This window comes from Curcuma longa, chromosome 8 (assembly GCF_044706935.1).
Source record: "Curcuma longa cultivar G26 ecotype Majalengka, Jawa Barat chromosome 8, ITB_CL_G26_1.1, whole genome shotgun sequence".
Lineage (NCBI taxonomy): Eukaryota > Viridiplantae > Streptophyta > Magnoliopsida > Zingiberales > Zingiberaceae > Curcuma > Curcuma longa.
Window position 1 is genome coordinate 6,440,720 of NC_133868.1, and position 109,311 is coordinate 6,550,030.

Here is a 109,311-nt window from a genome sequence, read left to right on the forward strand (position 1 = left end):
ATGCGCGCATAGTTAGCACAATGCTGGGCCCACAGCAGGATGATTATTATTTTCACTTACTATATGTATAAGTTTTCAAAAGTTCATTACTAACTTGAAGTGAAAGTAGTTTTTAAGATCATGTTTAGTTCAGTCATGATTTTAGTCCATGTGCTTATTATGATGCGTATGTCATGTTATTTATCTAGTTTATATGTTTCAGTAGCAATAAATGATAAGCATGAAGATATTTCCTTTCATATTTTTCAAAAGCATAATTTTAAAAATATGCATCGTTTTGTGAGTAGGATGGTACTTACTAAGCTTTATGCTTATAGTTTTATTTTCCTTGTACTGCAGATAAGGGCAAAGAAAAATTCGAGTAGCGGGAGCGACAGAGACGATGTGAAATGTGTGATGTGGTGGAACTTAGAATAAAGATCCTTGGGGAACTCGCATTATGTTCAGAGTAGAATAAACTAGATTTATATGTTATTTAATTCCGCACTTTTAGTTGAACAATATGCATGATGTTATGTTTAGATTTCTTATTATTGTAATATGAGTTAATCATGGTAGCCTGCTTAGTATTCTTATGTTTTACTTGCAATTGACATATTACTAATACATGCTAATTAGAAGTGAAATGCATAGCTTAAGGTTAAAGAACCAATTCTGAGGTTAACATACTACTTATGATGAAATTAATTGTCTTTATGAGTTGTTTATTTTCCGCACGTTCGAATGTTAACAACTATGGTAGTTCTATGCATTATATTACCCATTTGGGAGCATGTGTTTACTCCATCATCACATAGAAAGAAATTTTAAATTAATAGTAGATTTTAGCAAGTAAGTAACGGATCGCCTTGGGCACTACAACAAAAATGACTTTCCGCAGCGCGCAAATATGCTATCCGCAGCGCACATCGCACGCTGCACAGTTGCAAGCTGTTAAAAGTCATTAGGCATCCGCAGCGCACAATGCACGCCGCGGATGATCACATCTGCAGCGCACAATGCGCGCTGCGGATGTGAGCTTCCGCAGCGCGCAATGCACGCCGCGGATGTGATCATCCGCGGCGTGCATTTCGCGCTACGGATGCGAGCTTCCACAGCGCGCAATGTACGCTGCGGATGTGATCAATCGCAGTGTGCAATATGCGCTGTGAATAAAATAAAATAATTAAACCATTTAAATCACAATTATAAATTCAAAACTCAAATAATTAATAACATAAATACCACACACAAATACCATATAAAATTACACATTTATAATCCAACAATTATATATAACATTCACATCTGTTTTGATAAGCTTACAAGACTTTGTTATCTTGAACATAAAGAAAAACAGAAAATACATGAGGTTATGTGTATATATATGTGCTGATACTTAGCACATATATACTTGTTGACTGGAAGAGCTTTCTTGCTGATGAATCTATCCTTGTTGATGAATCTCTACGAAAATACAGAGTCTCTGCGAAGGAACATCTTGCTGATGAATCTATCCTTGTTGACTGGAAGAGCTTTCTTCTTCCCCTTGCTCGTCTTGGGTATCTGTGATCAGGGTAAAGTTGTAATACGTCGGTCCACATCTCCCTAACATTTTCGAGGACCATGTTGCAGTGGCGATCAAATGCTCTAACTTGACCAAGTAGTTTCTTGTTGTTCCTGCAATTAACTTGAAGACCTCATCAGCAAACATTTCGTAATTTAGATGTAGTGGATGCAAGCAAGCATGTGAGACTAAACAAATGCATGTAGTATCCTATAGAATTTTATGGCTCATATTGTTGCCGAAGCATCTTCTGAATGCCGTAAAGGTGATCCGAATGCAAATTGATGCTGTGCCATCTTCTTCACTGTGTCAACATAAAACTGCAACCAAAATTATGAGATATATCAGATCTAAAGAAGAAATTTTTTCCCATTATAACATGAAACAAAAATAGATAATAAAAAATTAAATCAAAATCCAACTAAATGAGCCATCTTCTTCAGTGTTGCACACATAGAACTGCAAGAAAAATATGAGATCTATCAGAGCAAGTGAAGAAACAAGAATTTTCCGCATCATAAACATGAAAAAGAAACAAATATTATATGCATCCAAATCAAGATCAACTAAATAAGTTATGTAATTACAGAGAAAAGAAAAGTATACAAACCTTCTCGCCAAGCTGTGCAGCAAAAACAAGAGCAGGGCCCCATAATTGACCTTCTTGTGCATATTGGAGAGCCTGCTTCCTTTTACCAGAAACAAGAACGCTTTGCACCATAGCAGCAGTTGTCTGAAAGAAGTTGACAGAATAGAAACTATTACAGCGGTTCAGTGGACTATATGAAACTGTGAACAAAAACTTGGATAACTGAAGGTACCTGAAGTTGGCTTTCTGATGGAATATTATTCAAGCAATAAGCAGATGGGCCATACCCTCCAAAAGGAGCACCTTTTGTTTTTGATGAAACAAAAAGATTGCATACATCCATTTCTGGACCATTAACATCCTACAAGCAAGAGAATTATACTGAAGGTACAAGAGAAATGCTAAAACTTGAAGAATCCTGAGATCAAAATTAATGAGAAAGTAGGGTTCATCCTTAACAGCAAGTACTTTTCTGTTAGCCTTTCTTAAATATATAACCAAACAGCTTTACAGCAGAAACAAATGACAACTAATATTTAGAGCCAGTGAGTGGTATGCTCCTTAATGAAGACCGCTGCACTTGCCTATTAACCTATTAGCAACATCCTACTACACAATAACACAAGGGTATCTTAATATAGTATCATCGCATTCATGATTATAGATTGTTGGTGTATTTTAATTTTCCATAATAACCCTATAAACAAATTACTTACAGTGGCTACCAATTTCCATGAACCATCTTCTACTACAACATTTATTGATCTCTACAAGGGCACTGCAAATGCATTACCAAAACCTAATGCATTAGTATAATATTTGAGTGAAGCTCAATGAGACAATAGAATTAAAATATGTACTGCATCATTCTTTGACTCATAAGACTCAGTTTTATCTAAAAAAGGAAAACCTACATACATAGATAAATTTCCTGGCATGAAAAACTACATACATAGATAAGCCGCAGAGCTGCGAGCTGAGATCGGCGGCGGCGGCGATGGGGCGGCGACGGGGGCGACGAGAGGGAGAGGCGACCGACGCAGGGCAAAGCAGAGGGAGGAGGATCGCGATGATATCTTAAACAAATAGGAATCCTGGCAAAAAAAAATTGAGGAAAAGGGGAGGAAAACAAAGTCGAATCCTCAACGAACGGAAAAAGGCTCGAGGTCGAGCAGAGTGAAACGCGTACCCATCTCGGCGGCGCAGCGTTAGGCTGGAAAACCTTGCCCAAACTCCAGAGGCGCGCCGCCACCGGCTGTGGGAAGATTAGAGGAGGAGGAGAAGTGACGAGCTTCCGTGCGCCAATCCGAGGGTTAAGGGCGGGATCGATCGGGTCAAGGTTAGGGTTTATTAAATCTGCAATTTCATTTTGCTCTCACAAGTTACCTTTTTGACATATTACCAAGTATTTTAAAAAAAATTAAAATTAAAATTTAAGAGTTTTTTTAAAAGAAATTAAAATTAATATTATTAATATTATAATTTATAAATTTTTTACAGCGGACATTGTACGCTGTCAATATAAATTTTTAACAGCGCACATTGTACGCTGTTAAAAATACTTTTAACGGCGCACAATATGCGCTGTCAAAAATAATTTTAACGGCGTACAATGTGCGCTGTTAAAAGTATTTTTAACAGCGTATTATTGTTGCGCGCTGCGGTTGATAAAAATATGATATTATCCGCAGCGCATTTTATTGGGTGCGCCGTCAAAGCAACTATTAACGGCGCGCCTATGATGTGCGCTGCGGATGACGCGCTGCGGAAAGTCATTTTTGTTGTAGTGTATAATCTAGGTTGATGATGTCCCTTTGAGGAGCTCATAAGGATTATCATGTAAACCCTGCAGGTGGACCTTGTCCGCATGATAATAAGGTTGAGTGGTACTACTCTTGGATTAGAAGTTGATTAAATTCGAGTTGTCAGTAACTCATTTAATTGACGGACATACGATATCTTAAACACAGGGAGACTAATATACTTATAGTAAGAAGGAGCCCATATTATAATATAGGATTGGTGCGATAGTGCAATAATAACTCTCTAGTGGAATGAATTATTATTGATAGACTTAAGCTGTGTGTTCGGTGAAGAGCATGGGAAGCTTAAACCTATCGGGAGACCAAAACCAATTCCTCCTCTAGGTCCCTGCTGTAGCATCTAGAAACCCTCAAACACACATTGAAAGAATTAGTGAAGAAACCAGGCATTCGAACCCATACAAGGAGGTGTAATCGATCAGCTGATCGATTACACACCTTGGTAATCGATTACACATCGATTACCAATCTCCATGGGAGATCGATTACCAATCTCCGTGGGAGATCCACTGGTAATCGATCACCTGATCGATTACCATCCTGGTAATCGATCACCTGATCGATTACCAGTGTTAATGAGGAAAAAGTAGCGATGTTTAATCGATTGTTTGATCGATTAAACACCTCGGTTCGAATTGGAAACTTTCGAAATCTTGCAAAAATCTCCAAATTGATTGATCTAAATCATACCATGTTTACGATTCAATCATACCATGTTTAGCTCAAATTATACCATATTTATGGGATGGCTAGGCTATAAAAGAAGGGGTTTGCCAAGGGTTGGAAATACACGCCTCTAATCCTTTGGTGGCCGAGACTCTCTCGGCAGCCAACCTCCTTCTTCCTCTTCTCTTCTCTCTCACAACGAGAAGGAAGGAAAGCTTGCTAGCCATCGGAGAGGAGAATTCTGGTGGAGAAATTCTCGAAGGATCGTTGCCCACACAACGTTCGAGAAGAGGAGAGGGATATAGCAGAAGATCGAGAGGTCATCTACATCCTTCGCAATAGTCCGAAGAAAGGTATAATTTAATGTTTTCGCGTTAATTAAATTATGCTTTTCATATTGGATCCTGTAAACCAAACACAAGAGCCCAATGATCTAAATGCGTCGATCAAACTTCGTTTGATCGACTATGAGGGCAACTTGAGATCGTTTTCGGGAAATTTTTGTTCTGCAAGAATCTACCGGAACGATTTTTCAAGACTTTCCCATCAAAGGTATGGATACGTAAGACAATTACCCTAAATTACTTGGTTAACTTACGTCAGTGTGTGATTGAAGTATTTGGGCCACAAAACTTACGAAGGCTTAATATTTTTGGCATCTAGCATTTGCTTGAATGCATGAACAAAGACATGACTTCCCTAGCATGTTGGGTAGTCTTAATTGTATGCATTGAGAATAGAGAAATTACTCCGTTGCTTGAAAAGACCAATTTACTCGAGGCAATCATGGAGTCCAAATAATTGTGTTTAAAGCGATTGCATTTGCAGACTTGTGGATATGACATACCATTTTAGGAAACATAAGATCGCATAATGATATCAATGTGTTTAAAAAATCACCTTTATTCAACATCCTACAAATAAATGTATTGGAGGTTAATTTTACAATAAACAACAAATAATAACAAATGCTATTATCTAACTGATTAGATTTATCCCGAATGTGCTACTTTCATCAAGAGCTTTATGTGCCTCCAAGATTCCAAGAGAAAAATATTCAAGCAAAGATAGGAAGCTGTACGAAAGGACGTCGAGTAAGTCTTACAAAATTGTGATTGACAATGGGAGTTACATGAACTTAATATCCACAAGGGTCATTTTTTAGTTCCTACAAAGATTGATCTATATAGAGATACAATATAGTGTGGTGTTCTTCCAATGAATGTGACTCATATCATCCTTGGTTGGGTTTGGCTTTACAACCTCTTTGTTACCCGAGGAGCAAACACCTATTTTTTAAAGCATAATAGTAAAAGCATCCAATTATACCTGGCCAAATCTAGTGAAGCTAAGCCTAAATCTAAGTCAGCTACTATAAAGTGGCCTAATCCTCAAAATAATCCTTCCACCTTATTCCAGGACCTCAATTTGAAGAAGGAAAAGATTCAAGAATCATGATATACCAAAATATCTTCTTCCTAAAGTCAAAGAGATTTAGACAAGTTCTAGGATATAACTAGTGAAAAATTACCTAATGGGCTCCCATATGTGGACATGATCCAACACATTATTAATTTAGTCTCTGGGACAATTGCTCAATCTACCCTACTATCATATGCATTCCTTATATATAGTGTGTTGAACAAAATAGATAAGTTGAAAAACTTACAGAAATATTTTATTAGAGAAAATATGAGTCCACGTGTCATTTCTGTTTTATTGATCTCTAAAAAGGATGATTCTTACAGAATGTGTATAGATAATTATGTTATTATGAGATTACAATTAAGTATAGATTTCCTATACGAAGACTTGATGGTATTAGCCGGTTGGTTCTCTAAGATCAGCTTGTGTAGTGGATATCACTAAATTAGGATTAGGATTGACTGTGAATGAAAAATTATCTTTAACATACAAGATGGATTGTATAAGTGAATATCAGTAAATTATGGATGAGTCATTGTCAACCTATTAACTTGATTCTCTTTACCTACCATTAATTTTTATTATTCAAAGTTAGATGAGAGTTTTACATAACATATTAGAGCTAGAGATTCATGCCGATGTTAGGAGAAAATTATATCGAATAATGAAACTTACAAAATACAAGCTAATGCAAAAGTTTAAAGAGTACAATGTAGTACACTATGTGCTTATCCACATTTACTTAGAATAATTTCTTAAAAGCTCTTTCAAAAAATTTCTCCTCTAGTGCATTTCAAATAGCGAGGAAAATTGAAGCCAATGCACATGCTGTTGATTTGCTCGTTAATTTTAAAGCCTAATTTTCAAGACTGAGGACTGCTATATCAGGGGCGTGACGTAGCACGTGACGTAGCAGCAAACGGATGCTTGATTGAATTAAAAGGCGGCTCTCTTCTGCAATAAAGGTGGAATCCGTCATCTTAGCAGTCCCACACAATCGATCCCACGATCATTTATGAAGAGGTAAATCGAAAAACAGTTGATTACGACACAGGAGGGTATTGCCTAACTTTACCAAGATTCGAACCCTTATCCTTTTCTACAAGTCTGCTGCGTAAAAAATGACTCTCAACTTAAGCCAGCCCGTAGCATAATTTGGCATGTTTTAGATCGTGGCCGATTTGAACACTAAAAAATAAATAAAATAAAATAAAAAATAAAATCTGTCATCACAATTTTATTCGGATTTCATCCCCCAAAAACAAAAGGTAAATTCGGGTTTTCAATCAGTTTTTCAAAGGAAATTAGACATCAACATTCTCCGCCGCCGGCGCCGGGGCGGGGGTCGCCGAAAGAAGATGACGAGGAGAGTGAGGCAGTATCGGAGGAGGGGGCGCCGGTGAGGCGTTGCACCAGAGACATGAACTCGCTGCGGTCGACGTGGATGACCTTGGGCGAGACGGTGTAGATGATCACCGGCCGTCTAGGCGCTGGCGCCGGGGGTTGCTTCTTGATGATCTTGTGGGAGTCGTGGCATACATCGAGCGGGGTCGGCCGGGGGCCTTTGGTCTTCCTCCGCCGCGACGGCGGGGCCAGGAAGAAGTCGGAAGGCTCCATATTTTGCGTTACTTCCGGCGCCGGCGATGAGTAAACTAACTTCGAGGAGGAGGTTTGTACGAATATAATGCTATAAAAAGAGCAAGATCGATGGAGTGTTGGAGTGCCTAAATAATTATTATATATATATACACACATAAGCTTAACCAATAACAAGAAGAAGAAACAAATAATCATGTGGTGGGTTTGACTTTTGTAATAGTAAACGAGTTGACAATTTAATTATCTCCAAATCTAGGTACTCGTTCATGCAGAAGTGTGAATTTGTATTTGCCGATCATATGTTACTGTATTTTTTAAAAAGAAAAACTCATCTTAACCTCTTAATTAACTTGAAAACTCGAAAACACCTTACCATGCAATCAGATAGGTATGCGTTGGCTCTTAGGGCATAGTTGAGTTGGTTACGACAGAATAGACTTGTAGAAGAGGTTACGACCGATCGAGCAGTACCCTCCTCATTTGCTTGATGAGCGTAGATCATATATAGTATTTTAGCTTTGTTTTAACGCTCATCTACTTGCGATTTATTGCATATGCTACACTTTGTCACACCTTATTCTTTTATATTGCATATTTCTACTCTTTTGCTCGGAGATCTGCTTTTTGTATTTTTTGTATGACAGGATGCGATTTTGAGCCAAAACGATGCATTATTGATGGTGGAGCAAATAGTGGAGAAAAGAGGCTCACACTGGCCGTGCTCACTGTCACGGGTGAGTCTCTTATGTAGCAAACACGAAGAAATGGAGGAGAAGAAGAAACAAGGCAGAACACGGCCGTGCCTACCAGGCACGGCCGTGCCTCACATACCCACGGCCTAGACACGGCCGTGTCCTCCAACAGAGCGACGACAGCAGGGGCCGTGCCTGTCAGGCACGGCCGTGCCCACTTCTTCAGGATGATCCAGCTTTGGCCGTGCCTCATAGGCACGGCCGTGCCTCCCAACAGAGACGCGACCCTGTGAGACCGTGCCTCACAGGCACGGGCGTGCCTTCCAACAGAGCCGCAACCTTGTGAGACCGTGCCTCATAGGCACGGGCGTGCCTAGCAACAGAGTAGCGGCTGCACATGGCCGTGCCTCCTAGGCACGGCCGTGTGACGGAACGTACACGGGCGTGTCTACCTATCATTCTGGACAGTTCTGCAGACTCAAAGTAAAACGGGCATATCTTTCAGCTCCGATTGAACCACGGGCCGTGCCACCCCTCAAAATGAAGCTAACTTCAAGATCTACAACTTTTCTTCAGGGTGTACAGAACGATGACAGCTCTAGGCCGTGCTAAATGGCACGGCCGTGCCTCCGAACCGCGGCCGCGCTGGGTGCTCTGCCCAAACTGCAGACCAAACTTCGAACCAACATAACTTTCGGCTCAGATGGAGTTATGGGTCGGTCCACCACCCAAATTGAAGATAATTCAATGCTCTACAACTTTGGTTCAGGGTCCAATTGAAGAAAACCGGGTTTACTAGGTGAAAAACCCATTGAGGCGGAGCCTTGTAAACCAGGGGCAATCTGGGCAGTTTTGGGTGAGTATAAAAGGTGGAAACAAACCCAATCTTGGGTTATCTTGGGTCATTCTCCAAAACCCTTGGTCTTGGCTTGGCGGCGGCGCCTCCCCCTCTCTAGGGGAGGCCCTAAACGCTCCATCCTTCGCCGGTCCACCTCGACATTCATCTCCACCGATCCATCCTACACCGGAGCAAGAAGATCTTCAAGGGATGCCCACGCTTCAAAGATAAGTCTTCCCTTTTCTTGTGGATGACTATTTTCATGTATTCCTCTTGTAATCTTCTTGTAATGGAGTAGATCCTTGAGTTTAGGATGTAGGATAAACATCTATGTAATGATGGTGATGTATGAACTTGTTTATGACATTTTCCCTATTCAATGAAATGTTTACCTTTGTTTCATGTGTATTGTGCCTTGAACGTGTTTGATGAAATGTTTGTGTGAGCAAATATGCATGATTATGAGGGGTAGATTACTTTGTAGGGAGATCCTAGGCCGTACACCGGGGCGCCTGAGTGACACGGGAATGCCTTGAACCGGGCGAGTCCGAAGTGATTCCTACATAGTGGTAAACCCCCATAAGGGATATCTAATGGTTGATGGCCACTAGGACAAGGTCCTAACAAGATACCCTGTGACAGAGGGTAGGAATCTAGTAGTACTCCGGGGCGCCTGAGTGACAGCGGGAATGCCTTGAACCGGGCTATCTAGAATCACCTTTACTAGAGGGCCACAACATAGGACTTCAAGGTCAATTGCCAACAAAACCTGACGAGGTAGAGTTGGTATTTTGGTTAGAATCCCTACAAGGTGGTAAACATTGAGAGTTAGGGAATGAACATGAATTAGGGACTTCACCTAGCATGGATGTGAAATCGAAATCCTAAACTTATCCATCTCACCCATAAACCCCAAGTCAATCTCTCTTTTCTGTCACACACACAACCAAATTCTCAACTCAACCATTTCCTCTCCGAGTCTAGATAACTATTTAGTGACATCACTATAGCTAATACACAGTCCCTGTGGATCGATATCTTTTTATTACTTGACGACATTCCGTATACTTGCGGAACGCTATCAAGTCAATAAAAAAAACAAAATTACAAGGATGAAAGAAAAAGAAAAAGAAAATCTTGTCCTCTTTTATGAAGATTTTGACTAGCTCCGACGATAAGAAAATAGAAGTCTTACGCTCTTTTATGAAAATTTTGATTAGCTCTTGTTGGCGAGGGAGAAAGGTTGGGGTCTATGGTTGTTAGTTGGATGGAAAATAATAAAAGAAAAGAAAGATGAAGAAGAAAGGTTGTTCATCTTCAGAAGAAGAAAAAAAAATTGTTGTTGGAGAATGAAAAGAGAAAGCTAATTAAACTAAGTTTGAGAATAAATCAAATAGAAAAAAAAGAAAGAGAAGATTAAAAGAAGAACATGAAGTCTACCAAGGAGGTAAGGCGTTGGGAATGAGGCGGAGAGGATAAACAAGGGGAGAGAAAAAGTTTTTTTAATTTATTTTAAATTAATTAAATTAGTTTAATCTAATTAAATTTGATTAGATTATAATTTAATCATATTAAATTTAAATTAACTTCGATTTCGATCCATATATTCTTTATTTATGTGTCTACCTGATGGATTTTATTCGATGTCAATTTAATTTTAATTCAACATTTTTATTTCATTTTTGATGATTTAATTTGTTTATTTATTTATTTAGTTTATTAAAAATTTAATATTTAACTAAATTTATGTAGATGATAAAAAAAAAGGACTGGCTATAGCTAGGAGTGAGTATTCGATTAAAATCAAATCGAACCGAACTGAATAAATCGAAAATCGAATAAATCGATTTTTTTTTGAACCAACCGAACCGATCGAATTTCCCAATAAAAATCGAACAAATCGAACCGATATTTTATCGGTTAATTCGATTTTCGATCGAATTAACCAAATTAACCGAATTTTTTTAAATATTATAAAAATTTTACTAATATATTATAGATTTATATATTTATTTACTTAAAATTTATAAATTATTTTTTTAATTTAATTAATTCGGTTTATTCGGTTTAACCGAATAAGAAAATTTAAAATCGAACCCGAACTGAATTAACCGATTTTTTTTAAAAAAATAACTGAACTTTCGAAATAACCGAACCGAATTAAAAATTCGATTTGGTTTGATCGATTTATTCGATTTAATCGAATTTTTGCTCACCCCTAGCTGTAGCCCAAATGATCCTAAATTTAATTTTTCAGTTTCTTCAAGGCACGTCCACGCACCATGCACCAGCCACACCCGGATCCAAGCAATCTCCCAGGCGGCTACTACGGCCCTCCCATCCTGCCCGCCTCCACGCCGCCGCCGCCGCCGCCGCCGCCGCCGCCGCTGCCGCCGCCTCCTCTCCTGCTTCTACTGCCTCCTCACCGCCGTCACCACCATCTGCTTGCTGTCGGAGTTACCGCCCTCGTCCTCTGGCTCCTCGTCTACCGCCCCTACCGCAGTACCGCGTCCGCGTCGCCGTCGACGGTGCCGCCCTCGCCAGCTCCAATGACATCACCTCCTCCTACGACCTCGCGTTCAACTTCTCCATCCGCAATCCCAACCGACGGGCCGGCGTGCGCTACCACTGTACCACAGGATGGAGGCCAGGGCGCACTACGACGGCGGCGACGGGTACCAGTGGGTGGAGCTGCCGAGGTTCTATCAGGGCCACAAGAACACCACCTTCTTAGGCACCGTCGTCATCGAAGGAGTGTTGGCCATCGGCGACGGTGGGAACGACGGGTGGCTCTTGACGATGAGGCTGTACGACGTGCGGGCCAAGTGCGAACTGAGCCCGCCATCGCCTAGCCGTGACAACAGCGACGCGGCGCTTCAGAGGACCGACTGCCATGTCTATAAAAATCTTTTTAGCATTTCATTTGTATATTTATTAATTTCTCGATATTAATAAGTAAATTTGTCTGTTTTTAATTTCTTGATATAATTAATAAATGAACTGATCGAGGCCAGCTACCACCGATAGCTACGTACCAGCATGAAATCTCTACTATAGTGTTACTGAGTACTGATTTTTCTATATGAATTATTTCTCGTTTGTAAATTTTAATTGTTTCATTTATGCTATATGCAATTAGTTTTTCATATAAAAAATAAGGCTCGTCAATTATCACATACTAATTACCTTTTTATTTTTTTCATTGGACTCAGTCCAATAATAGATTGCTTAATTGCCCATAACATAATATTTCGAAGGAAAAGAAGAAAAAGGTGCCCCACAATCTATCGAAAAATAGAATTTTTACTTTCTTTTTCTATTTTAATTCTTTTTTCTTCAGGTCCAACCCGATTCAAAGACGAACAACTTTCATTATCCTTTTAGATTCTATATTCCGTCTTTCCATATCGGGGAGTTCTATACTTCTAATTCGGTCAAGAAAGACCTTTATTTATCACTGGATTATTTGTGTTTTAAATTAGGGCTTAAAAAAACAACCATGCAAGCAATACTGAGAGTCCATAATCAGAAATAAACAACTAGGAGATTATAACGTTGGCATGGCAAATTTCCATCCCTAATCACTTCGAGTTTATCACTAAGCGCATATTTATACAGAATATGTAAAGATTATATGAAAAATGTTATGACAATTATAATTAATAATATAGTGAATATGACATGATTTTAAGAATTACTGCAGAAACATTAAGAATTTTGATAAGCAATTGTGATACTTAAGAGCCAAACAAAATTTGAATTGATTAGCATGTACGTAGGTGAAGGATGTAATCGAGGTAATGAATTCAGTGAAACGAAAAGAAGCAGAGGAGAGATAAAAAAGAACACTGCGAATCTGCCATTAATTAAGAAAGAAAACAGGAAGAAAAAAAAATGAAACATGAAATAGAGAAGACGTTCAAGGACTTCTTATTTATGCTAGAAATAGAGAAGAACAGAAGAAGACGAGAAAAAAAAATAAGGAAGAAATTGATGAAGTCAGAAAAGGGAGCTTAGGTTTGATTTGATCAATTTTTCGGTGTAGCAGCCGCGAGAAAAGAGGGAAGAGAAAGAAGAAGGGAAGATGTTTGGTTCCTTGTTTTGATTGAAGGTGTTAATTATAAGAAAAAGAAACCAAAAATAATATAGAATACATGAATAAGAGACAAAATACGATCAGTAGTGTGCATATTTAATTTGTATAGGACTGACTGTATAAGGACAAATCACTGGCACTTATCTCTGCCGGACTTGAGTTAATTAGGGACTTCACGAGGGCTTCAGATCTAGAGGTTAAAACTAAGAGTTCGACGTACAGGGAAGCAGAGACGAAAGATTCCAAGTACATAGAAAATAAATGAAACTAAGAGTTCGACGTACAGGGAAGCAGAGACGAAAGATTCCAAGTGCATAGAAAATAAATGAACGGTGAATAGATGTGATTAGTTGAGATTTATATATAATTTAAACAGCAATCCGCGCTCAAAATAATAACAATAATAACAAATGCAAACTATAATCTTGAAAAGTTGTGTGTGTTTTTTTATAAAAAAAAATAATATATGCAATTAATATCAAATTGTAAATGACGATAACTATCTTACCCAAGTACTTAGCAATCTATGCATGTTTATGGTACCTTACTCTAGATTGACATTTCATAGTTTTGTAATCAACAAACCTTAGGTTAAAGGGTCAACCTCTCAGTTTAGATTGACACAAGTATTTCTGAAGTTCTGTAAGTAAATGCCTTTGACCATACTAATTATTATGACCTGATCATTTAATTCCCGGAACTCGATCCCTAATTCAACTTCAATTTCTTAAACTTTCTACTCCGAGTTCAGTTCTCATAAACTCTCTACTTCAAGCTTGATTCCTTGAATTCTCTATTTCAAACTTAGATCTCTAAACTCTTTATTCTGAACTTTTTACCTCTCACTATAGTTGCTCTTTATTCTGAACTACCAATGCAGTTATTGGTCTTCATTGTCTATGATATATCTGTTGGGTGTATGAAAGCTTAGAAATAGAAGGAAATGAGATTATAGAATGGAATATGAGAGTTAATAGGGCACACTCTTTACAATTTCTCTCTATTACTTACTTCGCTCTCAAGTGCTTACATGTTCTAATTTTATAATACAAAATGTAATATGATACATTAACATTAAAGCTAATCAATCATATTTACTCTTAACAAGTTCGAACAGTTTTTTTTTGACCATGCAATGAAGCAGCATTAATATTATTCAATAATATCTTTAATTTTCTGGAGATCATGGTCACCCTCTCCGCAGACCGCTTTTCACATCATCATTTATTAATGGTCATTAAGTAGTGATTAATGTCTAGGGAATTGCAATTAATGGATAATAGTTGGACGACTAAATGGTCCCTAATTTTCTAGAATTTCCAGTAATAACTTCCTCATGTACCTTTCAAGTTATAGATCAAGGTATGTTTAATTTATTAGGTTAGATCACTGTGCAAGTCAAATTACATCTCTATCTTAATTTCCACCTCATTAATTGGCAGATATATTGTCGTTCATCAGTGAACTAAATTTTAGTAGTTAAAACTATTGATTAGTTTCGGTTTTGATTCTATGTATCCATATTTTAAATAAATTAACTTATTTAAATTTTAGCTTCAAACCTATCTGTAATTGAAAGTTTATTTTTTAAAAAAAAATAATAATAAATCATATATACATCAAAATAGCTTTACATATATATTATTCCAAATTTATAGAACTTTAATCATATTTTAAAATAATAATAATAATGTTTTTGAATTAAAAAATCCAACAAATGTACTAAAGAAAAGAAATCAAATTTAGATTTTTATTGAGAAAAAGAAATGTCTTTGCATCTAGACACGGAACCCAAGTCAACCGAGACAATCAATATATATATAACACTCGATCTAATTGCCCATTCCAAGTTCTTATTAGCCATGCATATGAAGACTGTTTGCCTTTAAAAACTGTTTTGTATCATACACGTGAAGATAGTGACTTATGTTAATTTAATAAGTTAGTCTACATTTACAATTATACAGTCAAGAACTAGGAAAATGGAGACATAAATATTTAAAAGCGTGGAATAGTATAATTCCCACAAGGATGATACCTTCTCATATCACGGCCTATAAATACGGAAGAAGAGGGATCAATCAAGCATCCAAATTTTAGTTCGAGATCAAATAAGATATCTTCAATGAAGAGGTCTTTACTTTTAATCTGTTTTTTTTTCGCCTTAATTAGTTAATCGATTGTATGGTTGATTAATTGATTCATCAGGCTCGAAGGCAAGGTCGCCGTCATCACCGGCGGCGCTAGCGGCATCGGCGAGGCCACTCTTAAGTTGTTCGTCCGCCACGGCGCTCGTGTCATCGTCGCCGACGTCCAAGACGAGAAGGGGAAGGTCCTCTGCGCCGACCTAGGCTCCGACGACGTCGCCTCCTACGTCCACTGCGACGTCCGCCTCGAGTCCGACGTGAAGCGCGCCGTGGACACCGCCATCTCCCTCCACGGCAAGCTCGACATCATGTTCAACAACGCCGGCATCATCGACTCCTCCGGCAGCAGCATCCTCGGCGAAGACGACACGACCGCGGTGTTCGAGCGGGTGATGGGGGTCAACGTGCTGGGAGCGCTGCTGGGGACGAAGCACGCGGGGCGGGCCATGGTGGCGGCGGGGCGAGGCGGGAGCATCATCATCACGGCGAGCTTGGCGTCGGTGGTGGGATCGCTGGGTCATCCGGTGTACACGTGCTCGAAGCACGCGGTGGTGGGGCTAGTGCGGAGCGCAGCGGCGGAGCTGGGCAAGCACGGGGTGCGTGTGAACTGCGTGTCGCCGGGGATCGTGGCGACACCGCTGGCGGTGTCGCACATGCAGGCGAGCGAGGAGGAGCTGGAGGCATTTGGAGAGGTGATCTCGACTCTAAAGGGTGTGAGGCTGAAGGCGGAGGACATGGCGGAGGCGGCGCTGTTCTTTGCCAGCGACGAGTCGAGGTTCGTGAGCGGCCACAACCTCATGATCGACGGAGCCTCCAGCGTCACCAAAATATTCTAAATCCCTATCTTCTTTAATCTTCTTCAATTAAGTGTGAAATTAAATAAAAGGAAAGGATCGCTCATTAGCTCCATTGAGTGATATTCTTGTAGAATTTGCATGCACAAAAAGCCTTTTGTTCGGGTTCGTAAATAGAATATTGTTCTAGGTAAATGCAAAAACATACCATCTTGATCATTAAAAAGAACGACTTTAAATCTTTTGAGTAAATTGAAGAATTAAAGATTTGTCCAGTTTTGGAGTCAAAGTTTGGAAAAGACATGTGAAGAAAGTATGAACTTGAAATGTCGGTGCTGAAAAAGAATACAGTACTGCCGAAATGTCACTTGAATTATATAGCTAGAGAGGTTTCCTCCGTTTGATCTGGTCAAAGCCAATGGCGTCCGGCCAAAACTTGAATTTTTTAGAGTAATTCAAATTAAGTTATAACGACTTTTTAAACTGGAAATAGAGAAGAACAGAAAGAAGCCGAGGAGGGAAAAAAATAAAAAAAAAAATCGATGAAATGATCAGAAAAGAAAGAAGAGAAAGAAGAAGGGAAGATGTTTGGTTCCTTGGATTGATTGAAGGCATCATAAGAAAAATAAACCAAATAAAATATGAGACATAATGAGATCAGTAGGTTTGCATGTTTGTTTATATCAGACTGAGTAGTCTAGGTATAAGGATTAATCACCTACACTTTATCTGCTGGACTTGAGGGGCTCCATGATGTTGCTACGGTGTTGGCTTCAGATCTACAGGTTGGCGAAGCTACCAGGAGCCAAAGAAATTAAAAGGATTATTTTTTATAGGAAATTAAAACTAAGAGATAGACAAGGAAGCTGAGGCGAAAGAGACTCCAAGTACACATTTCTTCAGAAACTAGATGCAAGGTGACTACATAGATGTGATTATTAAAGATTTATTTATAATGTTACAACAATCGGCACTCAAAATAAGTTGGTTTGTAAACAAGGACCAAGGACTGGACACTTAAAGACTATAAAAATAAAAATAATAAATATAAATTATAATCTTGAAAATTTATATATATATATATATATATATATATATATATTAAAATAAATAATTTATGTAATTAATATCAAATTGTAAAGGATGACAACAACCTCAGCAAGCCACGACTATGTATACCACTACTTCGGTTGGCATATCACGTTTACATGTTTAAAGACTTTTGATCTTAGGGGGCATGGTGCAATGGTAGGATTATAGATGGATTCTCTAAAATACTATGATTTAATTTTTGAATGGAGCATCCATATTCTTTATTTGATAGAAAAAATCATAGAAAGCAACACCAAGTACGATTACTTTTGTGTTACCATCTGACGGAGCAACCATGTTGCGGTCCACGATTCTAATACTCAAATAAGAGCACGACACTCTACAACAATAGGTTGATCATGGAGGTCGACTATCGGTAGCATCAATGTAAACACTTCTCGAAGTTTCTCTAATGGCTGATGAAAATTTTTTTTAGGACTGAACAGTGGCATAGCCACGTGGGGATAGGAGGGGGTGACCCCCTTGAGATTTATGGATCAATCAAACCAGTTTAAGTCAATATATTTGGTTTGGTCATAACTTGACCACATCAACTCCAAATCAATTCCAGTTCGAACCAACAAAATCTTTATCTCCACATCTACCCGTTAAATTTAGATTGAACCCCATTTAAGTTTAATTCAACACTCTTGTTTAGTGTTCGATGATTCAATTCGTTTATTTGTTATTATTATAAAAATACTCTTAATTTATTTTAAATCGATTAAACTAATTTAAGTAACTTGATTCAACCATAACTTGATCAAATAAACTCTAAATCAATTTCAATTTAAATTAATGAAATCCTTATCTCCGCACCCACTCGTATGTGCTACATACATAAAGAATTAAGATGAATGATCCATATATAGAAAATAAAAATTCATATAAATTACATTAAATATAATATAAAATAAACTTCACAAACACATAAATACACAATTATAAAAATTATTATCATATCATAAATCAAAATCTACACTACATCTACTTCACAATATCATAGTTGATGATATTTAATTTTCACAGGATTAAATAAGAATTCTTCTAGATTAGACCTCCATGTGGATTTTTTAAGATCAAAATATATCTGATTGATAGTTATTTCTCAGATCTCTATTTCTTCTCCAAAATAGTCTCAAACCCTCATCATTATTTTGACCGAGTGACCCACCAATCACCACTGTTAGTTGTCAAAAAATTAAAATTGACTACATATCTAGAAAGCCTCAACCTAAGCTATCTATTGATACCACATTTGCGAGAAAAAATTGTGACTTAGAATAAGTCTGTCGAGTCTCTTCTCTACCCAGAGCTGTGCAACTCATTTTTTACTATCGCCATTGGTTCTTGTCGTCAAAAATTATGGTTTGAGTAAACATAAACTCAGTTTTAGTATATAAAGTGTAATTTTGAAGGTTGTAGTGCAATGAGTGCAATGAAACCTTAGCTCACTTTTCGATTGTTTATTTGATTTTTTGACATTTAGAGTAGAAAATTTTAAACATTGTTTAATTGATTGAATTGTGTTGTGTTTTTAAATAGATGTTGAAGAAAATAATTTTAAAGATCGACGGATAGCTATTTTAACTAGAACCAAGGGCTAATGTCAAAAAATTTTAATTTAAGTTTGTTTCAACTCTTTAAATTCGAAATTTAAACTTTTGGATTATGAAAATAGGTTTACACTAATGTTTGGAATTTTTGAAAAGTTCAGCTTATATTTTTTTAAGTATTTTCAAATTTTTAGAGTTGGATAATTCAATTTTGAAAGTGTTTGATGTATTATAATTATGAAATATAATTTTAAAAATTATTATATATAGTTGTGAAGTAAAATATAAAATTTAAGACTTTTAAAAAAATTATTTGAATTTATCTCTTCTAGTTGGTAATCATGACTACGCTATCAAATCTGTCACATCCATAATTAATCGCTTGAAAGAACTACTGACCCTAGATTATCAGAAAAAAATGTTTAAAGACCTTAGGTTAAAGGAAAAATCTCTCGGTTTAGGTTGACACGTTTATATCTCCGAAGTTCTGCAAATAAATACTCTCAACTACACTAATTACAGGTTTAATTTTCTAATATCTCTACCTCAAGTCTTAGCATCTAGATTGACCGCCGTATGCGCTTCCCGATTTACCCTGGTGGTCGGTGGGAAACTTCCGTGGGACCGGACCGACCACCCCCAGAGATGTGGCTACTGGGATTATCATTTTTTTTGTTAAACTCTGCTCTAAGCTTACTTCTCATTAACTCTTTAGTTCGAGGTCAATCCCTTGAATTCTTTATTTTGAGTTCTGTACTTCTCACTACTAATAATGAAGTTATTGGTCGTATGCAAACATGGTTCACGACTCCTTTATTGTCCGCTTATGATCCCTAATTTCTTGTAGATTATGGTCACATTCTATGCAACTTTTCACATCATCATTTTCTGGGATTAATGATCATTAAGCAATAATAAATGACTTGGTGAATGAACCGTCCCTAATTTACTAGAGACTACAGTCCTAACCCAAGTAACTTTCCGCTCAACAACGCCAACATTGCCAGCCCCTCCGGTAGCAGCATCCTCGGCGAAGACAACACAACCGTCGGCGAAGACAACACGACCACGGTGTTCGAGCGGGTGGGGTTAGCGCGCGTGATAATCAGTCGATTGATCATGATAATTAGTCGACTGGTGTTATTTTAAAAGTGTACAGAAATGAATCGATTTGACTGATTGACAAATCAGTCGACTGATATTTGAAAATCGATAAAATCAAATAAATTTTAAAATGTTTAAAAATTGTTATTTGGTCGTTGACTAAATCAGTTGACAGGTAGATGATATCAGTCAATTGATAGACATAAATCAACTCTAAACATCAACTGTATAAGTAGGATTTCGTTTGAAGAAGAAGAAGCCAGTTTCTTTGAGGTTTGAGGACGAAGTAATGCTGCATTTCTATACCAACAAGAGGCTTTTCCAAGAAACAAGAAATCATCCAAAGCAAAATCTCATTTGTAAAGGTATTTTTACTTTCATTTGTATTTGTATTCTTATTTCTTGTTATATTGTTGTGTTCTTGTGAGAAAAATTTGTGAGAGATTTCTCCACCTCCGGAAGATATCCACAAAGGAGGAGTTCATAGTAGAGGTAGATAGCTCGGAGTAACCCTTGAATTAATTGCCTAAAGAAGACAGATACTAAGTAAAATCCCGGAGTTATGCATGTGGAGTCACGTTTGAAGTAAAATTTTCGCTGCGTATTCAAACAACAAACATAAGATCATGATGAGAAGCAATCGAAGCTATTCACCCCCCTCTAGTTCGCACAGATCATAATAAATGGTATCAGAGCAATGCGACTCCTCATCGGATTAATCGCCAGAAGGAGTATAAAGATAGAGAAAAAAGAAGAATGTGTGAGTATAAAACTATCTTACCCAAGTACATAGCCGTCTATGTTTATGGTACCTTACTCTAGATTGACATTTCATATTTATGTGTTCAACAAACCTTAGGCTAAAGGGTCAACCTCTCGGTTTAGATTGACACGAGTATTTTTGAAGTTCTGTAAGTAAATGCCATTGACCATACTAATTATCAGAGACGGAGCCATGCAAGGGCTATCCTGGGCTATAGCCTAGCCCTTGCATGGCTCCATCTACATTGCATGCATGATTTAAAATTTAAATTAATAAAAATAATTAAATAATATGATATTAAATTCTAATCTAATATTGTTCATTAAAATTAATTTTTTAAAATTTTCATAACTATTTTATTCTTAACTATTAATCAAATATTATACTTCAAATTTAATTAGATTAAATTGGTTCGATTAATTTAAAATCACTACTAGAGTTCTCCTAAAACTCACTTAAAAGACAACGCCCCAAAGACAACGTTTTTTAGCAAAAGCGTTGTGATATTTCAATTTACAACGTTTTTAGTCAAAACCGTTGTCTTTTAAAACTAAAAGACAACGTTTGTTCAGAAAGCGTTGTCTATTAGCGTTTATTTTGGGTCAACCACAACACTTTAAAAAAATCGTTGTCGAAAGCGTTGTCTTTTAGCGGATTTTTTGCCAAAGACAACGCTTTTAAAAAGTATTGTCGTTGAGGGTTGTCGTTGAGGGTTTAGAGGGTTTATATCCAAGTTTTTTATCGGGCGAATCCGTGATTTCCTTCGTAAGTACACCTCCTCTTCTCTTCTCCCGCCCCATTTTCGTCCCTCTCCCGCTCGCACCTCTAGCTCTAGAGGTCGTACGCGCCCCATTTTCGTGCCTCTCCCGCCCCCTCTCGCACCTCTAGCTCTTCTCCCGGCCCCCCCTTTCGTGCCTCTCCTCTTCTCCCGCCCCTTTCGCACCTCTAGCTCCTCTTCGCGCTGCTGTGAAGAGGCGAAGACGAAGATAGAACGGAAGCCGCATCCGGTGCTCCTCCAGGCCCGTGCTCCCGTCTAGGGCAGTGCTCCTCCAGGCCCGTGCTCCTCCAGTGCGTACGGTGACCTCCTCGTGCTCCTCCCGTGCTCCGGTCCTCCAGGCCCGTGCTCCTCAGGCCAGTTCTCCGAGTTTCAATTAAGTACGGCTTCAAACTTTTTTCTTCGATTAGGGTTAGAATAAGGATTTTAAATTTCTTGTCAGGTTACACCATTACATATTTTTTCTTCGATTAGGGTTGCATAAGCATTGATTCCTTAAGTTTTATCTACCACCTAAATGATTAGGGTTACACCATTACAGTATAATTTCAATTATTTTGCAGAAAAATCAATATCAATCATAGATATCATTTTTGTTTATTTTGAAGGTGTTTGGTCAGTGTCAGTTGATTAGTGGTAAAAAGAATGGACAAAGAATGGATGTCAAAGGATAGACTATCACATGAATATGAGTTAGGAGTTGTCATTGGATTCTCACTGTCATTGAACCCTACACGGAGATTGTTTATGTGCTGGATTCTCTAAGTCATCGAATGCGCTATGAAGATTGGAAATATATTGTGGAAATGTGAGGCCAAACTGGGTAATTTGATTGGGCATTTCATTCACATGTTAAAACACCAATATATCATATTTTATTAACGTATGTAGGGCCTTGAGATTGTTTAATTCAAACAAGGGAAAGAAAGGTCGGAAAAAACCTGTGTGGGAAATACTACAGGTATGTGTAATTATGTTTGATATGGTCTTGATGTGTGTATTTGTCTTTTAACTGATAGTGGAGTCCAATTACCACAGGCTCCTCGACAACCAGATGGGAAACAATGTGGTTATTATGTGATGAGATTTATGAGACAGATCGATTATTGCAGAAATTGAAACTATTGAAAGAGATGGACTACGATCAATAGTAATTGTTCAAATCACTTCAAATAAACCATTTATCATTTTGCAAAGTCAGTGTTGATTGTTTTTCCAATTAACTTAATCTATATGTGTTCATAGTTCAAGGCAGCTGAGTACACTCGGGGAGAAATTGATGAGGTGCGTTCCGAGGTAGCAGACTGTATACAAGATCATATTTATGAGTAGGTATGGAATGCTGATCTCCATAATTCCATTTATTTGCAATAAAGATATTTATTTATGATTCAAAGTTCATTGTAATGGTATAATTCTTAGGTGCTATTGTGCCCATATTTTGGATAAATTAGTATTATCTTTTGGCAGGTTGGTCTTTGGCATATGGACCTGCTGTTACTTGGTGATGCACTTGTTGCGATTCTATTCTGCTGCTAATGTTGTGATGCACCTGGACATTATTCTGTTGCGTTGAAACCTTTATTATGGACCTGCTGCTGTTATGGAGCTTCTATGTTGGAAGTTGTAACTTGAATTTGTACCTTTATGTTATGGACCTGATGCTACAACTTTTGTATAAGTTGTATGTTATGGACATGTGTTATGAACTTGTATGTTATGAACCTGCTGTAACAATGGTTTTTGTATAAATATAAGTTGTATGTTTTGTATGTGATTTAGTAAATTTTGTAGTCAATGGTTTTGTATTTACAAAATATATTGGTTTCTTATTTACTGCTAAAAAAAAATCAAAAGACAACGCTTTTTAAAACGTTGCAATACCCAAGCAATTTGTAACAAAATTACAACGCTTTTTAACCGTTGCAAAATGTGTTGTCATACCTATTAAAAACAACGTTTTTAAAGCGTTGCAAAAAACGTTGTAATATTTACAACGCTTTTTCTGCGTTGCGAAGGTGTTGTCAATGTTAACAAAGACAACGCTTAAAAAGCGTTGTCGTTGAGGGACCCCTTTTACAACAGGGCCTCTTACAACGCTTTTTAACCCACAAAGACAACGTGTTTTCCACGTTGTCTATTAACATTTTTCTAATAGTGACTTCAAGCTTTATTCCGTGAATTCTCTCTTTCAAACTTAGATCTCTAAACTCTGTATTCTGAACTTTTTACCTTTCACTATAGTTGCTCTTTATTCTGAACTACCAATGCAGTAATTGATCTTCATTGTCTGACTACGATATATCTGTTGGGTGTATGAAAGCCTAGAAATGGAAGAAAATGAGATTATAGATTGAAATGAAAATTGCTACAACACACTCTTTATAATTTCTCTCTCTTGCTTACTTTGCTCTCAAGTGCTTACATATCCTGATTTTATGATGCAGAATGTAATATGATACATTAACATTAAAACTAGTCAAACATATTAACTTTTAACATGTTCCGAAGAGTTCTTTGGCCATTCAACGAAGCAACACTTCGATTCCCATGCTTTGACCATGCATTTTCAATTCTTTGATTTTCCAAAGCTTGGCTATGCAATTCTAAATTTTCAAAAATTACAGATTAATATTATTCAATAATATATATCTTTAATTTTACTAAATGGTCCCTAATTTTCTAGAATATAAATTACAGTCATAACTTCCACAGTACCTTTCAACTTATACTTATAAAGTTCAAGGTATGTTTAATTTATTAGGTTAGATGCCTGTGCAAGTCAAATTGCATCTCTATCTTAATTTCCACCTCATTAATTAATTGGCAGATATATTGTCGTTCATCAGTACTAAACTAAATTTTAGTAGTTAAAACTATTGATTAATTAGTTTCGGTTTTGATTCTATGTATCCATATTTTAAATAAATTAACCTATTTAAATTTTAGCTTCAAACCTACCTGTAATTGAAAATTAATTTTTTAAAATAATTAATAATAAACATACATCAAATAGCTTTACATATATATATATTATTCCAAATTTATAGAAATTTAATCATATTTTAAAATAATAATAATAATAATAATAATGTTTTTGAATTAAAAATCCAACAAATGTACTAAAGAAAAGAAATCAAATTTAGATTTTTATTGAGAAAAAGAAATGTCTTTGCATCTAGAAACGGGACCCAAGTCATCCGACACAATCAATATATAACACTCCATCTAATTGTCCATTCCAAGTTCTTATTAATTAGCCATGCATGTGAAGACTATTTGCCTTTAAAAACTGTTTTTCAACGTTTTTTCTTGGATCATACATGTGAAGATAGTGACTTCTGTTAATTTAATATAATTTAGTCCACATTTACAATTATACAGTCAACAAATAGGAAAATGGAGACATAAATATATATTTAAAAGCGTGGAATAGTATAATTCCCAAAAGGATGATACCTTCTCATATCACCGCCTATAAATCCGGAAGAAGAGGGATCAATCAAGCATCACCAAAATTTAATTGGAGATTAGTAAGATATTTTTAATGGAGAGGAGGTCTTTACTTTTAATCTGTTAAATTTTTATAGTGTTTTCTTCCTTAGTTAATCGATTGTATGGTTGATTAATTGATTCATCAGGCTCGAAGGCAAGGTCGCCATCATCACCGGCGGCGCTAGCGGCATCGGCGAGGCCACTGTTAAGTTGTTCGTCCGCCATGCATGGCGCTCGTGTCATCGTCGCCGACCTCCAAGACGAGAAGGGGAAGGCCCTCTGCGCAGGCCTCAGCTCCGACGACGTCGCCTCCTACGTCCACTGCGACGTCCGCCTTGAGTCCGACGTGAAGCGCGCCGTGGACACCGCCATCTCCCTCCACGGCAAGCTCGACATCATGTTCAACAACGCCGGCACCACCGACCCCTTCGGAAGCAGCATCCTCGGCGAGGACGACACGACCGCGGTGTTCGAGCAGGTGATGGGGGTCAACGTGTTGGGAGCGCTGCTGGGGACGAAGCACGCGGGGCGGGCCATGGTGGAGGCGGGGCGAGGCGGGAGCATCATAATCACGGCGAGCGTGGCATCGGTGGTGGGAGTGCTGACTAAACCGGCGTACTCGTGCTCGAAGCACGTGGTGGTGGGGCTAGCGCGGTGCGCGGCGGCGGAGCTGGGCAAGCACGGGGTGCGTGTGAACTGCGTGTCGCCGTCTATGGTGGCGACGCCGCTGACGGTGTCGAACCTGCAGGCGAGCGAGGAGGAGCTGGAGGCATTTGGAGAGATGATCTCGACTCTGAACTCTGAAGGGTGTGAGGCTGAAGGCGGAGGACATGGCGGAGGCGGCGCTGTTCTTGGCCAGCGACGAGTCGAGGTTCGTGAGCGGCCACAACCTTATGGTCGACGGAGCTTGCAGCGTCACCAGAATATTCTAAATCCCTATATATCTTCTTCTTCAATAAAGTTTGAACTAAAAGGATAGCGCGCTTATCAGCTCCATTGATGTTCTTCTTCAATAAAGAACATCGATTCTAGGTAAATGCAAAAATAGACAATCTTGATCATTTAAAAAGAACGACCTTAAATCTTTTGAAACTATCAACTATTGATATATTGGCTGAAGTGTCATATTATAATCATCGTAGGACTGCTAAGATGATAGATTTCACCTTTACAAAAGAAGTATCATATTACATAGTTGACAATTAGATGACAGTACAGTACTTGAGCTTAGTAAATGCTCAGAAAAATGACCATGCATTGAATGGAGAAATTTTGTTCTAAAACCTTGTTTTTAATATATATATATATATTATAGATTAAGTAAGACACTGTGACGTCCGTGTTAAATTAATGATCCATTATTAATTAAGACACGGATAAATAAATAGTTTGCAGTTATATTAATTAGTCTTCGTCGCTTTCTGAGTTCCGACTTAAGGATTAATTAAGGTATTTAACTATGTATCGATCGACCTGAAGAATAAATCAAGGCTTGAAAAAGCCAGGCGAAGAAAAGTATGAAATCTAAATTTTGGTGTTCAAAAAGAATACACTGCTCGTGTTCTATGTTGGTAGTGAGAGTAGTGGGTAGCTATCAAAACTGTCCATTTATCCTATTACTTTTTCTTTTATTAAAGGGCGCTTCTAAGTTTCGAAGGAAGGGGTTGTAGAATTTGTTCGGATGTTGTGCATTTTGCTGAAATCTTTTCGGAGGAACATCCATTATCGATAAAAATTTGATTCGTGAATAGTGAAGGATTGTTCGATCCATAATATCCTTTCGATGATAAGTACGAAGAACAAAATTGATAAAGAATTACTGTAAGTATTTATCGATTTTATTTGATAATTCATGCATTCAAACATATAATGGTATCAAAATAATAAATTTTGATTAATGTATTATTTTATTTTTTTGATTATCTCATCAATATATTTAAAATCAAATAAATTTGATATATATGTTCGATTGTATGCATGTTGCATAGAAATTGAAATATATATATATATATAAATATCCAATGACTTTCTCATGATTCCACTGTTCATAAAAGAATGAACAATAATATAAAAATAATATGGATATTATTCATGTATATTTTTTTATTTTTATTGTTCTCGTGGTTTTTTTCCGTTCGTTGTTATTAAAAAATATTTTGGGATGAACAGCTGTAATATATTGATTACAAAATATTTTTGAGATGAACAGTATCACGTGGGAAAAAAAAATCTAAAACTATGAACAGTATCTATAGAGATTACTCTAATGAATAATGAATATACCAGATGAACAATAATTCTATAAAAAAATCTATTTCAATTGGATTGAAACAGATGTGATATTTTGTGTTTCAATTAAAATGAAATAAAATTGGATTAAAAAAATATTAAGTGTTAGAATATTAATATAATATATATTAATATTATTATATGACCCGGTCATATGAACCGGTCCATCCTAACTATCTATATATATGGCTGTAATCCTCTTTGTTTAATTCATTCAATAAATAGAAATTTATTTTCGACATGGTATCAGAGTCCGTTTTTTCCGAACGCCGCGACTAAGGATCTAGGAAAACCCTAGATCCTTTCTCCCGCCGCCACCATCCGCTTTGGCAAGAGTCGACGAAACCATAGGCTGCGCCGCGATCTGGATCTCTCCGCCTCCTACTCTTCTTCCAGCGACGCATAAGGGAAGGGAAAGCAGCTTGGTCCTCTCCATCCTCTGCCGGCGACGCACAAGGGAAGGCTGCTTGGTCCTTTCCATCCTCTGCCAGCGACGCACAGGGGAAGAGGAGGAAGAGGCAGCCACTGGTTCTCTGCCTTTCTCTGTCGTCGACGCACAACCAGAGGAAGACGCCGGTAGCGCTTCAGTCCTTCCTTTCTTGTTTAACCTGTTCTTCCTCTTCTTCAGGAAGGTTTGCCTTGACCACGAAGTCCTCTTCAAAATCCTCATCATCTGATCCAAAACGTGACAGATCACTGTCATCTAGCAATCTCAAAACATCTGGATCCACAACCTTCTGGACCTTCACCGACCTCGTGCTTGAAAAAAAAAAAAGAAAAAAAAAGGTGGTTCAAAAAAGGTCGCCGAAGAAGAACGCCCTTCTCCATAAACGGATAAAGATACGATCAAATGGCATCAGATAAACTATTTGAGAAATTCTAAAATTCTGGATCTGCTTGTTCTAGCGGCTTTGGCAGTTTTGGCGGAGGCTTAAAGAAGGACGAAGGTCTCTCAATATGGATCGTGTGGAAGCATCTGGTATTACTGTTATATTGTCATGAGACAATTATGATTTGTGGTCCGAATCTATGAAGAGTTTTCTAATTGGTAAGAAGCTGTGGAGATATGTCACTGGTGACTTCACGGTGCCAGTGCGACCTGTTGGAACTCCCACTACTCCGCCTACTACAAAGGAAATTGATGATTATCGTATGACTATTGATGACTGGGATAGTAAGAATCATACTATCCTTACCTGGATTCGAAACACGTCATCCAGGAATATCCAGATTCAGCTCCGGCGAATGGATACCGCCAAGAAGGCCTGGGATTATCTGAAGAATCGTTTCTAGGCTACCGGAGGCATGCACCACTATCAGTTGTTGAGTTCACTACATGCACTGAAACATGAGTCCGGACAATCCATAGATGATTTCTTCTCTACTATCCAGTCACTTTGGGATCGCATTGATGAGGCCAACATTGATGAGGAACAACTTAGGGTCATTCAGCTACTGATGAAGCTCGGCCCTGAGTATGAATCTGTTCGTGGATCATTGCTCCATCGTGATCCACTTCCTTCGTTAGATATAGCTATGAAGGAGATCTCTTTTGAGACTACTCGCTTTCAATTGCCATGCTTCGGTCTTCTACTACTGATTCTGCTCTGGCTGTTCCATCATCTGTGCCCATGTTTCCTCGCAAGGATGCTCAATCGGATAAGTCTGCTAGATGTCGTCATTGTCCGAATGCTGATCATGCTTACACTCATTGCCCCAACATTGAGTGTCGTTATTGTCACCAAAAGGGTCATGTTCGTCAGAACTGCCCAAAACTTGGTCGCACATCTTCTACAGCTGGCTCTTCCTCCTCCATGGCCGCCGTCACAAATGTTTTGCAGTCGCCTCAGTCCACTACTCCCACCCTTATGGATATCCATAAACTACTCACTCAGGTTTTATCTGCCAATCCTTCATTAGCCACCACATCAGGTAACCGACAATGGTTCTTAGATTCTGCTTGTTGCAACCATATGACTTCTAACATTAATATGTTACATTCTCTAAAACCTCTCACCACCTCGCCTCCCATTCACACTGCAAATGGTGCCTCCATGCACATCACACATACTGGTCATGCCACTTCACCATCTCTCCAAGATGTCTACTACATTCCCCATTTAACATTAAACCTTGTTTCTATTGGTCAGTTGGTTGAGCAGAGACTTACTGTTATTTTCACGTCTTCTGGTGTACAGGTTCAGGATTCGCAGACGGGCCAAATTCTAGGGACGGGGCGCAAGACGGGTCGCCTGTTTGAGCTTTGCTCCCTTCAACCTTTTCCTTCTATCTCTGCTGTCGTTTCTCCTTCTTCCATCTATTAGTGGCATCTCAGACTTGGGCATGCTTCATCACATAACCTCCGATCTCTTGCTGCTAAAGGCTTTTTTGGTTCTATTAAATTTGAATCCTTTGATTGTGTACATTGCAAGCTTGGCAAACAGCCAGCACTTTCTTTCTCAAATAATCATTCTATTGCTGATAAACCTTTTTCCCTAATTCACTCAGATATTTGGGGGCCCTCTCTTGTTGGTACATTTAAAGATTATCAATATTTTGTAATCTTTATTGATGATTATTCCCGATTTACTTGGATTTATTTTTTAAAAAATCGTTCTGAACTTGCCGCTACTTACTCCACTTTTGCAAAAATGATTCAAACACAATTCTCATGTCCTATTAAAATACTTCGCACTGACAATGCTTTGGAATATAATGATTCTACCTTTCTCAATTTTCTTTCTGCCCAGGGCACTGTTGTTCAGCGTTCATGTCCTTACACTTCACAACAAAATGGTAGGGCTGAACGTAAACATAGACACATTCTAGATATTGTTCGTGCCATGCTCCTTTCTGCTTCGTGTCCTGATCGGTTTTGGGGAGAAGCTGCCCTTACTGCTGTCTATACAATCAACCGGATGCCTTCTTCTATACTTCAGGATGTCATTCCTTACGAGAAGCTCTTTGGTTAGCCACCAGATTACTCCATTCTTCGTCCGTTTGGCTGTGTCAGTTTCGTCCACCTTCCCCCACATGAACGAAACAAATTGGAGCCTCAGAATCGTCTGTGTTGTTTGTTGGGATATGAGGTAGAACATAAGGGCTATCGTTGTTGGGAAGTTCTAGCCACCAACCAAAATCGGTATCAGCTCCTCAAATCCACAAATCCTATAAATCGGAACTCAACAACTCAAGAACTCAAGAGATCGGAGCTTACCAGTTGATTCTCCTTCGGATCCGAGTTCCTATCCCCTCCGATCGCTGCTACGTGAACCGCTTACACCGATAGAAGAATCGATAGTCGAAATCCCAGCCGACGCTTGGTTCCTAGCTCCGGACAGCAACTCAATCTCGTACCGGAGAAGAAGAAGACGGTAGAAGGCGTCGGCTTCGGTCCGCGATCGGGAAGGAGACGAGGGAACAGCAGAAGGGCTTACGAGGTCTGGCGTCGCGGCGGCGCCGGCGTGGGGAAATCGGAGAAAGCAGTGGATCTCAGGTCTCTCGCGGCAGCTGCTCGGCGAAGGGAAGAAGAAGAGAGTAGATCGGCGACTGCAGCTCCGGATTCGGAAGAAATCTCGCGGCGTCGGGTCGGCGGCGGCAGCGAGCGCGAGGAGGAGGAGAAGTCGCGAATGAGGATCGGGCGGAAACCACGAAGAAATACTGTAGCCTTCTTAATGGCCGGTTCTAGCTTATCGGGTTTAAATCCATGACCCATTAGCCTTATTTGCAAATAAGCCCCAAAACTTTGGTATTTTACAGGCCTGACTGACAGCAAGACTGCCTCGACTCCACTTGAGGCACTCTGTCGTTTCACTCCTCTCGATGGTGCCCCTCTAGAGGACCCCACGCTCTATCGCCAGTTAGTGCAGACCCTGGATGTATTTTCGAGTCACTCGTCCTGACATAGCTCATGCAGTTCACATCGTTAGTCAGTTCATGACTAGTTCCTGTACAGCTCATCACTCTGCTGTATTACGTATTCTCCGCTATGTAAGGGCGCTCTCCTACATGGTCTTCACTTCTCTGCTGATTAGTCATTGGTACTCACTGGTTACTCTGATGCTGATTCCGGGAGGAGCGATCCACTGACCGACGCTCCATCACTGGTTATTGTTTCTTCTTGGGTGATTCTCTTATTTCTTGGCGAAGCAAGAAACAGACTGTCGTTTCTCGTTCCAGCGCTGAGTCAGAGTATCGTGCACTTGCTGATTCTACTTCTGAGTTTTTTTGGATTCGACGACTTTCTTCTGATCTTGGCATTCATCAACCGCCTACCACGATCTTCATTGTGATAGTCAGAGTGACATTCATATTTCTCGAAATGATGTGTTTCATGAGCGCACTAAGCACATCGAGATCGATTGCCATTTTGTACAGCAGCATGTTAGTGCTGGCACTGTGCAATTGCGGTATGTGTAGGGAAGAAACTGAACTTGCAGATGTCTTCGCCAGTCTCTTGCCGGGTCGCTTCTCTGTGTTATTAAGCAAACTCGCAAGTTGATCTCTACTATTACGCCTTGAGTTGAGGGGGGTGTTAGAATATTAATATAATATATATATATATATTAATATTATTATGTAACAGGTAATATATAAACCGGTCCGTCCTAACTATATTAAGTTTAGGTAAAATTCTAATTAGATTAGTTCTAATGAGGAGGAATAAATTTTCACTCGAGAGATTTTACAATCCACTCGGACTCAATCAGCTGCATGTGTGGTGACGGTGCTCATTGTGTGTCACGGCATGTGAAACTCGGGCTGGTCGTCATAATTAAGTCACTGTAGTGATTAAGGAGCATACCACTTCATTTATCTGGAAGCTACGACAAGAAGTAGTGGATGTAATTAATGACGGTGGATTTTATCAAATTGATGATATCAGTTGATCTTTTTTTTTTGCGACCACCTAACACTACTTTAAATTCGAGGATGAATTTTTTCAATCTGCGATGACTTATATAGGAGGATCCAAATATTTTTAAATTTAAATTAATTTATAATTTTTTAGATTTTGAATGTGTTAAAAATTTTTAAAGAAGGAAAAGAAAATATGAAAAAGAGGGACGCTTAAGGACTGATTTGATGAAATAGATAAGAACAGAAGAAATCTTGAAAAAAAAAATCATAAAAATAATTAAGAAATTGATGAAATCAGAAAAGGGAGGTTCGATTTGATCAATTTTTAGATGCAACAGCAGCCGCAGCAGCTAGGAAAAAAGGAAGGAGACGTTTGGTTCGTTGTTTTGATCGAAGGCTTTAAAGTAAAAGAAAAGAAAAATTGAATAGAAGCACGAGAGAAAATGAAATCAGTAGGTGTAAGAAAAAGAAAAAGAAAAAGAAAAAAGAAAAAAAAAAGAAAAAGAAAAAAGAAAAAAGAAAAAAAAAAGAAAAAGAAAATTAGAATAAATACATATATGTGATCATTAATTGTTTATATACAATTTATCACCCTATTCACAATTTTCCACATTATTATTGCTGAGATTGATGATTCATACTGAGAAAGTCTATAATTGCCAGACAACCCACGAACAAAAAATGATAAATCTCAGTCAATCTCATGTACTCAATTCCTGGGGGTGGCTGGTCCGGTCCCACGGAAGTTTCCCACGAGATTGAAATGAAGGTAGAGTTATGAGTCACAATCAAAGATAGCAAACTGACAACTTCAATCTAGGACCCGCAATCTCGATCTCAACCTCTACTCGATCTTTAACCTCGGATCTTGATCTTGACCTCTATTTAATTTCAGGTCTCAATTTCAACTTTTACTTGATCTCGAGTCCCAATCTAGAACTCTGTTTGATGACTTAATCATTGACGGAATTTGACTAGAATAATGATCATTAATTTTTTAGAGATCATGGCCATAACCACTAGGTATCTTTCAACTTATAAAGTTCAAGATATGTTTGTTATGTTATATCATGCCGTTCAAGTCTAATTATATTTCCACCTTGTTGGTAGATTTCTATGGTAAATTGGGTTTTTTCCCTTCAAATTTTAGTAATTAAAACTATTGATTTGTCTCAGTTTTGATATTACGTATCCATGTTTGAAATAAATTAACTTATTCAAATTTTGGTTTCGAATTTATCAAGTTTAATATCCTAAATATTTAATTATACATATACATCAGAATAGCTAGCTTTTCATAATTATTCTAAATTTGTGTAAGTTTAGTCATATTTTCAAATAATAATAATAAAAATAATAATAATATTTTGAATCCAACAATAGTCTAAAGGAAAGAAACCTATCGAATTAAGATTTCTATTGGGAAAAAGAAGTGTCATTCCCTCCCTCTAGACATGGGACCAAGCCAACCGAGGTAATCAATGACGTTCTAATGTCCATTCCAAGTTCATATTGTCCATATGAAAATTATTTAGCCTATGGGGCTATGATACAATGATAATATACTTCCACAATTAATCAAATATCTATGAATTCGATTTCTAATTATGACATATTACAAATTAATTTTTTTTAAATAGAAAAATAATATTAAATATTGACTTATGAAGTGATACACGTTCATATTTTTAAATTTATTTTGATGATTATAAAAAAAATTTATGAGCCTGGCAGCCCGTTCAAATAGTTGGACATGAATTATCAAAAAGAAAATGTGAAAATTATTTGACTTTAGAGTTTAGATTTTAATGTTTTTTTCTTGGATCATATCAAGCTAAGTTAGTGATTTATGGAGGTATTGGAATCTGACGGTCGTTGCAGCTCGACGTTTACTGATGTTAATTTCATGCCTTATTCTACATTATAAATTAAAAATAATATACTAGATCTGAGTCAAAAGGCTTAGAATGGTATAAATTAAAAATAATATAATTCCGGCGAGGATGATACCTTCTCATATTACGGCCTATAAATACGGATCGGAAGAAGAGGGATCAATCAAGCATCACCAAAATTTAATTGGAGATTAGTAAGATATTTTCAATGGAGAGGAGGTCTTACTTTTAATTAATCTGTTAAATTTTTATAGTGTTTTCTTTCGCCTTAGTTAATGGATTGTATGTTGATTAATTGATTCATCAGGCTCGAAGGTAAGGTCGCCGTCATCACCGGCGGCGCTAGCGGCATAGGCGAGGCCACTGTTAAGTTGTTCGTCCGCCACGGCGCTCGTGTCATCGTCGCCGACCTCCAAGACGAGAAGGGGAAGGCCCTCTGCGCCGACCTAGGCTCCGACGACATCGCCTCCTACGTCCACTGCGACGTCCGCCTCGAGTCCGACGTGAAGCGCGCCGTGGACACCGCCATCTCCCTCTTGCCTACTTCGCTTTCAAGTGCTTACATGTTTTGATTTTATAATGCAGAATATAATATGATACATTAACATTAAAGTTAGTCAAACATATTAACTCTTAACAAGTTGGAAGAGTTCTTTGACTATGCAATGAAGCAGCATTTCACATCATCATTTATTAATGGTCATTAAGTAGTGATTATAATGTCTAGGGAATTGAGATTAATGGATATAGTTGGACGACTAAATGGTAGGTATGCTTAATTTATTAGGTTAGAGCACTGTGCAAGTCAAATTACATCTCTATCTTAATTTCTACCTCATTAATTAATTGGCAGATATATTGTCGTTCATCAGTAAACTAAATTTTAGTAGTTAAAACTATTGATTAGTTTCTGTTTTGATTCTATGTATCCATATTTTAAATAAATTAACTTATTTAAATTTTAGCTTCAAACCTACCTGTAATTGAAAGTTTATTTTTTTTAAAAAATAATAATAATAAACATATATACATCAAATAGCTTTACATATATATTATTCCAAATTCATAGAAGTTTAATCATATTTTAAAATAATAATAATAATAATGTTTTTGAATTAAAAATCGAACAAATGTACTAAAGAAAATAAATCAAATTTAGATTTTTATTGAGAAAAATAAATGTCTTTGCAGATCTAGACACGGGACGACCCAAGTCATCCGAAACAATCAATATATAACACTCGATCTAATTGTCCATTCCAAGTTCTTAGCTATGCATGTGAAGACTGTTTGCCTTTAATTAAAAACTGTTTTCCAACGATTTTCTTGGATCATACATGTGAAGATAGTGACATGTTGATTTAATAATTTAGTCTACATTTACAATTATTATACAGTCAAGAAATAGGAAAATGGAGACATAAACATTTAAAAGCGTGGAATAATATAATTCCCATATCACGGCCTATAAATACGGAAGAAGAGAGATCAATCAAGCATCTAAAATTTAGTTCGTGATCAATAATATATTCAATGGAGAGGAGGTCTTTACTTTTAATCTGTTTTTTTTTTTGTGTGTACGTGTTGAGGTCTTTACTTTCGCCTTAGTTAATCGATTGTATGGTTGATTAATTGATTCATCAGGCTCGAAGGCAAGGTCGCTGTCATCACCGGCGGCGCTAGCGGCATCGGCGAGGCCACTGTTAAATTGTTCGTCCGCCACGGCGCTCGTGTCATCGTCGCCGACGTCCAAGACGAGAAGGGGAAGGCCCTCTGCGCAGGCCTCGGCTCCGACGACGTCGCCTCCTACGTCCACTGCGACGTCCGCCTGGAGTCCGACGTGAAGCGCGCCGTGGACACCGCCATCTCCCTCCACGGCAAGCTCGACATCATGTTCAACAACGCCGGCATCTCGACCCCTCCGGAAGCAGCATCCTCGGTGAGGACGACACGACCGCGGTGTTCGAGCGGGTGATGGGGGTCAACGTGCTGGGACCGCTGCTGGGGACGAAGCACGCGGGGCGGGCCATGGTGGCGGCGGGGCGAGGCGGGAGCATCATAATCACAGGGAGCTTGGCGTCGGTGGTGGGAGTGCTGAGTATTCCGGTGTACACGTGCTCGAAGCACGCGGTGGTGGGGCTAGCACGGAGCGCGGCTGCGGAGCTGGGCAAGCACGGGGTGCGTGTGAACTGCGTGTCACCGTCTGTGGTGGCGACGCCGCTGGCGGTGTCGAACATGCAGGCGAGCGAGGAGGAGCTGGAGGCATTTGGAGAGGTGATCTCGACTCTGAAGGGTGTGAGGCTGAAGGCGGAGGATATGGCGGAGGCGGCGCTGTTCTTGGCCAGCGACGAGTCGAGGTTCGTGAGCGGCCATAACCTCATAGTCGACGGAGCCTCCAGCGTCACCAAAATAAAGTTTTAACTAAAAGGATCGCTTATCAACTCCATTGATGTTCCATGAGTGATAACAAGCCTTCTGTTCTGGTTCGTAACAAAGAACATCGATTCTAGGTAAATGCAAAAATAGACAATCTTGATCATTAAAAAGAACGACCTTAAATCTTTTGAAACTATCAACTATTGATATATTGGCTGAAGTGCCATATTACATATAGTTGACGATTAGATGACGTACAGTAGTTGAGCTTACTAAATGCTCAGAAAAAACGATCATGCATTGGATGGAGAAAATTTGTTCTAAAACCTTGTTTTTAATATATATATTAAATATTAAGTAAGACACTGTGACGTCCGTGTTAAATTAATGATCCATTATTAATTAAGACACGGATAAATAAATAGTTTGCAATTATATTATTAGTCTTCGTTGCTTTCTTTCTGAGTTCTGACTTAAGGATTAATTAAGGTATTCTGAAGTCAAGGTTTGAAAAAGTCATGCGAAGAAAACAAATTGGAATAAAAACATGGAGAAAATGAAACCAGTAGGGGTAATGTTTGTACCTGCAGACTGACGACAATTCATCTGCGTGTCTCTGTCAGGGTCTCCATGAGATGTGATGTTTCATACGGAGGAAGTCTATAATTGCCAGACAACCCACGAGCTTGAAATGAAGGCGAAGGTACAGTCACAATCAAGATAGCAAACTGACGATAGCAAACTGACAACTTCAATCTTGGATGGCAATTTCGATTTCGACATCTACTCTATCTTATATGTCGATTTCATCTCGATCTTTAGCTTTATATCTCAATCTTGACGTCTATTTAATTTCAGATCTGAATCTCAACCTTTACTTGATTTCAAATCTGGACCTTGATGAATTAATCATCCACGGAATTTAACTAGAATAATAATCATTAATTTTTTAGAAATCATGATCATAACCACTAGGTATCTTTCGTCTTACTTATAAAGTTCAAGATATGTTTGTTATGTTAGATCATGCCGTTCAAGTCTAATTATATCTCCACCTTGTTGGTAGATTTCTATGGTAAATTGGTTTTTTCCCTTCATTTTAATTAGTAATTAAAACTATTGATCAGTCTCAGTTTTGATATTCTGTATCCATGTTTGAAATAAATTAAATTATTCGAATTTTGGTTTAGAATTTTAATATCCTAAATAATTAATTATAAATATACATCAGAATAGCTAGCTTTGCATAAATTATTCTAAATTTGTGTAAGTTTAGTCATATTTTCAAATAATAATAATAATAATAATAATTTGAATTAAAAAAATGGTCCAACAATGCTCTAAAGGACAGAAACCTATCAAAGAAAGATTTGTACTGGGAAAAAGAAATGTCATTCCCTCCCTCTAGACATGGGACCAAGCGTAATCAACCACACTCTAATGTCTACTCAATTATTTGACTTTAGAGTTTAGATTTTAATGTTTTTTTTATTGGATCATATCAAGCCAACTTAGTGATTTATGGAGGTATTGGAATCTGACGGACGTTGCAGCTCAATGTTTACTGATGTTAATTTCATACCTTATTCTACATTTATATTTATAAATTAAAAATAATATAGTACACGTGATCTGAGTCAAAAGGACGAGAAAGTTGTAAATTAAAAATAATATAATTCCCACGAGGATGATACCTTCTCATATCACGGCCTATAAATACGGATCGGAAGAAGAGGGATCGATCAAGCATCACCAAAATTTAATTGGAGATTAGTAAGATATTTTCAATGGAGAGGAGGTCTTTACTTTTAATCTGTGAAATTTTTATAGTGTTTTCTTTCGCCTTAGTTAATGGATTGTATGGTTGATTAATTGATTCATCAGGCTCGAAGGCAAGGTCGCCGTCATCACCGGCGGCGCTAGCGGCATAGGCGAGGCCACTGTTAAGTTGTTCGTCCGTCACGGCGCTCGTGTCATCGTCGCCGACCTCCAAGACGAGAAGGGGAAGGCCCTCTGCGCAGGCCTCGGCTCCGACGACGTCGCCTACTACGTCCACTGCGACGTCCGCCGCGAGTCCGACGTGAAGCATGCCGTGGACACCGCCATCTCCCTCCACGGCAAGCTCGACATCATGTTCAACAACGCCGGCATCATCGACCCCTCCGGAAGCAGCATCCTCGGCGAGGACGACACGACCTCGGTGTTCGAGCGGGTGATGGGGGTCAACGTGCTAGGAGCGCTGCTGGGGACGAAGCACGCGGGGCGGGCTATGGTGGCGTCGGGGCGAGGCGGGAGCATCATCATCATGGCGAGCTTGGTGTCGGTGGTGGGAATGCTGGGTCATCCGGTGTACACGTGCTCGAAGCACGCGGTGGTGGGGCTAGCACGAAGCGCGGCGGCGGAGCTGGGCAAGCACGGGGTGCGTGTGAACTGCGTGTCGCCGGGGTTCGTGGCGACGCCGCTGGCGGTGGCCCACTTGCAGGCGAGCGAGGAGAAGGTGGAGGCATTGGGAGAGGTGATCTCGGCTCTGAAGGGCGTGATGCTGAAAGCGGAGGACATAGCGGAGGCGGCGCTGTTCTTGGCCAGCGACGAGTCGAGGTTCGTGAGCGGCCACAATCTCATGGTCGACGGAGCCTCCAGCGTCTCCAAAATATTATAAATCCCTATGTATGCTCTTTTTCATAGTTCCAGTCGTGCTCTTGCATAGTCCTAGAATCAAGCATCAGTTGAATTGTTAAAATCAACAATTTATCTTTCAAGCAACAATTTATATAACACATATCAATTGAAACACCAATATCAAATGGATAATCTAACATCACAAGCAACAATTTATATAACACATTAATATTATATAAGATTGTATTAACAAACTAAAAACAACTGGGGATATCTATCACAGATATTACATGAATGACTTCAAGTTCTTTAGTTACGCTCTCATACTTACCTCCATCCATCATTTCCTCCTTTTTGTTGCAATCCTCATTGTTGATCTTCCTCCTCTTATTAGCCGTGAGATCCATACTAGAAGGGGGAAAAAGGTGTATTGTAGTGACAGAAATAATTTTCGGGGGAAGACAAGAGACAAGGTTTTAGGAGGATGAACCTCTCACGCGAAGGTGCAGGATCACGTCCACGAGAGTTGGGTGTCCAAAGCTTCTCCACGTTAGGGCTCCCTTCCACGTCAGGGCTACTCGACTTTGAAACCCAAAGGCAAGTTGAGGGAGGGCGACGAAGAAGGCGACCAAGGGGTTTGCTTGATGGTCGAGCTAGTCTAGCTGGGAAGTCGGCACCGTTGTGCTTGCTGGCTGCGGAAAGAATTGTTAGTACCGATGCAATCAAAATATCTCCACAATGGTATGATATTGTCCACTTTGGGCCTAAACCTTTATGCCTATGTTCTTGGGCTCTCCCCAAAAGGCCTCATACCAATGGAGATACTTTCCATCCTTTTAACCCCATGATCTTTTCCATGTACTTTAGATGTGAGACTATGTTTGCACCCTTGTAACCCAACAATCCCCCCTCAAACAAAGGACCATAGACCCTCCTCAACGTCATTTTTGATGTCTGAATCCTCGATCCACCAGGACTTTTTGCCCCTCGATCCACCCGACCTACTAGGACTTCCCACCTAGCCGCAGCTAGGAAGGACCACAGACCCCCTTCAACGTCATTTTTGATGTCTGAATCCTGACTCACCAGGACTTTTTGCCCCTCGGTCCACCCGACCTACTAGGACTTCCCACCTAGCCGCAGCTAGGAAGGACCACAGACCCCCCTCAACGTCATTTTTGATGTCTGAATCTTCGACCCACCAAGACTTTTTGCCCCTCGGTCCACCCGATCTACTAGGACTTCCCACCTAGTCGCAATTAGGACTTTTAGACCTAGATCATGGCTCATCCGGCGGTTAGTCCGGTGAAGAGCGGCCGGTCTCGCTCTGATACCACTTGTTAGTACCGATGGAATCAAAATATCTTCACAATAGTATGATATTGTCCACTTTGGGCCTAAACCCTCATGACTTTGTTCTTGGGCTCTCCCCAAAAGGCCTCATAGCAATGGAGATACTTTTCATCCTTTTAACCCCATGATCTTTTCCATGTACTTTAGATATGAGACTATGTTTGCACCCTTGCAACCCAAAAAAAATGAGATGGGAGAAAATGTTGGACAGCGTCTTCACTCCAGTCGAGGATGAAACTGGCGTCGCCTATGTTCTACAGCGTCGGGATCGGGATTCGGAGAGGATAAGTTGGGCAGAGCGGCGAGAGCGGAAGAGAGGCAAGGAGAGGTGCGAGAGGGGGAAGAGGATCGAGGCATAACTTCAAAGCATACCGTGGACATAAGAGGCTGAAAGGTTTCTGAAGGGCGAAATCTTCGAAGCAGACTGTGGAAGATCCTGGATATAAGATATCCTCAACGACAATACGTTTTAAATAACCATTGTCTTTGACCAACCAAAAAAATGCTAATGGACAACGCTTTCTTAAAAAGCGTTGTCTCTGACCCAAAAAAACTGCTAATAGACAACGTTTTCTGAAAAACGTTGTCTTTGATTTTTATAAGACAACGTTTTTGGCTAAAAACGTTTTTGTCGTTCTAGTGTTGTCTATTTGCTTTTTTCTAGTAGTGATTGCGTAGTTAGATCTGGTCAGAGGAGATGGAATATCTGCAGATTTTGTCAGAAGAGATGTCATATCTATGGATCTTGTTAGAGGAGATGTAATATCTGTGGATTGTCATGTCTCATAACTTTTTAGTGGTGGTGATATGATTGTCTGACAAATTTGATTGTGACTGACTGAGAGATTTGGTTGGTTAAGAGAGAAGGGCCAGAATAGACACAACTTGAATATAGGAGTAACGTGCTTGATAAGTCGGAAGGACTCGTGCTCTTAGCACCTTGATACTTGGTTTGGACAGGACGAGGAAGCAAACTGTAATTGTTAGAGTCAGATTAGGGTCGAGGCCAAGTAGATGGGCAAGTAACTGAGTAAATGGGCGAGTGACCGAATAAGGATCCGAGTGAGTTGAGTGAGTCAAAACTGGTAAGGTCCAGTCAACCCTGGTATAAGCAATGGTGGAGCCAGCCCAGGTGATTTACCCGGGCTGATCTCCGACTGTGGACTGTGCACTGTGCCGACGAGACAACCTGGGCTGTCTCTTTTGTTTTATTAAAAAAAATTATCTGTAAATTTAAACTTTTGCACCGTCGAGCTCCCGGGCTATAGCCCGAGTAGCATTTAATGTGGCTCTGCACGTGGGTATAAGGTCAAGTCAAGTCTCCCTCTTTCTGTCCAACGTGTCCTGACTTGTAATCGGTCTTTGCGAGCTAGTCATTATACCCCTAACACGTAATATATTGATTAAAAATATTTTTAAGATGAACAATAACACATGAAAAAAAAGGACATTTAAACCATATGAATAGTATCTGAACTGTTAAAAAAAATGATTACTCTCGTGAATAATGATACACTGCTCATAAAAAGATGAACAATAATTTTTAAAAAAATTCTATTTCAATTGGATTGAAATAGATATGATTTTTTTTACTGTTTCAATTAAAATGAAACTAATTGAATTAAAAAATATTTAAATTTAGGTAAAAATCTAATTAGAATATTAGTTTTAACGAGGACTAAATTTCCATTTCGAGACTCGACAATTCACTTAAACTTGATCAGCCGCATGCGTGGTGGCGGTGCTTGTTGTGCATCAACGTCACTGCATGTGAAGCTTGGACTGATGATTGTGAGTTACTATACATTGATCAAGGAGTTTGAGGAGCCACTTGACACTATTTTAAATTTGAGGATGAATTTTTTTCAATTTGGGACGATGGATAGTATACAAATATTTTTATTATTATTTTTGATAATTTTAATTTTAATAATTTTTAAAAATTTTATATTTAGTGTAGTTTTAAAAAATTTTATTTTTTTATATTTTAAGATTTTAAATCTATTTAAAAATTTAAAATCTGTTAAAATTTTTCTTATTGTTTATAAGTTAAGATTTTAGATGTATATAAATATTTTATTAATTGATGTATCATCCATCCAGAAAAGAAAAAAAAAATAAAGAAGGAAAATAAAATGAAAACATGAAAAAGAGGAGACGCGTAAGGACTGATTTGATGAAATAGACAAGGACAGAAGAAATCGTGAAAAAAAAAATTCATAAAAATAATTAAGAAATTGATGAAATCAGAAAAGGGATATGTTTGGTTTGATCAATTTTTAGATGCTGCAGCAGCAGCAAGGCAGTGGCGGAGCCAGAGGGGGCAGGTACCAGTGGTTCGTTGTTTTGATCGAAGGGCTTAAAGTAAAAGAAAAGAAAAAGAGAATGCTTCTTAAAGTAAAAGAAAAGAAAAAGAGAAAGAAGCATGAGAGAAAATGAAATCAGTAGGTGTAAGAAAAAAGAAAAAGAAAAAGGAAAAGGAAAAAAGAAAAAGAAAAAGAAAAAAGAAAACAAATTGGAATAAAAACATGGAGAAAATGAAACCAGTAGGGGTAATGTTTGTACCTGCAGACTGACGACAATTCATCTGCGTGTCTCTGTCAGGGTCTCCATGAGATTGATGATTCATACGGAGGAAGTCTATAATTGCCAGACAACCCACGAGATTGAAATGAAGGCGGAGTTACAGTCACAATAAAGATAGCAAACTGACGATAGAAAACTGACAACTTCAATTTAGGATGGCAATTTCAGATCTCAATCTTGACTCTATTTAATTTCAGATCTCAATCTCAACCTTTACTCGATTTCAAATCCTGACCTCAATGAATTAATCATCAACGGAATTTAACTAGAATACTAATCATTAATTTTTTAGAAATCATGATCATAACCACTAAGTATCTTTCGACTTATAAAGTTCAAGATATGTTTGTTATGTTAGATCATGCCGTTCAAGTCTAATTATATCTCCACCTTGTTGGTAGATTAATTTCTATGGTAAATTGGTTTTTTCCCTTCATTTTAGTAATTAAAACTATTGATCAGTCTCAGTTTTGATATTCTGTATCCATGTTTGAAATAAATTAACTTATTCGAATTTTGGTTTAGAATTTATCAAGTTTAATATCCTAAATAATTAATTATAAATATACATCAGAATAGCTAGCTTTGCATAAATTATTCTAAATTTGTGTAAGTTTAGTCATATTTTCAAATAATAATAATAATAATATTTTGAATTAAAAAAATAGTCCAACAATGCTCTAAAGGATAAACCTATCGAATTAAGATTTGTATTGGGAAAAAGAAATGTCATTTCCTTCAGGGGCGGAGACAGATTTTCACGAGAGGAGGGACTGCAGTCTGGACAAAAAAGAGGCGGGCGTTCAATGGGGGGACAAACTTAATGAAAATCAAAAAGCTGAGGGGGGGGGGGGCGGGGGCGGTGGCCCCTACCTGCCCCCTCGTGGCTCCGCCCCTGATTCCCTCCCTCTAGACAAGGGGCCAAGCGTAATCAACCACACTCTAATGTCTACTTAATTATTTGACTTTAGAGTTTAGATTTTAATGTTTTTTTCTTAGATTTATGGAGGTATTGGAATCTGACGGTCGTTGCAGCTCGATGTTTACTGATGTTAATTTCATACCTTATTCTACATTTATATTTATAAATTAAAAATAATATACTACACGTGAGCTGAGTCAAAAGGCCGAGAAAGGTATAAATTAAAAATAATATAATTCCCACGAGGACGATACCTTCTCATATTACGGCCAATAAATAGGAATCGGAAGAAGAGGGATCAATCAAGCCTCACCAAAATTTAATTGGAGATTAGTAAGATATTTTCAATGGAGAGGAGGTCATACTTTTAATTAATCTGTTAAATTTTTATAGTGTTTTCTTTCGCCTTAGTTAATGGATTGTATGGTTGATTAATTGATTCATCAGGCTCGAAGGCAAGGTCGCCGTCATCACCGGCGGTGCTAGCGGCATAGGCGAGGCCACTGTTAAGTTGTTCGTCCGCCACGGCGCTAGTGTCATCGTCGCCGACCTCCAAGACGAGAAGGGGAAGGCCCTCTGCGCCGACCTAGGCTCTGACGACGTCGCCTCCTATGTCCACTGCGACGTCCGCCTCGAGTCCGACGTGAAGCGCGCCGTCGACACCGCCATCTCCCTCCACGGCAGGCTCGACATCATGTTCAACAACGCCGGCATCGTCGACTCCTTCGGCAGCAGCATCCTCGGCAAGGACGACACGAGCGCGGTGTTCAAGCGGGTGATGGGGGTCAACGTGCTGGGAGCGCTGCTGGGGACGAAGCACGCGGGGCGGGCCATGGTAGCGGCGGGGCGAGGCGGGAGCATCATCATCACGGCGAGCATGGTGTCGGTGGTGGGAATGCTGGGTCGTCCGGTGTACTCGTGCTCGAAGCACGCGGTGGTAGGGCTAGCGCGGAGCTGGGCAAGCACGGGGTGCGTGTGAACTGCGTGTCGCCGGGGATCGTGGCGACGCCGCTGTCGGTGTTGCACTATCAGGCGAGCAAGGAGGAGGTGGAGGCATTGGGAGAGGTGATCTCGACTCTGAAGGGCGTGATGCTGAAAGTGGAGGACATAGCGGAGGCGGTGCTGTTCTTGGCCAGCGACGAGTCGAGGTTCGTGAGCGGCCACAACCTCATGGTCGACGGAGCCTCCAGCGTCACCAAAATATTCTAAATCCCTATATATCTTCTTCTTCAATAAAGTTTGAACTAAAAGGATCGCTTTTCAACTCCATTGATGTTCCATGAGTGATAAAAAGCCTTTTGTTCTGGTTCGTAACAAAGAACATCGATTCTAGGTAAATGCAAAAACAGGCAATCTTGATCGTTAAAAAGAACGACCTTAAATCTTTTGAAACTATCAACTATTGATATATTGGCTGAAGTACCGTATTACATAGTTGACGATTAGATGACGTACAGTAGTTGAGCTTTCTAAATGCTCAGAAAAAACGATCATGCATTGGATGGAGAAAATTTGTTCTAAAACCTTGTTTTTAATATATATATATTAAAGATTAAGTAAGACATTGTAACGTCCGTGTTAAATTAATGATCCATTATTAATTAAGACACGGATAAATAAATAGTTTGCAGTTATATTAGTCTTCGTTGCTTTCTTTCTGTGTTCTGGCTTAAGGATTAATTAAGATATTCTGGAGTAAAGGTTTGAAAAAGTCATGCTAAGAAAAAATAGCCGGTCCTGGTCGTCCAGAGGCCCTGGGCGAAATTATAAATTTTGGGCCCTGGATGAAACGAACCAGAGAAGACATAATCAAATTTAATTCTTACACCATTTGATAGAAGACAGATTTTAACCGTCTTAAATTTCATAATACAACTAATTTCATTTTAAAAAAATTTCAAACTTGTTTCTAAATGCAGCTTAAAACGAATTGTGTAATGAGATTATAATACTAAAGTTTGTGCAACTAAACCAAATTTCATAATACAATGTCCAATGTGGATTCCAAAATAAAAATGCTTTACTCTCCGGTACGATTCATCTCCGATACGTAAATGGCAATCACCATAAAGCAAGAATATTCTCTCTTTTTTTTCACAAAATCCCCAAGAAATTACAATGCAATGCAACATGAAAGTCATCTGTATCATTTATAGTCCAACCTGTTGTTTTATCATTGCTCCAGCTATAATTAGCCGACAAAAAATTGCCTTGTATGTTTATCTGCAAAAATCTGTGAAACATAGAGAAGTGTCAACAAAGTTGTTGAGTAGAATTCCTCTCGAAATAAAATCGAGCAAAGCATGAATAATTAGAAATTCAATAATTAAAGCATAAATAGCTAATATACAAACAACTACACGAATGTTGAATGCATATATAAAACCAAGTATCAAAGTACAAGTGAAGCAAACTCTAGACTCTCAGGTGACAAATCCATCAGTGTAACAAGAATCAAACGTAGTCCTTGTAATAAGTTTACCATTATCACGTATGATCATGACAAACATGCATATACTACCTTTGGTAACTCTTGTTCTAGGTATTCTCACAAATATAAAGTCAAATATCAAATCAAAGAACTATAGAGGAGTGTCAATTTAATCCAAAATGTCAAGGCACTTAAATGCATGATCTCTTAATATTTCATCATGCTTAATAAGTCACACAAAGCAATAGTGAGGCTAAATGGATAGAGTTTCTACCTCTTATCTCTTCCTCTATCTTTTTTATCTGTCTTCATTTAACATGTCTCCTTAGGCCCATCAAAAGAAGAGTGAAATGGCAACAAGGTTTTCTTTTCAATCATTTAGGAGTTGATTTTTTTTCATGCCAACTCTCTTTTACTAGAATTTGGATCAAGATGAATCAAGAGAGTCTAATTTCAATTCGGCGATGAGAAACTAATTTCAAATTCTAATGACTAATCCAGATATAATTCAAGAATAGGCTTACAAACTATAGGCAACAAGCTCAAGACTAGGGTAAGCTTTACTAACTTGATCAAGGATTAAGTTCCATCTCAATAGGTTTATAGTTCAAAAGCCAGAGCAAATGACCTCAGTGTAGTTCAAAAGCAAATATGGTTAATATGTTAGGAGGCTCAAAAGAAATTGTACACTTACAACACTTGAAGCCAGGATAAATTTGCTAGAAATGATGGTATAGAGCCACTGAAGTGATTGTAAGATAAGTCCCTATATCAGAACCATACAAGTGATCCTAAAAATTTTAAGTTCGACCGATTAAACTAGCTGAAATAACCAACCACTTCTTATGCATTTGCAGACAAGGATTACTTACCGATCCTTTCTTTTCTTGAGGAATCGTTGGAGCGAAACCTTTCTAGCAATAGGAAGATCTACAGTTCAACAATAGAACATAGAGATCAGTAACTAATCATACTAAGTATGCTATCATCTTGCATGAAATTCCAATAAAAAAGTACAGAGGTAACTCATTTAAAATATTTTCGTAATGCATTTTTAGAGGCAAACTCATCAATGATAGCATCATATTCAATATTTTCTAAAATATTCTTTTCAATACATAAAATTGCTAATCCATTTAGCCTATCTTGAGTCATTGTAGTTCGTAAATAAGATTTTATTAATTTTAATTTTGAAAAACTTCTTTCGGCAGATGCCACTGTTACAGGTATTGTCAATAATATCCTATAAGCAATCATCACATTTGGAAACATATCCACATTTTTTAAAAACTCTAATATTTGAATGGAAGACCATTTTTTATTTGTTTCATAAGATTCACTTGGTAACATTACTTGTAAAACTTGTAGTTCTGAAAATATATTTTTTGCATTAATATCAGAAGTGTCACCATTTTTTAAAGTATTTTCAAGGTTCACACAAGAATTCATTAATTTATCATCATCTAATGAAACTAATTTTGCAATATCATACAAGAACCCAAATATAGATTCAAAATATTGCAACTGTTCAAACCTACTTTTCAATTGCCCAAGAGCAATATCGACCACTAAAATAAAATAATCTACTCGAAAAGATTCTTCTGGTGATTGATTTTCCCTTTCAGTGTTTGCAATCTCATCAAAATGTCTTTTTCTATAAATTTTACGTTTTGTAGAAAATACAGGTTCAATTTCCATATCAGATGCGATTTTTTTTGCATCAACCATAGCAGAAGCAAAATCATTTTCTCTATATTTTTCAAAAAAGGAAACAAGACCAGATAATCGTTTTACAGCAACATCAAGTTGCATATCTTCTGATTGTAATTTTTTACTAACTAAGTTAATTTTATGTAAAATATCATGCCAAATAACAAGGCTTAATATAAATTCAAAACTTGAAAGTTCACCAGATGCTAAAGTTTCAGCGTCTCTACTTAATTTGTTGTCTTCACTTATTTCTGCTAATTTGAACAATGCTTCTCTAATTTGAGAAACTTGAGATAGTATTGCTTTAACTGTTTCAATATGACTTTCCCATCTTGTAGTTGACAATGATTTTAAAGTTAATCCATCAATATATTCAAGTAAAACATTCCATCTTTTTGTTGAATTAGAAAACACAGTATACATACATTGACATGCTCCAAAAAATGATTTTGCTTTAACACAAGAATTTGTCATGTCACAAACAACTAAGTTAAGAGAATGAGAACCACATGACATGTAAAATGCTCTAGGATTAATATCAAGCAATCTCTTTTGCACACCTTGATTTTTACCTTTCATATTAGATCCATTATCATAACCTTGCCCTCTCACGTTATCAATATCAAGTTCTAAAGATTGTAAAACAACTTGTAATTCATTGAAAAGACCTAAACCAGTTGTATCTTCTACATTTAAAAATTCTAAAAAATACTCTTCTATTTTAATTGGAGTGTCTGAAACATCTACACATCTTAATATGAGAGTCATTTGTTCTTTATGACTTGCATCCGGTGTACAATCAAGAATTACTGAAAAATATTTTGCCTCTTTTACTTTTTTAATTATTGTATTCTTGACTTTGGAGGCTAACATAGATATTAACTCATTTTGAATTTTATGACTAAGATAATGATAATGAATTTTTTTATCTTGAATAAGTCGAAAATGCTCTTGCATTATTGGATCAAAATCTGCAATCATTTCAAGTAGACCCAAAAAATTACCATTACCATCTTCATAAATTTTGTCATGTGTACCACGAAATGCCAAATTATGTATAGCAAGACATTTGACAACAGCAACTATTCTTAACATAATGTGTTTCCAATGTTTTGTGTCTTTTTTAATTTGTTCTTGCATTTCTTTGTCAATTGTCGATGTTTTCTTTAATCTCATTTGTAATTCAATAAAAGCTCTCAAATTAGTGAGATGTTCAACACTATTTTCATGTTGTTTAAGTTTGTCACATAAATGTTTCCAATCATTAACTCCTTCTCTTGCTAAATTACTTTTAGTGTGTATTACTTTAAACAACTTACAACAAATACAAAATACTTTATCTAACTCCTTCGAGTATACTAACCATTTTCGATCACGAGTCTCACCATTTGGTAACATTTGAACATAGTAAATAGGAGAAAAGTGTCTAGATTCTTTATCTAAAGGAAATTTAAGAATATCTTCTCTTTTAGGACCTTCTTTCCACAAGTAAATCTCTCATTTTTGTATCAAGATTATCTCAAACTCTTGGATCAAATATGTTCAAATCATATCTTGATGTCGAATATTGATATTCGTTTGTATGTACATTATCACAACAATTATCAATATCTTTAGCTTTGTCAATTTTAATTTCATCTAAATTATTAAAATCTTTATTTTCTTCATTCTCATTTTCTATAAATTTCTTATTTTCATCATTTTCATTTCTCACAAATTCTTCATTTTCATCATTCTTATTTTCAACAAAATCCTCATTTGCACTTGATTCATTAGTTAAAATTTGAACTGAATTTTCCGTTGTGTCATGTGATTCTTTACTAAAATATTTATTCAATGAACCTCTTAAGAATTGAGCTATCTCTTCCTCTTTTTTCTTTTTTTTGTCTTTTTTGATATCCAGATAATTGTTTCATGATGATAGATAATTATAAATATTAAGCAATAATCAATAAACAAAGAACAATAAAACCTGATTTGAAGAGGCACTTTCGCGATGTGTAAAACTGTAGAAGCAGTTGTGGCCTATGAGAGCAGCTCGTGACAAAGATCCACAATCCGTGGAATTGTAGAAGAACTGTTTACCTGATCACATGACAAAAGAGAACAATCACCTTGAGTATAAGAGAATTGCTATCCAGGAGAATCCAAATAAAGAGGAAAAGAAAACACTTGTTAGTAGTGCTTTTACGTATAAGGGTTCTCACTCTTGGGTATAAATGCACAGCACAAATATGTACAGAATAAATATAGAAAGCTGATTGACATTAATTATGGGCAGTAAATAAAATTTGAATATGATAATATATATAATGTTCACATAAAAGATCAATGAGTTCGAAATACATATATCATCAAGCAATATCGATGAGAGCATGACATTTGCCATAGAGAGAAAGCTTCAAATGTTTAGTTGTATGAACAGCTTACATTATACATTGTTTTCTGGAAAATTTTAAGATATTCCAGTTATTGATTTAATTTTCTCGCATATTACTATATTATTCCTAACTTTTACAGTTTCCTACTTGCTCAAATCCATCAGATATATGAATAACATTTTCCTAAAATGACTCTTATAGGTGGTATAGTGGTAAAGTACCCAGAGGACCAAATAAGAAGATCGGAATTTAAATCCTAATAGGGTGTGCTCCAGATTTGCCCTATAAGTGAATCAAGAAGGAAGATCATTACCTCCGGGATTAATCAAACAACATTGTTTATGTGAATTTTTAAGATATTCCAATTATCATTTGATTTTTCTTACACATTCATTATTATTATTAACCAAACTGCCAAACCCACCAAAACAACTTTAAATAAATAATCTGAAGGATTGAACAGATTGTATCACGCCTGCCTGATATTCTTCAACTACATTTTAAAGTAACAAAAATAGCCATTTTAAATAAACTTGGTATTAAAGTCTAACTTCATATACAAATTGGAATAGTTCTTATACACAGGAGCCATAATAAAAAAATTAAAATTAATGAAATGTCCATAGTAGTTCAAATAATCAGATGTAAGATGTTTATCTGAACTCTGAAGAAAAAGTAAACGAAATCAATAGTGTCATATTGCTACTAGAATAGCGTGAAACTTAATCAGAATTCAGAGCTAGTATATTTTCTGCAAATAGAAGTAAGCTTATTTCACATCATGGGAGAAGAAGAAAGGACCTTCCGATCGCGAGGAGAAATAAGCGCTCGAGGAATACTCAAAGGAGAGCCAGATCTCCCTGGGCCAGGCGGAGGCGGAGTTGCGGAGCCGCGGCCGGAGGCGGCGAAGGCGCAGGCGGAGCTGCGGCCGGCTGGTCGAGGAGGCGCAGGCGGAGCGCTCGAGGGCTGCCGCGCGCTGGTCGGGCTGAGCGCGGAGTACCTGGCTGAGGCGCAGGCGGAGCTACGGCCGGCTGGAGGGTGGGTCTCCGCGTTGATGAGCGGCGCTGCAGAAACGACGATGTGCGAAAGGAGTGCGGCGGATGTGAGCGATGTGCGAAACCCTAAACCCAGCAGCGTATAAAAATTAACCACCCTAAATCCAGCAGCGTATAAAAATTAACCAGTCCAGTATAAAAATTAATCCAAAATTTTAGGCCCCCCTAATTTTTGGGCCCTGGGCCATCGCCCTGGTTGCCCTGGCCCAGGGCCGGCTCTGTAAGAAAAGTATGAATTCTAAATTTTGGTGTTCAAAAAGAATACACTGCTAGTGTTCTCTTCTGTAAAAAATGGAATCTGTCACCTTAGCGGTCCTACATGGCTAGTGTTCTATGTTGGTAGTGGGGAGTTATCAAAACTACTCATTTATCTCACCACTTACCCCAATACGTACTCTCTTTATTAAAGAGTGCGTTTAAGTTTTAAAAGAAGGGGTTGTAAAAGTTTTTCAGAAGTTGTACATCTTATAGAAATCTTTTCGGAGGAAGAACATTTATTACTGATAGAGATTTGACTCATGAATAGTGAAGGATTGTTTGATTTGTAACATCTTTCGGATGATAAATGTGAAGAACAAAATTGACAAAGAATTACTATATATAAGTGTTTATCAATTTTATTTGATAATTTATATATTCAAATCTACAATGGTATTAAAGTAGTAGTAGATTTTGAATGCATAATTTTATTTTTTGATTATCTCAATATATTTAAGATCAAATAGATTTAATATACATGTTTCATTATATATATATATATATATAGCATATAAATTGAAAAAAAAATATATATAAATAATATAATAATGTTCATACAGTAATAATCGCTGATCATTCTATAATAATATTACTTACGGTTCATGCAGTAATACTACTATTTGTGCAGAAGAAAAAAATGAACAGTAAGCTTCATGCGGAAAAAAGAATTATGAGCCGTAATCATAGTATTCAGGTAGAGAAAAAAATAAATAAATATCAAATGACTTTTCTCGATGATTTTATACTGTTCATAAAAGAATGAACAGTAACGTAAAAATAATATAGATAGTATTTATGTTTTTTTTACTATTCACGTGATCTTTTTTACCGTTCGTTGTTATTAAAAAATATTTTGATATGGACAGTAACATATTAATTTAAAAAATATTTTTGAGATGAACAGTAAGTCAGTAACACGTGAAAAAACATCAAAAAATGTGAACAATAGCTGTACTGTTCACACGAAAAAAATCTCTCGTGAATAATGAATATACTGCTAATAAAAAGACGTACAGTAATTTTTAAAAAATTATTTAATTAGATTGAAACAGATGTGATTTTTTTTACTATTTTAATTAAAATAAAATTGAATTGAATTAAAAAAATATTTGAGTTTAGACAAAAATCTAATTAGATTAGTTCTAACGACGAAGAGTAAATTTATGCTCGAGACTTGACAACTCGCTCAGACTTGATCAGCTGCATGTGTGATATATGGCGGTGCTCGTTGTACGTCACCACATGCGAAGCTCGGGTTGGTGGTCACAAGTTACTACAGTGATCAAAAAGTTTGAGGAGCAGATCGCTTCGTGTATCTGAAAGCTACAACAAGTAGCGGATGCGATGATGATGAATTTTACCGAATTGATATCAGTTGATCTTCCTCCTTGACGACCACCTAACACTATTTTAAATTCGAAGATGAATTTTTTTAAACTGGGATGACTGATACAGGAGTACCCAAATATTATTATTATTTTTAATAATTTAAAAAAAAATTTATATATAGTATAATTAATTTTTTTTTATGATTTTAAATCTGTTTTGAATTTTTAAAATTTTAAATCTATAAAAAAATTTCTTTACTTTATAAATTAAAATTTTAAATGTATATAAATATTGAGTAATGTTACGCTGCAGGAAATTGTAGCAAGAAACTGCAACAGGATAGGCACAGTTAGAGAAGTGGGACCCATCTGCATGCAGATGGGCCCCACTTTTATGTGTCTGCCCTGCTGCAGTTTCTTACAGAAGGAAAAGAAAATGAAAACATGAAAAAGAGGAGACGCGGAAGGACTGATTTGATGAAATAGGTGAGGACAGAAGAAATCGTGAAAAAAAAATCATACAAATAATTGAGAAATTGATGAAATCAGAAAAGGAAGGTTTGGTTTGATCATTTTTTAGATGCAGCAGCAGCCGCAGCAGATAGGAAAATAGGAAGGAGATGTTTGGTTCGTTGTTTTGATCGATGGCCTTGAAGTAAAAGAAAATAAAAAGAAAAGAAAAAGAGAATAGAAGCATGAGAGAAAATGAAATCAGTGGGTGTAAGAAAAAAGAAAAAGAAAAAAAATTGGAATAAAAACATAGAGAAAATGAAACCAGTAGGGGTAATGTTTGTACCTGCAGACTGACGACAATTCATCTGCGTGTCTCTGTCAGGGTCTCCATGAGATGTGATGTTTTATATCTAGTCGTTGGCTACTACAACGAGGCAGACAGAGACAGGGAAGCGGAAACAAAGAGAGGATGAATACACATGTGATCATTAATTGTTATTTCTGAGATTGATGATTCGTACGGAGGAAGTCTATAATTGCCAGACAACCCACGAGATTGAAATGAAGGTGGAGGTACAGTCACAATCAAAGATAGCAAACTGACGGCTTCAAACTAGGATATTTCGACCTCCATTCGATCTTATATGTCGATTTCATCTCGATCTTTAATTTTAGTTCTCGATCTCAACCTCTATTTAATATCAAATCTCAATCTCAACTTCTATTCGGTTTCGAATCTAGACCTCCATGAATTAATCATCCACAGAATTTGATCAAAATAATAATCATTAATTTTTTAGAAATCATGGTCAGAACCACTAGGTATCTTTCGACTTATAAAGTTTAAGATATGTTTGTTATGTTATATCATGCCGTTCAAGTCTAATTATATCTCCACCTTGTTGGTAGATTTCCCTTGTAAATTGGTTTTTTCCCTTCATTTTAGTAATTAAAACTATTGATTAGTCTGATCGGAAGAAGAGGGATCAATCAAGCATCACCAAAATTTAATTGGAGATTAGTAAGATATTTTCAATGGAGAGGAGGTCTTTACTTTTAATATGTTAAATTTTTATAGTGTTTTCTTTCACCTTAGTTAATGGATTGTATGGTTGATTAATTGATTCATTAGGCTCGAAGGTAAGGTCGCCGTCATCACCGGCGGCGCTAGCGGCATAGGCGAGGTCACTGTTAAGTTGTTCGTCCGCCACAGCGCACGTGTCATCATCGCCGACCTCCAAGACGAGAAGGGGAAGGCCCTCTGCGCAGGCCTCGGCTCCGACGACGTCGCCTCCTACGTCCACTGCAATGTCCGCCTGGAGTCTGACGTGAAGCGCGCCGTGGACACCGCCATCTCCCTCCACGGCAAGCTCGACATCATGTTCAACAACGCCGGCATCGTCGACTCCTTCGGCAGCAGCATCCTCGGCGAGGACGACACGACCGCGGTGTTCGAGCGGGTGATGGGGGTCAACGTGCTGGGAGCGCTGCTGGGGACGAAGCACGCGGGGCGGGCCATGGTGGCGGCGGGGCAAGGCGGGAGCATCATCATCACGGCGAGCTTGGCGTCGGTTGTGGGAATGCTGGGTCTTCCAGTGTACTCTTGCTCGAAGCACGCGGTGGTAGGGCTAGCACAGAGCGCAGCTGCGGAGCTGGGCAAGCACGGGGTGCGTGTGAACTGCGTGTCACCGGGGTTCGTGGCGACGCCGCTGGCGGTGGCGCACTTGCAGGCGAGCGAGGAGAAGGTGGAGGCATTGGGAGAGGTGATCTCGGCTCTGAAGGGCGTGATGCTGAAAGCGGAGGACATAGCGGAGGCGGCGCTGTTCTTGGCCAGCGACAAGTCGAGGTTCGTGAGCGGCCACAATCTCATGGTCGATGGAGCCTCCAGCGTCACCAAAATATTCTAAATCCCTATGTATCTTCTTCTTCAATAAATTGTGAAATTAAATAAAAGGGAAGGATCGCTCATCAGCTCCATTGAGAGTGATATTCTCATAGAATTTGTAGGCACAAAAAGCCTTTTGTTCTGGTTGTATATTGTTGAAAAATATACAATCTTGATCATTAAAAAGAACGACTTTAAATCTTTTGACTAAAGGATCAACTTGAAGAGATAAAGATTTGTCCAGTTTTGGAGAAAAAGTTTGAAAAGACATGCAAAGAAAAGTAAAAGTATCTGTGCTGAAAAAGAATACAGTGCCGATGTCCTAACAGATTTATTATAAACATTGATGTTTCTTATATTTTAAATTGGTATTAATAAATTTTAAATGATGCACATGATGTAATTCATGCAATATGCACATGATGTAATGATATTGTCATCTCTGATGCCAGTCAGCCGTACTGTCATCGATGATAATGATGAGATTGAGTGGGTAGAGCTATGACAACTATGCACTCTGCCGTCACTGCTCCTGAGTGACCGAGTAGATAGGATGCTGGCGGAGTACACTTATCCTCCTACCTCAAGTCACATGGGAGAGCAACGCTTTTATCTCCTCGTCTCATAATACAAAGAAGGGATCCCTGTAATGCTACCACGCAGCGGCACCACTACCTCTGAGCGGTCGAGCGGAGTCTTGACAGAGCAACTGCACACACCCTCCTTATGTACCACTAATTCGTGAATGTCAGTGTGTGCAGATCATGTAACTAGCGACGGACTCAGACTACAAAAGAGCCGATGATCGCTAGTATACAATCATGCAAGGATGGTGCATGCCATTAATGCGTGCAACACCTACCAATTTATGCTCAGTAAGAACACAGTATATCACTACTCTGATGAATATATATTATGTGGCAAGTATTTAAGATGATAGAGAACCTAAATCAGTAATAGATAAATATGATATACACATGAAATAAGTAGTAATATACCAGGATAAATATAAAAATATAGAAATTACTACTAGTAATAGCAAAACTACACACATTTATATGACATATCAAAAAAGATAAGTCAAGATACCCGTCTTCATAATATAGTCTGTGTCTGTAAAAAAAAAATCTCCATCCAGACGTCCGGTTTAATGTCCAACCCACGTGACAATTCCTCCAGCCTCAATTCTCTTGCGCTCATCGCCAGGGGGCGGAGCTACAGGGGGGGCGTCTCGGGGCGGTCCCCTGCCCCCTGTAGCTCCGCCCCTGCTGTCAACTGCGATTGCTTGGACGGGTTCATAAAAATTATGGAGAACGGAAGCGATGATGCCGGGTGCCAGAGGGAGAAGCCTTTGAATTGCTCGTCGAACAACCAGTTTTCCAAGGTGCAGAACGTGAAGGTGCCTGACACTGAGAACGCTACAGTTGGAGGAAACATGAATCCGGATGAGTGCAAGAATTTGTGCTTGAATAATTGCTCCTGCGTGGCGTATGCAGTGATCAGTGGGTCTTATGGCTGCATAACTTGGCCTAGTGATATGTTGGATCTCAGGACTTTTGGCAATGGAGGAGATGATTTATACGTTCGCCTCGCAGGTAATCTAATTATCCACAGAACTGGATCGATTACCAAATTAAGTAGCTAGGATTAATCAAACACCTGTCTTTTTTTAATTCCCTCCAGAATCATCCACAAAGAAGCACCGCTGGGCCGCTATAGCCATTCCGCTGTTACTCGGATTGTTTCTGCTATGTTGTGTTGGCGTGCTCGTGTGGAGGAAGAGAAACAGAGCGTCAACCAGATTGCTATTACAGTTGCCAAATGTAAAGGAAGGTATAATGAATCGGAATTTATCACTAATTTTTAGTTTTATTTGTTTGACAGTAATGTCGATCATGATGTAGTTCAATTCATATTGGAAGAATTGAGCAAGTTAGACTATACCACTTTAGTTTTATTTGTTTGCCCAATGTGTAGTCATATAATATTTTACAGGGAGCCAATTCCTATCGTTTGGCTTAGTTGTCAGGGAACAATATTTAATTCTCCAGCTCAATCCTATTTATTGCTACAGCATTTGTATTTTGACCGACCATTTGAGCTTCAGTTTATTAATGGTGGCATTTGTTCAGAGAGACGCCGACCATAATCGGGACACTTAAGGATGGTGGCTCTGCATCACGTTTCAAATGGGCCAGTGCAAGTTCGGTACTCTAAATCCGGATTAGAAGACAGTTTGGAGTTCGGAGATGCAGAAAGATAGTTCGGAGTTCGGTACTCTAAAAAATAATATTTTTTTATTGAAAATTAGTCATTGCTAACTAATATGCACATAATTTTATATCAGATCTTATCGAAGACAAGAAAATCAGAAAGTTATTCTTTTCTTGACAAATTGATTCGACTTGTTTTAACTTTACTAGTTTCTACTGCAACATCAGAGCGTGCATTTTTTGCAATGAAAATTGTGAAAAATAGGTTGCAGAATAAAATGGAAGATGATTTCTTATCAAGTTCTTTGATAATGTATATTGAGAAGGATATTGCTCGCAGTTTTGATGTCAATTCTGTCATAGATGAATTTGAGTCTATGAAAAAGCGAAGAGCACAATTTAGATTGCGTTGAATATAACTTATTTCTTAGTTAATTCAAAATTTATTTTATTAGTGTGACAATGCGATATTAAAAAATAGCCCCCCTCGGTAAAAATCCTGGCTCCGCCCCTGCTCATCGCTTCTATTCGGTTTGTGATCATCAGAGAGAGGAATTGCTTTTCCTGCCTTACATATTACAGCACGTGAATAGCCTACATTAGCTACAAATAATTTTTTGCCTATCAGAACAGCAGTAGAGGCTGTCGAACCATCATCTCTGGCAGTATTGCTTTCGGATGCTAGGAAATCTGAATCAGTTCTTTTAAATGTTTCGCTTATAGCAACTTTTGTATCCACCATGAGTAGCGGATGCTTGCCTTCGGGGCATAGCTGAGTTGGTTATGACGCAACAGAGTTGTAGAAGAGGACAAGGGTTCGTACACCCTCCTGTATCGTGACCAATTGTAATTTCTCAATTTACCTCCTCACAGATAGTGGCATGGGGCCGACCGTGTGAGGCCGCTAAGGTAGCGGATTCCACCTTTTTGCAGAAGATGAGTAGCGGATGCTTTGTTAGGCTGTTGAACAGGTGTTCCTTCAAATATTCAGAAGCACGTGAACCACCGTGTCCATCAAATATTCCAAGGCTGATCAATTTTCCATCAATTTCCACTGATTTATGATCATAGTTATCTTCCATGCTTGGTCTTTTCCCCTTAAAGCTAGCATATCCAGTTATCCACACTGCCAACTTGCATCCCCGCTTTTCCATCCTCCACTTGAGTAATCGCCATTTACTTCGTGCTCCACGCTCCACAGCTAGACTTGAATCCACCATCATTCTTGCAAGTCTCATGCTACGCTGTCTGGAAACGGCGTTTATACTGACGTCTCCGTTTTCGAAACGCTGGAAAACGTTTTCATCTGTGAAAACTTACAAGAAACAGCCCTAACTCGACAGGCAGGCCAAGAAACCCGCCGAAGCGGTCGAAGGTCACGTGCGCTACGTGTCGCACGTCGGTGGGCCACCCGATCTCCACGGCGGAACTGGCGGTCGTGTGACGTACCGCGACACCGTAGCCCTCACCGACGCCGACGCTACAGATCACCAAGGACTTCCTCAACGTTGCCACCAGCGCGGACGTAGCCGAGGAATGGTGATGATGTTGGTGCCGATTTCCCCCCTTCTCCCGATCCGATCCCGGCAGGATTAGGGGCGAAGAGCTCGGGAACTCCTCCTCTACCTCCTCGTCGTCCTCTTCTTTGTGGCAGAGGGAGCGGGAGGTGGGCGACGGAGCGAAGTCACCATGGTGGAGGAGGGAGAAGCGAGCCATGGTCTCCAATGGAGGGAAGTGAAAAGGAAAAGGAATGTTGATGTGATGTGAGAGTTAGCCGAGTGGAGCGGAGGTGGTGAGGTGGGAGAAGCTTCGCTGCTTGCAGTTATTGATTTATTTATTAATGGAGACAATTTCAATTTAACCCCCAAAACTCACCTATTTTATCAAAATGCCTTTAAAAAAAATCTAAAACCACTTTCGATTGTTACAATACTTTTACATAACATTAGACTCTCTATGAAGGTCTTACTTATGCCAAAGTCTAGGAAATATTCACAGTATTTGAGGAGGTCTTCGACGTTTCCAAAATTTGAAAACTTCAACTATTGCCGTTTCCCATTTCCGTTTCCGCGTTTCCCGTTTCTTGTCTCCAAGTTTCTAGACAGCATAGGTCTCATGCCAAATTCTTATCTCAAGGAGGTCCCAAACCCTCTTTCCACCCTTGTTCCTTTGAAGTCGAACGCTCCAGGTTCTCCGAGCGCTTGACAAAGCCACTTAAAGACAACATTATATACCATCTATCTTTCTGAATACAACCTCCCGATCGAAGAACTACGGGATCTGAGGCCGCCGGGGGCAGATCGTCGTGAGTCGTGACGATGATCGGAAATCTAAGGAAGAGAGGAAAAGGGGGAGATCGGAGAGAAAGAAGAGGAGCAGGTGGCTGGACCTGCTGGCGTCGACGACTCAACCTCGCTGTGGCGACAGGAAATCGCGACAGAGCAACTGATCTCGAGCTTGGCCGGGGGAAGAATCGCGGTTGAACACCAGCAGAGGGCACGCGAGGGATGGAAGGGAGGCGAGCCTAGGGTTCCTTCTTCGCTTTTATCCTCCATCGCCGCGACAACGACGCCGACAGCTGCGGGATCGTGCGACGAAATCGGGACACGGCTGCGGGCATAGGCGAGGTCGGGTTGGTGGATTCCTAACGGGGGTCGTGCGACGACAACGAGCAGGGCACGCGAGGGATGGAAGGGCGGCGAGCCTAGGGTTCCTTCTTCGCTTTTATCCTCCGTCGCCGCGACAACGACACTGGCAGTTGCAGGATCGTGCGACAAAATCGCGACACGACTGCGGGCGTAGGCGAGGTCGGGTTGATGGATTCCTAATGAGTTCAGGTTTAACCCATCATCCGATTCAAATTATTAATATTAATATTAATATTAATATTATTATTTTTCAATTAAACCCCTAGAATACCTCATATATTATAATACTAGGCTGGATTGACTCCATATACTTAGACTCCAATTACTAGGTATATTAATTGTTGGGTATATTGGCTCTCATTGTGGAGCTGCACTGGGCTGGAGCCCAGTGAAGCCCAGCCCTGCCTCGCTCTTGGTTAGTGCAATCGACCTTTGATCAAGATTGATTAAGTTTGAATTGGCTCGAATTGAATTTCGAGATTTAATCAATATGTCTGTTGACAAAAGCAAGACATCTAGTAGAAGGAAAATTTATTAGAGATGGAGATTATTGATACAATCGATCATGAGTCATGTTGATCAAGTTGATTTGGATGTGGATGGTTAATTAGCAAAAAGTTAAGTGGATTGAAGTTGACTGGATACTTGACAATGGAGAAGTTCAAGTGGATCATGATTGATAGGATAGATATTTGACATTCGAAAGTTCAACATGGAGTTAACAAAAGAGAAATTCAACTGGATCACAGTTACTCGGACACTTAACAATTAAAAATCTAATAGAGAGTCAGTCATGAAGTCCAAGTATATCAAGATTGATCGGAGGCTTAGCAACGAGAGAAGTCCAAATATATCAAAGAGGATCGAATGTTTGACAATGGTGAAATCCTAACAAATCAAAGTTGACAGGATGCTAGATAGTGGTAAAATTCTGACATATTAAGATTAACCAGATACTAGGCAATGGTGAAGTCCTGATAAGTTAAAGTTGACCGGATGCTAAACAAAAAAAAGTCATGACATGTTAAAGTTGATCAGATGCTAAACAAATGAAGTCTTGATAGATTAATTAGGTTGAGATCAACTGGATATTAGGTAAGGTGACAATTCAATCTTGGTAAGGCTATAAAATAGAAGCATAAAGTGATTTTTAAATAGTAGAAATTGGCTAATAAATCTGTAAATCCTAGGTCCAGAGTTTGAGAGGGTTTACTGTACTCAGTCGATTGCTAGGTTGATTAGGTTGAGATCAACTGAATATTAGGTAAGGTGAGAATTCAATCTTGTTAAAGCTAAAATAGAGGTATAAAGTGATTTTTAGATAGTAGCAATTAACTGATAAACCTGTAAACCCTGAGTTCAGAGTTTGAGAGGGTTTATTATACATCAGTCGATTGCTAGATTTGAATATCAATTGATGACACTATAACAACAAATAGAATGTTTGAAACTCAACTAGTAAATTCAACTGATTATCGTCAATCGATTGATAGAATGGAGTAATTGATTATTGTCACTGTTCAAACGAACAAAATATTTTAAATTTGATTGTGACACTTGCATGCTTTGTCATCAATCGGTTGATGGTAATAAACAATTGACTGTTGTTCGTCAAAGTTTATTTGAAAAGAGTCCTACTGTAGGTACGACGTTCAAATTCAGATAGAGTAATCAACTGATGGTGCTAGCAATCAACTATTGAATAGTTTTTAGTCAAGACAAACCCTATAAAGAATAGTTTCATCGAAGATTTGAGAAATCGATTCTTGAGGATTTTAGAGAAGAGTATTGTTATATTTTCAGACTTTTAAGAGGCAATCCAAAGTATTCAGCAACGAGCAAAGCAAAGATATCATTTCTAAAGTTATTCACTTTTATTATTTTGTATTCATATCTTTGTATTTAATTTGTGTTATATTACTTGTACAAAAATAAGAACGGTAAAAAATTTCTCTGCCTCCGAAAATTGTAGATGCTATTGCTAGGACGACACACCTTAGAGTAGAAATTGAAATTTCGAATAAATTAATTTATTTCTTGTGTTTGTTCTATTTTATATTTGTTATTTGTATTTTCCACTGTATGTTAACTTTTTATAGATAAACATATATAATCGATAAGTGACGAATCATGAATCACTATTTATTTTCCTCTAACGACCCATTGGACGCCAACATCTATCTCATTGGTGAATTTTCGATCACTGGTACTCTTTTTTTTCTTCAAATTTTAGTAGTTCAAACTGTTGATTAGTTTCCATTATCCATATTCTAAATAAATTAACTTATTTAAAATTTGGCTGCTGCAAGCTTATCTGAATTGAAAGTTTAATTTCCTAAAAAATTAATAATAAACATACGTCATCATAAATTTACATATATTATTCCAAAGTTGTAGCAGTTTAGTCATATTGTCAAAAAATAAAAAAAACAATTAAATGTTTTTGAATTAAGAAAACTCCAAATATGTACTAAAGGAAAGAAACTTATCGAATTTAGATTTTTATTGAGAAAAAGAAATGTCTTTTCTTCTGCATCTAGACAAGGGACCGATAACGTAAAGTAACACGTACGCTCTAATTATTTATTCCAAATTGTTTAAAAGCTGCTTTTCAACGTTTTTTCAAGTGGACCACATAAAGTCAAGATAGTGACTTATGTTTATTTCATAACTTATTTTATGTATATTTACATTTATATAGTCGAGAAATAGGAAAATGGAGATTTAAATATTTGAATGCATCGAATAATATAATTCCCACGAGGATGATATCTTCTTAGATATCCATATTCAAGTGATATTATATAATCAATGAGGGAAATGTTATAATCCTCACATGTAAATTAGTGTTTAAAGAATTGAACGTGATTGAGATGAGTGTATTTATTTATTTAATATAAAATAAAAATAAATAAGTGGATAATAGAATTCATATATAATAAATATTCATATTAAAATAAACATGTTAATAAAAGAATTATATTAATATAATGAACATGTAATATATAAATATATATATATATATATTTTAAAAGATGATATATATTAATATTTAAATCAATACAAATGTCCGGTCTATAAATACAGAAGAAGAGGGATCATTATTCAAGCATCACCAAAATTTACTGGAGATTAGTAAGATGTCTTCAATGGAGAGGAGGTCTTTACTTTTAATATGTGAAAATTTTATAGTGTTTTCTTTCGCCTTAGTTAATATAATGGATTGTATGGTTGACTAATTGATTCATCATGCTCGAAGGCAAGGTCGCCGTCATCACTGACGGCGCTAGTGGTATAGGCGAGGCCACTGTTAAGTTGTTCGTCTGCCACGGCGCTCGTGTCATCGTCGCCGACGTCCAAGATGAGAAGGGGAAGGCCCTTTGCGCAGGCCTCGGCTTCGACGACGTCGCCTCCTACGTCCACTGCGACGTCCGCCGCGAGTCCGACGTAAAGCGCGCCGTGGACACCGCCATCTCCCTCCACGGCAAGCTCGACATCATGTTCAACAACGCCGGCATCCTCGACCCCTTCGGAAGCAGCATCCTCGGCGAGGACGACATGACCGCGGTGTTCGAGCGGGTGATGGGGGTCAACGTGCTGGGAGCGCTGCTGGGGACGAAGCACGCGGGGCGGGCCATGGTGGCGGCGGGGCGAGGCGGGAGCATCATAATCACGGGGAGCTTGGCGTCGGTGGTGGGAGTGCTGAGTATTCCAGTGTACACGTGCTCGAAGCACGCGGTGGTGGGGCTAGCGCGGAGCGCGGCGGCGGAGCTTGGCAGGCACGGGGTGCGTGTGAACTGCGTGTCGCCGTCTGTGGTGGCGACGCCGCTAGCGGTGTCGAACATGCAGGCGAGCGAGGAGGAGGTGAAGGCATTGGGAGAGGTGATCTCGATTCTGAAGAGAAATAAATTGAGAAACTGTAATTGACAACCGTGGAAAAGATATTTTTCTCGATTTCATTAAAAAATATTCTTATCAATTATAACAATATCTACAGTCAATTCAATATTCCCGTCTCAAAGCTAGTTATCCGAGCTAGACGCACTGAAGTTATTTTTCAACAATTAATAGGTTCGATGGAAAGTTTGATTTCTCTTTTGTAATGGTTGAAAATACCCAGTTTGATGAATGAGTGGACTAAATTATAATTAAAATGTCTAAATTCAATATCAATATCAATCAACGTGCGTGATTATCACAACTCGTTGTAGTTGGTGCATTAGAAAATTTTATATTTAACTTAATTTATCTATTTTTTTTTAATTTTGCAATATAAAATTTGCAATATGAAACTTTATTTCTTCTTGTATTCAACCAATGGGGTTTCGGCCTGGAGCCTTATGAATTTGTCGATGGTGGTGTAATTTGAGTTTGAGAGAATAATAGTACCTGTAATATCATTTAGATAAAATTGAGATTAGAATTTAACATTTATCAATTTGTTTCGTAACATTATTATGATTTTATAATTACTATAATACAAATTAATTTTATTTATCTATTATTTATATTATAATAATTAAAAAATAATAATTACTATAATAATTATAACGGCTATTATTTTATAATTATTATAATAAAATTCAATTAATTCATCTAATATTTATATTATAACAATTATAAATTTATAATTGTCATAATATATATAATAATTATGATTTTATAATCGCTAAATTTAGATAAAAATATAAATGAGAAGATAATAATAAAAATAATATACTGAAAATAAGTAGATAATTTTACATGATTATTAATGAATGAGATATTTTTTAATAAAAAATAAAAAATAAACTCTCCTTCAACTATTCCATTCCATAAAACCTTTTGACCCAAAAAAACAACTCTAACTTTTTTTTTATGTAAAATGTTAGGTTTTCTAAATTTTTAAAATTTATCATTTTATATGAATGAAATAAATGTGTTATTAATTTCAAATTCATTTTTATTTTATTTTATGTGAAGTGAACGGAGAGAAATCTCTCCGGCGACGTGATTAGTGGGCCCGGTGCCCAAGTCTACAGGAGCAGTGAGGGAAGAAACCGGCAATAGAAGGTGACTCGACCCATTTGGCGGTCGACGAGTCGCCATCAACACCAGTTGCAGCGGTTGCTCTCTCTCGACTATAAATAGCCAAATAGGCGTTGGGTTTCAACACTGAGAGAGTGTGAAAAGGCCAAGCTGCTTCCTCCAAGAGCGAGCGAGAGAGAGAGCGAGAGAGGCGGAGATTGGGCTAGGGACTCGGCCACACTGCTCTCGCGTCTCATCTTTAATCTCCTCGAGGTGAGCAATCCTGCTTCGGCTCTGTGCTTCAGATCTCTTCCTTTGGCTGGTCTCTTGTTTTTGAATTGGTCGGAGACGGTAGGGTTTTACGCGTTTCAAGTTGATTTGATTCGGCCTGGCCTTGATTTATCGACTTTAGTGTTTGTTTCTTGATCCTTGGGGGAATCATCGTTTTGTTTCTCGTCGGCATTTAGAGATTATGTTGGATCTGAATGATCTCGATCTATTGGTTGATTTCTTTTACTACAAGATTTATCTTTGCTGATCCAGTATGGGTTGCTCTTCCGGAAAGATTTGTCAAATAGCGAACTCTTCATTCTTCGAAAGTCATGGAATCTACGAATCTTTTCTCTGGATATACAATTATCCTTCAGGCCTAAGCCTCCGTGGTTATCAAGCTTGGAAGCGGAGCTTGCTTTATTGGTCAAAGTTGATTTATTCAAGATTTGTCACCGTGCTTTCTGTTGACATGTTGCTTTAAGATCCGCCATCTTATTCTTGTTTAGCTTCTGCCTAAAGCAATTCAATCGAAGCGTTGTCGCAACTTCTGAATCTTCCTTGTTGAATCGAGTCATTGCCCCTGTTCTTTTCTAATTACTCCCATATTTGGGCATATGAATTTTGCATTTTCATAGGTTAATCTTCACATACAAGATTGTTTTCCTCTTTCATATTGGCTACTTACAAAATGCGTTCATAATTCTTTGCAAAGATGTATATAGTTTGGTTATCGGAAGCTCTTTTGTTTCTGATGATTCAGCTCAAATTGAGATGGAGGGCACCTTCCTTTTCACCTCTGAATCTGTCAACGAGGGGCACCCTGACAAGCTCTGCGATCAGATCTCGGATGCAGTCCTCGACGCTTGCCTCGAGCAGGATCCTGACAGCAAGGTTGCATGCGAAACCTGCACCAAGACCAACATGGTGATGGTCTTTGGTGAGATCACCACCAAGGGCGACATCGACTACGAGAAGATTGTCCGCGACACCTGCCGTTCCATCGGGTTCACATCCGATGATGTCGGCCTCGACGCCGACCGCTGCCGCGTGCTTCTGTACATCGAGCAGCAGTCGCCTGACATTGCCCAGGGTGTTCATGGCCACTTCACGAAGCGCCCGGAGGAGATCGGTGCTGGTGACCAGGGACACATGTTTGGCTACGCGACGGATGAGACTCCTGAGCTGATGCCCCTCACTCACGTCCTCGCGACCCAGTTGGGCGCTCGCCTCACTGAGGTCCGCAAGAATGGAACCTGCGCTTGGCTGAGGCCGGACGGTAAGACACAAGTTACCGTGCGACGAGACGGTGACCAACGATGAGATTGCAGCCGACCTCATGGTCGACGGAGCCTCTAGCGTCACCAAAATATTTAAATCCCTATATATCTTCTTCTTAAATAAATTGTGAAATTAAATAAAAGGGAAGGATTGCTCATCAGCTCCATTGAGTGATATTCTCATAGAATTTGTATGCACAAAAAGCCTTTTGTTCTGATTGTATATTGTTGAAAAATATACAATCTTGATCATTAAAAAGAACGACTTTAAATCTTTTGACTAAAGGATCAACTTGAAGAATTAAAGATTTGTCCAGTTTTGGAGAAAAAGTTTGGGAAAGACATGCGAAGAAAAGTATGAACTTGAAGTGTCGGTGCGGAAAAAGACTATAGTGTCTATTTCCCCTTGAATAATGTCTCATCTTCTACTTAATTTGTTCTCCGTACTCTAAGCTAGTAAGTTGGAGTGTCTGCTGAGGCATCAAGGTGATCCTCTATTATTTGAAGATGTGCCTTTTTTTTAGAGTAATTCAAGTTAGAAGTTGATCTTTAAGATATTTGTTCTCTTTCCCTCCTCATGGGTTAGTTGGCACTAGGATGCACAGTTGGTTCGGCTTGGAGTTCATTCCTTTTCAAGGATGTGCGAATTATCTATCACATTTGATGTATATATAATCCAAAACAGACTTAATTCCAGGGACAATGTCTTTCAAAAAAAAAAAAGTGTTCGACTTGATTCTCTGACTTGTGTGCTTTGATCAGTGAGACAACTGTTGAATTTTATCTTTATTTGATGGACTTGTACGTGTGGATATATGTCATTAAAAGAACTAAATTCGTTAAGTATTTTAACTTATGTTTATTGAGGGTTTAGCCTATTGAATGTGTGGTTTTCATGTGTAAATCTCGTTAATCCGCACCGTTATCAATAATAGACTAATAATTATATATATATATATACTAATGGATCTCTTTGCTCCCATCGACGGATAGATTACAACATCGTCAACCTGACTTCTTCGAAAGACCATCTCCCTTGTTCACCTTCTTCATCCTATGGAAGAATTCTTGGATTCGTGGACAACACATGGGGACTATGACTTTTCCGCTGCAATATGGTTCGTCATCTTCCTTTGGTATTGTTCCGGCTAGACACCGAAGATGGTCAAGCCACCCGTCAAAGATTATGCCACTCGGACCGCGACGAACCCAGCCGATCCGAGGAACCTAGAGAAGAGAGACACTAATTATAAACCAAAGGATTAACTGGCCGCTGAGGATTCCCGGCGGGGCCACTCCGACTATCAAGTCAGCAAGAGAACAAAGAAGAAGAAGACGCAGTAATGCTTGAAATGTAGAAGATTTCAGAGAGCTCTCTCATACCTGTCCTGAAGCTTTTATACTCACTGAGATATATGGTGTTAAGGTAAGGCATCTGAGTAGACAAATTCTGTATATTTCTGACAAGTGCGCAGACATGCCAGCATATAGGAGATAAAACCTGCGGGCTTAGCAACCGTCTGGTGACTTGAGGATGCGAACCATTCTTATCCTTTAATTGAGAATAGAAACCCGAGCAGGTAGAAGCCTAGCAGCCTAATAACCGTCCCCCTTTTATGGTGTGGCTCGCATGTGTGAGTGTCTTGTGGCTGAGCGTCGTGAAGCTGCCTTTAAGTAGGGAAAGGATACGGACAATGTCGGAGTGGTGCAGAGAGTTCGGATTTGTCGAGGCAGGGCCGAGCAAGATGAGCTAGTACAGGGAAAAGTCGGGCCTGCCTTCGTGAGGCTAAAATAACAGAGTGTCAGGATAGCCGAACAACAGGAAGGCCGAGTTGGCCAAGTAACAGGAGAAGCCAGTCGAGACAGGGCCAGTCATACGAGGTCCAATTGTTGACCATTGACCAGAGACCATTAACTTCTCAGGTTGGATTGATTATTGACTCCCCTATTGCCACGTTAGGTCCTAAGAGACTCGCCATATCACAAGCTTCCCCTCCAAGTCTAGTCGAAGGAGGTGCGAGCCGACTGACTAGACAGGGCAATACCATAGCAACCCTGACCCCGGCCAAGATAGTAACTTTCCAGGCCAAGATGTTGGGAACCGCTCGTGTCAAGTAGCTGAAACCACTATGAGCACTCACTCATAACTAAATGTGTCTTCGTTTGGAGATAATTATTATATCACGCCCAGCAGCCGTGAGACTCCACACATATTTTTGATACCGGATGTGACAAGTGGCATAAGGTGAGTCACTATGCACCTTACCTTCTGTACTTGATAAACACTGATGACGCTACACCCTAGGGTGTGGTATAGAATGACATTAGACCCTCGGCTTTCGTGCCCATTAGTCATTGGCGGCGCAGATCCACATACAGTGGATGGCTCTGGGACGCATGATCAGGCGGTGATTAAGCCACCCGCGGGGCTATATATATCAAGAGTATTTCAAGTATCCGGCCATTTTTTGAAGTTTCCTTGTGCGCTATCGTGTTCTAGTTTAGACGATCCTACCGAAGAATCAAGTTCAACAATGCTATGGAAAGACACCTGAGGCAACTCAGGGATTAAATAAGAATTCTTCTAGATTAGACCTCCATATGAATTTTTTAATATCAAAATATATCTGATTCATAGCTATTTCTCTCTTTATTTCTTTTTCAAAATAGTCTCAAACCCTCATCATCATTTTGACTGATTGACTCACCACTTTTAGTCGTCGAAAAATTAAAATTGATCACATATTTAGGAAGTCCTCAATCTAAGCTGTCTATTAGTACCATTTTTGCGAGAAAATATCATGACTCGGAATAAGTCTGTCGGACCTCTTCTCTTGCTAGAGCTGTGCAACTCATTTTTTTCCGTCGCCATTAGTTCTTGTCATCAAAAATTATGATTTGAGTAAACTTAAGCTTAGTTTCAGTACATAAATTGTAATTTTGAAGGTTATAGTGCAGTGAGTGAAATAGAACCTTAGCTCACTTTTTGATTGTTTGTTCGATTTTTTGACATTTAGAGTAGAAAATTTTAAACTTTCGTTGGTTGATTGAATTGTATTATGTTCTTGAATAGATGTTGAAAAAAATAACTCCAAGGATCGACGGATAGTTATTTCAATTAGAACCAAGGGGTAAGGTAAAAATTTTCTAAATTTAAGTTCATTTTCAACTCCTTAAATTTGAAATTTAGACTTTTGGATTGTGAAAATAGATTTATACTAATGTTTGGAATTTTTGAAAAATTCAGCTTATATTGTTTAAGTATTTTCAAAATTTTAGAGTTGGATAATTCGATTTTGGATGTGTTTGATGTATTATAATTGTGAAATATAATTTTAAAAAATTATTATGTATAGTTATGAAATAAAATATATAATTTAAGACTCTTAAAAAATTTTATTTGAATGTGCCTCCTCTGATTGGAAATCATGACCATGCCACCGAACCAAGCTATTACCTCCATTATTAATCGCATCAAAGAACTGAAAACCTAGATAATCAGGAAAAAAAATGTTTAAAGACCTTAGGTTAAAGGGAAAATCTCTCGGTTTAAGTTGGCACGTTGATATCTCTAAAGTTCTCCAAATAAATACTCTCAACTACACTAATCACCGGCTCAATTTCCTAACCTCTCTACCTAAGTCTTAGTTCGTTAAACTCTGCTCTAAGCTTAGTTCTCATTAACTCTTTAGTTTGAGCTCAATCCCTTGAATTCTTTATTCTGAGTTCTCTACCTCTCACTACTACTAATGAAGTTATTGGTCGTATGCAAACATGGTTCACGACTCCTTTATTGCCCATCTATGATCCCTAATTTCCCGTAGACTATGGTCATAGTCTATGCAACTTTTCACATCATCGTTTTTTGAGATTAATGGTCATTAAGCAATAATAAATGACTTGGTGATTGAATCGTCTCTAATATGCTAGAGAATATAGTCCTAACCTTCGCATGTACCTTTCTGCTCATACTTATAAAGAACATTAGGTTAGATTAGAATGTGAGTCAAATTACACCTTATCTTAGTTTCTGTTGTTGGTGCAATCGACCTGATCAAGATTGATTAAATTTGAGTTGACTCAAATTGAGTTTCGATATTTAAGTAATATGTTTGTTGACGAAAGCTAGACATCTAGTAGAAGGAAAATTTATTAGAGACGGAGATTATTGATGCAATCAATCTCAACTCTCAAACCATGTTGATCAAGATTGATTTGGATTTGGATGGTTAATTAACAAAAAGCCAAGTAGATTGTGGTTGACCGGATAATTGACAATGGAGAAATTCAAGTGGATCACGATTGACAGGACATTTGACAATCGAAAGTTCAACATGGAGTTAACAAAAGATAAATTCAAGTGAATCAAAGTTGCTTGGACACTTGACAGTTAAAAATCTAGCATGCAGGGAGTTAGACATGAAGTATAAGTGGATCAAGATTGTTCGGACACTTAGCAATGAGAGAAATCCAAAAATGTCAAAGAGGATCGAATGTTTGACAATGGTAAAATTCTAACAAATCAAAATTGACAGGATGCTAGGTAGTGGTAAAGTTTTGACAGATTAAGATTGACCAAACAAATACTAGACAATGGTGAAGTTCTGATAAGTTAAAGTTGATCGGATGCTAAACAAAAAAAATCATCACACATTAAAGTTGACCAGATGCTAAACAAAGAAAGTCTTGATAGATTAATTAAGATGAGATAAATTGGATATTAGGTAAGGTGATAATTCAATCTTGGTAAGGTTAAAATAGAGGTATAAAGTGATTTTTAGATAGTAGCAATTGGTTGATAAACTTGTAAATTTGGAGTTTGAGATGGTTTATCGTACATGATTGCTAGGTTGATTAGGTTTAAATCAATTAGATTTAGGTAAGGTGAGAAATTAATCTTGGTAAGACTAAAATAGAAGAATAGAAGAAATGTCTCTGCATCTAGACAAAGGACCGATAACGTAACACGCTGTAATTATTTATTCCAAATTGTTTATTTTAATTGTTTAAAACCTGCTTTTCAACGTTTTTCAAGTGGATCAAAGTCAAGATAGTGACTTATGTTTATTTCAGAACTTATTTTATAGGTATTTACATTTATATAGACAAGAAATAGGAAAATGGAGATTTAAATATTTGAAAGTATGGAATAATATAATTCCATGACGATGATATCTTAACGTGTGAGGATTATAATATTCAAGCGATATTACATAATCAATGAAGGGAATGTTATAATACTCACATATAAATTAGCGTTCAAAGAATTGAACGCGATTAATTTAGATGAGTGTATTTATTTATTTAATATAAAATAAAAATTAATAAATAGATAACAAAATTTATAAATAATAAATATTAATATTAATATTAAAATAAACATGAATATGTATTAATAAAAAAAGTATATTAATATAATGCATATGTATCTTATATTTATATATATATATATATATATTTTAAAAGATGATATATATATTTAAAAGATGCATATGTCCTATTCCGGCCTATAAATACAGAAGAAGAGGGATCATTCAAGCATCACCAAAATTTATCTGGAGATTTGTAAGATGTCTTCAACGAAGAGGAGGTCTTTACTTTTACTCTGTGAAATTTTTATAGTGTTTTCTTTCGCCTTAGTTAATGGATTGTATGGTTGATTAATTGATTCATCAGGCTCGAAGGCAAGGTCGCCATGATCACCGGCGGCGCTAGCGGCATAGGCGAGGCCACTGTTAAGTTGTTCGTCCGCCATGGCGCTCGTGTCATCGTCGCCGACCTCCAGGACGAGAAGGGGACGGCCCTTTGCGCAGGCCTCGGGTCCGACGACGTCGCCTCCTACGTCCACTGCGATGTCCGCCGCGAGTCCGACGTGAAGCGCGCCGTGGACACCGCCATCTCCCTCCACGGCAAGCTCGACATAATGTTCAACAACGCCGGCATCATCGACTCCTCCGGCAGCAGCATCCTCGGCGAAGACGACACAACCGCGGTGTTCGAGCGGGTGATGGGGGTCAACGTGCTGGGAGCGCTGCTGGGGACGAAGCACGCGGGGCGGGCCATGGTGGCGGCGGGGCGAGGCGGGAGCATCATCATCACGGCGAGCTTGGCGTCGGTGGTGGGATCGCTGGGTCATCCGGTGTACACGTGCTCGAAGCACGCGGTGGTGGGGCTAGTGCGAAGCGCGGCAGCGGAGCTGGGCAAGCACGGGGTGCGTGTGAACTGCGTGTCGCCGGCGATCGTGGTGACGCCCATGGCGGTGTCGCATATGCAGGCGAACGAGGAGGAGCTAGAGGCATTGGGAGAGGTGATATCGGCTTTGAAGGGCGTGATGCTGAAAGCGGAGGACATAGCGGAGGCGGCGCTGTTCTTGGCCAGCGACGAGTCGAGGTTCGTGAGCGGCCACAACCTCATGGTCGACGGAGCCTCTAGCGTCACTAAAATAATCTAAATCCCTATATATCTTCTTCTTAAATAAATTGTGAAATTAAATAAAAGGGAAGGATTGCTCATCAGCTCCATTGAGTGATATTCTCATAGAATTTGTATGCACAAAAAGCCTTTTGTTCTGATTGTATATTGTTGAAAAATATACAATCTTGATCATTAAAAAGAACGACTTTAAATCTTTTGACTAAAGGATCAACTTGAAGAATTAAAGATTTGTCCAGTTTTGGAGAAAAAGTTTGGGAAAGACATGCGAAGAAAAGTATGAACTTGAAGTGTCGGTGCGGAAAAAGACTATAGTGTCTATTTCCTAACAGATTTATTATAAACATTGATGTTTCTTATAATTTTAAATTGGTATGTATAAATTTTAAATCACTACATCACTATATGACAATGGATAGACACATCAATTTCTGTTAATATCTTTATATTAGAATTGGAAGGAGAAAGGTACTAATTAATTGATCACTGCTATTTTTAAATATAAAATAGGTGATATTTGGATTATATGGAGAGGAAATAGTTAATGTACACTTTTTTTTTTACAGAATTTGTTATATATAGCTCTAACATTATCTTCCAATCATATCTCGAAATCTAAATCACTTGAATTATATAGCTAGAGAGGTTTCCTCTGTTTGATCTGGTCAAAGCCAATGGCGTCCGGCCAAAACTTGAATTTATTAAGTGTTGGAGTTATGTAAACTTTAAGATATTTGGTACCTCTTTAATTCCCTCCTCTTGAAATTGAGAAGACGGTTTCAGATCTACAGAATTGGCGAAGCTACCAGGAGCCAAAGAAATTAAAAGGATTATTTTTTATAGGAAAACTAAGAGATAGACAAGGAAGCTGAGACGAAAGAGACTCCAAGTACACAGAAACTAAGATGAAAGGTGACTACGTAATGTGATTGTTAAAGATTTATATATAATTTAAACAACAATCGGCGCTCAAAATAAGTTGGTTTGTAAATAAGGACCTAGGACCGGACACTTAAGAGTATAAAAATAAAAATAATAAATATAAATTATAATCTTGAAAACTTATATATATAGTTTCATATAAAGACCTTTGACCATTCGGGGTATGGTGCAATGGTAGAATCATTAGTGTATTCTCTAAAATACTATGATTTGATTTTTGATTGGAACATTCATACTCTTTATTTGATAGAAAAAATTATGAGAAGCAATACGATGTACGATTACTTTCATATTATCATCTGACGGAACGATCGTATTGTGGTCCATGGTTCTAATATCCAAATAAGATCATAACACTCTACAACAATGGGTTGATCATGGAGGTCGACTATCGGTAGCCTCAACATAAACACTTCTCGAAGTTATTCTGATAATTGATAGGATTCTGTGGGACCGAACAGTGGCATAGCCACGTGGGGATGGGAGGGGGCGACCCCTATAAGATTTATGGACCAATCAAACCAGTTTAATTTAATATATTTGGTTTGGTTATAACTTGACCACGTCAACTCCATATCAATTCCGATTAGAACTAACAAAATCTTTATCTCCGTATCTATTCGTTAAATTTAGTTTGGACCCTATCCAGTTTTAATTCAACACTCTTGTTTAGTGTTCGACGATTTAGTTCGTTTATTTGTTATTATTATAAACATATTCTTAATTTGTTTTAAATCAATTGAACCGAATTAAGTAACTTGATTTAGCCATAACTTGATCAAATCAACTCCAAATCAATTTCGATTTAAATCAACGAAATCCTTATCTCCGCACCCGCACATGTGTGCTACATGCATGGAGAATTAAGATGAATGTTCCACACATAGAAAAGAAAATTTCATATAAATTACATCAAATATAATTTAAAATGGGGTTCACAAATACATAAATACACAATTATAAAAATTATTATCACATCATAAATCAAAATCTACACTACATCTACTCCACAATATCATAGTTGGTGCTATTTAATTTCCACTAAATTAAATTAGAATTAGACCTCCATGTGAATTTTTTAAGATGAAAATATATCTGATTCATAGCTATTTCTTTCTTTATTTCTTTTCCAAAATTCCACTAAATTAAATTAGAATTCTTCTAGATTAGACCTCCATGTGAATTTTTTAAGATGAAAATATATCTGATTCATAGCTATTTCTTTCTTTATTTCTTTTCCAAAATAGTCTCAAACCCTCACCATTATTTTGACCCATTGGCTCACCACTATTAGTCGTCAAAAAATTAAAATTGACTAAAACCCTCAACCTAAGCTATCTATTGGTACCACGTTTACGAGAAAATATCGTGACTTGGAATAAGTCTGTCGGGCCTCTTCTCTCGCTAGAGTTGTGCGACTCATTTTTTGCCGTCGCCATTGGTTCTTGTCATAAAAAATTATGGTTTGAGTAAATTTAAGCTCAGTTTCAGTACATAAAGTGTAATTTTAAAGGTTGTAGTGTAGTGAGTGAAATGGAACTTCAGCTCACTTTTTGATTGTTTGTTCTATTTTTTGACATTTAGAGTAGAAAATTTTCACTACTAGAAAAAAGCTAATACATAACACTAGAACGACAACGCATTTTGTCAAAAGTATTGTCTTTTTTTATTCAACAACGTTTTTAGCCAAAAGCGTTGTCTTATAAAAATCAAAGACAACGTTTTTCAGAAAGCGTTATCTATTAGCAGTTTTTTTGGGTCAGAGACAACGCCTTTTAAGAAAGCGTTGTCTATTAGCGTTTTTTTGATTGGTCAAAGATAACAGTTTTTTCAAACGTAGGATATCTTATATATCCAGGATCTTCCGCGGTCTGCTTCGAAGATTTCGCTCATCAGAAACCTTTCAGCTTCTTATCTCCACGGTATGCTTCGAAGTTATGCTTCGATCCTCTTCCCCCCTCTTGCACCTCTCCTTGCCTCTCTTCCGCTTTCACCACTCCGCCCAACTTATCCTCTCCGAATCCCAATCCCGACGCAGTATAACACTCTCATGCTAGTTTCATCCTCAACGGGAGCAACGACGCGGTCCGACATTTTCTCCCATCTCGTTCTTTTCGCAGCCAACAAGTATAGCGGTGCCGGCTTCCCACGCTGTCGCAACGGGGAGCTTTTTGATTCATGGCACATCATCTCCCCGGGCTAAACTAGCTCGACCATCAAGCAAACCCCTTAGTCGCCTTCTTCGTCACCCTCCCTCAACTTGCCCTAGGGTTTCAAAGTCGAGTAGCCCTAACGTGGAGAAACTTTGGACACCCAACTCTCATGGACATGATCCTGCACCTTCGCGTGAGAGGTTTATCCTCCTAAAACCTTGCCTCTTGTCTTCCCCCAAAAATTATTTCTATCACTGCAATATACCTTTTTTCCCCTTCTAGTATGGATCTCGAGGCTAATAAGAGGAGGAAGATCAACAATGAGGATTGCAACAAAGGAGGAAAGGATGGATGGAGGCAAGTATGGGAGCGTAACTAAAGAACTTGAAGCCATTCATGTAATATCTCTGACAGATATTGGTGTTTCAATTGATTAACTCCGCCTGTGATAAGTTTACCTTATCATTGCCGGTCCCAAGCCCGGATAAAGGAGGAGGGTTGCGTTAGGTTGCCAGCCAGCGTTAAACTAAGGCAAACACTCATGAATGGATCCATTAAACTATTGTGCTAATGCTAGGATGTTCCCCGGAAGGAACGCGTTGCAGGGTCCGACTGTAACGTCTCGGCAAGGACCGCTACATCTCCATGAGAACTTGGGTGTAGTGTTAAATGAGCAAAAGTTCTCACACCATAGGTTGGGTAAGAATAAAAATTATAGGAAAATTAATAGTCTAAGATTTGGAACATGGAATATAGGAACCCTTACTGGTAAAACAATGGAGGTAGTAGATACGATGATTAGGAGAAGAATTAGTATTTTGTGTGTACAAGAGACAAAATGGGTAGGCGAAAAGGCAAAGTTAATAGAGAACTCGGGTTATAAGTTATGGTACACAGGGAAGAGTAAAACAAGAAATGGAGTTGGTGTTATTGTAGATAGTTCGTTAAAGGATGAAGTTGTAGGAGTAAATAGAAAGGGGGATAGAATTATAGCTCTCAAAATAGTAGTGGAGAAAGACACTATAAATGTAATTAGTGTATATGCACCTCAAGCAGGATTAGATGAAAATACCAAATCAAGGTTTTGGGATGACCTAGATGAAGTATTACAAAATATTCCATCAAATGAAATGGTTTTAATAGGAGGTGATCTAAATGGACATGTTGGAGTGAAAAATGAGGAATATGAGAGGGTGCATGGGGATTATGGGTTTGGAACAAGAAATGAGGAAGGTAAAACTATACTGGATTTTGCGATAGCATATGATCTTATACTAGCTAATACGTTTTTTAAGAAAAGAGAAGAACACTTGATCACATTTAAAAGCGGGAATAATAAATCGCAAATTGACTTTCTTATGGTTAGGAAGAGGGATAGAAAGATTTGTAAAGATTGTAAGGTCATTCCTGGAGAAAGTTTAACTACCCAACATAGGTTAGTAGTATTGGATATACGTCTTAAGCATAATATCCATAAAAAGAAAATATCCACTACTCCTAGAATTAAGTGGTGGAAGTTGAAGGATGAGAAACAAAACATATTTAAGGAGAAGGTAGAAGGACAAGTATTAGGTGAAGTATACGGTGACCCTACTACGACATGGGATAAAATGGTATCAAAGTTGAAAATAATAGCCAAGAGTATACTCGGCGAGTCAAAGGGGCATGTACCACCAAGTAAAGAATCTTGGTGGTGGAATGAGAAAGTACAGGAAAAAGTGAAGGAAAAACGAATAGCCTATAAGAAATTATATATTTGTAAGAATGAAGAAAATTTAAAAAAATATACATTAGCTAAGAAAGAGGCTAAAAAAGCAGTGAATGAAGCTAAAAATACAACTTTTGAGCAGTTATATCGAAAATTGGATACAAAAGAAGGAGAAAAAGACATTTATAAAATAGCTAAAGTGAGAGAGAGGAAGACAAAAGATATTAGCCAAATAAGATGTATTAAAGATGAATGCAATAGGGTATTAGTAAATGATGGAGAAATAAAAGAGCGGTGGAAGAGGTATTTTCATCAACTTTTTAATGAAGGTGTAGGTGATCAACTTAACTTAGGTAATTTAAGCAGGTCAAATGAGTATAGAAATTTAAATTTTTACCGTAGAATTCAAATTTCAGAAGTAGAACAAGCTTTAAACGGAATGAAAAATGGAAAAGCCGTTGGACCAGATGATATCCCGATAGAGGTATGGAAGTGCTTAGGGAAACAAGGTATTGAATGGCTTACAAAATTATTTAACATGATATTAAAAACAAAGAAAATGCCAGATCAATGGAGAGTAAGTACTCTAATTCCCTTATATAAGAATAAGGGGGACGTACAAAATTGTGCAAATTATAGGGGCATTAAATTAATGAGTCATACCATGAAACTTTGGGAAAGAGTAATAGAAAAACGATTAAGGAAAGAGACTATGGTCACCGAAAATCAATTTGGGTTTATGCCTGGTAGGTCGACAATAGAAGCTATACATCTTCTCAGGCAACTAATTGAAAAGTATCGGGGGCAAAAGCAAGATCTACATATGATATTTGTTGATTTAGAAAAAGCTTATGATAGAGTCCCAAGGGAAATTATATGGAGAATTCTAGAAAAGAGGGGTGTTAGCGTAGTATATATTGACCTAATTAAGGATATGTATGAGGAAGTAACGACTAGAGTGAAGACTTCAGGCGGATTAACTGAAGCATTTCCAATAAAGATAGGGTTACATCAAGGGTCAGCTCTAAGTCCTTATCTTTTTACACTAATCATGGATGAACTTACTGGACATATTCAAGATACCGTACCATGGTGCATGTTGTTTGCAGATGATATTGTATTGGTAGATGAGACACGTGAGGGAGTAAATGCTAAATTAGAATCTTGGCGAGAAACACTAGAAGAGAAAGGTTTTAGGCTTAGTAGAGTAAAGACAGAATATATGGAATTTAAGTTTAGCAATATTGAACGTAGTGAGACAAGTATTAAAATAGGAGATGATGAGTTGTCTGAAACTGAGAGTTTTAAATATTTAGGATCATTTTTGCAAGCCGATGGAGGGATTGAGAGAGATGTCTTACATAGAATACAAACAGGATGGTTGAAGTGGAGGAGAGCATCAGGTGTTTTATGTGATCGTAAAGTGCCTCTAAAACTTAAAGGAAAGTTCTATAAAACGGCAATTAGACCTGCCATGTTATATGGCGCTGAATGTTGGGCTATGACTCGAGCACATGAGCAAAAGATGAGAGTTGCGGAGATGAGGATGTTAAGATGGATGTGTGGACATACGAAGATGGACAGAATAAGAAATGAGAGCATTAGAGAGAAAGTTGGAGTTGCATCTATTGAGGGAAAACTCCGTGAGACACGTTTAAGGTGGTACGGACATGTACTTAGACGACCGATAAATGCTCCAGTTAGGCGGTGTGAAACTATAACAAATACGCATATCAAACGAGGGCGAGGTAGACCAAAAAAGACTTGGTTAGCAACAATAAAACAAGATAAAATTTATTTAAATATAAATGATGATATAATAGGAGATAGAGCTCAATGGCGTAAAAGGATCCATATAGCCGACCCCACTTAGTGGGATAAGGCTTGGTTGTTGTTGTTGTTGTATACTCGGTCCACCCTGACCTACTAGGACTTCCTGCCCAGCCGCAACCAGGACTTCCTGCCCCTCGGTCCACCCGACCTACTAGGACTTCCTGCCCAGTCGCAACCAGGACTTCATGCCCCTCGGTCTACCCGACCTACTAGGACTTCCTGCCCAGCCGCAACCAGGACTTCATGCCCCTCGGTCTACCCGACCTACTAGGACTTCCTGCCCGATGTCTGGTCCTCTTGATTCAAATACGGGAGCCCCTACTTCCTTTAATTTTAAGGTTCAACCCACATGGTTAGATCCGGATCATGGCTCATCCGGCGGTTAGTCCGGTGAAGAGCGGCCTTTCTCTGATACCAATTGTAGGGTCCCCAAGGATGTCTGTATCTCCACAATGGCATGATATTGTCCACTTTGGGCCTAAGCCCTCATGGTTTTGTTCTTGGGCTCTCCCCAAAAGGCCTCATGCCAATGGAGATACTTTCCATCCTTTTAAACCCATTATATTTCCCATGTGTTTTAGATGTGGGACTATGTTTGCACCTTTGCAACCCAACAAGAAGAAGAAGCAGAAGAAGAAGAAGAAGAATGTGGTCATTCCTACTTGCTCCATGATAAGTTTGGTCTTGTTTGCCGTGTTTGTAGAGTAATACAGAAAAGCATAGATACTATATGTGATTACCAATGGACAAAGGTACTATAACATGCAGCTAATTAAAACCTTTAAGGTGCGTTTGGTTGGGGGTCATCTGTGATTATCTTGGTTATCCATCTAAAGTTATCAACCAACACCTTGTTTGATTTAGGTAATCGGCGATTCCCAAGTAATGTTTCATGCTCGACACGTCAGCATACGTTAGCAAAAGAGGGCATCCAATCCGGAATTGGAAAACCAAGGAAAACTTAGGTTTTTCTTGATTTCGGGGTTAAGGAAATTTTCTTTACGAAATTACCCCGCGAGCCTAATCGCGAAACCCTCCGCGAGCGAAACCCTAGCGGTGGTGGCGATTTGAAGCCTTCGTCCATGGCGGCTCCGACGACGAGAACTACACGCTGAGGCTCGATCGCATCACCGGCGTGGAGATGTACTTCCTGGTATCGATGTATTTCTCGTTCCCTAAAGGGGTGGACGCAGCTGGGAGAGCGCTTGCCTCGGGTAAGCATATCTAGATCTCTAAGGCGGAGCTCACATCGCCGGTGGTTGGCAGCGTGTGGGCATTTCTTGCGAGGTCGACAGGGTTCCGAACCACCGTCTTTATTCCGCTCGACGCCTCCGTGCTTGAGTTGGGATCTCTAGATACCATGCCGGAGAGCTTCGAGGTGCTGCGCTCGATTAGATCAGCTTTCGGCTTGGAGAACCCCATTAGCGGCCATATCGCGAAGCATCCTAGGATTTTTGGAAATGATTTGTACCCCGACCACGATTGTGTCAATGGTAGCGTTGCTTCGCCAGAGAAGTCGCAAAAGAGGCCACCGGAGATGACCGAGAAGCCAGGAGATCACCAACTAAGGAACCCAATCAGCAATGGCAGAACTCTGCTGTAGTGGAATCACAATCTGAGCAAGTGTGACTCCGTGAGCCCTTTACAACTTCAACAGCTTCACCGGCCAACGTCGCAATCCTTCACTCCGCCGTCAGGGCAAATTGATTTTGGTGTCGTCGGAGGAAACCCTGCTTCTGCCAGCCTTCGGGAATTGGCAATGGATGCCGATCTGTCCGACGTAGAAGGCCCGAGCAAGGAGCAAGCGGAGACTATAGCGACCGCAGAGGAGCGGCGACCGCGGAAGAGGGGGTGGAAGCCTGCGAACGGCCGGCATGAGCCGCTGAACCACGTGGAGGTGGAGAGGCAACGGAGGGAGAAGCTGAACCAGAAATTCTATGCCCTGCGCGCGGTGGTGCCCAACATCTCCAAAATGGACAAGGCCTCACTGCTCGGTGACACCATAGCCTACATCACCAAGCTCCAGCAGAAGCTGCAGAAGGAGATGGAATCGGAGCGAGAAGTCTGGGATGGCACAACCTCTACGGATTTGAGGAGGCCCAATCAGATCGAGGTGGAGACGGAGGAGCGAGAGGTGGTTGTCCGGGTGAGCTGCTCGCTAGAGGGGCACCCGCTCTCCAAAGTCATCCGAGCGCTGAGGACCTCGCAGAGTGATGTGGTGGACACCAAGGTGGACGCAAACAGGGACAGCGTATTGCACATGTTTATCGTCCGATCGCTGGAGCAGAAGGTAAAAACCAGCTTAATTTCTGCCATAGCATTGGAATCTAATTAGTAGTTGATTAGCTAGAGAAATGAAATTAAAATTAGTATATATATATATATGTCATTTAGCCAGAGTTTATTAATTATAGTAACTAATTATTCAAAAAATATATGAGCATGGCAAACATATTTAGCTTTCGGTTGTGATCAGTAGGTGTTTGAAGTGTTTTATATTTCTGATGTATACTTTGATTTGTAATTATTTTGAATATGACTTTTGATATAGCACCCTATAGAGTTTATCAAAATATGAATTGTGTTTGTGTGAAACTAGTTTTGCCAAAGAGTAGCGTATGTAAGTAATATTTTGTCACAACCCATATTTATTTTCATGTATTCTTAGTTTGAAATGTAAATTTCTAATTGGTATTTTTAATTTCTAATCAATTTTTGATTTATTCAATTCGATCGATTCAGTTTTACTAAAATACTTACCCCGATTTGTTAGAGCTTCTCTTAAGATAATTTAAATTTTTAAAATTTATAATATATATTATATTATTAATATTATAATTAATAATTTAATTTAATTTTAAAAATTAATTAAATATCAAATTAATTTAATTATAAAAAATGATTATAATTAAACTAGGGGTAATATAGTAAATGTTAAAGTAAGTAATGTATTAAAACCTTCAAACAAATAAGGTTTTGTCTCATTACCTAGGATTAAACCAAACAATATTAGGTTATATTTTATTCCCTATACCCTTAGTTATGTAATTACTTGGTAATCACATAATCAAGGTAATCACGGATGACCCCCAACCAAACGCACCCTTACAGTTATATATATCTTAGATTAGTTTTTATTGGTTTAAATATATAGATGTTACTTATATATTCCATATTTCAAATTGAAGGGACAAAAGAAGATGTGATTACAAAAGCACTTGAGCCGGGCGTGTGAGGGGTAGAAGCCGAGGTCATATCACTTCAACAACATATATAATGTGATAGTTGGTAGAAGCATATATTATGTAATTAAATCTATGTAATGCTTTTGTGACAATGCTTTTGTAATAGACAATGATTTTGTATATGGAAGTCATTTGGTAAATATAATAGACTTTATTTTTGTACATGAAAAATACAATGGTTTTTATTTATTGATAATAATATTTGTATAATAGATAACGATGTTAAATATAATAGACAACGCATGTTAACTATAATAGACAACGCTGTTAACTATAATAGACAACGCTTTCACTACAACAATTGAGTAAAATAGCGACGAAATATTAGCGACGAATTTATGTTTTGTCGCTAATTGTAAGTATTTACGGCGAAAACATTATTTCGTCGCTAAACTAAAATTTTAGCGACGAAATATAAAATTTCGTCGCTAAACATTAGCAACGAAATGAAAAAAACGTTGCTAATATTTTCCGACAACGTTTTTTGCGGCGAAACATTGAATTTTCGTCGCTAACTTCTTTTACCAGTTTTGTTAGCTGCGAAAATATTAATTCGTCGCTAACCCATCGAGCTTTTATTCCGCTGTTTTGCAATTGTTTGCGGCAAAAAAAAAATATCGTCGCTAATCTAATTATTTGCGGCGAAAACACATTTTTCGTCGCTAAGCATCGTCTAAACACCCCGCGCACCCCCTTCTCCCTTTCTCCAGCGTGCCCTAATCTCCCCCGATCCACCTTCTACCTTTCTCCGCTGCGCCCTAATCTCCCCCCGATCCACCTTCTCCCTTTCTCCGCTGCGCCCTAATCTCCTCCTTTCTCCTTTTCTCCTCGTCGCTGCGCCCTAATCTCCTCCTTTCTCCCAATCGCGAGTTTCTTCTCCCAATCACGAGTTTCTTCTCCCAATCGCGCCGAAGCCAACATCTCTTTCTCCTCATCACGATCTTCCCTCTTCTTCCTCCTTCTTCGCGTGTCTGCTCGCCGGCTACAGCGAGAGGTTGGAGAGCTCGCGATCTTCCCTCTTCTTCCTCCACTCTTCTTCGCGTGTCTGCTCGCCGGCTACAGCGAGAGGTTGGAGAGCTGCCTAGGAGCTTTCCACATCGCCAACCATCTTTACAAGGGAAGTAGAAGGAGAAGGGAGTGGAACCGGTGGCTAAACTAGGGCTGTGATCAGATTTGGATTACTACTGTTCACTGGTTGAATTCGGTAAGAATTTATTAAATGGATCTGTTATCTCTATTAGATTGTTCATGTTCTATTTTTAGATTATAGTTGTTATGCATTGATCATGTTCTATTTGAGACCTTTGTTCTGTAATTATGAACATGTCTACCATAGCTTTAACATCCTAGGTTATCCTAGGTTTAACATATGCGTTTCCACATATCAGTAGATGAAAAAATGGATTTATTTTAGGCTAACGAACACTGATTGGAAACTTCTTGATGTAGAAAAGTTGGCTGAAGTTTTTGTAGTGCTGTTTATTAAAATTAAATCAAATTTTCTTGAAATAGTTTGCTCACTGTACAAAGGTGGAACTTGATCACCTCTTGCCAATAGTCTTTATAAAATCCATGGGAACATTTAATTAAAATTTAGTTCTTAGATAAAAAATATCAATTTTGATATCCTTATGTTGGAAAGAATATATTTTGTAGAACAATGAACAGAAGAGAATAGAAGAAGAAAACTTTAGTGGAAAATTGAGTTGCTATAGCAGATTATAGTTGTTGGATTGATATTTGTTTAGGATATAGTTTTCTTATTCTTTTTTCCTTAACTTTCCGTAGATTTTCTTATTCTCTTATTATGATTTTTTTGAGCTATTTTAGGGTATGAAAATTTTCATGTATTTCACCAGGTTGTTTAAATATGGACAAAAATTGGATAATGATCGAGAATCGGATTAGCCATGAATATATAAATGGGTTACATGAGTTCTTAAAGATGGCGGAGAATTATATGATAAGTTTGAATTTATCAAAAATTCGTTGTCCATGTCGGCGGTGTGGCAATTTGTTTAAATATGAATTGGATTATGTTCGAGGACATCTTTATAGGTGGGGATTTGACAAATTATATAAAGTCTGGAATTTTCATGGAGAAGCTGCTACATCATCTGGTAATATAAGTATTGATAATGAAACTGCAAACGATTGTGATTTTGAAGACGATGATTTTGAAGACATGTTTACTGATTTAAGAAATGCACAAAATATCAACATCAGCGCACCTCAATTCTTTTGTTTCTACAGGCCGACCGTTACGTAGGGAGACACGTGGTACACATTCTGATCGGCTGCGACGCCAGATCGAGGAGCGGGGTAGATTACCCATTACTTTCCGTAAGAGCGATGGCCATCCGATTGGCCCCAATGCAGCTGCATTTATGACTGAGTTGGGTGTTTCAATAAAGAAGTTTGCTCCGTTACAAATTAAGAGTTGGAAGCATATCCCCGCTGATAGGAAGAATATGATATATGATCGATTATCAGTAAGTACTAATAATTTATAATTACATTTTTATTATTAATCACATGCCAAATTTATATTATTTATTTTTTCAGGCTGCTTTTGATATTAGTTTTGAGGAGGGTCCATCGTCTGTTAGAAAGGAGACGGACAGATTAATGAGCGCAAGATATAGAGATAATCGAAGTAAAATGCATACCCATTATAAAAAGCTATTGCACCTTCCTCCTATCGAGCGGCGGCAACATATGCCAACTGAGTTTTGTGAGATAGAAGCTGATTGGCACTATATGTGTGATTTGTTTGAGTCAGAGGCATTTCAGGTAACTTATTCTAATGTACCTGTTTTGTTGTCTTTGCATTATATTATTCATATGAATTTTTGTATGATAGGCACGATCTGCAAAAAATGTTGAAAATCGGGCAAAACTTCCATTTAATCATCGGGGAGGCTCTAAATCATTTATTCAATACAGTTATGACGGTGTAAGTATAAATTGTATAACTATCGTATATATAATGTATGAATTACAATATTAACACATTAATTTTTTCAGATCGATCAGTCACAGCGAAAAGATCGGATTACCGTCTTTAATGAAACTCATTACAGCACGTCAAAAGGGTGGGTTGGGGAGAGGGCCGCAACTGCATACGTAAGTTATTTATAATTTACTAAATTTGTTATTAATAATGTAGAATGAATTTTATATATATTTTAACATATTTGTTATTCTTAGGATGATATGGTCAGACTGCGTGATGAATATGTTCAGACACAAGAATCTTCAGGAAATGACATCGATGCAGTACAAATTGCGGATACAGTTTGTGATCGAGTCCTCGGTACACGCTCGGGCTATATTAGAGGACTTGGCAGTGGGCCAAAGCCAGTTAGGTCCACTTCTTCAGATGCCACCTCCTCATCTAGAACCACTAATACAGCACTGCGTGAAAGACTCGAAGGCACTGAAGCAGAGTTAGCGACCACCCGACTTCAATTAGCAACCACTCAGGATCAGTTAGCAAGCACCCAAGATCAGTTGCAAGCAATGAGATCCAGACAAGATATATTTGAACAAATTCTTAATCGGTTGGCACCTGGAGCGCTACAATCTTTAATCCATGATTCTTCTTCAGCTCCACCTCCCCCTGCACCTTAGGTTGTGACGGTAAGTTAAATCTTAACCATCATCTGAGTTTCCTACTATATATATATATATATAGAGAGAGAATTATATAAGTTTGTTTCCATGTTCTAACACATATTCTATTTGTAGTAGTAGTTATCTAATGGAACTCATGTTAATTATCATGCACCAATAGCACATACTTAGGTTGGAACTTGTAAACATTGAACCTGTGCAGATTATGTTGTGGAACTCTAAAGCCTATTATAGAAGTTTTAGTTCCATTTGTAGCAATTTTTAGTCAATTTGATGTAGGTTTGACTGTTATTAGAGTAATTTTGATTAAAATTAAAATAATTTTAACCAACATTATTCTATTTGTAGCATTGACCTTTTGGTAGTGCTTGTTGAGATCTACTTTCATATTTGGATAGTCACTTGAGCCAAAAACAAGTATATGAAGAATTTGCATGAGGATTTATGGAATAAATATAAGAAATCTATTCCTAATCAAGAGATTTTCTTGGTTCCGACAAAATACATTTATCCAAAGAAAAGATTTGCTATATCATATTATATTCTTAATAAATATGTGATTCTCAATGCATGAAATGAGATTTCTTAGACACGTAAAAATGTCAAGGGCAAATGCTTAAAGTAGTCTCACTTGTGTTGCATCATATTAGTATAATTGTGATGTATTATTGCATGAAATCCATGAATAATCTAAATTGTATATGAACTAAACTATTGGTCCTTTGATTAAAGTGCTGAATGTCTTTGTACAGACTACGTATGCTAAACTTGGATGCACACAAGGGTGGTTCTTTGCTTCTCTGGTTCATCCTTCTTCAAGGTAATTTCAAGAATATTTGATACCTCCAGCAGTAATTTTAAGTTCAGTTTAATACCAGAAAAGTTTAATAATCATGTGCCATCTATTATGATACTATTTACCAAATTGACAAGAAAATAATTACTTGGTTTATTAAGTGAAAGCTCCTTTAAAGAGGTTTCACTAATTTCTACATGGTATCGAATCCATAGGTTTTCTCAAAGAGCTATTTCCCTAAGGGTGAGGTCCTTTAAAGAGGTTTCACTAATTTCTACTTGCATGCATGTTTTTGCTAATCTAGAGAGGTATTTTTAGAATGAAATGTCCTTTTTGATATGTAATTACCGTGTGATAACTCTTTTTGTAGTTTGAGAGTTTATTAAAGTTTGAGAGTTTATTAAAGGAGAACATCAATGGAACAGTTTGTTTTGGTTGAACAACCCATCAAAATTCATAAAGTCTCATTATAGACATGAGCCATCAATCTCTAAATTAGTTATAGAAAATGAATCCTCAATGGCCAACAAATTAATTATATTGAAAAATATAATTAATTTTTCTCAAAAATTGTATCCACAAAATGAATCATGATGAAAGTAATATATACATCTTCACTGTTCTATCTCTTTCCAACCAAATGCTAATTAGCTTTATTTTTTTGTAAGCATTATTTTTCCTGTTGTTTATTCTCTTTCTACTGAAATGTCCTACCAAAAGACAGAAGGATTCATTCCTTTCTACTAAAATAGAATAATTTTGTATTAAGACTTTCTCACAATGTAAAGGGAACATGGAAATTCATTCCTCAAACTTCCATGTCGTCTAACAAAAGAAGTCTGTGTGTAAATCTTAATCTTGAAGGATCTGCATCATTAAAGATCGAATGCATCTCAACATGCTTAATTGTCTGATTGGTATTTTTGTCTGTTGGTATTTTTGTCTGATTGTTTTGAGCTAATTATTGGTTGTTCTCTTTTCAGGTATACAGCATTTTCTGGGCTCTTACCTCTTCAGTTCTGTTTCACCTACCATGACTAGGCCACCTGGGCCAAAACTGTATTTGAACTAATTACTGTATTGTAATATAATTACTGCACTTGAATTGGTTCTGCACTGAAATTTTACTAATGTATTTGAACTTTGTGTTGTGATTGTGTTTTGAGTGAACTTGTTATGTGTTTTGAGTGTATTGGATATATTGTTATGGATTGAGTGTGTTTTGAGTATATATTGTTATGGATTGAGTGTGGTTTGAGTGTGTTTTGATTGTATTTCAGCAGGATATCAGAGAAAAAATGGGCGGGTTGGGCAGAAGAAAACCGAACCTTAGCGACGAAATTAGCTAATTTTAAACAAAATCATCGCTAATTGTATAGTTAGCGACGGAATTCCCGAATTCGTCGCTAACACTCGAAATGTTATCGTTCAGAAAATCCGAGTGTTAGCGACGAAATTCCCTAATTCGTCGCTAACACTCGAAATATTATTTTCAGAAAATCCGAGTGTTAGCGACGAAATTCCCTAATTCGTCGCTAACACTCGAAATATTATTTTCAGAAAATCCGAGTGTTAGCGACGAAATTCCCAAATTCGTCGCTAATCCTTAATATTTTAGGCGACGATATTTTTAAAACTCGTTGCTAATCGTATGAACATTAGCAACGAAATTATATAATTCGTCGCTAAATATAGCGACGAAATATGTTGAATTAGGGACGATTATGATTTCGTTGCTAATGTTAGCGACGAAATATATATAATTCGTCGCTAATGTTAATTTGCGACAAGCTTATAGCGACGACTTTAGCGACGAAATTGTTTCGTCGCCAAGATATGTTAGCGACGAAATTTTTAAGTTAGCGACGAAAAAATATCGTCACTAAATACCTGAATTCTTGTAGTGTTTTTAAAAATTGCAAAAAGTATTGTCGATGTTAACAAAGACAACGCTTTTTTTACGTTGTCTTTAAGACTCCTCTTTTACAACAGGGGTTTTTACAACGCTTTTTCTGCCAAATAGACAATGCATAAAAAGCATTGTGTATTAGCTTTTTTGTAGTAGTGTTTAAACTTTGGTTGATTGATTGAATTGTGTTGTGTTCTTGAATAGATGTTGAAGAAAATAGCTCCAAGGATCAATGGATAGTTATTTCAACTAAAACCAAGGGTTAAGGTCAAAATTTTTGAATTTAAGTTTGTTTTAAACTCCTTAATTCAAAATTTAAACTTTTAGATTGTGAAAATAGATTTATACTAATGTTTGGAATTTTTAAAAAGTTCATATTATATTTTAAAAGTATTTTTAAGCTTTTAGAGTTGGATAATTCGATTTTGAAAGTGTTTGATGTATTATAATAGTAAAATATAATTTTTAAAAATTATTGTGTATAGTTGTGAAGTAAAATATAAAATTTAAGATTTTTAGAAAATTTCATTTGAATTTGCCTCCTCTGGTTAGAAATCATGACTACGCCACCGGACCTGTCCCCTCCATGATTAATCACTTCAAAGAACTGAAAACCTAGATTATCAGAAAAAAATGTTTAAAGACCTTAGGTTAAAGGGAAAATCTCTCAATTTAGGTTGACACATTAATATCGTTGAAGTACTGCAAATAAATACTCTCAACTACACTGATTACAGGCTCAATTTCCTAACCTCTCTACCTCAAGTCTTAGTTTGTTAAACTCTGCTCTAAGTTTAGTTCTGATCATTAACTCTTTCGTTCGAGCTCAATCCCTTGAATTCTTTATTCTGAGTTCTCTACCTGTCACTATTACTAATGAAGTTATTGGTCGTATGCAAACATGGTTCACGACTCCTTTATTGTTCGTCTATGATCCCTAATTTCCCGTAGATTATGGTGACAATCTATGCCACTTTTCACATCATCATTTTTTGGGATTAATGGTCATTAAGCAATAATAAATGACTTGGTGATTGACCCGTACGTCCCTAATTTACTAGAGACTACAATCCTAACCTTCGCATGTACCTTTCTGCTCATACTTATAAAGAACATTAGGTTAGATCAGAATGTGAGTCGAATTACACCTTATCTTAGTTTCTATTGTTACTGCCAATGGTGTAGCCAGGATCTTTAACTGTCCTGGGCTAAATTATATATATATAAAATAATGCATACATGTATAAAAGAAAACTCTTTTTTTTCTATACCATCAAACTATGTAAGTAGGGTTTTTATTAAATTTGAGATGTATTGGCTTTAATTGTTAGGTTGGATTGGGCTGTTATACTGGGCTGGATTGACTCCATATACTTAAACTCCAATTACTGGGTATATTAATTGCTGGGTATATTGGCTCTCATTGTGGAGCTGCACTGGGCTAGAGCCCAGTGAAGCCCAACCCTGCCTACACCCTTGGTTAGTGCAATCGACCTTTGATCAAGATTGATTAAGTTTGAATTGGCTTGAATTGAGTTTCGAGATTTAATCAATATGTCTATTGACAAAAGCTAGACATCTAGTAGAAGGAAAAATTATTAGAGATGGAGATTATTAGAGATTATTGATACAATCGATCACGAGTCATGTTGATCAAGTTGATTTGAATGTGGATGGTTAATTAGCAAAAAGTCAAGTGGATTGAGGTTGACCGGATACTTGACAATAGAGAAGTTTAAGTGGATCACGATTGATAGGATAGATATTTGACATTCGGAAGTTCAACATGGAGTTAACAAAAGAGAAATTCAAGTGGATCATAGTTACTCGGACACTTATAGTTAAAAATCTAACAGCGAGTCAGTCGTGAAGTCCAAGTAGATCAAGATTGATCGGATGCTTAGCAATGAGAGAAGTCCAAATATATTAAAGAGGACCGAATGTTTGACAATGGTGAAATCCTAACAAATCAAAGTTGACAGGATGCTAGATAGTGATAAAATTTTGACAGATTAAGATTAACTAGATACTAAGCAATGGTGAAGTCCTGATAAGTTAAAGTTGACCGGATACTAGACAAAAAAAGTCATGACATGTTAAAGTTGATCGGATGCTAAACAAATAAAGTCTTGATAGACTAATTAGGTTGAGATCAAATATTAGGTAAGGTGACAATTCAATCTTGGTAAAGCTAAAATAGAGGTATAAAGTGATTTTTAGATAGTAGCAATTGGCTAATAAACCTGTAAATCCTAAGTCCAGAGTTTGAAAGGGTTTACTGTACTCAGTCGATTGCTAGGTTGATTAGGTTGAGATCAACCGGATATTAGGTAAGGTGAGAATTCAATCTTGTTAAGGCTAAAATAGAGGTATAAAGTGATTTTTAGATAATAACAATCAATTGATAAACCTGTAAACCCTGAGTTCGGAGTTTGAGAGGGTTTATTGTACATCAGTCGATTGCTAGATTTGAATATCGATTGATGACACTATAACAACAAATAGAATGTTTGAAACTCAACTAATAAATTCAATTGATTATCATCAATCGATTGATAGAATGAAGTAATTGATTATATATTGTCACTGTTCAAGCGAACAATATATTTTCAATTTGATTGTGACATTTGCTTGCTTTATCATCAATCGGTTGATGGTAATGAACAATCGATTATTGTTCATCAAAGCTTATTTGAAAAGAGTCATACTGTAGGTGCAACGTTCAAATTCAAATAGAGTAATCGACTGATGGTGCTAGCAATCAACTATTGAATAGTTTTAGTCAAGACAACAACCCTATAAAGAAAAGTTTCATGGAAGATTTGAGAAATTCTTGAGGATTTTGGAGAAGAATATTGTTATATTTTCAAACCTTCAAAAGGCAATCCAAAGTATTCAACAATGAGCAAAGCAAAGATCTCATTTATAAAGTTATTCACTTTCATTATTTTCTATTCATACCTTTGTATTTGTGTTATATTACTTGTATAAAAATATGAACAGTAAAAAATTTATCTGCCTCTAAAAATTATAGATGTTATATATTGCTAGGACGATACACCTTAGAGTAGAAATTGAGATTTTGAATAATATAAAATTAATTTATCTCTAGTGCTTGTTCTATTTTATATTTGTTATTTGTATTTTCTACTGTATGTTAACTCTTTATAGATAAACATATATAATCGATAAGTGACGAATCATGAATCACTATTTATTTTCCTCTAACGGCCCATTGGACGCCAACATCTATCTCATTGGTGAATTTTCGATCATTGCTACTCTTTTTTCCTTCAAATTTTAGTAGTTCAAACTGTTGATTAGTTTCCATTATCCATATTCTAAATAAATTAACTTATTTAAAAATTAGCTGAGGCAAGCTTATCTGAATTGAAAGTTTAATTTCCTAAAAAATTAATAATAAACATACATCATCATAAATTTACATATATTATTCCAAAGTTGTAGCAGTTTAGTCATATTGTCAAAAAAAATTAAGTGTTTTTGAATTAAAAAACTCCAAATATGTACTAAAGGAAAGAAACTTATCGAATTTAGATTTTATTGAGAAAAAGAAATGTCTTTGCATCTAGACAAGGGACCGATAACGTAACACGTACGCTCTAATTATTTGTTCCAAATTGTTTAAAACCTGGTTTTCAACGTTTTTTCAGGTGGATCACATAAAGTCAAGATAGTGACTTATGTTTATTCATAACTTATTTTATATATATTTACATTTATATATAATCGAGAAATAGGAAAATGGGCATTTAAATATTTGAAAAGCATGGAATAATATAATTCCCACGAGGATGATATCTCCATATTTATGTTAACGCGTGAGGATTATAATATTCAAATGATATTATATAATCAATGAGGGAAATGATATAATCCTCACATATAAATTAGCGTTTAAAGAATTGAACGTGATTGAGATGAGTGTATAATTTATTTATTTAATATAAAATAAAAATAAATAATTGGATAATAGAATCATAAATAATAAATATTCATATTAAAATAAACGTGTTAATAAAAGAATTATATTAATATAATGAATATGTAATATATGTATTTATATATATATATATATATATATATACAATCTTGCTATTCTGAGCGACACCTAGTACGCGCCCCGTGAGCGCCTAGATCTCGGCCGTCCGCCCGCGATCGCGATAAACGTGAGCGCCTAGATCTCGGCGCGTCGACCGCGGCCGATCTCCGGCCCCGATTCGGCCGGAATCCGACCGGATTCCGGCCGAAATCGCCGCCAGACACTGTTGCCTTGTTTCGGCCGGAATTCCGGCCGGAATCCGGCCGGATTAGTAAATACATATATATATATAAATATAAATATATATATATATTTTAAAAGATGATATCTATTAATATTTAAATCAATACAAATGTCCGGTCTATAAATACAGAAGAAGAGGGATCATTATTCAAGCATCACCAAAATTATTGTAGATTAGTAAGATGTTTTCAATGGAGAGGAGGTTTTTACTTTTAATCTGTGAAATTTTTATAGTATTTTCTTTCGCGTTAGTTAATGGATTGTATGGTTGATTAATTGATTCATCAGGCTCGAAGGCAAGGTCGCCGTCATCACCGGCGGCGCTAGCGGCATCGGCGAGGCCGCTGTTAAGTTGTTCGTCCGCCACGGCGCTCGTGTCATCGTCGCTGACGTCCAAGACGAGAAGGGGAAGGCCCTCTGCGCCGACCTAGGTTCCGACGACGTCCCCTCCTACGTCCACTGCGACGTCCGCCTCGAGTCCGACGTGAAGCACGCCGTAGACACCGCCATCTCCCTCCACGGCAAGCTCGACATCATGTTCAACAACGCCGGCATCATCGACCCCTCCGGAAGCAGCATCCTCGGCGAGGACGACACGACCGCGGTGTTCGAGCTGGTGATGGGGGTCAACGTGCTGGGATCGCTGCTGGGAACGAAGCACGCAGGGCGGGCCATGGTGGAGGCGGGGCGAGGCGGGAGCATCATCATCACGGCGAGCTTGCTGTCGGTGGTGGGAGTGCTGGGTCATCCGGTGTACACGTGCTCGAAGCACGCGGTGGTGGGGCTAGCGCGGAGCGCGGCGGCGGAGCTGGGCAAGCACGGGGTGCGTGTGAACTGCGTATCGCCGGGGCCCGTGGCGACGCCTCTGACGGTGTCGCACTTGCAGGCGAGCGAGGAGGAGGTGGAGGCATTGGGAGAGGTGATCTCGACTCTGAAGGGCGTGATGCTGAAAGCGGAGGACATAGCGGAGGCGGCGCTGTTCTTGGCCAGCGACGAGTCGAGGTTCATGAGCGGCCACAACCTCATGGTCGACGGAGCCTCCGGCGTCACCAAAATATTCTAAATCCCTATATATATTCTTCTTCAATAAATTGTGAAATTAAATAAAAGGGAAGGATCGCTCATCAGCTCCATTGAGTGATATTGTCATAGAATTTGCATGCACAAAAAGCCTTTTGTTCTGGTTCGTAATATAGAATATTGTTCTAGGTAAATCCAAAAATATACAATCTTGATCATTAAAAAGAACGACTTTAAATCTTTTGAGTAAATTGAAGAATTAAAGATTTGTCCAGTTTTGGATTCAAAATTTGGAAAAGACATGCGAAGAAAGTATGAACTTGCAATGTCGGTGCTGAAAAAGAATACAGTGCTGAAATATCCTAACAGATTTATTATAAACATTGATGTTTCTTATATTTTAAATTGGTATTGATAAATTTTAAATCAACTACATTACTGGATAGACACGTCAATTTTTGTTACTATCTTTATATTAGAATTGGAAGGAGAAAGGTACTAATTAATTGATCACTTCTATTTTTTAATATAAGATAGGTGATATTTGGATTATATGGAGAGGAAATAGTTAACGTACACTTTTTTTCTTTACAGAATTTGTTATATATAGCTCTAACATTATCTTTCAATCATATCTTGAAATCTAAATCACTTGAATTATATAGCTAGAGAGGTTTCCTCCGTTTGATCTGGTCAAAGCCAATGGCGTCCGCCCAAAACTTGAATTTTTTAGAATAATTCAAATTAAGTGTTGGAGTTATGTAAACTTTAAAATATTTTGTACCTCTTTCCCTCCTCTTGCAATAGAGAAGACGGTTATAACGACTTTTTTAAACTGGAAATAGAGAAGAACAGAAAGAAGCCGATGGGGGGAATAAAAAGAATCGATGAAATGATCAGAAAAGAGAGAGAAGAGAAAGAAGAAGGGAAGATGTTTGTTTCCTTGTTTTGATTGAAGGCGTCATAAGAAAAAGAAAAGAATACAAGCATATGAGACAAAATGAGATCAGTAGGTTTGCATATATGTTTGTATCAGACTGACTCTAGGTATAAGGATAAATCACCTACACTTACATCTGCTGGACTTCAGGGGCTCCATGATGTTGCTACAGTGGTGGCTTCAGATCTAGAGGTTGGAGAAGCTACCAGGAGCCAAAGAAATTAAAAGGATTATTTTTTATAGGAAAACTAAGAGATAGACAAGGAAGCTGAGACGAAAGCGACTCCAAGTACACATTTCAATAAAAGGTGGAATTCACTATTCTAACAGTTCCACACGGTCGATCTCACGACCATATGTGAGGAGATAAATTGAGAAGTTGCAGTTAATCACGATGGAGTAGGACATTGCCTCAGCTTCGTCGACATTCGACGCTTGCCCACTTTAGCAACTTTACTTTGTCGCAACCAATTCAATTATGCACCAGGAGCAACTCCAAGTACACAGAAACTAAGTGAAAGGTGACTACCTAAATATAGATATGATTATTAAAAATTTATATATAATTTAAACAACAATCGACGCTCAAAAGAAGTGGATTTGCAAACAAGGACCAAGGATCGGACACTTAAGAGTATAAAAATAAAAATAATAAATATAAATTATAATCTTGAAAACTTATATATATATATATATATATATATATATATATATATATATATATATATATATATATATATAGGGTGACTTGCTTAAAAATCCCCAATGAAAAACTTTTCTTTGTGGTCAGTCCCCATTCATGAATTTGTTTGCATGCACTCCCCAATCTTCCCCAACTTTAGTTTCAACTCCCCCATTACATGATTTTACAAACTTACCCTCCACCTCCTGCTATGTTTTCCCCTTCGCTCTCCCTATCGCCTCCTGCTGCTCTCGCCTCCACCTCCTCTTCGTCTTCTTCCTTTCCTTGGAAGCGTAAAGGTTCACATCCGATGTTGGGCTCCCACCTCACGGTCGCGCCTCCTCAGCTTGTCGTTAGCTGCTCCTCCGGTTTGGGCTCGGATTCGCCCAATTACAACTCGAGGTTCACCCTTCACTGCTTAGGGCTTTAAACCATCAGGAGTTAACCATTGAGGCTTTGTCGAACCTTTTAGTTGTGAGATGTAAGGAAGATGCTACTTTTTAGGCAGGTTGGGTTTGACAATTCATTTCGATTCGCTCGAAGGATACCGTCAAGGGCTGTGTTGGACGAACGTAGGAGTCTTTGGTATCTTAAGGATCCATTTTTCTGTTGTCGTCGTCTTGTCGTTTTCGTTCATGCTTGTGTTTTTCATTCGAGTTATTTCTTCCCTCTGATGTAAGGCATGCATTGTTTGCCAGTAGGGGGCGATCTTCATCTGCCGAAAAGCACATCGAGTTAGATAGGTGGCTTTTTTCAATGATATTGTCCGCGTACAAGCAGTAGGAATAACATAATATAGATATAGAGTGTATGTTTCCACTTTTTAGCTAAAGGCTTTTAATGACATGGATCAATAAAGAAGGGGGAGTATGGAAACCCCTGCATTTAGGTAAGCAAAGCTCTTTAATCCATTACAAATGGGTCTTTCTAATAAGGCCACTACTGATAGGAATGGAGCAGGGTCTATAGAGTTCTCTTCCATGGAGTTGAATCAAGATCCTTAAATGACTCTTCATACGTGGATTGGTGATACCTCAAGGGTCAGAAAGGACATTCACAATAAGAAAGAAAAGGGAGTCTCGTCTACTGATTAACGGTTTGAAAGAGGTTTGATTTCTTCCTGTTTACCTAACCTTTGTACAAAATCTGGTCTTTGGTTTTGTAAAAAATGGAAGATGAGATGCATTCACCTGTTTTAGTATTTCACATATTTTAAAAGCTGAGATGTGCTTGACCTGTTCTCATTTGATCAAGTTATGAATTGTGAATGACTATTTTGAACAATAATTGATTCTGTACAATGGATAAGAAACTTACTGGGTTTAAACCGTTCAGGTATTTTGTTTTTTCTTGCTTAGGCTGTCATATTTAGGTATAAGGAAAGTCTAGATATTATTTGCAAAATTAAAAAGGAGAAAGAGAGTTGGTCGTGTAGGAAATAGAGGAGGGTAGAAAGATTAAAGAGGGATATAAAGTTCTGTTATTTCCTTTCTTGATTATGTAAGTTGCCGAAGATCTGTAGACAATAGGTAGGCAATATTCGATTGGTTCACAAAAGTAATAAATCTTTTACTGCCATATGAAAAGAGGAAGTAAAAGAAGAAAGATGACATCTAAATATCAGAGGTTATCCTTTAGTGGTTGCTTACACTTTGATGTGGTGATGATCTTGGATTTAAGCAGCGAGCATTGCCTTTATGTGCGCTTACCTAGATCTGTCATAATGCTGGTGCTATTTCACTTTGTGGCTAGATGACAATGGGAATTGGAGATAGTGGTTATGTTCTTGGAAATTTTGTTTCCTGAGTAACATTAACTTCACATTTTCTATTGACTTTCAAATAATTTAAAGATCTGGTGTAAGAAATTGATTATCTTGTTGCTTCCTTCTAATATTTATAGAGACTTGCTTAAAAATATTCAATGGAAAACTATTTGATTTACATGTTACTGAAATATCTTTTAATGAGCATGTACTCATATATTTGATCTGTAATACTTTTTCCAATCTACAGGAAAAGGAGGATGATAGAACAAAGAAGTGATACAACTACAAGACGGTGTACTTGATCCAGTGGCAGTATTTACGCCTTGTTGTTGCTTTAATGCTCCTTTTCTGTTATGTCAGTGACTGTAATGTAGTTTTTACTTTGTATGCAATGTGGGGCTGATACTAGCTGATGTATAAGACTTGTGTGATATCTATAATTCATACTTTTGGTTAGTGACATAAACATCTTATTGTTATTTTGATGTAATTTCATTCACTTATGAAATTGAATAGTATGTTTTGTTCAATAGTTGAGATTTCTATCAAATTTATGAATGAGATGCTGTTGAAATTTATACTAAAATTTCATCCAATTATACTCAATATAAACCAAATCATACTTTAATTTTAATAATATATACTAAAATTTTAGTATTTTGTACTAATAAACTACATGCTCTTGGCATTTCCTACTTAGTTATTAGAAAAATCTTGTTATTGTATATCAATATATTTTAGTTCACTTATGAAATTAAATGATATATTTAGTGTACTTTTTATTTCTGAGGTGTCATCTGAACACTATACTCAAATCAAATTAAATGATATGTTTAGTGTACTTTTTATTTCTGAGGTGTTATCTGAGCACTATACTCAAATCTCCTAAAATCATACTGGATCTCACTCGATTTATACTGTAATTTCCACAATGCCAATTGAAGGTCCATTAATGCAGTTTGGTGGAGTCCCTGATTGAGCGTGCATGGAGAAGTGTTAATGGAAGCTGGCGTGGTTCTTCACGGAGGAAAGAGTGGAAGTTTGGTTATTGATGAGCAGGAGAAGAGAGTGGTCCCGATCGTCTGCACAATTGAAACAACTTTTGATGCAACGGAGGACAAGAAGGATCATAAATTCTATATTTTTGTTTTTCCTTTTTTTTCTCTGGTTATTTGAAGTTTTATCAGCCAGTCAAATCATCTTTTTCTTGTCCTTTTCTTGGAGTTGTGCATAATATTAGTGACAATTTACCATATTTTTGTCGCCGTGCGGATGATAATTCTTTCTTTTATTTTTTTTCTCTTTCTCTAGTTTTATTGAAGCTTAATTTACCATATTTTTTTTAATTGCTAAAGCTCGAACAAACTTAGACAGCCCACTCGGTCTAACTAATCTAAATGTTCTCTTAATGTGCTGGCTCAATTGACTCTTCGAATGAATGGCTCAACTGAGACCATTCTATTGACTTGTCAACATATTTAGCTCATCCAACTTAGATCAATTTCCTTATCTAACTAAGAGCAAAACTCAAAAGGATCTCTTTTTTTTTTAGAATCATGAAAACAGATCTTTCTTTTTTATTTATTATTAAAAGGATGCCCGTTTATGTAAATTATACTTTTCGAAATCACTCTTATTTTCTGTCTCATTAGTATAGTTACTTGAAGATCATATATAACTGTTATACATTTATAATAACTATAATTCAATAATTATAATATAATTATAGTAGTTATTATTCCGTAGTTATTACACAATTATAATAGTGATGATCCAATAGTTGATATAATATAATCCTGATTAGTATTGTTCATAAATAAATTATCTATCTTTTAGTATCTATCTTTTAATTCGTAACTACTATAATATGATATTGATTTGTTGATTAATATTGATCAGTGTTGATTAGAGATGAAGTATTCATATATTACAAAAATTATGAATTGTAATTTTATAATATAATATAATATTATTAGTATTGATTAATATTGACTAATGTTGAATAGATATGAAATATTTATATTGTACCAGTTATGATTTTGTAGTTGTTATAATAGTGTCAAAATAAAGATAATTTTAAAAATCAAAATATATTGACACGGACTAGAATATCTTTTTGATAAAAATAGTTAATTGATTCAATCAAACCGATTGAATTCATCAATTCAATCAAAATAGTTATCGACTGATATTACACTCACAAGAGGCAATAAGAGTAGTAAAAAGTTCGACAACAATTTTATTTTCAAAACAATTCCACTGCTAATTACATATCTTTGGTTTTCAACAATATAATTCTAATTATGCATAAAGCAAATTTAAAAGAAATAAATATTTAGCAAAACCCCTGACAACCAGCCCAAGATCGCGTAGAACGAATTGCTCTGCTTCCTCGCTGTCAATTGCAATTATGTCTCTGTGGATAAATTTGAACACTCCATTATTTTAAATAAATAAATAAATAATCACATTGTAGACCAAGAAAGAAGCATCTTATATTGTATCTTACCTCTTGATCTTCTGGGATTGATTTTGAAGAACCTATCCAATGGACCACAGTAATCCATCAAGCTCTTCTGTAGAAGCTTTATTTATCAATCTCTGCAAAAATAATAATAAGACAATATAATGGAGATAATTATATTATTAGCAAATTAGTAAGAGCAGTTGATCAACAACAACAACAACAACAAATTCAATAATTATATTGATGCAATGAAACGTCTATCAAACTAAATGATGGGATATAAAATCATAATAGCATACATCTAAAACTCAAATAATGTAAAATCATTTCTCAGCTAGCTAGTAATAAATAATTATTCTTGGGAAAAGAAATACGGTGAGAATGAAATAGGATCATGCATGCATTCTGTATGTTATTCATGAAAATGAGATAAATGTTTTTCTTTTTTCTACATTTAGTCTGTATTAATTGCCTAAGTAATAGGATTTTTTTTTTGAAAATAACAAATCTGCAAAACTGCAATAATAATTACTTGAGTAAAAGGAATAATTATCTTTTTCTTTTTATCAAACTTTGAATTTTTAACTGACTGCTGATTTCAGTTGTACCTTTTGGATAAATACGAATATATGGCACATGAGAAATGTTCGGCCAATCTTCGCCTGTCTCCCTTTTACATCTTCTTTCCAATTGTAGGCAACACTCATCAATGGACAAAGTCTGCAGCGAACGGAGGTCCTGTAGACACCTTGGAAGCGATCCTAATTGGGGGCAGTTGCTGATACTTAGCTCACGGAGTGATCTGAGATGTTGTAGCCATCCAGGTAAGGTGGTGAGGTTGGGGATATTGCATATTTCTAGATCTTCTAGCACACTGGTCGATGGTGCTGCTGTCATCAAGGATTCTAATTCATCACAACAACAAATACTTAATTTTGCCCAATTTGTATGGACTTTCATAAGAAAATTGATGCGAACCACATATCCACAATTGTCGGAGCATGTGTAAGTGTTGCAATTGCCCGCATAAATTCACAATCTTGCCACAAATCTGAATGTCGAACTCATGCAGTGAATTCAGGATTTGTACAAGTATTTCTAGCTGCAGTATATTGCTGTTATGATTTTAAAACAGAGATATCGAAGAGCGCTGAGCCGTCCCACTTCTTCTAACGGGAAGGATGTCAAATTGTCACATTCCTTGATGGTCAACGAGTGAACCATTGTTAGGAGCTGCATTTCATCCCAAGGAAGAAATTGGAGTTCATGGCAGCGTATAATTTCCAATTTCATCAAGGATGTGAGGTTTCTTAAGCAACCAGTTGGAAGAGATGTCATGCCCTTCATATCATACAGTATGAGATGAGAAAGAGAAGTCATTCTTCCAACGCCTGAGAGTAAGCTTTCACTGCAGTCAGATAGCTTAAGAAGTTCAATTCTTGGAAGCCTTGGCATGTTTTTCAATTTTGGACAATTCCAAATCTCCAGTCTCTTCAGTAAAGGGAACAACTCATCGACACCATCAGACTCTGACCATTCCTCTAAATTAGTCATCGAACGCAACTGCAGTTCTTGGAGGGAAGGAAAGCCTCTGATCAATCCATGCCCATGGAACTCAGCACCCAAGTGTTTCACGCCACCCATGCGGTCTATGACAAGCTTTCTAAGGAATTGGAGATTTCCAAAATGAGGAACATGTTCACAACAATAACAATTGTAGAGAATAACTTCAACTAAATACGGTAACTGTGACTCCATCAACCATGTTGGAAATTGTCGGCTTCCATAATCGGATATCTTCAACTTCTTTAAACTCGTGTTGGGGCAAAGATCATCCAGCATGCTCTTGTCATAAGTGTCTGAATTATTAAAGAATAAGGATAATTCATTAAAATCTTTATTCTTCAGAATTTTTCTTCCACCACAAGAATAATTCCTATAATTTTTAGAAAATCTAATTTCCATTTTCCCGTGAAGCTTCAAATCCTCTAGTTCTGTAATTGAGCATGAGCCAGTTTTATTCCCAGCAACAAAGCAAGATAAACTTCGAAGACTAGTCAATTGTGATAACCCAGGGGGCATGTGAGTCAATTTATGAGACTCACAACCAAGATACTGAAGGCTTTGCATATTCCTCAGTTTTTTTGGTAACTCTTGAAGGCCAATTCTGTTGGAGATTGAGATATTGCAAATTTTGGAGAAGAGTTATGGTGTCAGGTAGAACTTTAATGCAATTTTCAGATAAGTCAAGGTACCTCAAATGTATCAAATTTCCTACAGATGTTGGAACCTCAGAGATGCCATTAAATCTGTAAATCTAACACCCGCAAGAATTTCAATTCTGAAAAGATGAGTTGAAGCTGTTTCCATTTCCTTCGAATGTAACCAACCAATTTACCATTACCAGGGTGCGCAAACACAATGACTTCTTGAATATGACCTGAGAAGTGTTTGATAAAATTTCACATTCTAAGCTCAAATGATATGTTCTCTTTTGAATATCCTTTATTGCCTCATAATCTTCGAGAATGTAATATTCATCTTCAGATACTGATCGTGCCAGGTCATGCATCAAATCATGCATTGTGCACTTGGTTACATGACGACCATCATCATCGCAGTTCTCGGAAGGTGCAGAGAGAAAGAATGACCTCAATACTAGATCATCAAAGATGCGGTTGCCAACTGTTTCAGCATCAAAATTCCCTTCTGAACATACGAAACCATTTGCTGTCCACAACTGAATCAACTCATCCCTTTTCATCACATGGTTCTTTGGGAATAGGGAGCCAAATGCAAAGCACTTCTTTGACGGTGGAGGGAGAGCGTCGTAGCTCAACTTGAGCACAGCTAAGAATTTCTGGTCCTCATCTCTGAGCTGCCATATTTCACTGTTCAATACTGAGGACCAATAAGTTTCATCTCGAGTGCTATGGAGCATGCTGCCAAGAGATATGGCAGCCAAGGGCACACCGCCACATTTCTCAACAATCTTTCCACCGATTTCCATCAAATTCTTATTTGGTTCTTCGTCTCCAAAAGCAAATTGCTGAAACAAGGACAAACAATCCTCCCGGGACAACTGCTGTATTTGGTGGGTATTTGATGAGCCCATGATCGAAGAGACCTTTGACTACGGGTAGTCACTAAAACTTTACTTCCACTTGCCCCACATGTTAATGCTGCTTTCGAGTGCCCTCCACTGTAATTGATCTTCATTCCATACATCATCCAACACGAGCAGAAATCTCTTCTCTGATAAGGCTTTTTGTAGTTTCTCCGTCACTAACTCTGGTTCTGAGATGTTGACCGGTGCACCGGTAGCCAGTTCTAAAACAGACTTCATTATCTTTGTAGGATCAAATTCTGCTCCAACAACTTTCCAGTACATGCTAAGCTTTCCAAAATGAGCTTTCACCCTCTCGTCATTGAAAACATGACGAGCAAGTGTAGTCTTCCCAAGGCCACCCATCCCAACGATGGCGATGACCTTCATTGTATCATTGCTGCTTCCTTCATCATCTGTTAACATGTTGACAATCTTCTCCTTCTCTGTTTCTCTCCCTATAACAGCCAAGCTATTGTGCGAGTGGATCTCTCTATAAGCACTTGGTGACATCCGGACAGTGCCTTGCGGCAAATTTTCAAGGATGGACTTTTGCAGCAAAATAGAATTTAGATTCTCCATTACTGCTTTTATCATGCCACCTATCCTGCTCTTAAATACAAGTTGATTATTATTAGAAGAGAAGAAATCGCGCACCGGCCTGAAATATGCTCTTGATCTTTGCTTCCGTAAAGCTTCGGTGTCGTAGTAATCCACAGCATCCTCCAGATCGTAGGCCAAGTGTTTGAGCTTCCTCAACAACTTCTTCACGGCGTCATCCCTCATAGAGCAGGCCGGCTCAACATCTTTGATCACCATGTCGATAATTGTCGACAACTCCTTGAGTTTCTCCATCTTTCCTTCAATATCAGTCAATTCTTTGAGTTTCTTATCGAGTTGGAGAAGATCAGCTACCCTCTGGCCCAGAAAGCGAGCCGCAGAACTCGCCAAAGCTGCTTCCATAGCTATGCCTGCGAATTGTTTGTTTACCGTGGATGTGGCTGCTAACTTTGGAGGAGAGGAGGAGAGGAGAAAGGAGAAGCAATAATTTGCAAGTGGAAGACCGATTGTCGTCTTCCTTTCTTAATGGATACGAAATCGATTATTAAAAGGATCTCCAACGGAGATTGCTAATTTCCAGCTCAACAGCGATGTGAGAATATATTATGCTTCGTTTATTACCAAAAATAATTTCAATAAAAAAATATTTTTCTATTTTTTATTATTTAAAATATCATTAAAATTTGAGAAAATATTTTATTTACTATGTTTAGTGTATTTGATCAGTCTCCGGTTTAACTTAATCAAATCATCGGATTATTAATAAATCGTACAATAAATTTATTTATTTTTCAACTCCCTTTAATATATCCGAAATATTTAAAAAACGATCAAAGTTTAATTATTTTGAACAAATAAAAATACTATTACATTCTTAAGAGTATATCTATAAAAAGTTATTTTTAAACAAACTAATTAAATAGAATCATTACGATGCTTTTAAAAAAAATATAATTTTTCTGTCAGATATCATTATTTTCCATAAAAAAAGACGGATATATTCTAATTGGCAGCGTTGCTATGATTTTATTTTAGTCGTTTTAAAAATACTTTAATGTTGATTAGTCTTTTTTTAAAGATATTCCAACCATTAACATTTGATTAATGTTAAAATATTTCTAAAATGTTTAATTTTATTATAAATTAAAATATTCCAGATCAAAATACTTTTAAATTACAATAAAATATCTATAAAAGATGGAATATTTATTTTAATAGCGAAAAAGAAAGCTTTTTAGTCTTAATAGCAATTAAATATTCTATAGCATTTGCTTTTGGCAAAGTGGATGCGACAGGCATCAATTCTGTGAGCACTATAAAAGATGAAGTCTTTAATTTATTTAAAGCAAATCACTTAGCATATTTAATTTAAATTAAAAGAAGATAAACTCGCTAAGTCGCTGAGAATGTGAAAATTTGTTTATTCAACTAATTAGATTAGCACAACTTGTGAGTAGAATTTTCTATCTCCTTCTTAACAAAAAAAAAAAAAAAAAAGTAAAAATCTCGTCATCTAGCAGTTTCCATATGATCACTGGGATTAGAGAATTTTCTATCTCCGATTCTAGTCTAGGTTGAAGTAATTATGTGATTGATGTGAGGATCAGAATTTATTATTATGATTATTGATAATTTTTATTTTTTATATTTTTGAATTTTTTTATATTTAGAGTATTTTTAGTAATTTTTATCTTTTATATTTATTTTATTTTATTTTTATTTTGAGTCCGTTTAAAAATTTTAAGATTTGAAGTCCGTTAAAATTTTTTCCTTCTATTAGGATTTTTTTATTTTAAGAGTTTTCGATCTATTTCAAGTAATTGTTTAGTTGATGTTTAGGAAATAGTTTTTGTTTTAATAATATTTTTGATAATATCGTTTATTTTCCTATCTCTTGGTATTTTTTCGAATCAATAGATTTTTGAAAATTAATTTTTGACGTCGATTAATGGAATCAATACAATCTGTAGGATAATCGCTATCTCGTCCGACATCAATTGGTATTAGAGCGCTTAGTTCTCATGGATGGTCATCGCGGTTGTGATCGTGGTCATGACAAGCAGGTTCCAATTGAGGAAATCTCACATTATGATTGTAACACTCGAGACGAGATACTTCAAGATCTACAAAGACAAATCACAAAGTTATCTTAGTGTCTAGCGGTGCAAGATCGTAAAGGTCGTAAATTCCTTTATTCTCTTTTGAAAAATCCTTAATTTCTAATCGAGGAGAGATATCGAAACACAAGTTTGATTTTGAGGGATTTGGGATCAATTGCCCCGCCACCTATAACTCGAGAGAACACCAACTCCTCATCGCTTCTATGTCTGCTGTGCCTCCTACAACAACGGAGACAACTATGAAGATGTGGACCTTGACAACAACAAGTATGACAAGTCTTACTCTCTCGATCGCCCGATCAAAGGAGGTGACGGAAACAATCACAAGATTGAAATATTTGATGATCTAGTATATGATGATGATGAAGCAATTAAAGTGGCTTCGGATGAGAAGTGTCGCGCCCTGCACATCGAGCAGCAATCGATTCTCAAATCCATCACCGATGTTGGTGACATTGATCTCATCTTAGAGAAAGCCACGAAGGTCGATCACATATACTCCTTTGATAACCAATGTACTAATGTCCTAATCAATATAGACTCTATCATGGACACGAATGAAATGATGGAAGAGAATCAACAAAATATCAATTTGGTATTTATGACGAAGGATTTAAAGTCAAAGGGATATGCTGAAAGCATGGCAGTAGAAAATTGTGAAAGAATTATAGATGAGAAGCAGTTAGAGAGACGCTCCAAGGAACCCGACACCTCAGCTACTAGTAAAGAAATTCATTTTCAATTAAATCTATCTGCTATATTCGCCAAGCCATCATTCTTTGTTGGAGTATTAGAAAATTTAAGAACTTTCAAAGATGATCCTACTAAACAGGAGAATCTAAGCAATTTCTCAATCATAAATACAAAGGAGGTTTGCGATCTACACAACTTTCAGGCATCATGTCAAAGGATTATTGTTCTCGGGAGACATTGGACTTTTAAGTTGTAGTTGTGCCCGTACCTTTATCTAATATGGCTTTGTTACCTTCTTTTGATGTAGTGATAAACCTTGACAAGGTTGAGAAGTCTCTAACTATTGGTGCTAATGATATAAAATATGCATGCAGGTTATTGACATCATGGGCGGAGCCAATGTAGGCCTAGTGTAGGCAGCTGTTGTTGGCGATCTGGATCTGCGTTCTATGTTCCGGATTCTATCCGCTCCGAAAAGCATAGAACCCCACAGGATAAAAATTTTATCCCGTCAGGATCAATTGACAAAGTCTACAAAAGACTAAGTCAATCGATCCTTCAGGATCGCCGATTCCTAAATTACTTTCTACGGTTTCTACGACTAGTTCTAGTTCGAAAATTAGACTGCGGAAAAAATAAATTCATACCAGAACCTTTAGATGACCTCGGAGCCTTCCGCTGTATTCCTAACTTCTTCCTGGACGTTGGGTGGACAACGGACCTCCAGAAATAAAGGAACTGCAACTATCCGGATGATGCTTTGGATCGCCTTGCTTCTTCTCGCAGCAACTTCGCCTCTTCTTGTCTCCCACCTTGGATCCGGCCACCAATGCTTGGAGAGGGTTCGGCCACCACAAGGAAGAAAAGAAACTAGATGAAGGAAGAAGAAGAAGAGGAAGAAGAGAAGGAAGGGGCGGCGGCAACAAGAGGATGAGGAGGAGAAGAGAGATTTCTGAAATCGTTTCGATCTCTCTAGCCTTTCTTCCCTTTTTTTTTGTGCCGCTCACCCCCCCCCCCTCCTTATATAGCCTCCACGCCCAATGCCAAGTCTTGGCCGCCCCCTTTAAAATTTATTTCAATTTGGATTGATTCAATGAACCAATTCCAAATTATAGAAACATCTTAAATCTAGGCCCTTGGATTAGCTTGCTTGGTTTCCAACCGTTAGATCTTTTCAGAATTATTTTTAAAAAATAATTCCAACCTTATCTAGATGTGGCTGGCCACTTATGGATAGGTTTGGTTCAATCCGTGAACCAACTTTATATTAAAGAAGAAAATAAAACCGAAGAGATCTCATCCGTCGGATGCAACTTAATCTCATCTAACGGTTACGATATAATCTTCTTTAATATAACTTAATCCCTTTGATCCAATGGCCCTGATCTAATGGCTTGGGCGTGTGGTTCAATGAACCATCTCTGGTTCACCTCGTAAACCGGTTCTTCCTTCCAAAGAGAATTTAAACCGGACCGGAGAGATCTCGTCCATCGGACGCGACTTAATCTCATCCAACAGTTCTAATCTATTCTCTTTCAATCTTCTTTATTGATTTTGATCGACTCAATCAATTTTATTAATAATAATAATTTTAAAAATAAATTATAAAAAGAAAATAATATAAGTATTTTTATAAGATAGTTTAAGTATCTAAGTTGTATCTAGTCCAAGTGTATGTATAAGTGCCCAAGTCGTAATTGATCGTGGGTAGTCGTAGTTGCATTGACAACCGTTATCATAGTTGTATCAGTTAATGTTGCCTCAAGCAATGTAGAACACTACATGCATTGAACATCACAAGGCATGTGACTATGGGCATGATCAAAGATGCACGTGAAAGCAATTTACATGGTTGTTGCGATGCACTTGCTATGAATGTTATTTGTGTAATTTTTGCAACACACGTGGCTACAAACATGGTACATGTTTTGTCACAACCTGCATGATCAAATATATCATCTATGTGATTACAATAAAAGAATATATCTTTTAGTAAAACAAATATGCATAGTCACTTTTTCAGTCCTCTATGTTGGCAATATATTTCTTTTTGAGAATGATATTCTAATATTGCAATTTCTTATGATTTATCCCTCCATGAAATTCTCCATAAAAATTCAAAAGAATGAATGTTTATATTATGTATAAGGATTTATAAAGATTGCTCCAAGAGGT

General features: G+C 37.6%; 10 protein-coding genes, 1 long non-coding RNA gene and 8 pseudogenes across 11 annotated transcripts; 13 read left to right on the forward strand and 6 right to left on the reverse strand.

Annotated features, from left to right (window-relative positions):
• Positions 1 to 1,254: 1,254 nt before the first annotated feature.
• On the reverse strand, positions 1,255 to 2,900 carry LOC141833795 (protein transport protein SEC16B homolog). Its single transcript, XM_074721294.1, has 4 exons — positions 2,852 to 2,900; positions 2,368 to 2,496; positions 2,157 to 2,279; positions 1,255 to 1,866 (listed from the first exon to the last, which is right to left on the reverse strand). Exons 2-4 carry the CDS (start codon positions 2,476 to 2,478, stop codon positions 1,774 to 1,776), a joined length of 327 nt encoding a protein of 108 aa, XP_074577395.1. The 5' UTR covers positions 2,479 to 2,496; positions 2,852 to 2,900; the 3' UTR covers positions 1,255 to 1,773.
• Positions 2,901 to 7,360: 4,460 nt separating this feature from the next.
• Positions 7,361 to 7,666, reverse strand: LOC141833918 (protein MKS1-like). Its single transcript, XM_074721418.1, has one exon. The coding sequence runs from the start codon at positions 7,664 to 7,666 to the stop codon at positions 7,361 to 7,363; it is 306 nt and encodes a 101-aa protein (XP_074577519.1).
• A 3,794-nt stretch (positions 7,667 to 11,460) lies between these two features.
• LOC141833919 (momilactone A synthase-like) lies at positions 11,461 to 16,257 on the forward strand (annotated as a pseudogene).
• An 8,795-nt stretch (positions 16,258 to 25,052) lies between these two features.
• Positions 25,053 to 25,932, forward strand: LOC141833751 (momilactone A synthase-like; annotated as a pseudogene).
• A 9,641-nt stretch (positions 25,933 to 35,573) lies between these two features.
• On the forward strand, positions 35,574 to 36,465 carry LOC141833920 (momilactone A synthase-like; annotated as a pseudogene).
• Positions 36,466 to 38,172: 1,707 nt separating this feature from the next.
• On the forward strand, positions 38,173 to 39,105 carry LOC141833703 (momilactone A synthase-like). The gene is made up of 2 exons (XM_074721191.1): positions 38,173 to 38,218; positions 38,305 to 39,105. Exons 1-2 carry the CDS (start codon positions 38,208 to 38,210, stop codon positions 39,077 to 39,079), a joined length of 786 nt encoding a protein of 261 aa, XP_074577292.1. The 5' UTR covers positions 38,173 to 38,207; the 3' UTR covers positions 39,080 to 39,105.
• A 5,142-nt stretch (positions 39,106 to 44,247) lies between these two features.
• LOC141833746 (secoisolariciresinol dehydrogenase-like) lies at positions 44,248 to 45,128 on the forward strand (annotated as a pseudogene).
• A 1,893-nt stretch (positions 45,129 to 47,021) lies between these two features.
• LOC141833921 (uncharacterized) lies at positions 47,022 to 49,957 on the reverse strand (annotated as a pseudogene).
• A 4,594-nt stretch (positions 49,958 to 54,551) lies between these two features.
• LOC141833801 (momilactone A synthase-like) lies at positions 54,552 to 55,453 on the forward strand. Its single transcript, XM_074721299.1, has 2 exons — positions 54,552 to 54,562; positions 54,649 to 55,453. Exons 1-2 carry the CDS (start codon positions 54,552 to 54,554, stop codon positions 55,421 to 55,423), a joined length of 786 nt encoding a protein of 261 aa, XP_074577400.1. The 3' UTR covers positions 55,424 to 55,453.
• Positions 55,454 to 56,548: 1,095 nt separating this feature from the next.
• On the reverse strand, positions 56,549 to 58,837 carry LOC141833922 (putative protein phosphatase 2C 52; annotated as a pseudogene).
• Positions 56,701 to 57,557, forward strand: LOC141832900 (G-type lectin S-receptor-like serine/threonine-protein kinase B120). Its single transcript, XM_074720269.1, has 3 exons — positions 56,701 to 56,996; positions 57,085 to 57,234; positions 57,534 to 57,557. The coding sequence occupies exons 1-3, from the start codon at positions 56,708 to 56,710 to the stop codon at positions 57,548 to 57,550; spliced, it is 456 nt and encodes a 151-aa protein (XP_074576370.1). The 5' UTR covers positions 56,701 to 56,707; the 3' UTR covers positions 57,551 to 57,557.
• Positions 58,838 to 61,055: 2,218 nt separating the features above from the next.
• Positions 61,056 to 64,189, forward strand: LOC141833923 (momilactone A synthase-like). Its single transcript, XM_074721419.1, has 2 exons — positions 61,056 to 61,131; positions 63,522 to 64,189. Exons 1-2 carry the CDS (start codon positions 61,056 to 61,058, stop codon positions 64,187 to 64,189), a joined length of 744 nt encoding a protein of 247 aa, XP_074577520.1.
• A 1,296-nt stretch (positions 64,190 to 65,485) lies between these two features.
• Positions 65,486 to 66,862, forward strand: LOC141833924 (S-adenosylmethionine synthase-like). The gene is made up of 2 exons (XM_074721420.1): positions 65,486 to 65,542; positions 66,303 to 66,862. The coding sequence occupies exon 2, from the start codon at positions 66,314 to 66,316 to the stop codon at positions 66,860 to 66,862; it is 549 nt and encodes a 182-aa protein (XP_074577521.1). The 5' UTR covers positions 65,486 to 65,542; positions 66,303 to 66,313.
• Positions 66,863 to 72,346: 5,484 nt separating this feature from the next.
• LOC141833401 (momilactone A synthase-like) lies at positions 72,347 to 73,458 on the forward strand. The gene is made up of 2 exons (XM_074720831.1): positions 72,347 to 72,409; positions 72,496 to 73,458. The coding sequence occupies exons 1-2, from the start codon at positions 72,390 to 72,392 to the stop codon at positions 73,268 to 73,270; spliced, it is 795 nt and encodes a 264-aa protein (XP_074576932.1). The 5' UTR covers positions 72,347 to 72,389; the 3' UTR covers positions 73,271 to 73,458.
• Positions 73,459 to 80,629: 7,171 nt separating this feature from the next.
• Positions 80,630 to 82,222, forward strand: LOC141833926 (transcription factor MTB1-like; annotated as a pseudogene).
• Positions 82,223 to 85,336: 3,114 nt separating this feature from the next.
• On the forward strand, positions 85,337 to 86,586 carry LOC141833927 (uncharacterized). The gene is made up of 5 exons (XM_074721421.1): positions 85,337 to 85,624; positions 85,698 to 85,925; positions 85,996 to 86,088; positions 86,160 to 86,227; positions 86,343 to 86,586. Exons 1-5 carry the CDS (start codon positions 85,337 to 85,339, stop codon positions 86,584 to 86,586), a joined length of 921 nt encoding a protein of 306 aa, XP_074577522.1.
• Positions 86,587 to 93,970: 7,384 nt separating this feature from the next.
• LOC141833928 (momilactone A synthase-like) lies at positions 93,971 to 94,842 on the forward strand. Its single transcript, XM_074721422.1, has 2 exons — positions 93,971 to 93,981; positions 94,068 to 94,842. The coding sequence occupies exons 1-2, from the start codon at positions 93,971 to 93,973 to the stop codon at positions 94,840 to 94,842; spliced, it is 786 nt and encodes a 261-aa protein (XP_074577523.1).
• A 5,563-nt stretch (positions 94,843 to 100,405) lies between these two features.
• LOC141832883 (uncharacterized) lies at positions 100,406 to 100,774 on the reverse strand. The gene is made up of 2 exons (XR_012602167.1): positions 100,699 to 100,774; positions 100,406 to 100,605 (listed from the first exon to the last, which is right to left on the reverse strand). It is a non-coding gene; the product is annotated as an uncharacterized LOC141832883 (long non-coding RNA).
• Positions 100,775 to 101,644: 870 nt separating this feature from the next.
• LOC141834213 (putative disease resistance protein RGA4) lies at positions 101,645 to 104,788 on the reverse strand (annotated as a pseudogene).
• Between the last annotated feature and the right edge of the window lie 4,523 nt (positions 104,789 to 109,311).

Bases quoted from the DNA above. Each gene is read 5' to 3' on its own strand.
- LOC141833924 (XM_074721420.1), top strand. From the start codon at position 66,314: ATGGAGGGCACCTTCCTTTTCACCTCTGAATCTGTCAACGAGGGGCAC.
- LOC141833927 (XM_074721421.1), top strand. From the start codon at position 85,337: ATGCACAAAATATCAACATCAGCGCACCTCAATTCTTTTGTTTCTACA. The intron at 85,625-85,697 runs GTAAGTACTAAT...TTATTTTTTCAG, and splicing joins TGATATATGATCGATTATCA to GCTGCTTTTGATATTAGTTT. The intron at 86,228-86,342 runs GTGGGTTGGGGA...TGTTATTCTTAG, and splicing joins CATTACAGCACGTCAAAAGG to GATGATATGGTCAGACTGCG.
- LOC141833923 (XM_074721419.1), top strand. From the start codon at position 61,056: ATGAAGTCCAAGTATATCAAGATTGATCGGAGGCTTAGCAACGAGAGA. The intron at 61,132-63,521 runs GTTTGACAATGG...TCATGCTCGAAG, and splicing joins TATATCAAAGAGGATCGAAT to GCAAGGTCGCCGTCATCACT.
- LOC141833918 (XM_074721418.1), bottom strand. From the start codon at position 7,666: ATGGAGCCTTCCGACTTCTTCCTGGCCCCGCCGTCGCGGCGGAGGAAG.
- LOC141832900 (XM_074720269.1), top strand. From the start codon at position 56,708: ATGGAGAACGGAAGCGATGATGCCGGGTGCCAGAGGGAGAAGCCTTTG. The intron at 56,997-57,084 runs GTAATCTAATTA...AATTCCCTCCAG, and splicing joins TTTATACGTTCGCCTCGCAG to AATCATCCACAAAGAAGCAC.
- LOC141833795 (XM_074721294.1), bottom strand. From the start codon at position 2,478: ATGGATGTATGCAATCTTTTTGTTTCATCAAAAACAAAAGGTGCTCCT. The intron at 2,280-2,367 runs GTACCTTCAGTT...AACTTCTTTCAG, and splicing joins CATCAGAAAGCCAACTTCAG to ACAACTGCTGCTATGGTGCA. The intron at 1,867-2,156 runs GTTTGTATACTT...TTTTGGTTGCAG, and splicing joins CTGCACAGCTTGGCGAGAAG to TTTTATGTTGACACAGTGAA.
- LOC141833401 (XM_074720831.1), top strand. From the start codon at position 72,390: ATGTCTTCAACGAAGAGGAG. The intron at 72,410-72,495 runs GTCTTTACTTTT...TTGATTCATCAG, and splicing joins ATGTCTTCAACGAAGAGGAG to GCTCGAAGGCAAGGTCGCCA.